The sequence below is a fragment of the Indicator indicator genome, chromosome 4 (genome assembly GCF_027791375.1).
Source record: "Indicator indicator isolate 239-I01 chromosome 4, UM_Iind_1.1, whole genome shotgun sequence".
Lineage (NCBI taxonomy): Eukaryota > Metazoa > Chordata > Aves > Piciformes > Indicatoridae > Indicator > Indicator indicator.
In genome coordinates, this window is record NC_072013.1 from 5,038,279 (window position 1) to 5,182,457 (window position 144,179).

Below are 144,179 nucleotides of genomic sequence, written 5' to 3' on the forward strand. Positions count from 1 at the left end.
AAACAGCTAGCAGTCTCTATGGGCTGGAAGCTAACTTCACAGCTCTCCATAATCATGTTTTGTAGACAGTTCATCCTCCCTGGTCTGGAAAGCAGGCCTGAGTCCAAATATAACACAGCTGAAAGAGCCTTTCTGGGGTTTTTGGTTTGTTTTGTTGTTTTTTTTTTTTTTTTTTTTTTTTGGGGGGGGTGGTGGGAGGAGAAGAGGGGGTTGGTTGGGTTTTTGTTTGTTTGTTTTTAATGTAAGTGACCTTTCCAGCCAGAGCCCAAAAGAATAAGAATCACCTCTTAGGATCTTTTTAGCCCAATTTGGGACACATACCTTTGCACAGCAGTCAGGACACAATGTGCTGTGGCTGAGCTAGGTGGGACGTGGCAGGTAAGCAACTGTGGTCAAGTGATTCAAACTTACAGCACATTTGTGAGAGCACTTATGCCACAGGCAGAAAGAGCAGCACATGGCAAGCTGGCTTGATAATGATGGTGTGCATTTCACTTTGGTCCCCCTCAGTCACAGATGGGTACACTGATTATGAGCGCAACCAAAAGCCTCTTGTTTTCTCCCCGGCTGCCCCTGGGTGTGAGCTGGGAAGAGGAGCGTGAAGATCTGTTCAGTGCACAAGGCCACTGTGTTATTGCTACTGCTGTGAACACAGAAGCAGTTCCAGCTCTGTGCCTTCTGCCCCTTAGGTCTCTGTTGGTTTACTAATGTGTCTGAAGCAAGACTGAATACCTTATCAAGTTAGGATGAAATGAGTGAGAGTAGCTACCACTGTATAGTGCACAGAAAACTCAAAGGAGATGGAACTGAACTATCTGGCCAATGTGACACCCATCCACAAGAAGGGACGGACAGAAGAACCTGGGAACTACAGGCTTGTCAGCCTGACCTCAGTGCCAGGGAAAATCATGGAGCAGATTGTCTTGGGGGCAATCACTGCACACCTGAAGGATGGCCAAGGAATCAGGCCCAGCCAACGTGGATTTAGGAAGGGCAGGTCCTGCCTCACCAACCTGATCTCCTTCTATGATCAGGTGACCAGCCTGGTGGACGTAGGAAAGGCTGTGGATGTAGTCTACCTGGACTTCAGCAAGGCCTTTGACACTGTCCCCCACAGCAAACTCCTGGCCAAGCTGTCAGCCCATGGCTTGGACAGCAGCACTGTGCTGGGTTAGGAACTGGCTGGAGGGCAGAGCCCAGAGAGTGGTGGTGAATGGTGCCACATCCAGCTGGCAGCCTGTCACTAGTGGTGTCCCCCAGGGATCAGTGCTGGGCCCCATCCTGTTCAATATCTTTATTGATGATCTGGATGAGGGGATTGAGTCCATCATCAGTAAATTTGCAGATGACACCAAGCTGGGAGCAGGTGTTGATCTGTTAGAAGGTAGAAGGGCTCTGCAGAGGGACCTTGACAGGCTGGACAGATGGGCAGAGTCCAACAGGATGGCATTCAACAAATCCAAGTGCTGGGTGCTGCACTTTGGCCACAACAACCCCATGCAGAGCTACAGGCTGGGGTCAGAGTGGCTGGAGAGCAGCCAGGTGGAAAGGGACCTGGGGGTACTGGTTGACAGCAGCTGAACATGAGCCAGCAGTGTGCCCAGGTGGCCAAGAGAGCCAATGGCATCCTGGCCTGCATCAGGAATAGTGTGGCCAGCAGGAGCAGGGAGGTCATTGTCCCCCTGTACACAGCACTGGTTAGGCCACACCTTGAGTACTGTGTCCAGTTCTGGGCCCCTCAGTTTAGGAAAGATGTTGAATTGCTGGAGCATGTCCAGAGAAGGGCAACGAGGCTGGGGAGAGGCCTTGAGCACAAGCCCTATGAGGAGAGGCTGAGGGAGCTGGGACTGTTTAGCCTGGAGAAGAGGAGGCTCAGGGGTGACCTCATTGCTGTCTACAACTACCTGAAGGGAGGTTGTAGCCAGGAGGGGGTTGGTCTCTTCTCCCAGGCAACCAGCACCAGAACAAGAGGACACAGTCTCAAGCTGTGCAGGGGAGGTTTAGGCTGGAGGTGAGGAGAAAGTTCTTCACAGAGAGAGTGGTTGGCCATTGGAATGGGCTGCCCAGGGAGGTGGTGGAGTCACCATCCCTGGAGGTGTTCAAGAGGGGATTGGAGGTGGCACTTGGTGCCATGGTTTAGAGAGTCATGAGGTTTAGGGTGACAGGTTGGACTCGATGATCTTTGAGGTCTCTTCCAGCCTTCTTGATTCTATGATTCTATTCTATCTCAAGGAGGGGGCTGGCTACAAGAGCTGAGAGGTCGGTATCACTTAGTGTCCTCAGATTCTGAGCTCGCCTGGCTGTTTTCTGCAGCACTGACTGCTGTGACACACTGCTCCAGTAGAAGACAAGCACCCACTGCCTCCATGATCACATGCTTCAGCCCTGGATTGGAAGGCTTCCTGCTGGTAAGAAGTTACCCCTCTGCCACATCACCTGTGCTAGCCAGGAAGGGTTTGAAGCTTGAGAGGAATAGAAGCAGTAGAGTCAGTGGTGTCAGAGGCTTTTTCTTACTTCTACTGCTGGCATGATGACCATGCTGACCACAAAACAGACAGTGCATTTAAGTTCCATCAGCTCAGGCTGGCTCAAAACTAAGAGATCTAGAAAGTAAAATCTCAGAGAATGCCAACAACCACTTTTGTCAGTCACCCACATCCACCTCTGGCTACTGGGAATGCAACAGTTATGGCTTAAGCAGCAAATCCAACCCGGGGCTTGGGGACAGCAGGAACCTGATTACATAAGAGTAAACAAATATTCCCTTACTTCTCCCACCACCTCAAGGTCAGGTATTTGCTTTCCTATCAGCAAAAGCACCTCTTACCAGAGCAGGTATAATCTAAGCTAGGTCTTTTGCTGCCATTGAGGATAATAGGATGAGGCAGGGACAGACAGTAGTTGGGACATTGGGAGTTTCATGCCACCCTCTAATTTATTTCCCTAGGCTGCCACAAAAAGCAATCTCTTAGGCTCAAGAGCTGCCTCCTCCAAAAAGCAGCGCCCTTGATTCCTGTCTAGCATTTGGCAATAAGCCTAAGTCTGTGGAGGCAAAGAACTATTACTTTAATGAAGTCTAGGAAAGCCCTGGTTTGGGGTGTATTTATATTTGGGCAGTAACCATGCAGAAAAAGCCTTGTATTCTCTGCCACAAGGAACAAGTGGGGAATGGCACTCAGCAGAGCTGAAGAGGCAGGGTTGATACACTATGGGGTGAAAAGTGTGGAAGAACTGTAGTTAGCACCACATAGGAGAGGATGCAGAGATTATCAAGTCAACCCAGCACAGGAGCATAGCATTGGGCTTTTTTTCTTGCCATCTGGGAAGGACTTGCATTCTCTCAGGGACATACATCCTGCCTCTTAAGGGGCCTGCAGGGATTGTACATGGGAGGGACTAGCCAGGCGTAATGACACACTGTACAAGGTCGCAGAATATCTTACACAGTTAGGAGCATCTTTCCCAGTAAGAAGTGGGGCCTGTATGTACAAGTGTTAGCTGCTGCTAGAGGAGCCTGGGAGGCAGCCATTTTTATGGTCCAAGAGCACTCTGCCAAAAGAGTGTCTGCTCTATGGCTAGGGCCAGAAAGGTGACCAAAAGAAGGACCCTGGCTGCTCCTCTTTCTATCTGACCCCTCACAACACCAGCAGATAGTTTCATATTGACTGTATTCTTCCTCTCTTCCTGATTCTGTCCCCACTCCCCCCTCCAGCACTGGCTGAGGAAGCTGGGGAGCAGGTGGCCTGGATAGCACTGAGAGCATCACTGCTTAGAAGGACTGAGCCCTGATGACCACCTCAACAAGTGCAAGAGCATATTCTGGTATTTCCCACAGAGAAAACAAACAAAAAACTGGAAAAAAACCACCAAAAAAAAAAAAAAGAGAAAGAGGTGACTGATTTTAAAAGAGTTTTCCCCTTCCTGTACATGAGATTCTGCAGTCACGCCGACAGATAGACATTAAATAATTCTTCCATAATAAATGATTGGAGATAAAAGCCGGCGGTGCCTGCTGCTGCTGTTTGGATCTCTCCGTTGTCTGCATCTTTGTTTCTAGTTTTTTCCCCGGCCACTGTTGGCTGGCGCTGGGGCTGTCAGACCTTTGCCTCTAGCATTTCTAGGAAGAGTTTATGCATGGGAACCTTGCCCTGCAGTTTGATGCTGTAGAAGTGCTGCACAGCTTTGGCCGCCGTCTGCCGCAGGAGGGGCAAGGTCAGAAGCAGCTTGCCTGCTCGCCGTGGCTCCTCGTTGCGCTGACTCAGCTCGTAGTCCTGCAGGGCTTCGTGGAGAAGGTCCTGGAGTTTCTGCACTGCATCCATGTCCTCTATGTGCATGGAGTCTGGGAGGAGACAGAAAACACAGCAAACAGGTAAGTCAGACATGAGTAAGGAAGTCCTTTCTGGGCCTGAAGCTAAAGGTGTAGTTGCTTGCCTTCCTTTTCTTTCTTTCTCTTTTTTTTTTCCTTTTTTTTTTATTTTCTCCAGGGGTGGTTGTTTTATTTTTTAAGAAAAAAAAATACCCACCTTGCTGGCAGGTATTGGTGCTGCTGCTGTGATGCTTGGCATCAGCCCAATGAGTTGGCCTTAGCAGCATAGGGACAGTTAGGTAGCCAGGGTTAAGTGACACTTTGTGTCCTGTGTCCTGCTTCTTTTGCCAGTCACCTCAAGGCTGTGCAGGGGTCAGGGGTGGGGGGCTTTTGTGACTTACACATTCACTTGCCCTCCATGCTCCTTATGAGGAGAGTCACCCTGCAAGGGGCAGCAGCTGCTGTACTGCCACTTGGGAGCAATCTCATTAAGAATAATTAATATTGCTATAGCGCTTCATCTGTCTAAACTGCCTAATTGTTGTGCAGCTGCTCAGGGTGTCAGCAAGACAGAAAAGACCTGGTAGGTCACAACCAGTGTGCCCAGGGGTGTGGCCAGCCCCACCTTTGTGCACATGCCCCTGTTTTTGGAGACTGCCAGCAGCTGCTCAGGGAGTTCCCTGCTTCAGTAAAAGAAACTTGCATCGCCTGCAAGGCCTCTTCTCTTAGGCTGCCAGTTAGATTCCTACAAGCTGCCAGAGGGGCTAGCAGGGTTTGCAAGGCTAACACAGTTCCTTGGTATGTCTCTGAAGAAAAGGTAGTAACCCAGACCAGGGTCAAACTGGAGGAATGTGTGTTGAACACAGCCTGCTAAACTTGTGGGTGAGCCATAGTGAGAGAGGCCAGCACCAAAGAGCAGAGAGGTTAAGTCAGAGAAGCTAACCAGACACAGCATCACAGGTTTCCCTCCTTTTTATCTTACTGATACTTGTTTCTTTCTTACAAAGACAGAGCTGGAGACACTGCTGCCTTGCCTTCATTGTTCAGAGACTTGTAATCAATACCGAACCCATTGATTACCCCACAGGGTAATCAATCCAGAAGCAACAGCAAAAGGACACTATGGCAAGCATGCACACACACACGTGTAGTTGCACCATCTGCTACTGCAGCCAGGCTTTACAGTGTGCCAGTGCTCTGGCTCAGACCAGACACAAACACCACAAATGCGAGGATGTGGGTTTCTCAGTGTGACAGCAGTGAAGGGGAGCAAAGCTGGTTGATGGACCAAAACCTCTCTAGAAATATCTGTCATCTCTGTGGAGAGCACAACACAAATTAATGACTCTGAATGCTGTAAGATACATGTACAGTGAAGGCTATTTCTGTTCATGAGTTATAAAGTACTACAACAGTTGGGAAAATATTATGTCTAGCATGAAAGTTGTTTAAGAAGCTGTTTAGAAGGAATGCACTAATTAGAGGCTACTAAAGGGTTATGTTTCCAAGAAGCCTACTGCAAAAGGATTGTTCTTGCTGCATTTGCTTTTTCTATCAAAGAGGCCAGGCAAAGAAGCTCAGAGAAAAGCCAGTAGGTCATCACAGTGACCTGAGACAGCCACAGAGGTTGATTCTGAAGATGTAGAGAGGGAGAAGCATGTTGCCAAGTCAGTCTGGCAACTTCTTCCAGCCAGGTAGCCTCTCTGGAAAATTTCCATCCGGGAGGAGTGAGTGGGATCTGTTTCCTGCCAAGTTGCAGGGTGTCAGTTTTGTCAACTGCAAGTATCAAGAGGTTTAATGTGGAGAGAAACGTCCTCCAGCCTTTCTGTTTAGTGTCCTTCTGGCTAGAGGGACAAGTGGGGAGAAGCAATCACAGTCCATCAGAATTTGCAGTTCGCAGTGGGTGCTAGAAGCACTTCATAATAAGTCATGATTCAGGTCAAAGTAGGTGCTCTGTTTTTGGGGTACCGATGCTGCTGTACAGTACACAGAATCCCAAAATTGTGTCCTTCTGCCACCTGACTTCTGTAAGGTGACAAGACTGAACAGCACTAAATGACTGTAGGTATGCAGGGAGAGAAATTGGGGCAATAAAGATCAAAGCCTGCCCCACTCCCCCATTCGTTGCTGAAATAAGCTCAAAATTGGCAGCTGACTGCAAAAAAATAAAATAACGTTGCAGGATTAATTTCCTTGCAATCCATCAGTGAGCTGGTATCAATAACATTGATAAACTGTTAATTACGAAATCAATAGCTATGAATTTTTACAGCTATCAGAGCACTGAGGTGGAGGGAGGCTGCCTGACCATGTCCCTCAGGGTCAGCTAGCCTGGAAGTCGGGCTTCATGGCAGAAGCCCTTCTCCAGCATTGCTGGCATGGGGTACAGGGTGAGTATAAGAATGGACAAGGCCCACTGCCTCCTCACCTAACTCTTTTCTTGCAGCTTCTGGCAGGAGCAGGAAAGGCAGGGACCTCACAGGACTCATTAGTACAGAATTTGCTACACATCCCCTTTCTATATCCCAACCATGTTCACTGCAGCTCAGCACTAAAATGTCTTGGGGAAAAATTAGGGGAAATAAGGTTTGGCCTGTCTGGGATGTCTTTAAATGAAGATGTGCTGTATGCTAACCTGGAAGGCTCTTCACTACACATAGTATCATAGAATTGTCAGGGTTGGAAGGGTCCTCAAGGATCATCTAGTTCCAGCCCCCCTGCCGTGGGCAGGGACACCTCCCACTAGATCAGGTTGCTCAGAGCCACATCCAGCCTGGCCTTAAAAACTTCCAGGGACGGGGCCTCAACCACCCCCCTGACAACCTGTTCCAGTGTCTCACCACCCTCATGGTGTAAAACATCTTCCTAATATCCAATCTGAATCTACCCACTTCTAGTTTTGCTCCATTCCCCCGAGTCCTATCACTACCTGACATCTTAAAAAGTCCCTCCCCAGCTTTCTTGGAGCCCCCTTCAGATACTGGAAGGCCACAATAAGGTCTCCTCAGAGCCTTCTCTTCTCCAGACTGAACAGCCCCAACTCTTTCAGTCTGTCCTCATAGGAGAGGTGCTCCAGCCCTCTGATCATCCTGGTGGCCCTTCTCTGGACACATTCCAGCACCTCTAGATCTACCTTGTAGGTGCTGTTGATCAGCTTCTCATGTTGATCAGTTTCTCATCCTGAGAAAAGAGGACCTAGGAAGGGACTGCTGGCTCTGAAGGGTAACAAGTTGAAGTCTGCAGCATCCCTACTCTGTCAAAAAAAATGGGTGACCATATTGTTGGGACATGCCTGCTGCTCTGGGCATTAAGAATTAATTTCTCATCTCTCTAAAATGCACTTACTAAAGACAGAATTCACTTGGATTTCTTTGCCAGTCCCAGCAGGTGTGTCCTTGGTGCATTACACTGAGGACTCGGAGATCAGCCACAGCTCTGGCAAGGTCAGCCTACTCTCAACTTCTCTAGTCAAGAGTGAGTGAAGTCTTGCTTTTGTTCTCATTTATTTTAATTCCTCAAAACAAAGGGTCAATATGAAAGAAAGTACCTAGAAACAGGATTGGATGAACAATTAGACTCAGCAGGGATAAGGGAAATTTAGGAATTTACCTGTACGGTAGGCTGCAAAAAGGTGTAGGCAGCAAGCAGGTGCAGGCAGCACAGGTGGTAATGTTTCTGCTCAGCTTTGAACCCTGTCCCTGACTCGAGGAAGCTGAGGCCTGATCCAGAGGCAGGCTGCATTCCTACCTTTTCGGGAATCAGCACGCAAAGCACACACATGCAGGCTCTGCAAGTCTGCTCCATGCAAAAAATACACTAAGAAAAATGACATAGTAAAAGAAGGAGAAGGTTGAATGTGAAAGTTACGTTAGAAAAATACACTTGCCCTATTCTAGCTTCCTTAGGCGTGTTGTGAGAGGCTCAAATAACATTATAAATGATGTCTCATACTTTACTCTCTTACATCTCAATACTAACAACAAAGCAGGACTTTTGTGGCTTATGCTCCTACATAGTTGTGCACTAGAAGAAACCACTGAAGTCAGAATGCCTTTTCCCATCCAGCTGAGAACATGTTTTAGCTAGGGCCTCCTGATCCTTACCTTGGTTTGTTTACTCCACAGCACTGCAACCAGAACTCCAAGGCACCTGAGGAGTGATGGCTGTTCCGCTCTATCTTTGCTCAGTGTTTCAGCACTCCTGACACAGACTGTTCCGTAAGAGCTGTTCCCTGGGCTTAGTACTAAAAGCATAGAGAGCAACATCAGTGGAGACTGCTTCTGTTGCAGTGAAGAACTTGACAGCACCAAGGCTCAAGTCCTGCAGTGTCTGGGTGCACAGCATGAGCCAGATAAATGTCATGGTGTGGCACCTGTCCTGCTGCTCTGCCACAACCACTACCTTAGCACTTCTGCCTCTCTCAGGAGCCCTTCTCCCTGTTTAGTTTTGTGACCTTCCTGGTAGACAGGAGGCAGGCACTTTAACAAGAGTTAATTGCATTGCCAAAAGCCACTGTCCCACAACTGAGAGAGGCCAGTCTTGGCCATCTGCCCACCCTGGTTCAGTGGCAAAGTAAAGGCTGCAATTAGAGCTAAAAAAGCAATATATGAGGAACTGAAAAAGGGAACTAGCAATTTATATGAATCAGAAGTTATGAAGTGTGGAAAATCGATAAGAGAAGTGAAGGACATTGGAGGAAAATCCATGGCTGAAAGGGCTAAGGACAATAAAGAAGTTTTACAAATATTTAAGAAATAGAAGAAAAATGAGCACTTGTAGGAAAGCTCTTTTCACCTGGAGATGATTAAAGTATTAATAGCAGTGCAGAGGAGATAAGTCCTCAGTATTTCTATCCTGTTTAGAAAAAAGCAGCATTATGTACCTGTCTTATATGAAGGTGTTGTTTATGCAAGATGTTGGACATCTGTTAGGGGCAAACTTTGCAGAAATCAGCAGAGCTGGATAACTTGGCTTTAAGAGTTCTGAAATTGCTGGCTGAGGCCCATCTAGGGCAGATTAATGATTAACAAGTCTTGGTATTTTTGTGAAATTCAAGATGACTGGAAAAGTTCAGGTGATAATTATATTTTCCTAGGTCTTATCTGATAATTTCCATACTAGCCCAATATGAACCGGGGCAAAATAAAGGGGGAGGAGGAAGGAAGGGGGAGGAAATACATTTGATTAAGATGTATAAGATGGTAAGCTTTTCACCCTGAGTGTAGTGGAACACAGGAGCAGGTAGCCCAGGGAGGTAGCTGAGGCTCCATCCCTGGAGATATTCAAGGTGAGGCTTGACAGGGCTCTGGGCAACCTGATCTAGTTGAGGATTCCCCTGCTTACTGCAGAAGGGGTTGGACTAGATGACCTTTGGAGGTCCTTTCCAACCCGGACTGTTCTATGATTCTATGATATTGAAAAGACATGTAGATGTAGCACTTAGGTGCCACCTGATTTAGTGGTGAACTTGGCAGTGTTGGGTTAACAGTCAGACTTGATGTTCTTCAACATCTTTTTCAACCTAAACAATTCAAGGATTCCATAATTCTACTGCCAGTCAAGACAATACTTTGGAACAGAGGTCTTGTCAAACAAACCTGATTTCATTCTCTGATGAGATTACAAGTTTGGTTGATAAAGTTAACTGCATAGATATAATAGACTTAGGCTTTTATAAGGCATTTGGCTTAGCACCACAGGACATTCTCATTAAAAAATTAGCACTATGCAATATCAATAAAGCACACTTTCAATTGATTAGTAACTGGCTAGATGACAGATCTCCAAGTAGCTACCAGTGGTGAACTATCCCTGAAGGAGAAGATTTTAGTGGAAATCCAGAGGGATCTGTAAAAACTAGATGCTACTCAACATTTTTATCAGTGAGCTGAAAGCAATTTCTTTCTTTTTATTGTCTTTTAATTTTCTGCTGATATAAGAAGTAGGATGGCAAAGAGGAACAGAATGGTGTAAAATGGTCAAGACACGGCACCTCACAGTGTTCTGGACCACTTGCTTATACCTGAGGTAATGTACCTACAGCCAAGGAATGCAATTGTGGAACTTTATCATGTCAAGCCTGTCAAGTGTAAAAAGACCTGAGGTCATAGCACACAGCTCAGCAAAGATCAGTATCTGGAGGCTGAACTCCAGCAAAGTGATGCTAAAGAGATGGTGCTTGCTTTTTTTTTTTTTTAATGTAAACTGAGAGAATGATTAGAGTCAGCTACCACGAAAGATAGAGCTTCCCCCTCTTTTAATCCCTTTCGGAAGGTGGCTTTAGCAAAACAGACACTGGACTCACTGCTGGGCTGCAAGGGTGAGTTCTGTGACCTGCATCATGCAGTTTGGCAAGAGCTGATGTGAGATGATGGGACTCAAGTGATGTAGAGGGAGCCCTTGTCACACGGCAGCTTTAGCAGTTTCCCCTTCAGAAGGGACTCCTGAGCCAATACGTGTCTGGCTTTTATGCAACACCAGTGCAGCACACAGCACCTCTTGTGTCTCCCATAGCCTGCTTAACTGAGGGCTGCAGTGCTCCTCAGACTGAGATGGAAGGCACTGGGCTGAGGGCTGTGGCCTTTCTAGTTTTCTTCACAAGAAGAAACAGAACAGGCAACATCAGGCTTGTGCCATCGTGTCTCACTCTCTACCATCCAGATCCACGCTGACTCCCAGTTAAAAGGGGATTCAGCGTCTGTGGTCATTGAACACCTCCAGGACAGAACTAGGTAGCCCCAGCCCCACAGCTTTCTATGGGACTTGAAACTGGGACCAGGGTTTCTGTGTTTGCTGTAACTGACCAATACTACTGAAGTGAATGCAAGAGTGGGCCTCATACTCTTTTCTGAACTAACGTCACTGGGAGTCAGCTTGCTAGTGAACAAGGGCTCCACAGCCTTTCTTGTACTGCCAGAAACCAGCAGCCAACCCATCTGTGCCTGGCTCTACTCCCTAATACATGGTCAGTGCGCAGTTGGGGCATTAACAGCAGCAAGCCTCATTTCTCCCCACTCTCCAGTTTAGGTCCTGCTCTGTGGAGAGAGAGGAGCTTCGAGGATGTTGCATAACACAGGCAGAGTACAGTCTCAGGCACTAGGTTCTGATTTCCTCCCAGGCCAGGTAACACTGTGGGTCTTGATTTCCTGATTGCAAGGCTGGTTGGGCCAGGGCTGTACCTGAGTTGGCAAGAGCCAGAGCTTTGAGTGTGACAAACTCCTCCTTTTCCACCTTGAGCTTCTTGTAGCGGCGCACCAGTTGTAGGATGGCCAGGTAGAGCTCCAGCAGCCCCGTCAGGCGAGAGTGCTCTTCGTCCATGATGTAGTCCTCAGCATAGACGAGCTTGTCCTCATAGGGCAAGGAGCGGTACACAATGCCCAGGATGAGGATTTCCATCCAGGCGCTCTGCAGGAGACTCATCTGGTCCCCAAGGGACAGATTGGAGAACCCTTACAAAACAAAAGCAGGGTCAAATGAGCGTGGAGCAAAACCTCTAAGAGCTTATTAATGTGACCCTGCCTGTGTGGCAATCACTACCTTATCCTTCTCTTTGCTCCCATGTCCACCCACAGCCTCAAACAGGAGTTCTGATGCTCTGGCTGCATTTATTGCAACCCGAGGTTAGTGATAACCTCTTTTCGATGACCTCTGCTTCTTCTATAGCATCACACCATGGTCTCCACACCATCAGCTTTCTGCCCCACACAGCCAACAAACCTACCCAGTGTCAAAAATACCCTTATGGTGCCATACAAGTCCCTAAATCACAGCCAAGCATGGTAGCAACCAAACCAGCACCCAGCAATTAACCAAGTTATTCTCCTCAAATTCAGAAAGTGCAATGACCACCTGGAGACAGACTCTGACATCTCCAGAGGCCACTTCATAAAGCAGGGAGGCAAACACAGAGGGACTGTTTCCCTTGAGTGTGGGGTGCATGGGAAAGAAAAACTGTCTCTGTTATGTCTTCTGTTCCAGGTATCCTTGAAGGCCAGACCACAAAAGATCCTAGGAGACAGGCACTGTGCAAGTCATTACAGCAAGGATGCCGAATACATTGTGTCAGTCCCTTATAGGCAGTCCCAGCCACCACTGACGGGCCGGGACTGTGCTTTTTGGCAGCTTTTTGCATCTAAAGGTTCCCAGGGCTGTGAGAGAATAGGGCACTCAGGCACCCCTCAGCTGGTGGTGGATGAGGTGGGTGGTGGTAATGCTCCACCAGCCTCCCTTACCAGTTTTCTTGAAACCCAGATGCTTGGGGTTCAGCCAGAGCATCCCCCAGAGCCTTGGGGTTCACCAAGAGGCCTGAGAGCCCATTAGCCTCTGTGCAGGAGCCTGCCAGCCCCCCTGGCTTTGTGTTATATCCCACAGCCCTCCCTGCTCTCAGTTCTTGGCCTCATGTCTCCCCACGTTGAGGCCTAGGTAGCCACCACCATGACAATAATTTGATTTCTCTTGTTATCAAGTTGGCAATTAACAAAAGAGCTGATGATTGCTATATTGACTGACTGTGGGCTCTCTTTTTCTATCTGCACTATCTCAGCTGGGGAAGGGAAGGCAGAAGGGTGGGTGAGTGGTATTTATTTATCACTACGCCATGTTTTGTGCTTGTGTTGCCAGGGGAAGCAAAGGGTGATAATGGCCTGGCAGCCCTTGGACATCCAATTTCCCTTATCAGGCCACTGAATAGAAAAGAGACCCCAGGCCACATTAATTAACAGATACCAATCAGCTGTCACGTGTTGTGTGTGCAAGGTCTGAGGGGAGCAGTGGGTGGGAGGGAAGAATCAATAAACCATTGGGGAGGAATGCCAGAGGGAACAGCTAAAGAGGAGTCCAGGGGACTGGGAAGAAGAGCTGCAAATTCAACTCCATGTTTGTGAGAGTTATTCTTGCACAGCACAGCCTATGCTCCACAAAGCCCTGCACTGGGTGAACCCCACCTCTTGCTCAGGCTGTGAGTACTTCAGGGGTGCCTTGCCTCTTGCCTCACTCTTCTGCCCCTTCCCTCCTGCAGTTAGCACTATGCTGCTCCTGACTACAGCCCTCCTGAGTCAAAATGCAGGTTCATAGGCTTGGGATCCTGCTTCCTCTGGTCTGCTTGCTGCAGAGTGAACTGATGAGATTTGCCCTGAGACAAGTGTAATGGTGCCATGCACAGCCACTCTCAGTCTCTAGCTCCTTTGGTCACTCCTCTCCCAGCTCTGACCATGAAGAACAGCCCAGTGTTTAGACTGCTGCCTTATGTTCAACTTTGGGGTCACATGGCCTTTCTGCATCTTCATTCCCCATGTTATGGCAGTGCCTCACTGTAGTCTGCCCACAAAATTCATAAACAGTCATGTAGCAGAGAGAGGATCCAGGACAGACACAGCTGACACTTTTCTGATAGAGAATAAAGTAGAAAAGTTAACTTAACCCTAGCCTGTACATCCAGCATCTCTGTTAATCACTCTTCCCCAGAGGCCATTATGGCAGGTAGGAACTGCACAACAGAGACCACGGAAGAGACCCTACGTGAAGGAGAACAGAAGAACCAGCTACCATTGTCCTACCCACCTGGGAAATACCCACCTGGGAAAAACCCTGGTCAGAAGTACTCCCAGGTAGCCAACTACTCAGCTCTGGCAAGCAGCCATGAAGGAAGGAGGGCTGCAGTGTCAAGTGTGAACTTGAAACTCATCTGACAGAATCAAGACCCTTTTCCTCCTGTGTCTACAGGTGTGGAATGCAAGGATTGGAGGACTGTGCCTGTATCACTGCAATGTGCACAGACAAGGGAAAATCATATAACCTGAGGTGTACCATGCTATAAAATTTGAGGTCAGAAAAGGTCAATGTTAACTGCATCTAGCCAAAATCACAGGCTTTCTATTAGAGGTTTATACCACTGGAGAAGCTCTAGTGAAATTCAACTGTCTCACCATCTTACAGTGCCCTGCAGCTGCATTCCTGAGTTGTTATGATGGCATAGCACCCAGAAAATGCCCTTAGTGATCTGTTTCTTGCTGCTTTTCTCAAGTCTGCTCCTGAAGGTGGTGAATGCTCCATTGTCATCCCTAGGTTCCCAAAACAGAAGCCTCTGTTTCTAGCAGCAGAGCTGCATGCATATTTTCTTCCTTCCCAGGTGCAGGTTGAGAAAAGCTGACATGACATTCAGGTTTGCTGGGGCTTTTTTTGGTGATTTGTATTTTTTTTATTATTATTTCAGTGGTTTGGCAGTGGAAGCTCCCAGAATTAAAAAAAAAAAAAGTCACATAATTTGTGGCAAGTGAAGTTCATAATCTGTTAATTTATTATCATTTCTGTCATCCTGGAGGGCCATTAGCAGAGGTAATAAAGGGAGATGTAATTATAGGATCTGAGGCCACTCCAGACACAGCTGCTGTCACTCCACTTGCCATATTTCATTCTGTGCTAATACTATCATCTTCCTACTGAGAACAGCACAACAGCTACCCTGGGAGAGCCTTCATTGTCACCTCTCCAGAGAAGTCTTGTCTCCCTACATCAAGGCATGCAGAAAAGGTACATGTTGTTCAGAGACAATTAGCAAAGAGGGGGAGGGTGAGTAGTGGGAAGGGGGCCTCATACAGAAGGGGACAACAACTTGACACTGGCTAAGATTGGCTTTTGAGCTAATGACTAATAAAGCTATCTAGCTAATAACATTTGCTAAACACCATTAAATCATACTTTCTTGTTATCATAACAGAGTGTCTTTAAGCTTAACTGATTTTATTTGCTAACACTGTGGGGCAGAAATTTGTGCTGACACCTGGGATCCTAAAGGGTTGGTATGACTTTTAACATCACGCTGTTCTTTACTAACTCTAGTGTGACTGCAAGGCAGGAATATGTGACTTTTGGTCCTTTCTCCATCCCTTTCTGCCCAGGAGTTCATGTACACAGGAATCAATGTCCTATTTTGCTCAAAATCCTTGGAAGGCAGAAATACAGGGCATGGATAATGTAGACACCTGGCAGCCTCCTGGCCCTGCCTTGCTCTGCCCCCTTGCTGCCTAACTCAGTATGCTTCCTACTGGTTTTAGAACTATAGGCTATTTTGTTTCATTTTTATGAACTGTTGTTTATTGTTTGTTTCTCAGTGCTGTTCCTGTATGTAACAATCCCTGAGCTCTCTGGGGTGCACACAGTCCTGTTACAATACTGCAGCTGGTCTGAACTGTGCCAGGCTGATGGCTGTTAACATGCTGCAGGGTCTTTGGTAAGAAAGGAAAATACTCAAAGGAAACTGACATGATGGCACTTATGCCCTGCCTTAAGGATAGAAACAGCCTTTCTCACAGTGCAGGAGTAACCTCTACTGTATTCCAGTTCTGGGATAATTTCACTCTGGCAGGTTGGAAGATTCTGTAGGAAAACAGAGCTGAGCATCCCAGAGCCACAAGCTGGGGAACTACAGCAGTGCACCCTGTACCAACAGAAACAGCCAAGGTTAAAAGAACACCCAGCAGCACCTCACTGGACAGGCACAGCAGCTAATTGCATTGCATAAAAGCCACTCCTGTTAACAGCTCAAGTACTGGGTTAATGGAGCAATCCAGGTTGAGTTCCCTAATCGCCACTGTAACCCCACTAGTGATGAATCAGCCTCAGAGGGATTCCAGTACTAGTGATGGGTGTAATCCCTGCAGATACTGCAGATCTTGTAAGGAAGGGTACCACTCAGATTAACCTCTACTCAGAAACACTGTCCTGAAAGAATTTCTCCAGACTTCAGTCTCACAACTTAACAGTCTGTATATACAGCCCCGGAAACCGCTAACCCTTGAGTCACAGGAGAAGTACTGTCTCTGAAAAAAAAGAAGCATCCACCAAAAAGCCAAAGAGGAGCTACAAAGAGCAACAAAATACATGGGAGAACTAAACTGTCTGATCACTTGTGCTAAGTTGCTTTACCAAGGAAGAATTTAAACCCTAGAAGCAAAGCAAGAGAACATAGACCTGAGCAGTGGAAGACACAATGTGTAGTATGGGTTAAATCCTGTGATTCTGTGGCTGAGCCTCAGACATTCTCCTGACACAAGGAAGGAGGACAGAAGGGAAGAGAGAGCTGTAGTGAGCTGTTCGTAGTGAGCGTCTGAAGCGCTTTGGAAAACAGCCATGTAAATCCCAGGGACATCCCCTAAATTCTCTGGCTAACCTGCTGCATACCCAAATCCAGCCCAGCAATTTTTGTCAGAAGTTGGGGCAAACTACAGAGAGGGGGCATTTCCCCTTCCCACTCCAAATTTTTGTCCCCAGAACGTCCTTGAGGACCATGTCTGCTCCTTCAGCTTGGGTTTATCGTACCTGCAGATGCAAGGCACTCATTGGATATAGTCAGTAAGCCTTCTGAGGCCAGCCACATTGCCAATAAGTTGTTTTCATTATTGGTCAGCGTAGAAGCCTGGAGATTCCCTGACAACAGTGAGTAGGTTCCCAATGAGACTTGTTCTGTGATGAATCCAGTACAACAAAAGCTTTCCTGACACGGAGTAAAATGCTCACTACAGACAAGAAGGGTACCTGCCTTGTCATCAACTGTAAAGTCCAGTCACTGCCATAACATTTACTTATCTATAAACACAACAGACCAAATATTTATGCACTGCAAAATTCCCAAGTCCACTGACCATCCCAAGGGTAGTTTCCCATGTGCTTTTGCTGTGCCGCTCAGTGCCAGGTACAACCAAGAACTTTGACATATCATCTAAAAGCCTTTTGCATAATCCCAGGACACACACACATGGAGTCATCAGTTTATGCACCTACGCCATTGGAATTTGTTACCCACCACAAGCAGTTTTTGTGACAGTAATTTCCACCCATCACTGCATGTAAAATTCCTGGTTGAAGACAAAACTGATAAGGACAGTGATAAATAATAGTCCCTTTGCTGGTCATGCTTACACCCTTGTAATTTCTCCTGTTTACCTGGGATGTGCTTTGCCCAGCCAATGATCACCACCAATTCCCTGTCTGCCAGGTCACAGAGGGTTGTCAGGGCTTTGATGTCACTCTCTGGCATGGTTGGATCAGGCATGGCATAGATCTTCTCTGGCTCAGCCACCAGCAAGTGGGAGACGATCTTAGTCACTGCACATTTCAAAGGAGAAGTTGTTGTAGTATCTCTCATGATGTAAGCTGTCATAACAGCCCTTTCTAGAAGGACCTTCCTGGGATAAGACATGACTACAGTCTATAGGACCTCAGGAATGGTTTCAGTCACAACAGGAGAAGACTACATTGCAGCTACACTAGCTGTAGTGATCTGCCTATGCCAAAGCAGCTCTCTACAGGGGTGACAAAAGCAGGAAGCTACTGTAAGGTTGTCAGCCATTGCCTTAGATAGGTCCAACAAGGGTAGGAGGAGGCATGAATAATCAGTTGGTGGGGTGTGGAAAACTTTAGAGAACTCTTGGGTAGTATGGAAATCAGCATGGTAGCTTGAATACAGGGAGAGGTCAGAATATCAGATCTGAATGGATTCACATGATCTCCTAGGAAAGGTCTGGTATTTCACCCTGGGTACAATGAACACAGCACCTGGGCTGTACCTTAGGTGTTACCTGATCTGCCTCTGCACTATGATCAGAAGGAAAAAATCCTCGTGCTGGGCACCACTATGGGAATCAGAATCGCAGAATCAACCAGGTTGGAAGAGACCTCCAAGATCATCAAGTGACAACTGCTCCCCTGTACGTTTTTGGAGACCAGTAAAAAGCAACATAGTGGTTGCTCAGAGGACCACAACTCCAGACCAGTACATACGTGGCTTTTTAGCTGGGGGAGGGATCTGCAAGCTCAGATAAGTGCTGCTCTCAGAATCCAGTCTCCTCTTGTATTTCTGACGACCTCCACGGACTCGATCCAGACGAACACCTGCAGGTAAAACAAGATAAATCCTCGTGATTCCTTAGTGCTACAGGGAACCTTGACATGCAGATGCTAAAATTTACTAAGTAAGACATTCCCCACACTCCAGGGAGCTTCCCTCTCCCAAACACTTGAGATCTCATCTGAACCCAGCATTACCAATAACACAGCTACACTGCCTCCAGCTCTAACCATGCTGCTGTGAGCTTTACTTTTATTCAAAACATTAATGAAGACAAAAATTAACCCATTCAAACTTTTGAATCACCATCAATCTGTTGGACAAATGAAAACCTTCAGACCTCAATGCCCTCTAGGTGTTCTTGCCTTTAAAAAGGAAGACTTTAAATGTCAATCAAACCTGCAGTTATAAAAATAGATTGTTCTTAAAAATGAGAAGTTAAATGTTCTGTAACCTCTCACTGTTTATATTTGAAAAAGTGACCTATAGCAAATAGATTAGGAACTATGAATTGATGTTTCAGCCTTGATCAAGTAAAGCAAATTTAATAGAAGTTAGAACCCCAACAAACAGAAACAACCTCTACTACAATAAAGCAACAATAAAGCTGTAGTAGGGAGATACTGAAGAATTTGTTGCAGCTCTTTCAAAATACAGTGACTCAGACTGCAAGCAACACATTGCAAACAGTTCCCCATGACTGGGAAGCACCACTGACTGTCCACACGCAAAAACCCATAGCGGCAGCACTAGCCCAGATGCTGCACTAGTACAAAGTATGATGTTAAGAATGAATTGTGAACAAAGCCATAGGTGGTTGTCCAATTCTCAGGTCTCTGGTAATAAGTTCTTGTGCAACTGGGGTAACTCAGTCTTGCCAGGAGAAACAGCTATTGGGGAAAAAAAAAAAAATCTTTCAAGGTAACTGTAGGAGAATTCAAAGAAAATAAAAATTTGAATTGACACTGCACAAGCACTTCCTTAGAAACACACATGAGTCTCTAGTCTGATGGTGGGAACCAATTACACGATACACTTACTGCTAATCACATTAAGCCTCTGATATTTTGCAATCAATCCACTACATAAACATGAACAACTAAAAGCAAACACTCCAAGTCACTTTTGAAGTGATGCTTTTTGAACAGTTTGTAGATCTGACAAATCTGCAGTCTGCTGGCAAATATTTTACCCTAGGAAGAGGCTCATGTCTGTCACTTACTCTTGACACATTCACTTACCGTATCACGGAAAAGAGAAAGCTTTTACTGTAATGCTCACACCAGCCCCACACAAAACTGTTACTTGTCACAACATCTAGATCCCGATACTCTGCACAGATTAAGCATCCAACCCAGCCTGACTGACAGATGGCACCACCAGCAACACAAAAGAATAACCAACACCAGCCAGGACAACAGCACTCAATTCTATGGTCTGACAGCAAAATCTCTCTGACTGTAGCAGCACCCCTAGGAGTGATAGGTGGCATTACCTGCATGGCTTCATGATGTGTGGGGACAGAGGCTCACAGGCATGACGTTATTTATGCTATATTGCTGCTTCCTTTTAAGAGTCCTGCTGCTCCCACTGAGCAGAACAATCAGGAATGAGCAGGCCTGGGGCTCTCCAGTGCTGCTGCTATGGGAGGATAGCAGACATTGGAGGACAGCAGACATTGAAGATGCAAAGAAAGATATGAAGCCAAATAGGTGAACTCAGATCACACTGAGTAATTTCCTTCCCTTACCCCATTTTGTATTTCTGATTCTGTGTGGGGAACTCATTGACATCCCTAAACCTAAGTACCCCCTTTACTCATCCATTACATAGTAGGTGTCTCTGAAAAAAGTTGCCCATTGCTTCTTTTACTTCCATTTTCAGCAGCAAGTAGCCTGGAAGCCCAAACATATACAGAGAATGATTTCGGGTAGGGAAGCCAGGGAATCCCAAACTTGAGATTATCTAGGGAGATCCCTGAGGAACAGCATTAAGAAAGTCCTGGAGGAAGCAGGGAACTTTCATTTCCACCCATGGTTTCTTTCCCTCTGTAAATGTGCCCTGCTTTCCTAAGAGAGAAGATTCATGCTCTGTCATGAATGACATCCACCTGTAAGCCTGGAGAGGAAGGAGAGACAAATTTCAGGAACTGCCAGTGAATGAAGTAACCAGGTAAGAAAATGGAAAGGGTCAGGAATACACTGTTCAAACATTATAGAACAATCTAGAACAGGCTGCAGGACTTCAGGCCTAAGTTACAGCTCTCTAGGACCTTTGCAGAAGGGTCATAGGGGAATCCATTCTTTCACACCAGTGGGCAGGGTGATGTTGGTGCAGGAAGACACCCAGGGGAGAGCAACACACAGCCCTCCAGGATGCTTTCACCGTGCAGTTTGATAAGCAGCAGTGAGGGAAGACTGGGAGGGGTAGGGAGGAAATGGGGGAAGGAGCTCATTTCCTTTTTCCCAAGGAGAAGCATGCCATCCTCCAGTCCTTGGCAGAGGGAAGGCTGCACAGGTTGCAGCAGTATTAGGGACCCTCAATCAGATTATAAGGACACAAAGGACTTAAGTGCATTAAAAAAAGATAAGAGAGATGCAGAGAGATTTGCCCTCCATCCCTCCTTCCCTCACCAAGCAGATAGAGGTCTGTTTGCCCAAGGACTTTGGTTTGTTAATTTTGAACAAGTTTGTCCTCTTGTTCCCCATCCTGTGCAACACTCCTTGAGGCAAATGTTTTCAATCAGCATTTGCAGTACCATTATTCTACCCTGTCCTCATCACTCCAGCCACAGAGCTGGTGGACAGGCTGACCCCTACGTAGTGCCAGATGCTGGGTGCAGCCCCCCTGCAGGTGCTACAGCACACAAAAGTGTTTCAATCTGATTCCCTGACTGTGACACTCAAGACATAGGCATCATGGCAAAATCCCTTCCCCACAGATCTGACAGGCAAATGGGTTATATTGAGATGGGAAGAAAGGGCATGGCCAAAAATCAGGACCTGGTCCTGAGCTTGTTAATGCCTGCTTTTCTACTCTGACTGCCTTAGTGGCTGATTTTAAGATAGGCAGGCTGGTTACAATGCAGCTCTGAGAGGGGCAGTAAAATAAAGTGAGGAGATGCAGTGAGTGAGCTCAGAGAAGCAGCATAAAGGAAAGCACTGAGCAGAGAAGAAATGGAGGGGGATGCAATGAAGAGATATGAATGGAAGTGAGAGAGCATGCATGGAAAGGAGGTGAGAGAGAGGGACAAGCAGTAAATACGCTACCCCCATGGGCAATTTTACACCAAACTTGCAGCCACCTAAGCTTTAGCTGCACGGTGCAGTGGCCACTTACAAGATGCAGCTGGTCCATACAGAAGACTTACACAGGATTTGCTGTCATGGCCTGACAACAAGACAGCAGCAAGAGAAAGCAGCTGCCTTGCCTTCCAGTTCCTGCACAAAACCATTTCCTGTGTGGATCAGAACTGGCTACTTCCCAGGTGATAAGGAACTCATCCTGCAAAACTGTCAGCATCACAGGAACTCCTGAATCCCTTCCTTCTTGACTGTATCAGCATGGAGGGGCTGCTAGGACAGCAGTGGAAGACTTACATACATACACAATGTGAGATGCAACAGTGCAGGGCAGTGTTTGTGAGTACCACCCCTTGATAACTTTCTTTTCTGGCAGGTGCTTCCTCACAAATGAAGGCTATCTGTGCTGGAAACATTGCCCCCACTCCTCCCACTCCCCTGTGCTGCAAGGAAGTGCTGCTGTTCACTGAATCTTGTTAGGACCCTGCATAAGAGTTGAGGCACCCCATCTGACCAGGTGTGGAGCTAACCCCAGTGTCTGCCATAGGGATTGAATCCCAGCTCAGCTTCAGCAGCTCTCGGCTTCCCTGCCTGTCTGAGCCCCCTCTGACCTAGAGTGGAGGAGGGCAGGACTTGTGCAGGACTTTTCAGCTCAGCATCCTGCCTGGGGTAGCAATGTCAGTTTTCTAAGCGTCCTGTGGGTGCCACTCGTGTTCCAAGTGCTCTTGCAGAGAGGTCTCTGCCAGCACCAAGCTTCTGCAGTGGCAGAGCTGATCTGCTGATCTGTTCAAGCTCCCTGCATTTCTCTGACATGCCCCTCGGAGAGATGTCTGCCTAACAACTTTGGGATCAGATGTCCTCTTGCTGACTTGATAACATCAGGCTTTGGGGTTTTTTTCTTAATGGAAGTAAAATAATTCCAGCTTTTTTTAAAAGCTGGACTCAGGCCGAGTCTGTCGGAAGTAAAAATAGCCGAGTGTGCAGAGGTGACAGCACACAGAGCCAGGTTTAGTTTCTCTTTTATTTTCTGCGGACTAAAAATAATCTTAAAAGCTCTGTGAAGCTAAGCCCTGGGCAGTGGGAGATGCAGCCTAGGCCCAGTATCAGCTGTTGTGTCAGATTACTAGCCTCACCTCACTTTCCATTGAGTCCTATCACATGCCCATGAATTGACAGGAACAGAAAGATCTATCTTGCCAAAAGACCTAACAGAGGAGCCAAGCTACAGGGTTTGCATGGTACTATGTGTCTAGACCAAGAAGGAAACAACTACAGAGAACATAGGGCAAGTGCTGGCCAGGGAGCAATGCCCACATGGCTGCTTTTGTTGAGCTTCCCCAACACACCAGCCAGGCCCTGTGCCCACTGCCCACCTAATCCTTGAGATGTAGTTTCTGCACCAATGCAACCTGCTTGCTCTCCCAGGGTCTGAGCTAGGGTGCTGCTCTGTAGCTAACAGAGATGCCCCAGTCCCCAGGAGGAGCAGTCTAAAGTACATGGGTTGGCATTGCCAAGATGGAAAGTGTAGCTAAGGTCAGAGAAGAAAGGAAGGGAGAACAGTTGTGCCTAAGTTGTCTTGTACAGAATCTCCCTCTCCCTTTTTGCTCTGAACTTCAAGAGAGACACCAGGATGTGGCAATGGGGTGACTGAGCCAGGAGGAAGCCTATCAAAGAAACAGAGAACAGTGACCATAGAAGTTAGGCTTGCCAAGATGGGAAAAGAAACAGACCATAGGGAAAGGCATCTCTGTCTAACAACAGTGGAGAGGCTGCAGCACGACCAGACTCTCTTTTGTTACTCTGAAATTCCAGTATGGGAAAGGGATAAGACCCCAGTATACCACTACACTCTTCCACTCCTGCAAGAAGAGGCCAGAGGCCAGTCCCTGTAAAATCTCCTTGTTGGTGCAATTGCCCAACCCATTTCAAATACAGGAAATCAAATTGATGTCAGCATGGCCAGAAAAAACCAGCACCAAACACGGTGCAGGTCAAGCCTGGGAATGGCACTAGCAATGGGAGGGTGGAGAACTTGCCTCAGGAGGTGGCCAGTAGAGTTGAAAATTCCATCTCCTTTGTTGCAGAGGTCTATAGAGAGATAAAATCAGTTCAATCAGGATATTGCAGCCTGCTCCATCTTTGATGTTTTCAGGGATATGTTGGTCAGGTAACAATGCTCCTTTGCTGTCTGTCTGGCTACAGAGTCCCTGGACTCAGAGGGATGGGTTAGCCCTGCTTTACCTGGTGATATCTGCTGCCAGAGGCTGTCATATGGCTTGGAGCAATGGCACAAAGCATCCTTGCTCCTCACATGGAGAAACACAAGCAGCATGTCCCAGGTGGTTGGTCCAAAGCATACAGGATCACAGCTTGCAAACCAACTCTTCTCCTCCAGTGCCAGCTGCATGGCTGCCAGGTCTGCAGAGGTGTCTCTACAACACTAGCTATTGTTGTCTCTCAAATGTACAGCTTCCTTCCTGTGCTGAGCCTCTCTCATCTCACTTCTCAATCACCTTGGAAAGTCAGGAATTAACAAGAACTCCAAGGGCAGATGGGAATAAAGAACACCCTCAGTACCTTGTTCAGCTCTCTATAATAATATCCACAGGCACACATGCACCCACAGGGTCCATGGTCCATGCAAATGTTCTGCTCTGCTTCTCATCCCAGCTGTCTGAACAGCCTGAAGCAGGACAGCACCTTTGTTGGCTATGTCACTCATGGCAGTAATGCCTGCCCAGCAGCAGGCTGGGAAGTTCTGTGTGAAAGGAAAAGCTGCAAGCACATGCTTGCCAGGAAAAGACCAAGGATGTCTTTCACAAGAGGACCTAGAAAGATGACAAAGCTCTGGCTTCACTGACTTTCCAAGAAGTAGTGCTCAGAGCTACATCCCCCAAAGTGGTGCTTGCTGCCTAGAGGAACCTGCAGCCCTGCATGTGGTTAAATTCACCTTACTTTGATAGCTCCCTTCTGTGCATCTGGGCTCCCTTGACAGGCAACCAGAGAGCCTGGCACCTCCACGTTAATCTCATCAGCCAGACATTTACCTGAGGAACAACAATAACAGATAGTTCTCTTCATTGAACATCAAAGGAACTCCTGCAGGGTCAAACCAATGCTTTCTCTAGCCCAGTTTTCTGTCTCAGTCTGCTTAGGTAGAGTGTGTGAGCCTTTTGGACCAGGCAGAGGAACGTAAGGATGGGTCAAGAACCAAATATTTAAATACATGACATAATGGAGAGGCCCCCATCTCTGCAGACAGGCCTGCTTGTGTTGGAGGTCCATAGAGGTGAGGGAGTTAGACCCATCAACACAGAGTGCTGCTGCTTTGGCCAGCCACTTAGAGCAACTCTACCTGGACTTTGCAGCTTTGAAATCTCTCCTGAGGTCCTCACCTCAGCAGTGGCTTTTCCAACACTAAGAACTATGTCCACTTGCTATTTCATTCTTCAGTCAGAACAGCTGTGCCAGGCAACTCTGAGTAAACCACCTCTCAGGATACTCTGAAGCCTAAGGGCTGGCACAGTCTTCAAAGGTGAGTCAGGTGAAGGAATTGGGAATCTCAGCAAAGATGAGTGACTAGTGAATGTAAGTCACCAGAGACTGAAAACACAGATGCACGTGCCTTAAGCTGTTGTAGAACAGAGGGACATGCATTCAGTCCCACCCAACTCTTGCTCATCTCAGAGGATTTTACCTCCTGCATTGTGAGAAACACCTAAACACTTGTAGCATAATGATTGGGGTCTAAACACCCCTGGATGGTTGCATCTTTTGTCAGCTTCACCTTTTTGAGTAAGTTGTAAGAGCATTAAACACCACTTTTGATGACAGAAAGCACAAAGCATTTATCATAAACCTCTGTACAGGTGATGTCTCTCTAACCCCACACAGATGGACATCTTGCCTTGCAAAGGGTCCACCACAACATGAGTGGGAGGCTTCAAGGCTGAAGTTCCCCTGGACCAGCCTTCCCAAATGGGCAAAGGCATAACAGGGCTACCTTGTTGGGTTGTCCAGTGGGACCAGTAGCTTGCTGTGGGGCTGAGGAGCTTTGCACCCAGACTCTTTGCACCTGCCTGGATGTGCTCCTGTGTGATCTGGTACAGGTGATCCTGCTCTGGCAGGGGGGTTGGACTGGGTGATCTTTCAAAGTCCCTTCCAGCCCCTAACATTCTGTGATTCTGTGAGATGTACATCAACAGAGCCTGGGCTTCATGTTTGGAAGTCCGTATTCATGAATGGAGATGTAGTCAGTTGTGGCAAGAATCTAGGCAGATTAATAACTCAAAATTAATGGGAGGAACCAAACCAAAGAGATTCATAATCCACTGTATATGGCAGAAAGTGTGGAGAGGTTCTTGGTCCTATGGCCAAAGAACAGATACCAAGTGCCATTAGCCCTCTGTGGACTTCGTGGGCAGCCCACCCCCTGGAAGCTTCTTTGGAGAATTATCACCACCCTGTCAAAGGCAGAACACAATCTGTAGCACACCAGCAGCCAGTACAGCTCCAGACACATCACAAATGCTCAGTTTATGCTTTGGAAAAGAGCTGGGTGTGGATGATACAGATATCGAGATGCCACGCACTGCACCTGGAGGTCCTCTTTCAAAGGACAGGGATTGCCTGTCTGTTTTTAAACACAGGGGTATTTTAGAGAAAAAAAAATAATAATTTGTCATTCTCTTTTACTCATTCGGATGCCTCCAACAGTGATATTTCTGGCACGGGCTGGAGGCAGAAGACTCTATAAATACAAAGCCACTAAATCCCATGCAGCAGCAACCTGATCAGGGCTGCCTTTTAATTTCCTGACATGAGCTGGCCACTAACCCAATTACCCAGAATCCCCGAGGAGCCTTCAGCCTTCCCAGGAAACACAAAGCAAGAACCTGAGCATATTGCAGGGACGTCAGCTGAGCTTTCACTGAAATCAAATATCTTTTTGAGAATCCGTGGTCTGGAAGCAGGGATGGGGGCAGGAGGGGAGATGCTGCTGGAAACACTTTGCTCCATTGAGAGCTTCTTCCACTTGAATAGAGAAATGAAACCCCTGCTTTTGGTTATGTTGCTGGCAAGGAGCTCTGCTGCTAATTCAGTTACCTGGATTTCAGAGAAGGATGAAGGCAAAGTTACTAAGTGGAAGCAGTTTGAGACGGCCAGCACACGGAGCCCATTGTTTAGATACTGGATGACTGCATCCAGTTTCCAACATCACAGAACCAGACCTGCCCAGGGTGACAGGTTTGTTTACCTGGGAAACATTTACAACATCAGCCTCCGGATGCAGCTGGCAAGGGAAACAACGAAATTGGGAGTAATCACTAGGAAAGTTCCACTGGGTAAGGGTTCCTAACTAGCCACAGTCTTGAACAGGAGAAGCATGTGTTTAAGAGACAGCCACTTCTGAAATCTGGACATTACAGGCCTGAAGTGGGATGTCTGAAGTGGGATCACCTCCAACACTCACAGAGATGCAGACACTTAGGCAGCACAAGGGTTTTCAGGCTGCTGCAGATTCCTGGGAAGCAGGGTATTCCAAAAGACACCAGGAATAGAAGGAAAGGGGGAACAGCTAAGAGCTGAATGAATTTAGTGACTCTTTGCTCACTTCTCATTCATATTTCAGTACCTGGCCTTGCAGTGTCAGTATCCACACATTCCAGGAATTACTATCTCAGAAACGAGATTAGACTGACAGGAGTTCAAGCCTGGGGGAATTGTAACCAAGAATTTGGGTGCCCTGTTGAATTTTAGCATGTTCTCTAGCATTTCTTATGGAAAAGCATTAGGAGCAAAGCCTAGGAAAAGAATGTTGTACCTGGGATTACTAAACTAGAGCTGACACACTTCTGGGAAGAAACAGAGTCATGTAGATAAAATAAATCACATGCCTTTTCTGGATCATTGCCCAACCTCTCTTGCTGTTAAACAGCTTCCCTTTTCTGCATCTAGATCAAGACCACCTTCCTTCTTTGAATTTGTAGACTTTACCCTGCTGGGTGACTTCTGAGAGCCAGAAGGCTGGGTGAGAGGACAACTTCTCTTTAAAGACATTTACAGTGGATCAAAACATCTCATACAGGGCAGGCTTCCTATCCTGGGAATTCTCACACCTGCTTTTATCACAAGAAATGCATGTAGATATGGGGAACTCCAGAAATATCTTCTGCTTTCTGAAATAAGGTATACCTGGTCTACCACAGGACACATCCCCAGGGCCCTGTCAGTCTTTGCCCTCTTTCTTAGAAGACAGCCAGTGATGTCTGTCAGAACCTGGGCAGAAGCCATTCACACATTTCAGAAAGTTACTCTTGGGCCTCAGTCATGAGCAAGACTATGAGGAGACAAGTCTGAGTGCTGGCACGGAGCTGAAGACAGATGGTTTTCAGCAGCATCATTCCTATTAAGGCGGCAAATAAGACTCAAAGGAGGGGAGGAGGTGGCTCCAGACACAATAGCATAGATTCTCCTGCAGCTCATGAAGAAGACAATGGTGAAGTTGTGTCCTGGCAGCCCATGAAGGAGGAGAGTAGAGCACATCCACCCCCGCAGCCTGTAGAGGACATGCAAGAGCAGGTGGACATCGCCATCCCTGGATGTGTTTAAAAGCCAGGTAGATGTGGTGCTTGGGATATGGCTTAGTGGTGGACTTGGTAGAGTGGGGTTGGACTCGATGATCTTTTCCAACCTAAATGATTCTAGAATTTTATGGCATGTCCTAAAGGAAGCCACACCTTTGTGGAGAGCCTGTGCCAAAAGATTCCTGGTAGAATTCCTGGTGGAACCCAGGCAAGGGTGAGTTTTCTGGCAGAACTGTGGCCTGTGGGGGGCTCACACTGGAACACTTTCTTCCTAAAGGAAGAAAGGACCCATGCTGGAGCAATTCTCGAAGAATTGCAATCTCTGGGAAGGACTCATGCTGGAGAAGCTCATGAAGGACTGTATCCTGTGGGGGGGACCCCACACTGAAGCAGGGGAACAGTGCAAGGAGGAAAGTGCAGCAGAGATGAAGTGTTAGGACCTGACCACAAACCCCCAGTCCCTATCCACCTGTGCTGCTTAGGGTGGGAGGAGGTAGACACCCTGAGTGAGCTGAGCCTAGGAAAAAGCAGAAGTGGGAGGAAAGTGTTTTAGTTTTGGTTTATTTCTCTTACTAAATGGCAATAAACAAAAGTAATTTTCCCCAAGTCAAGTTTTGCCTGTGACAGTAATTGTTGAGTGACCTCCCTGTCATTACCTCAACCCATGAGCCTTTCATCTTATCTTCTTCTGCTGTTCTGCTGAGCAGGGGGAGTTGGCAACTTGCTGGGCACCTGGTGGTCAGACAAGGTCAACCTACCACACTGACATGCAGAGATGAACTGACATCACTGTCCTCATCACAGTGCCATTCTGCTAGGTGACACATAGGATTGTGACTTCAGAGGGCAATGCTGTGAGGTTATGTTTAACCAGTCAATGTCCAAAATCAAACTTCTGAGCCCTCTTACACAAGCCATGTGTCATCTGAAACGACACCTGCAGCCAAACAAACTGCTGTAGAACAGAAAGGCCACGTGTGGCTAGAGCACACACAGCAAGGGTACGTGCTCCCCAGAAAGGACAAGGTTTTAAAAGACCTGTGTCCCCCCCTGAAATGTCTCTAGGCACCATTCAGAGAGCTGCAAAGGCCCAGGTCTACTTTGTAGAGGCCAGAGCTAAAGAGCTACACTTTGGGCATAAGACAGAGACAGGGCTGGGCACTAAGAGAATCAGTGGAGTGGCCAAAGACAGGGATGCCCAGCTCGGAACAATGCTTCTCCTCTGCAGGTGGCAGGGCACGCTTTCCTTCACTGGCCACCCCCACTAGCCAGGCCTGTAAGTAGGGATCATCTTCTCCATTTGGGGTCAGTAGTATCACAGATTGCTCAGGTTGCCCTGGTGTTGGCAGGGCAGAGGGGCATGCACTTCTACGGGATGAAAACTGCCAAGGTGCACCATCGCCCAGTGCCTGCAGGCCGGTGCTTCAGCAAGAGCAACAAAGCACAGGCCTTCTAGGGGTAGTGCTTCTCCACAGAGGCACTGGGACTGGAGTCTGATGGAATTCTGGACTCCAGGTTGAGCAGCTTCTTATCTGAGCCTGCTAGTGAGGGGCTAATTAACGCTCTCTAGGGGCACGCTCCAGATGGAAGGGAAAAGCGGGAGACAGGCAGCCAGACAGGCCAACACTTGAGACATCTGAGCCAGTTGGGCTCCGTGGGCAGAGCTTTCCGCCTGCTGCTTTCCCCAGTGAGTCTGGCCTGCCCTGCAGCGTCACGCCAGGAGAACCTGAGACAGCAAAGCTCTGGTGTCCGTGCGGTTCCCTTGCTGCAATGCATTGATCGGAGCTCTCTTAAAGAAAGTGGCCTGGATATCTGAGACACCTATTGATTGCTCCATTGGCTCTCTTCCTGCCCTGATCCCCCTTCACTCAGCACTGCACCTCTGTCTTGAGGCCAGTCTCCCCAGACCTTAAAGGGCTACATTCACAGCTGTTCAACTCCACGCCAGCCAGGTAGAGAGGAAAGAAGATGCCTGGTCACCCTCATAAGCACTACCCAAGAAGAGAGCCTAGGTCTCTCCGGCAGCACCGAGCTGAGCATTTCAAGTGTAAGGCAGAAGCCTGAAGTCATTGTTACCTGTTTTTGCCATTTTTGAATCCTGGCACCTTCTGCCTGAAGAACAGGCCCATACCCCATGCACAGTGGGCAGGAGGTGGCACGAGTGATGACAATAACCAAGAAACTCTTTCCTCAATGTAAGAAATCATGAAGCCCTTAATTAGTTACTAATGCCATATCATACTACTGTTCTTCAGAACAGTTTCTTCACTCAGAAATATCTCCACTAAGTTACCATCCCAAAGGACATCAAGGAGAAGCCTGTAAAGAACTGGTTTCTAAACTTTGCCTTTAACCACAAAACCATTTTCCTCCAAACTTCTGGTAATCAAGCAGGAGAAAGAACTTGGCTTAGCAACCTTTTGCTGTGGATAAATCTAAGGAAAAAGAGGCAAAGTAGGAAGGGGAATTATTGAGAAAAAAAATCATAGCTCAAGTATCAAGACACATCTTGTCCTAATAAATGCTAAATACTGCTAAATGAGGTCTCTGGGGAAACCAAGACACCAGGGACTTTTAAAAACAGTTAAACTACTAGAAAGGTACAGCCGGGAACACTCCTGCTCTTGCAGAGAAAAGGGATAGGCGAGCTAATAGGATGACAGATCAGAGACAGAAAAGACCAACAAACCTTTTCTAATCCAAAATCCCTTGTCAAGTCTGCATTTTTGAGCAAGCAAGCAATTATAGATTTGTTCTTTCCAGAAACTCCTGGCTCTGTGGAGACCAAAGACTGGAAAACTATTTTGTTCTGTTTGGGGATTTTGCTTTTAAAGATGTGTATTGATTGAATTCTATATATTAACATTTTGTGCTTCTACCAGGCTTCACATGAAGTTAACTAATTGGTCCTCCCAATTCTTTTGCAAAGCAGAGCAGTGTGACCCTTACTTCTCAGCTTGGGAAACTAAGCAAAAGAAAGAGAAAGAAAGATGCCTACCAAACATCACCTGACCACTCTGTGTTAGGATACAGGAGTCCTATTTGCAGATTGCCACTGCTTCTCTTTCTATTGTCACGTGTTCCTGCATGCCCTTACCGTCGATAAATCTTTGTACTGTATATTCCACAGCTCTAAATACTATGGGCAGGATCACAGATACACTAACATCAATAGCAAACCACTCTTCCCCAGTGGCTTTAATGATGTCAAATCAATCCTTGTATGAATAACTAAATGCACTTCAGGAAAAAAAAGACCAACCAACCAACCAACGAACACCCCCAAAACCCCAAAACCAGAGTGAAATTTCATTTTGCCATGAGCAGTGTCCCATGGGGTTCAGGAGTTCAGGCACAGAATGGTATGAGTGAACCTACCTTGTTTTCCAGGCTGACTCTGGTTTGGAAGGAGCTAACTTGTTTTCACACAACTTGGAAGCTAAGTCACGAAACTCTTCACAGGATCCTGCTCTGAACTGTGTCAAACTCCCACAAGAGGAAGCACAGGATGCTCTGGCCATGCAATCAGACACACCAGCGCCAGCTCCTGTGACCATGTTCCCCCAGCTGCCAGCTCCAAGAGGCTCAATTGTTTGGATGCAGGGCAGCACAGACACAGGCAGCCAGCAAGCCTGGACCCATACTGCTGCTCTGCAGGGTGACTGAAGCCACATCAGGCTTTTAAGGTTGTTTTATGGAATTCATATGAGCAGGCTAGAGCACGTTACTGATCTGTGCTCCCAGTGCCACTAGTGTGCATTGGTGTGTGGGTAATGGGATACATCCCCTCCCCAGACTACTGCATGCAGAGAAGCAAATTTCCAGTGGTCCCTCTTTAACTCCAGTGGTGCCTCCCCCCTAGCAGTGGATGAAGAGTCTACCACCTCTACACTTAGGTCAGGGAGGGTCAAAACTACAAAAGCCTGTGTCTCCTCCCCTTTGTAACTGGTGTGCTCTAGCAGGAAGATATTTAACTACACATCCATCAAAGAACAGAACAGGTTTTAACATTTAATCCACATTCTTAACAACACTGGTCACCATCAACTTACCTCAAGAAATGAGAGTGCTGCTACAATGGTAGTAAGCTGCATGCTGACATCTTGGCTTCAGCATACAGGACCTGTGCAGAGCACAGCCAGCTGCTGTTCCTTAGAGTTAAACTGAGGTTACCACGCTCTGCCAGGCATAGCAATACAGAGGGTTGCCTGCAACGCTTCTCCTTCCTTACCCCTCCTCACCTTCTGCATATCCCAGAGGGACCCAAAGAAAACAAAGCCTTAAAGTCAGTCCATAAGAATGTGTTTAGTTTCCACTGAATTCTCTGTGGTTCACCTTGAATGGACAAGGACTGGGGTGGAGGGAGGGGCTAGGGGGTGAAAAGTGGCACAAGAGAGAACGTGAACACTGCTCAGAGAGCACTGAACAGATCAATGGCCTGAGAAAAACGCAGGCTGATGACGCAGGGCAGGGGACTTCAGACAAACCTGTGTTACCCACCACCTTCAGAAAGCCTTCTGAGTTGGAATGCGGGCAGACCTTTGCTGCACACTGTGCCACAGCTCTGCATTAACTCCACCCTTCCTTTACAAAGCCAAGCCAACCTAGTCATGATCATGTAAAAGTCTCTTGTCCTCAACACTGCAAAATGACCTGGGGGGCAAGAAGAGCAACATCCTCCAGCCTTGGGTTCCTTTGGGAAAGGAAACACTCTCACACACCCAGTTTCCAGTTATTTGTCAAATTTTCAAGTGCTAGAAGTAATATCCTAGCATGAGGGTGCTGACCAGGACCACTCTGCTCACTGGAATGCCCTCTTGGTCACTGCCCATCCTGACTCCTTTACAAAGCATGTAAAAAGATACCTTTGGAGAGCCAGAAGGCAAGCATATAGTTAGCTTAGGAGATCTGCGAGGCCTGGAGTCCCAGGTACTGCTGGGACAGAGAACAATTCTCAGTCTGACTCTGTCTTACCTTCTTTTAGCATCCCCACTTTCAGGCATTTCATGAAGCGACAGGCCTGACAGGACTTGCGCCTCCGTTTCGTGATCTCACATTCGTTGGTGGCCGGGCAGCTGTATTCAATATTCCCTGCAACCAAACACAGAGATGGTCACCCAGGAGCAGGCTGTAGTGCCCAGCTGTTCCCACCATCATCAGCCTGTGTATGCTGTGAGCCTGCTCACTCACTCGTGCACACACATGCTGAGACCATGGGCGGCTGATGATGTCACGAAAGCTCAGTGCATTGCAGAAAAAAAGCAAAACTGCTCCAAGCATTGGGAGAAACCTGCCCATCCAGGGGGCTGACTGCAGAGCTGGGCTTACAGGCACAATGCATCCTCCAGGCATGGCAGCATCCCCTATGCCCTGGCCCATTCCCTTAATTCTAGGGCTTAGAGTGGGAGTAGTTCAGACATTAGCAGCATTCCCTTTGCTGCCAGTCTTACTCCATGTCTGTCACCTGTCCTTTCTTGCCTTGCTTGGGGAAGCAGGGAGCTCAGAAATGGCATTTTCTCCTCTGCTTCTTCTTGCCAGCTGGCATAGAAAAGCAAGAAAGCACTAGGCCTGGGATGAGAAAGATGGGTAAGATGTCCTGTAAAATGAGCAAAAGCTCTCTATGCAAACCTCTCTAGTTTTACTTCATTGGTCCTGTACACCTGCCCCTCATCTCCCTGCTCAGAGCATCCGCATTTCTTTCCTCATTCCATTTCATTTATGATCACTTCACAGCACTGCCTCCAAGACAAAACAGGGAAAGAAGCATCCCAAAGTTATTTCTGGACACATATTTTATCACAAAACAAGAATGTAATCGAAACATAGATGTGAAGGTCTGATATAAGGATGTAGGTGGAATTATACTGGACCACAGTGTAATGAAATGATTTTTTAGTCCTAGAAGACAATAAGCAGAAATAGCTGTCTCCATCCTGTCATTCACTTTGGAGGTGAGGGCTATTTAATGGTGGCTGTGGAGCAAGACTGGAAACCTATGCTTGACACTGATGCATTGACAATGACAATACATTTAAGGCAGTTTAGCTACTGGGGAAATTAGGCAGTTCCAAAAAGGATTTCTAAGCTTTGCAGTCAGTGTAGAAGGATGGAAAAGTTGGTTGGGTGGTTTAGAGCAGGAAGCTGAGATTCAAGATTTCAGTCAGAGCTGCAGGGAGGAGTGCAGGCAAGAGCTGAGAAAAAACACGGTATGGACTTTGCATACCAGCAGATTAGAAGTCGAGCTCACACTTCGGTAGTACTGGCATAAGAGTTGAGTTTTGTTCCTACTTCTGTAATGGATTTCTGCATTCTTGTGCAACACCTTTCCTTCCTCTAAATAAAGACCAACAATCTGATAAATTCAAGTCTCTAGAGGTGGTGGTCAGACCTTGAGACTAACTAAACAGGTAGAGAACCCACTGAAAATCCAAGTGAAAAGATAGAGCACAGATTCAAAAGGAAGAAAGTGCTATTTGATTTATCTCGCTATGCTTGGCCCACGCTGGGTGAAACCCCAAAAGCACACAAGCCCTGAAGGTGATCTGCCTGCTAGTTATAAACCTTCTACCTCTTGCTGCTAGTTTTGTCCCAAGACTTGCAACTTGCCCCAATGCTCCAGCCCAGCCACCCCATTCCTCACTACTGCATACCTGCCACCAAAACAGTTTGTTTGCAGGAGCAGAGTGTGCTGCAAAGCTGCTTCCATTCAGACTGCATTTTGTCATTGTGCAGAATCTGAATTTCAATAGCCAGCAATGTATCAACATTCTCAGAGAGCTGGAAATTGAGATTCAGGCTTCATCTCAAGGTAATAAACTCCAGCTCTTTAGATACAGAGCTACAACACTTTGCAGATCCATGAGTATGGAGGCCCTCTCCTCATGATCAAATACTTGCTGTGCCCTACACAGGAAGGAACAGAGCAGGAACAAATCTGTGATAGAACTCAAACAGTCTTGCTTTGGGAGGTTTTGCCTTAGTTTCAGTGCCCAACTTCCTCACTAAAGCCAGAGGTCTAGAGAGATGTGTGATTTCATATTTTGTGGTTCCAAGGCCAAAAGTTTGCCCTCTAACACACAGACACTACACCAAGGGCACTGAGCCCTTATAGCAGCAGAAAGCAGTGACAGCCCTCACCTGGCAGCTCCATACTGTGTCAAGCAGATCCCCTGCTTCCCTATGCCTCAGCCTATGGATCTCTTGACCAGCAAACTACTGGAAATGGTCTACAAAACATATATCACAACTAAATGTCAGAGAAGGTATATAGATTACCATAACATCTCCTTCTCTGGAGACATTCAAAACCTGCCTGGATGCATTCCTGTGCGGACTATGCTTGGTGATCCTGCTTTTGCAGGGAGTTGGACTTGATGGTCTCTGGAAGTCCTTTCCAGCCTCTAATGTTCTGTGATTCTGTGGAGTTGTATGTACAGCTTCAATAAGCAGGGATCAGGACTGTTAAAGGAGCAGAGCCAGAGGAGGATAGGCCCTGGGCAAGATCTTCCTGGATGGCAAAGCAGTCGCCACCATGTAGTGCAGCAGCCATATGGTTTGCTGGTAAGCACAGATTTAAAACACACCCAGCACTGGTGGGATGTTCTGTTCAGCATGCTTAATGCCCCTTATGCACACTGTGTCCAGTCTAAAAGAAAAAGCACCAGGAGCTGGGTCTTCCAGCCCTCCCTACAGGCACAAAAGCTAAATGTGAGGCCGGCTGTACTCTCTTCATGCAAGACAATGCTGTCAAAGTAAATGGAGTTTTATATCAAGCCCCAAAACATGCTCTGCACTGCATAGATTGAGAGCCATGGCTGGAGGCAATACCTGCCATTATTGCAGGAAACAGGGACATCATCAGGGAAGGCACAATCAGCATTACCCAAGCAGAACTCATCCAAGAAAAACTACCATCTCCAAAACTTTAATGAAGTTCTCTGACTTTTTTTTTTTTTTTTTTTTTTTTGGACTCAATTTCTTTTATGGGTGCTGGGGCTGGCTGCCAGCACAGTGAGCTGCTCATAGCTCCCTGTAATTTCTATAAGTGCCCTGTGATAAAGTGATGAGATTAACTCATCGAAATTCCAGCAGCCTCGCAGTGGCTGGCGGTCACACCACCCGCGGCTGCCGGCACCGGGGCTCAGAGAGAGCTTCCCCTTCACTGCAGCGGCTGGGGGTGCTGCAAGGCCTTGCAGAAGAGTGTCAGCACACAAGGGTGCACACGGACAAGTCTGCTTGCTAGTATAAAATTTGAGTCAAGTCTATGTGTGTTCTGAACTGCAGATTATATGACCCAGAAGAAAAGGGCAGACAATGGGATAACCTAAGAGACAAGGCCGTGCTTTGAACTGTTGCTTATTAGAAGAGATTTCCTTGAGCTAGACAACAATACTTGTGATCTGAAAAAAGTGCTAGGGGCCCACTGATGTCAAGGCATAAAATTTACCTAAAAAATGGCTTAAAAAAAAAATCAAACGGTGGGTGAGCAGACCAGAATTTGCTATAAGAGTTCATATGTCACCCTGGTGGGCAAATCACTTCCCCTCTGTCTCCTAGTTTGCTTGTCTGAAAAATGACATAAGCACAGAAGCACAGAATGTTAAGGGCTGGCAGGGACCTTGAAAGATCATCCAGTCCAAACCCCTCCTGCCAGAGCAGGATCACCCATACCAGATCACCCACACCAGATCACACAGGAACGCATCTAGGCAGGCACCAAACCTACCTTCTGGGGAGAGCATGAGCCTTGATTAATTAAGGTTTAACTGTACTTTAAAGCCTTTAGATGAGAGACGCTAAGAAATAGCCAAGGACTATTAAAGTGACAGATCATGTTTTTTATGTTGGAGAACTGCAAAATTTCCCTACTTGCTGTAAAATTAGACCTTTGACTGTCAAACAGTTTGGTACATAATTTCCATCACACACATATTAGGAGTACCTGAAACTGCACACAAGAGCTTGGTCACTCAAGAGACCCCATAGTCACCATACCTCTGTGGCAGAGGAGGGACTAGGAAGAGAAGAACACCTCCCTGAGCTTCATCCTACCCAGCTCCTACTTAAAGGGCTGCTCAAAGGAGTTGAGCTCAGAATTGCTACAGCCCTGAGAGCACAAGCTGCTCCCTGAGCATTGATCTTGCCTTTCTCTAAAGTCTTTCTACAAGGAAATTCAGGAATGAACAGGCAGCAGTAGCCAAGAAAGGCTTTAAAAGCTAAACACTTTCAGATTTTGTTTTCTGAGGAAAACCTCTCTCTCTCCTGTTTTCCTGTTTTGTTTTTCTTCGTTTTTCACCATTCTTTACCTCTCCTCTCTCTTCCTTGCATACTCGGCCTTGCTCTTCACTGTTGCATGCAGACCTCTATCTCCTGTGGATGAGTTCTGAGGGCCAGATGACTGCAGCTTTTCTTGAGTTTCAGAGAAAAATCTATATGCAGAAATATCTGCTATTAAGTTCCAAATTCCATTCATTCAAGTCTTCTCTTTCACCCATGTGATTTGACACAGCGTGCTGCAGCTGTGAAAACCCTATGGTGCCACTCTGACAGATCCCTGGGGCCAGAAAGCAGACAACAGGAATTCCCAGGGAAATCCATCTCATAGGTGTCTCAGCTCAGGCATTTGTTTCTTTTTATCAAAATTTTTGTAACAACTGTTACACTGCCCTCCTGGGGTTCATTGCTTTGTTGTTTTTTTTTTTTTTTAGTTGGGTTTTGGTTTGGGGGATTTTTTTTTTGTTGTTGTTGTTTTGTTTTGTGGTTGCCTTTGTTTGTTTTACAAGAACTGTTTGCAAAATTCTGTGGTCTTAGGAAGGTCCCATCAGGCAGTTGGTGTAATGCCACCATGGTACAGCTGTTCTGCATGACTGGGACAGTCTGAAGCATAAAGCAACCTGATTTTTTCAATAAGTCATTAGCACAGATGGCTCTTTCATTTCAGTACCCACAAGCTCTTGTCCTGAATACTTTTTATCTCAGATCATTTGGATGTCCCAGTGAAAAGGAACCTGAAAACTGTAAAAAGGCCCTCAGTGAGTGCAGTACCAGACCAGCACCAGTCTGACCTTCTGAACCAGGATGGTGAATGCTAATAATATGCATGGAGTGGATTCTCTGTTACCTTTCACTTAAACCAGCCCTTCTAACCAAGGTAAAATAGTCTGTGTCCTGGTGTGAGGAGAGGTACTTTGTAAAATCCAATGATCTGCACATGATAAGGGGTCATTTTTTTAAGCCACAGGTTTCAAATAATGTGCTTCTAATATTGAACCTGTAATCTGTATTTAGGCACTTGAGTAAGTGGCCTGAATTTCAGCAGGGCTATTGTGTACTTTCAAGAACACAACCCTGAGCTAGGAGTGCAAGTATATACAAGCATCAGTAGAGGCTCCTATTTTTGGGAAGTGAAAAAAAAACCAATCAAACAACAAACCAACCAAATCCACAAACTCACAAAAACCCCACAAATGATGCCTCCCCCCAAAAAAAGGAAAAAAAAACCCAAACTCCCCACCCTAGTAAACATGTTTATCACTTGCAGGAAAATGAAACTTTGGAAAAGCAGGTGAGTTAAGCCCTAGTCCTTGGATTAGCTGTAATTTTTCTTCATGTGGCTCATACAGTAAGAGTAACAGAAAGGTGAGGACCAAGGTTTCAGGACACTTGATACTATGAGAGGGAAAGGAGGTAGCTGTAGGTATAACACCAGCACTAATTGCCTCTTCAGGGTGGCACACTTGGCTCCTGCTGCTCAAGAGAGGATTTGGACATTTCACACAACCTCACTCACAGAGATGTGGTACTGAGTGGCATGGTTTAGCACCAGAGTTGGTTGGACTTTTCCAACCAAAACAATTCTATGATTCAACGAAAACAGCCTCCTGCTTGCACTAAGACACATGAGATGTCCTGAAGCTCCCTGCTGGCAGCACGTTTGTAGGGTTTCTGACACAGAAATACTTTACTGAAGTTCTACAGAAAAGATCCTTCTGCACAGAGTTCCCCATATGGACACACTGAGCTGAGTTGCTCTGGAGATGGTTTTCTCAATCCAAGTGTGAGAGCTGTGAACAGTGAGTGGCTTTCAGGCACTAGATCCAGGGCTTGGTGAAGCTTCAATAGCTTTTGGAAAGCTCAGAGTATCTCCTATGTTTTGACTGTGAACCCCCACCTGAAAAGTTGCAGGCACATTTCTGAGGACAGAGAGAAAGGACATGCCTGGCTCTTGTGGCTGCTACTGCAGGGACACAAAACTTCCCATCTGCATCTCACAGACCCTTTGCTCATCCTGTGGATGGTAATGCTCTTCTGCTCACAAAGATGGGCAAGCTTTCTCAACCACTCCTTCCATCCTTTGCAGGAGCCACTCTAACTACTGAAATGACAAGCAGGGAGTCCCAGAAGCCTATGGATTTTGTTACAAGCCTGTTATAAACCCTTACAAGTCTTCTGAGCTGCATTACCAGCATTTTAACCCCCTTATTGGTGTAAGAGCATCCTAGCACAGCGATTCTGTTGCTACACTAAGTTTGAAGCCTGCAAGACTCAAGCAGGGAATTCCCAGGGGCAGGCACTTTGCCTGATACACAACCTGTCTGTGTAGAAGTTGTTGGTAAATGTGTCTCTTCTCCCTGGCTTTCCAGCAACCAGTTCTTCCCAGTATTACTCCTTGGAAGTCCTGTTGTATCACCTTAGGGGTGATACACCTTATGAGGTGATTCACGAAGATCAGAGAGAGAACTCCTAATTCAGATTAATTTTGTTGAGCTTCAAGCTTTTATTTTACATTAATAGGTCATTTTAGAAATAGCCTTAATTGTCACCATTTGAAGACAAAACATAGATGAAGGGGAGTAATAGTCATGACTGTGTTGAATAATAAAGGTCTCATACAGTTACAGTTAATATGCAGAACAGAAAAAGCTACCTACCAGTTGTAACAACTGATGAACAAAAGATAATGACATATTTGACTGATATATAATGCTCTATCTACTGAGCAAACTATTAAAAGGAGGAATAGAGCTAGGTTAAGAATTTCTACCCTGTAAGAAATCAAGCATTTTCTCTGTCCTAAATTTGGATGAAAGGCTTAGTTAGGATTTCCATGAAATAGAAATAAAAAATAAAATAAAATAAAAATTAATTCAGAAACACCCCAAACACATTATCTTTCATGGAACAGACCCATCCCATTACACTCAGTCAGCATGAATTTGTTGGTTTCAAATCAGATCTCTCTTAGGTACCGGTAGCAGCACACTCCAACATGCCTGAAACTCAGATTCTCTCCTATCTTTGCTAGATTCCACCTTCCACAATACTCACAAAGTCAGCTGGTGTCAATGGCATGTGGTTTTGTGGAGGGCATTTGCATCATGGAGGTAAGTATAGACTGCCACTTTGGGACCCTAATGGAGTCCCAAAGCACAAACAAGTACAATGATAGAGAAATAGGATTAAATTTTTGCCAGACAGCCTGGCTGGTTAAAAATGCATCGAGCCAGTTCAGAATTTCTGACTCTGCCTCAAAGCATGGGAAGTCCAGCCCTGGGGTTCAAATTATCACGTCCAGAGAGAGAAAGGCCTGCAGTCCAGGGGTGTGTGCTGTCATCTCAAGTTTCCACCTTTCCATCTCAAACAGTACCAGTTTGAAATGACACACAGGTTTCCAGGCCTTGATCCTTCTCCTGGGCCACGTAACACAACATGAGAGAGGTCACAAGTGTAACCTCCCCATAGCCTGTGGGCCAGGTATGGATGTGTTGCACGATCCCGGTTTAGCTCAACAAAACCAAACACTCCAATTCATCTTCAAGTGAACCAATGGTTTAGATTTTACTGAATTCTTTTTGACTCCTATCACCAAAATGCTCCTTGACAAAATCTGACTTGGTAAAAATCTGCTTGTCTTTGGAAAAATACCGCTGATGGAAAACTCCCACATAGCAATGTTGGTGACCTCAGAGGTAACCAGCCATACCCATGCTGGCTTTCACCCTATCTTCTCCCCATCACCTGAAAAGCAACATCCCCCATGCTGTCCAGGACAGCCTAGGTTCCCCTGGCTAAACAGGAAAGGGAATTGCAGAGCTGTCAGGCTCAAAAAAGGTCTGCAGCTTGGATGTCCATTCTTCTCACTGCTGTAGTAGCAGTGGGAGAAGCAGAACACCTATCACATGCCTGCCTTAAGATATGCAGGAGTTACATGAGTTAATGCAGATGAGAAAAAAAGCAATAGGCAGACTGAAGTAATTTGTAACAGTGGAGGAGGGGTATAGTTGGAGGGGGAACATAGCATGAAGTTCTGCTTCAAAGTCAGGGGTGTCTAGATAGAACTGAGGTAGTCTAACCATGCAGGACACTTTTAGACCCATTTTATAGCAGCGTGCAGTAACAGGACAAGGCACAATGGCTTTAAGCTGAAGAAGAGCACATCTAGATTGGATGTTAGTAACAAGTTCTTTACTATGAGGGTGGTGGAACACTGGAACAGGTTGCCCAGGGAGGTGGTTGAGGCCCCTTCCCTGGAGATATTCAACATGAGGCTCGACAAGGCTCTGGGCACCCCTGAGTTGGGGGTGCCCCTGCTGACTGTGGGGAGGTTGGACTGGATAACCTTTGGAGGTCCCTTCCAGCCTGGACCATTCTATGATTCTATGCACATCTGTTATGTAATAAAGTTACTAAATGTAGGGCCAGCAAATTCAGTACTCTCACAACAGTAATCAGGTTTTCATCTTTCAATACTCAGCCACTGTAAAGTGAAGTGGGTGGTCTGGGACCACAAAAGCCTGGTGACTAATTTACTTATTGCATCTCCCAAGCACCTGGGAAATCCTGGGGGCATAGCTACACCTCTGTGCTGAAACCATTGAGTCAACACCCTTCCTAGATACCAGATTCATGGCAAATATTTTGATACTAGCAGGGAATGCAAGTATATAGCATACACATCTGCATGCTTTCTGACCATCCTACATCAATGCTAGTCAGCCTGGATGAAGATTTTCCCATTTCTTCAGTTAGATGCTTAATACATCTACTGAATATAATAGAGTTCCAGAATGAACACCTTTGGAAATTATTTTGCCACTTCCTGTCTCCTTTACATGATCCTTAAACCCTTTCCCCCTGAATACCCAGGGCTGAGCTTGGGTGTTATGTGCACTGCAGCAGAGCTCTGGGAACAGTACATTTTCTTGGCTGAACCAAACCTTCCAGCCCTGTTTCCTGCTCATCCCTTTGGGCTCAGCCTTCATCTCTGCAGCTCAAATTGCTCACCTTCTGGCACAGCACACTCAACTCTCCCACTAGTCTTAGGAATAAAAGCATTTTGGTACCCCAGTCACCAGCCCAAGCTGGTGAGAGAAATCTCTACTTACTCCTCTTCCCCCATCTGTTACATGTTAATAGGCCATCAGTTAGGGAACCATCAGGAGAGTATGGCTGTGCTGGGGAGAGGGCTAATACCAGCTCCAAGTACTGCTGCCCTGCATAATTTTCTTTTGATTTTCTCTGAAAGCAGAAGTTCCTAGGTCGTCTTCTCTCTCTCCAGGTTAGGCCTCTCCTCTGCTCTGCCATGGAGGTGCTCCAGTATTGCTCCCATGAGGGGTTAATTTTTCTCAGTCTCTCCTTATGTAAGGAACCCCTAGGGCCTTGCTTCAGTGTATTACCCTGTCCCTCCTTTAGCACCTGAATGTGCCAAAAAGAAACACTGGGAAGGAGTCCAAGTGGTGGAGGAGAGACAGAGGCAGTGCTGACAGTCAGAAGTGCAAGCAAAAGTTCACATTCAATCACAGGAGATTCAGCAATGACAAATCACAGAAACCCTGCCAGGGAAGAGGCCAGTGCACCAGTGATGGCCATGCTTTCCACACAGCATAGTAAAGGAGGAAGAGGCAGAAGGGCAATCCAGAGTGGTCATTTGCACAGCTGGATAATAGTGAGGAGAAGCATCTAGAATGTAAGAAATTAAGCTAGAAATACTGAATTTTGCAGAAACCTGGGCTGAACCGTATCCTGTAGTGCTCTGTCCCCCCCAGAGCTGAGCATCCCCAGTGACAGAGTGTAACCAGGCCTGTTCAGTGAACAAAAGTAAAACGAGTGCTCTCCCCACGTGTATTTCTTTCATTTCACAGGAGACAAGGAAGTGTTGGTGTGCTGTATTGACCCCAACCAACAGCCAAGTACACACACAGCTGCTTGCTCACTGAACATCTGCCTCTAGTCAATCCACCACGGTTGGGTAAACTTAATATACTTTTTACACTGGAAGGTGAAAGTCCCTGTCCTTTTTTTCCAGTTCAAAAGTGTAGGAACCAAAGGGAGTATCAGCAGGTCCAGGCATGTATGCTCACATGGGGCCTGCTTGTTTAAGCACCCATGAGTACTGGAGCTTGCCTGGATGCACTCCCACCTTTGGCTATGCTGTTGTACCTGCATGTGTGCACATCTGCAGCATACCTTCAGCAGTCTGGGGACAAAGCCACACACTTCATGGTGAATTGTACATGCAGGAGCAAAGCACTGCAATTCACCTACACGTGCACTGAGGTTTTCAAAATCACCTGAGAAATCTCTCATCATTAACAAGACTGACAAAAACTGGGTCTCTCTTTCAATGTCTGATTTTTTTTTTTTTGTTTTAAATCTTCAAAGAAGTTGTATCTTAATGAAAAGGATTGGTGGAACTGGAAAAGGAGGAACTCAGGATTGACTCTCATCCAAGCACCTTGCTGTCCAGCTTTTTGGTAAGGCCTGTCTAGGGTCCATGGCCACCAATTAAGTCTGGTAGGACAGAGCATGAACCTCTCCACTCTTGTAATGCTGGAGCTTTCACCTTAAGCTGCAAATATCTCTCAAGAGAGGCCATCTCTAGACAGGGGCATCCACTCTTCAAATAGACCTTAAAAACACCTTTAGAGCATGAAGCATTTTCTTTCCAGATGTTGCTCTGCTAACAGACACATTATCAGAGGCAGGAAGATCCACCACTGGATCTGGTAACCAGTCAGGCTAGGAACTTGACAGATGTTCCTAAAACCACAAAGCCTAACTTCACATCCAGGTTGATTTGGAAGGAACAGAGTTGAACAGAGGAGAGAGGAAGCACACAAAAGGATGGAAGGGTAGGGTCATTACTCACCCTCCCTTTCCTCCTTTTCTCTGACATGGAAACAGAATCAAAATCACAGAATCACCCAGGTTGGAAGAGACCTCCAAGATCATCAAGTCCAACCAATCGCCCAACCCTATCTAATCAACTACACCATGGCACTAAGTGCCTCCTCCAGTCTTTTCTTAAACTCGTGCAGGGACGTCGACCCCACCACCTCCCTGGGCAGCCCATTCCAACGGGAACGGGCTGGAGTCTCAGCAATGTCTGGAGCTACCTCCCATTTTTGCTATGGAGTGAATGTCTCGGTTTCCCTCCCTTCCCACCATACCTTGAATAGTCCTCTTGAAGAAGGCTTTGCAGGCCTCACAGGAAGCCACGCCGTAGTGGTAGCCAGAAGCAATGTCCCCGCAGACCAGGCAGAGCCGCTTGGGGATGGCGTTGAGCATGTACTCGCACTTGGTGGGGGAGTCCTCCATGATGGCGCTGGCGCAGTCGTCGTAACGCTTGCGGCAGGACCCGCTGCCGATGCCTGTGCCATTGAACATGGGTGGCGAGTCTAAGCCATTGGGGTGGCCGCCCATGGCGATGCCATAGCCACCACTGGCGTCAGAGGAGCCGCTGGGGCTGTGGTGGCTGATGGCGTCGATGCCGGAGGATGGGCTGGAGGGCTCGGTCTTGATGAAGGACCCACAGCTGGAGGAGAGGTGCCGCTCCTCCGTGGCCATCCTGCCGAGCAGCCTGTGGGGAAAGAGCAAAGGCACTCAGCAGCCTCCTGGCCAAACTCAGCTCCAGGCTGGTCAAAAGAGAGCCCTTCTTTTCCCACCTCAGTCCAACTCTATTTAGCTCAGGCAGTTCAACCCCACCCAGGTATCAGTGCGACTCACTAAGAACCTACACCACACAAACTCACACTAGAATAAAGACCGGATTATTTGTGAAGATCATTGTTTCAGGCTGTTCACAGGCTACACTGCTGGGACAGGGCATCAGTGATGATGAGGGTTCCGAGCACAATCTGCCCCTGGGACACCAGGAAGAAATAAGCCTGTCTCTGGCAAGCCAGGTGAAAAGGATATTTGGTTCAGGATGTGCTGCGCTGGCTCTAAGCAAAAAGTTCACTAGCAGACTCTGAAGAAAGGACCTGCTCAGACTGGATTTTTATTTGTAATTTGATTAATTTTCATTTCAGATTCCTTCCTTCACACTTCACTATCATCACTAAAAAGGGAGCTTAGAAACAGAAGGAAAATCATCTGATCAGAAGTTTCCTCCAGCTTAATCTTAAGTCTTACTCTTTCTTCATTTACTGGTATGGGGCTTTTGCACGGAGATGCTTCTCTCACATTCCCACTACTTAGAGAGAGGGTATATGGAAAGGACTGCATCTTTACTGAATTCTTAAGCTCTTATTTATTTTAGTCACAGATAGTCTTACTCCTTATATAAATATTCAGTCTTTTTTTTTTTTTTTTAGAACGCTGATAATTTTTATGACATCTTGCAGCAGTGATTTCCAGGGGTTACTTGTGTGGTGTAAGAACAAACAAACAAATCCCACTTTTATTTGCCTGTATTGTATTTGCAGCCTTTCAGGCTTCCTGAGTAGCTCCTGACTATCCTTCTCAGGAAATGTACTTTTGCCATGATCTCCTCATTCAGCTTTTCAGTATCTATATAATTGCTCTTCACAGACAAGTTTTAGCAGACGAAGGACAGGGAGATGATTCAAGACAGCCAGCATGGCTTTACTAGGGGCAGGTCCTGCCTGGCTAACCTAGTGGCTTTCTATGACAAAGTGACTATGTCAGCAGATAAGGGACAACCTATGGATGTGATGTATCTCGACTTCTGCAAGGCCTTGGACACAGTCTCCCACAACATCCTGCTGGCCAAGTTGGAGAGATATGGATTTGATGGGTGGCCTATTCAGTGGGTAAGGAATTGGCTGCATGGTTGGATGGAGAGCAGTGAGAAGCGGTGTCCCACAGAGGTCTGTACTGGACCTGCACTGTTTAATGTTTTTATCAATGACATAGTGAGATTGAATGCACCATCAGCAGCTTTGCAGATGATACGCCAGACGGATGGGATGTCATCCAGAGGGACCCAGACAAGCTGGAGAGGTGGGACCAGGTGAACCTCATGAAGTTCAACACGAGCAAGTGCAAGGTTCTGCACCTGAGCCAGAACAACCCTCACTATCAATAAAGACTGGAGGATAAGGTGCTAGAAAGCAGCCCTGTGGAGAAGGACTTGGGGATGCTGATGGACGAGAAGCTGGACATGAGCAGGCAGTGTGCACTTGCAGCCCAGAAGGCCAATCACATCCTGGACTGCATCAAAAGATGCATTGCCAGTGGATCCAGAGAGGTGATTCTGCCACTTTACTCTGGTGAGACCTCACCTGAAGTACTGTGTACAGGTCTGGAGCCTGTACATGGCTGGCCATGGACCTGATGAAGAGGGTCCAGAGGAGGGCCACAAAAGTAATCAGGGGGTTGGAGCACCTCTGCTATAAGGTCAAGCTGAGGGAGCTGGAGTTGTTCAACCTGGAAAAGAGGAGGTTCCAGGGAGACCTAGTGGCAGCCTTCCAGTACCTGAGTGGAGCCTACAGGAAGGATGGAGAGAGACTGTTTACAAGGGCCTGCAGTGACAGGACAAGGAGCAATGGCTTCAAACTAGATTGGATATCAGGAAGTTCTTTACTATGAGGGTGGTAGAATATTGGAACAGGTTGCCCAGGGAGGTGGTTGAGGCCACTTCCCTGGAGATATTCAAGATAAAACTCAATGAGGGGCAGCCCGGTCTGGCTGTGGGGAGGTCAGACTAGATGACCTTTGGAGGTCCCTTCTGGCCTGGACTATTCTATGATTATCTGCTTCACCATCCATCTCTGAACTTCCTCTAGAGTCTGGCTATTTCTGTTCAGTCCAGAACAGAGTTCAATGAACCAGCTCCTCAGCAGCATGAAACTGGCACTGCTCCATCCCTTCTCCAGCTGAAGGTCTGGACTGTAGTCAAGACAAAGGCACACCACCAATTATCTACTGACATTATCATATTTTCAATGCAATTTTCACCCTGTCTATTATATAACTCCTTACATTGTTTGCTTTTTTCCCCCTATCTTTAAATAAAAATCTAAAAAGTTACCATTTCTTCAACAGAGAATATCAGCAAGTTACTTAATGCAATCCTCAGATCTTTTCCTGAGTTGCTACAGTTAATTTAGAATCCACTAAGATGTATGAAGAATCAAATTAATGCCTTCTGGTGTGCCATGTTTTGCAATAGTCAACAGTGTATTTCATCTGGCACTGTGCTATCCATGCACCCAGCTTTATTAGGATCCTCTGGAGTTCTTCAGTCTTCCTTGATAATTTGATGTCACCTCCAGAGTCTCATTGTTCACTCACTTCCCAGATCATTAACACATGGATCAAACACCATAATACTGATCTTTGTGGGTGATTCATGTTAACCTTTATCGTGCTGAAAATTGACTTCTCCTTCCTTTCTGGGTTGGGTATGCCTACCCTTTCTTTTCTATCTCAGACACTTTTTAATTGATAACAGTATTAACCTGAGAGGTTAAATGTTTCCTTCAGCAAGATAATTTGTCAAAGGCTTTTAAGAAAACCTAAATACATGCATTTTCCTGATGACATGTCCATAGGATTCTGACTGACTAGGAATGCCTGACTTTTCTTTTTGGACGCTCTTCTTGGTTTAAAGTTACCATGTCATGGTCATGTGAGTAATTTCTATTTCAGTTCCAGCCTATTTACCTGGTATTCATGGTGATTCCTCCTGCCAAGAGGTCAAGCCCATCAAAGGAGTAGATAAAACATTCTGTGATATAGCAAGGCTGGAGTGCACATGTATATATATCACATCTGTGTGTTGAGATGAATGTATATGTTTGATAGGCAGCAACTTCACAATTCTGCACCCTTATGATCTCCTAATTTTCCCTCCTCTGTTTCATCCTCGATGTTTGACCTCATCTTCTATCTCTGGAATCGATCAGCCAAGTTTGTTCTTTGGCAATACTGTTGACCTTGAGAGTATGGGCAGGCATCTCACATTCCTCAGTTGCTTTGCCTGGTGTTACTTGAGAGGAATCCAGAATTTGGTCCCTTTCAGAGACAGTGTGATGAGTTGAAGAATGTCCATGCTTTGCCCAGAGGGTCACACTGCACTAGAGGCCATGAAGTCATTACAGGAATAATTACAGCAGGTGCATTTATCTTTAATCCCACAGGGCACCTAGACAGATTGCAGCTCTCCTGGTGCAAGGGCAGCTGACTGTGTGGAGGAAGATGAAGCTCTGCTAGCTGAGACAACATCTTAGCATCTCACAGCAAAGCTGAAAGCTGCTGTGCTAGTCAGTTTTTGGAAGCTTTCCCTGAGATGTGACTTTGTAGTAAAAATCCAAAGAACACTGGGCACAATAACATGAAATTAGGGTCAAAATGGAAGGCAAAACCACCATAAAACATTGGTCTGCACTGAAGAATTCCACAGAAAAAGGAGTTGGAGTTGTAATGCTAAGGGCAAACAGAAGACAACACTATGTAAAAGGCATGACAAGGAGGTGAGCTGTACTGTTATATTCAGTCAGCAGAGTTCAAATCTCAGCTTCTTCTCTTAGGAAGCCCAAAATTCACAGAGCACCTCAAGAGGTCCCACTGAGATATTTTCCTCCACTGAAGAAAAAATAAAAACAAACAAGAAAGAAGACAAATAGAGGTCTTAGCCTCCTGCTAGGACCCAGTTAATTCTCAACTCACAACCTCAATTAAGGAGCCTTCCTCCCCAAGACAGGCAAAGAGTAACTATCTGATGGTGGATCCAGGATAGCAACCAACCTCCTACATCCTTACAACTAAGGATGTTCCTGTTCCATTCCAGGAGACAGTAATGCATAGTGGGTTCTGGTTGGATGTGAATGCATGCTTTAGAGGCTAAAGTCCTTAACACCAAGACAGATCAAAGATCCTAGCTAAGGTGACTCCAGCCATTCCAGAGGTTGTGTTTTTCTTTTCTGGACTCTGGAATAATTCACATAGTTGGTTATTGCTGTACAGCACACATTGAATTACAGCTCACCAGCTCTGACTTTCCCCAAGTCTCACGGAGATCTTGTGGTGATTTTTAAACAGACTCAGAGTGTCCCCTGGCAATGAAATACGACATCTTGAACTTCAAGAAGAACAGCTAAATGTTTTTTGCAAAGAGTTCAAAGTGATGAACAGCCATTTTGCTCGGCTCTAGTTACCTTAATAGGAATGTAAAAGGAGAGAGACTTGATCCAACTCTCCTCTGTGCTGGCACAGGAAACTCCGTTACTATTTCTGTGCCCATGTAACAGGCTTAGAAGTTCTAAACATTTCGTTCTTTTCACCTTTCCTCATCATAGGTCATTCCCTCTAATCCCTTTAGTATCTTTGTGGCCCTTCTCTGGATTTGGTCCAACTTGCCTGGGTTTCTTTTGCAGCAAGGTGCTCCAAATCACACAGCACAATGGCACAGCACTACAGGGGAGGGTCACTCTGGAAAGCACACAGCTGGGCACACATATGGACCAACTGCCTGACATCAGGTTGCACATCAGCTCACATCATTTGATAGCTACTGTCTCACTGGGACCACTCTGAACATAACACAACATGAAATTTGGAGATTCTCCTTGTTCCAAAGTAGATCCAGTGTCATCTTTAAACTACATCCTGCTAATTGCCACTTGTTTCACCTGTTAGTAAAGCTCATTTTTTCAGCTTAGGTTGTCTTCCCCTCTCCACCCCCCAACCCCCCCCCCCCCCCCCCAAATTTTTTCTGGTATTTTCAGTTTTGTCAACTGTGAATCTGAGAACTATGCATTTTACGTTTTCCTCCAGGTCACTGATGAACACTTAAAACCAAAACACTGCCCCCTTTAGGACACCAACTTTGCAGAAGGATAAAGAGTGCCTCTAACCCTTCTGTTTACACTCTGTCGGCTAAGCCACGATTCATTTCACAGGATTTGTATTCAAAACCAATTTGATCTTATTTCTCTAATAAGATCTTGCACAGATTTGTGTCAAAAGCCCACACATGGTCCAGAGACAGTCTATCCACTGCGTTTCTTTTGCCCACTAATTATCAAATTGTACCAAGGCAGGTTATTGTCTCCTGTATTTGTTTTCTAAACCCACTGCTCTCTACCACTAAAAATGCTGTTAGCCTTTAGGAGCCTGTTACTGCACTCAGCTCAAGCAGTGATTCTGGATGTAAATATGCTGGTTTAGACCAAGTCAGGATGGAATTTTAGGGTTTTCTCCATTAGTGTTATCTCCTTTGGGCAGTGATGGGTTAATGTTAGCAGTTTATCCAATCCTTCTCTTTTTTTTTTTCTTTTTAAACTTAAGGGATCACAAGTTTAGGATTGATGCATATAAGGCTATTTTATTGCACATTTTGAGGATACCTTTGCAGAAATAGCTATCCATAACTATGTTCACGATTATGAAAATTAGAGGAATTCAGTACTCTAACACCTTCACCTGACTCAAGGTCCACCACTCATACCTGTTTAGCAAGACAGACAGAGCAATATCCAGCTCCGTAAGAGAAGGTAACTCTTCTGCACCAGAATTCTCCTCCACTGGCTGAAGGTTACAATGCAGCAACTCAATACAATCTGAGCATCTAAGTGCTGATGAAGATCCAAGTATGTGACCCTTCACTTTCTCCATACAACACTCCCTATTCCAAACTGAACCATGGGAATTTGAGAGGCAATACTGCTGAGCTTCTCTAGTGGCTGACCCTCACTACATAATTCTCCATTGGAAAGGCAAAGAGAGCTCAGTGCCATGCTCCAGTTTCTGGGAAGAAGATAAGGACTGAGCATCAGAAGTTCTGCCATGTAGCTCAGTCCCTTCACCAGTATTTTCTGATAAAATCACAAACTCATCAACCCAACACTTTGGAGATATCCAGCAGTGAAACTGAAGTTGTCATTAAAATGAACACTGAAATATAGTGGTAAGGCAAAGAGGCTTGTGAAGGGCCTGGAGCATGTGTCCTATGAGGAGCAGCTGAGGGAGCTGGAGTTTTCTGCTTGGAGAAGAGAAGGCTGAGCAGAGACCTCATCACTCACTACAACTACCTGAAAGGAGGCTGGAGTCAGAAGGGGTCAGCCTCTTCTCCTTGATGACAAGCCACAGGACTATAGGAAACAGTCACAAGCTACACCAGGGGAGGTTTAGGCTGGATACTAGGAAATCCTTTTTCACTGAAAGGGTTATCAAATACTGGAATAGTCTGCCCAGGGCGGTGGTGGAGTCACAATCCCTGGGGGTGTTTAAGCATCTTGTGGAGCTGGTGCTTAGGGACATGGTTTAGTGTTGACCTTGCAGTGCTGGGTTGAAGGTTGGACTATATGATTCTGAAGGTCTCTTCCAACCAAATTTATTCTGTGATTCTGTGAATAGTATCAGCTGAGGGAAGAGCAGAGACAGAGCACACTCAAATCTTCCTCAGGCAAAACGTTCTCTATTCTGGGCACACAGAGAAATGTAAAAGGTCAGAAATGGGTTTTTCTGGGTGGTTCTCATAGCTGCATGTAGATTCCAGACAGAATGAAATCTTGATTTTTTTTTTTTTTTAAGTCCTTTAAGATCTACCATAAAATGGAAAACCCCTGCAGGCAAGATGCCTGTACAGCTTGTAACTTCCATATGCCCCATGGCTGTGCTTGTGGAACTGTACTGTAGTCCTGAAGTCCATGGATAAGGAGTCCTCACAACAGATTCAAGTTTTCCTGACAAAACCTGAGAAAACTGCTAATATAAACCTGCTTTCTTCAGGTCCCAGTTTGTGGCAAAAGCAACTTTGAATTGCACAGACGTTTTAAACCAGCCATGAAAGACCAGTGATGTAAACAGAGATAAAACATCCAACCTCTTCTTTGGCACTGGTCTATTTTGCTAACAATAATTTGTTAGCCTAGATGACATAAACCTGCCCTGCATATGTAAATGAGATGTGCATATCCTGCCATTTGGGTAATACAGACTTTGTGTCCTTTGTAGGCCACACATGAGAGCTTTGCAGCTGACTGATGAACAATACAGATCACCTTCTCAGACACGGGCTGCAACTCCAGGAACAAGTCAAATTTTGTCAGGTGGGGGTTTTTTAGATACAGGATACAGAAATATGTAATGTTTTCCAAGTGGCAGGCTAGACATGACAGCTGCAGTAACAGCCAGTGTGTTTTTAGGCTACATGTGCAGAGTTAATGTCATGGAGCTGAGATGCCCACACTTTTGGGCAACTTGCTCATACTGTGGACAGCTCAGGTATGCTCCCATCCCTACCTTTCCAGTTGGAAGACACCCACTGTGGTGCTAGGGAGGCAAGGGTTCTGCACACCTATTGGTTTCTCCTGCTCTTCTTCTCAATATGGACTTCAAATAAGAGAGGCATCTACAGGCTCCTCATCTTTATTGATAGCTTCCCTCCACACAACAGTCCAAGAATAATGGGATCTCCCAATGTGACATTTTACTCCTGTACAGTGAAGGACTAGACTTTGCCACTCTAGCCGCTATCGAGGAAGCTTTTCTGGGCTTATTCTATCATACAGGAACATATTCTGTTGCCAAGGCAAATTTCATTTATCTTTGGGGATAGGCAAGAGCTCAGGTAGTACATGTGTGATGGCCATGGCCATAAACATGAATCCTCAAGTTACCAGTGCATAGGCTTTAGAGGGTTTGGGGTTTGTTTTGGGGTTTTGTTTTGTTTTTAAATCATATATTTTGCACTGATATTCCTGAAGAGCACCGGGTTGTCTGAGATCTACCCAAGTATGTTGTTGGATGGGACAAGCTCTGCCATGTAGACTGGAGGAATATACTCCTTGCACAACAGGGAAAATGAGAGGCCCAAGCTGGGTTCTTCTGCAAATTAAGCAGATGAAGACAGCAAGTGCTCACATTTTGGCTCTTACACAAATAGTATTTACTTGTCTAATTCCCAGGAGACATTTTATCCCTTTGACCGATTGCATAACCAGAGCCCAGTTACATATCAGGAGATCTTTAGTCTAAGTTAGCTAGTGCTGATGAAAGCTGCTGCAGCAAAGTGTCTGGAGGCTGCTTAGTAAATAAAAAAGGCTTCTCGTGAACAGAAGACATTGCGGATTTCCTGATAGCCTTCATCCCTCTCTTAATCCTTGTAATTTCTCTTCACCCTTAGGACGACACTTTTGTTAAGTAAACGTAAGAAGTATTACACAGATGAAGTGACAATTAATTTTGAGGTGTGACATATATTATCAGTTCACTCTCTTACTAACTCATTGCCTTTCAAAGGTACCTTGCCCTCTAGTGTACTAATGGCACTCCCTCTGTAGTGAATTGCTTCAGCACTTGAGCTAATGCTTCTTGCTTATAATTACTGTTGATATCACAGCAAAACAAGGACCAGCACTGACTTGCTACTACCCCCGCTTCCCCACCATCCTATCCCCACCATTTATCAGTGTTTTATATTTCCACTTCTTCCCTCACATCTAGAAGACTGCTCATACCAGGTCAACAATTCTGCCTACACACAGCAAAGCTGCAACTCAGTCCCTCTTGAAATGCTAAACTAGACCTTCATTTCTTCTTGAATGTCTTTCATTATACGCTGCCTGTCTAGGGCATTTACAATCTATACCTTCAGCGTCCTTCAGACACTTGTGAGTGAGATTCACACAACATGTTCAGTAAAGCACACTTGAAGCACTTGCACATCAGAATTTTGCTCCCACTCTTTCAGCTGTGCAAGGAAACGAAAATCTCCAGCACCATTCGTATCACTTGTAATTTTTTTTTTTTTTATCCCAGCCTGATACCTTGTCTTATCTCACACAGGCATTATTTTTAACTCAGGAACCTCTTAGCATTTCTGAGAGAAAATTTCCACCAGTGCAAATTCTCTAGCCTGCACTTCCTTGCATTTTAAGATATCCATTGAAGGTACCTCTTCCTTCAATCTTACCTACAATTCATGATGAACAATAGCAGGGATAGAAGTGAGACCCAGAGGTATTACTTAATTCCTCTAAGCATTTGAGGAAGGAGTTAGAATAGGGGATACTTAAAAATCAAGGACATCACCCTAGAAACAAATGTGAAAAGAGGCTTAGGAATTAACATTTCTCTATGAATCCAAGTTTCCTGAATGGAGATTCTAACCTTATTCCAACAAAATCTAAACTTTTTTGTTCTCCAACCTGGACGTATTTAGGAATTCTGAGTCTGACCTGTTAATTTTCTTTTTGGAGGGTTTCTGTTTCTAATAATACAAAACTCACAGTTGTAGTATAGGGCTCTGACTTCTTCTCCCAGCCTTGCCAAGACAATCCAGGCAAAATAGACAGCCTTTGCCTAGATTCCACCTGTAGCTCTTCAAGAAATTTATAATTAAGTGCCTTATCATTAGGAACATTACTCAAAAAGAGACAGATCCTGAAAAACTGACTGAAATTAGTACCACATAAATTACAGCATGGAAGATAACAATGGGCAATTATTGCTTTTCTGTTTGAAATCTTTTTTATCCCTGACTCTTCAGAAAGCATTTCTAAGATGGTATGGTAACAAAGCAAGATAACAGTGTGAGAGCAAACACTGGATCTGGTATGAGGGAGATGTCCCAGAACCACTAGGAAATCACAGAATCATAGAATGCACTGGGGTAGAATGGACCTCTAGAGGTCTACTCCAAAATGATGCAGTAGGCAGGACCATCCCCAACTAGATCAGGCTGCTCAGAGCCCCATTGAGCTTGACCTTGAATGTCTCCAGGGATGGGGCCTCTACCACTCCCTGGGCAACCTGTCCCAGGGTTCCACTACCCTCATAGTAAAGAACTTCTTCCTAATGTCCAATCTAAATCTACACTTCTCTAGTTTAAAACCACTGTCCTAACACTACATACCTTTGGAAAAAAAAATTTAAAAAACTGTGGAAGTGAGTTGAGCTGTCAATGAGGATGGAGGCACAAGGGAAGAACTGCATGGGGTCAAGGACAGACAAGAAACCTCTGCTACACAGAGGTCAAGGTACAGCACTTAAGCAAGCAGAGAAAGGGAGTACATGACAGAGGTAACTGTACACCAGGCTCCTCTCAAGATAATAAACACCACAGGTGTGAGGACAGTAAGTGATACATGCAAACACCCAGTTTCCTCCTGCACACCTTAGACTGATGTAACATACAGGATTATCTTTAGCTATCTATTAAAGATAACCTCAAGGTTCAGTTTTGCTGAGTCTTTAAAACCCCACCTGTGGTAGGTATTTAGCAGATCTCTTACCACACACTGCATGTATCAAGTAGCCATTTGCGGCTGACCCAAATTCCATCTTCAAACCCTAATGACTTGTCCTAAATCCACTTCATTCATCCATCTTCCAGACTGTTTGCCCCCATTTCTTTTGACTGGCAAAGTAGTTTCCAGTCCATCCAAGCCCTACCTGAAGCCCCATAGTATCCTGCTTTCTTAGTTGCCTGAAGCAAGAGATGAGGAGGAAACCATGGCCAACAAAGCACTTTAGATAGAAAGTTGTGTAACAGAACAAGCACACTGTTTTCTGCAACCCTCTGTGTAACCTGCACGTTCATTTCTCTAGAAATAAACCACCAAACGATCCAGTCTGGACAAATTCTAAAGCAAAATATTTTTAAATTACCTCAATTTCCCTCCCAATTTGGTATTACTTTTTGAAAACACAATTAAATGTGATTACAAAATCCCTACAAAATTATCCTTTTCTGTTATGGTGAATAGATTATCTACTCATCCCAAGAGGTTTTCACTTTTCCCTGTAATTATTTTGGGACATGAGAGGAAATAACACAAACTTGCAGTATCTTCAACCTCAGTTTCAGTGCCTGTTCCTTGTCTTTAGCAACCCTACTAATAGACAAGCAGAAGACAACAGGCAGAGCAAAAGAGACGGGCAGCCAGACACCCACAAAGACACTATACAGCTGCTTCTACACTTCCATAAAGAACCTTTCTGAGATAGGCTTAAATGTTACAGAGCTTTATTCTGTAGTGTGTCTGTATAGCAGGCCTAATACACTTATTGTGCAAACACACACAAACTTCCTCCTCACACACACCTTCCTGCATCTCTCCTTTCCTTATTATGTGGATGTGCCTAGATACCATGCTAGCAACTTCCCTACTGAAGCCAAACTATGACTTCATATTTCCAGATCATTACTGTGAGTGTTCAGACCTTTGCAGCAAGTATAATGTACTAAAGAAAAAAAACAAGCACAAACTCTCAAACCCCCACTGCCTAACTGAGCTACATCATCCATAGTCTGCACCTTGAGTCACAGCCTTGTGTCAATCACAGCATGAGAAGGAGAAGACCTCACATGATCTGTCTGATCCTCTATTTAAGAACTCTTTGTTTTCTGTCCAGAGGTCTGGAACCTTTTGCAGATGCCACTAGGAGGGAGGGCTGCCCTTTTCAAAGAAGGGACACAAAAAGAAGCAAGTCTCAGCCACCAATGGCCCAGTGTGACCCAACCAAACCCACTCACCCTGCCGGCATGTCCTCCCTGCTGCGCTTGTTCCCTTTGCCCTTGGAAGGCTATCACTTATTATCACGCTGACTTCTCCAGATGGGGCATTTTGGCTATTGATCTGATAAATAAACAGCCTGCTCGCTCGATCAAAATGTTATTTTGCATTTCAATTACTGTTCGCTAATGCAACCTTCATCCCGCCAAGAGTGCTGCTGGCAATGACACTCGACCTGGCACAGGCGTTTGCAAGCAAATTCGGCAGCGCCTGCTGCAAGCACCTAACGGGATTACCAGCATCCATTAGATGCATAGAAAGAGAAGGAGATGGACAGACAGTACTGGGTGTAAGGAGAACAGATGTGTGCAGAACTGAAGGTATAAGCAGCCCAGGCAAAGGGTAGGGACAGGCAGAAACACAAATCCATTTACAACGCAGCTTTGCTAAGTATTTTGGCAGTGGCAGGTCTTCGAAGCTAAAGACATTCCCTGACATTTCGTAGTGGATAGACTGTGCTCGCTCCGTGTGTGAGTCCTGCAAGAGTTTAGAGCAATGGGATATGGAAATCAATGTCTGGTGACAAGCCAGCAGTGAGCACTGCAAACCCACTGGGGCAAACAGGGTTATTTCTAAAGCAAAGGTCTGGAGCCTAGCTCCACCAAGGATTCAGTAGGGCCCTAGAGCTGGATGCAGGGTGCTGTGTGTAAACCTTCAGGGAAGAAGCTCTCTTAGTCCTTGTAGGATTCTTTAGTATAGTGAGAAATATGACTGCTTTTGGAGGACCTGGAGGTGATACAGCAAGAAAGGGGCATCCAGAGTTGTTGTTAAGAGACGAATCCTTGGCAGGTGTTGGGCTCTATAAATTCAGCACTCTGTTTACATTGAGGAATCCTTTGCCAAAGGCCCAGACTGCCTTCACTCAAAGCCTGTCTACAATGGGAAACACAGCACAAACTGCAAGCCAGTGAGGGGCCACCAGCACTGAGGTCAGGCATGACCATATGGTTATGAAACAGCTTCTAGTTCCAAGCTCTTCTGATTGTATGACATAATTCACCAGGTGGCTGGTTTTGCTCCAGAGTCCTGCTGCAGGATGCAGAATGCACCCTGACCCCTTTTCTTTTTCCTACCTAAATTCCTAAATTAAATGCAACATGTATCACAAAATGACATCCATTTGCCAATGCGTGCAAAGGGTGGTCCCTACTTTCACCACTCCCTGCACAGGGGGTCTGTGTTGGACTTAACTCACAGCTGACAAAGTAATATAAATAGCTGATAAAATGCATTTCTTTCAATTTTCAGAGATCCTTTGACAAGGATCTTTTGCCAGACATGGAAAAGTTTCTCCCATGTCATTATCAGACAGCATCCAGACTGAAATTGCCAGTCATCCATGAGTTAAAAATAAACAAACACGTGTAACACTGACATTACATAAACAAAATGCTAAGTATAACACACTGAATGCAATCAATGTGATGCATAAAGACAGAATCTATAACTCCACACTCACACACTTCATCTGCCCTGTGTGCCCAGCCTCACAGTTCCCTCTGCCCCTGGCAAACTAAACCTGCATCCCACACCCATCTGCCCCTGGCCAAGTCTACACTGTAGACCTTGATTTTCCAGATCTGTCTCAGTGCCCATCCTTTTGCTGAGCCCACTCTTGAGAGCAGAGTTTCTGGGAATCATTCTACACCTAGAAGACGTTTCTGCACAACCAGGAGGCACCAATGACCCAGACACAGCCTACGGACCCATATACATGTTATGACTCCTAGTATGGATGACAGTGAAGTGAAATACAGCATACCGAGCCCTTAAAATGCAGACAAAATATCTCAGAGTCCAATTTCAGCCTCAGAATTAATCTTCTCATAGACTTCAGCAAGTCATTGCCACTCTCCAGGACACTGCTTCCCCAACTGAAAAGCAGGGATATGGTCCTGAATTATCTGCCTCTCAGGAACATTGTAAGAGTTAATCAGCAACTGTGATTGAAAGAATGGAGCGTGGAGATGAGTGTGCTAAATGGAACGATGGGCAGATAAGCCCTGTGCTCACATGATGGCCCCCGCTCCAGATTATCAGTAGGATTTAAACCTTTCTTCAGCACTGCAGCTCACAGATTTGCCTGTGTAAGTAGTGTGAGTAGTTAGTGTTTTCCTGCATGCAAGCTAGCCAGAGGTCTGTATTGTACAGACCAATTCTGACCTCCTCCTGTATCTGACTGTGCTTTAAACCCAGTCCCCTCTGACCCAGTCTACACAATAACCTTATCTCTAATACTGCCTAATCCTATCTCCATCTCCCTAGGTGCTATTTCACACACTAACTGCCTCCTGACCACATCACCATGCAATCTATTTTTCCATTCTTCTTTGCAGTTATACGTCGCTAGAAGTTTTTAACCAAAAATTAATTTTGTTCAAAGATGCTGTTGTTTCACCACAGAACTAAGTCAGTCTTGACAATGTTTTGCACTGTAAGATTTCCAAAAACACTGAAGAAAATTGCATATTTAATTTTGCTTTGTTCCTAGCTCTTTGGCCTGTCATGTGCTCTTTGACTGACCAATCCCACATTGTCTAAAGAACATAATGAAACAGAATGTTGGAAGTTTCCTCAAAATAAACCTTATTGGAATTTCCACTCTGCTTAAAATTTCAGGTTGCAGCCGGATTTGGGATGAAATAACATTTTGAAATGACAAATATTCTGTGAAACCAGATTCTCATTTTCATGCAGCTCTACTCCTTGTATCTTCCACACAACCTTCTGCTTGCACTTCTCTGTTCACAGGCATTCAGAAATAGATATGTCCTAATGTACACAGAAATGTTTTGACACTTCACACCAGGTGACATAAACAGACAAATATGGGCAAACAAACATCAACATAATCTGAAAAGGTGGAACTCTACATAAAGATTCTGGAAATTCAAGAGTACCATGGAAACTGTGCCATCAACTCATAAAATGGTTTTCCTGTATTACTCAGGGATTAACCATCTCACAAACAAAAATCAACCCCTCTATTTTGAAAGCTGAGTGCTGCTTGAGAAACCCAGCACTGCTCTTCCACCTGGTGCCATTTAAGCTTTACCTCATTCCCTCTGCATCACAATGAAACCACTGCTGGCATGTGATCAGCAGCTCTGAAACCCTGGCTCCCTATCAACTTATAAAAATTGACCTGAACATTTTATCCACTTTGACAAGAGCTTGAATGAAACTTCTTTCTCATTCACTCATTGCAATGAGGGCTGCTTCTTAGCACTTCTGTGAGCCACAGAACAATGCTTCATTTTGCCTCCTGCTGAGGAGAAACGGTTGGAATTCAGTATAAGTGTCTTACTTGCCACCTAAACTTTACCCAGCATTTTGTAGCTATGCTGTAAATAAATCACAAGTAGTCTTGGTAGTACCTTGTCTCTTCATTTAAGCCTTGATCCAACTACTGTTGAAATTAAATCGTGATTTCTGTTGATCTGAATAGAAACTGGACCTCAGGATCTGAAGAGTCATCTGACTGTTGAGCACTGCAGCTATCTCATGCCCTTCACTGGATTTCTGGAGACTTGTCTTCTAGTGTTAAACTACTCCTTCTTGAAGCACACTTTTATTTCAAACGTCCTTGGAAAGGAAAAAAAGATGAATAAATCTTTCCCAACAAAGGGCTTTCTCAGAAATCCCTACTTACATTAACACTCTTCTCCTGACAGGCACACTGCACAGATCGATATCCCTACCCACTCACTTGCAAATCTTGGGGTACAGTGAATCCAGGTGACATTCACTGGCCTGAGCATCCTTTGGAAGCCACTCAGCTGCCATCTGTGACAGTACTGTCCATCCTGTGCACTTCACTCCAGAGATGAAATTCAGCAACAATAGGCTTCCTAAAAAGATCTCCCTAATAAGGATTAATTTATTTCCTTGGATTCATCTTAAGTAGATAAATAGTCCAAGCTCTAGGTGCCTCTGACAAGTGTCCTGCTTGCAAAGAAGAGGTAAATTCTGTTCACATTTTCTCACTTCTCACCTTCCCATCCTTGAAATAGCATTAGTTTCAAAATAGGATGAATTTAAACAACTCAAGATGCAAATGAAAACAGCTACAAGTATCAAAACCATCTCCTATGCTGCACCAACCACCAGTCCACAGGGTTAACAGCAACTACTCCATAGGAAAACCAGCGTCCATCCCAGCTACACCTGAAGTTTCTGTTCTGATTTCCTGAGGTACTGACTGCAGTGTTGCTTACCAGTTGGCATTCACAGCAAATCTGGTACAAAACAGGCTGTATCAGCAAGGAAGCCACAGAGACTGGATTGCAGTGCTAGGAGAGGTTGCTCCTGACTGTGCACAAAGGTGGTGCAAACATGAACGTCAATGATTGTTTTCCTATTTTTTGGTGCATAATTTAGCTGAGGTGTTTAAGTTCCTGACAAATCTGCAAACACTTCAAAGTTCTCTGTCATTGCAGAACTGCTGGATAGAGTTTCAGGCCATGACTTGTTGAGAGAGTGCCTTTTGATGTAAGGAAACTTGACTTTAGTACAGCAAAATACTCATACAGCTACAACATGAGATCCCTCCAAAGTGCATCATGGCTTGAAACCCCTGTTTGAGCAATACACAACCACTCAGACGTGGGACAAGTACTTTTCCTGCAAACCTACAGTCTTGGATCAGTTTGGAAGACTAAGACACTGAAGTTATTTTGTCAGTTTCAACTCTGAACAGTGGAAAGCTCTTTCACTTAGAAAAAGCAGTGGCTTGCAAAACAGAAATATTATTCAGGGCTTATAGATTTCCATAAATACAGATAAGTTAATTTAGTCACAGCTAGTTAAAAAACAGCAAGAAGGCACATTAAAAGAAGCCACTCTGCATAACAACACCCTCCTCCCCACCCTCCTCCCCACCCTCCGCTGCCTCCACCCCCCCAAACACACACACTTCATGTTGTTCCTAGAGAAGCAGGAGCTGAAGGAGTAGAAGAGAAGGATGAAGACTTATAGATTCTGCTGTATCCCATCAGAGCAGTGTTTATTCTAATCAATCAACTGAAAAAAATAGCAGCTGAGAGTAATTATTAATAATCAAGTAAAATTGGATTATTTCTCTGCACTGCAGCACTGTCTGGGTGGGGAGGTTGGTGTAGAAATAAAGTTCATCAGAGCAAGCTACTGAAATAAAATTGCTGACCTCAGCAGTTCATCAGAGAAGGTGAAAAAAGGAACCTCAACTAAGCATATGGCACACTACTGGCAGAGCATGAAGGCTAACAAAAATAATTGTTGGAAGGTAGCTAAGCTTAAGCATTTGAATGAAGTCATATATCCTGAATGAAGTCATATATCCAGTTGTATATCCAAATGATAGTAGTAAGACCCATTGCCAAAGCCTTCTCTGTCTGAGGTATCTGTTTTTGTGATTCTTCATTCCTGAAAGTATAGTCATCTCTCTCTTCCAAAATGCAGTGCTGGAGAGGAGGGGGTTCAAATTTTCTCTGAATGTGTTGTGTCCTCTGTGCAGCCATGGTCTTGGCTGATTTTATACTCAAGCAATGGAGCCCCTATTACTGGAAAGATATGGACATGTTGGAGCATGTCCAGAGAAGGGCCACAAGGATGATCAGAAGGCTGGAGCACCTCTCCTATGGAGACAGACTGAGAGAGTTTGGGCTATTCAGTTTGGAGAAGGCTCTGAGGAAACCTTATTGTGGCCTTCCAGTATCTGAAGGGGGCCTACAAGAAAGCTGGGGAGGGACTTTTTAGGCTGTCAGGTAGTGATAGGACTAGGGGGAATGGAGCAAAAATAGAAATGGGTAGATTCAGATTGGATGTTGGGAAAAAGTTCTTCCCCATGAGGGTGGTGAGACACTGGCAGAGGTTGCCCAGGGAGGTGGTAGAAGCCCCATCCCTGGAGGTTTTTAAGGCCAGGCTGGATGTGGCTCTGAGCAACCTGACCTAGTGTGAGGTGTCCATGCCCATGGCAGGGGGGGTTGGAACTGGATGATCTTTGAGGTCCCTTCCAATCCTGACAATTCTGTGATTCTGTGAATGAAAACACATCATAAAGGACTACTACACCAAGTGGTTTGCAATATACTCATTTGGAAATTAGATGTTACTCTGCCTAAACCAACCATAATGTGGCATCACACAGCAACAGTTACATTCTCAAATACTGGATTGCAACTACAGAACATGCACTTTTACAGCAAAAACAATGTGTCAGTCAACTTCATTCACAATCATGTAGGTGCAACTGTATCAGTCATTTGTGTCCACGAGTGCCTTGTCTATGCAATCACCTGTGTGATTTCTAAATACTTTGCAAACATGATTTAGGAGCCTCCACATTTGAAAATGTAAGCCAGGCCCATATGGTATTAATGGCATAAACCAGTAAAGCTCTCTTGCAATAAATGGAATTGCACCAATTTGCAAAATTTAGGCAGCAAATCTCAGAACATGGTACTCTGGCAAGAGAAAATACTACCCAGCAGCAAGGGGAATACAATACTGCTACTGAAAGAGGCAGAACTTGGAGGTTTCTGAGATCTGTGAGTGCAAGACCTCAGCCATAAAACTGAATTAACACAGCAAACATTTTCTGCTTAACAGCTTACTAATTACATTTTCAAATTAAATATTTACTTCTATCTTGAGTATTTCTATAGTACCCAACAGAACCTAAGATGAGATACTTAACCAATTACTTAAATTAAAATAATCCTTTATTTTAAAAGGGCCAGGGGGAATCTGGAGAGTTTCTTTCCCCCCTGTAACTGTTGGATCACACAGAATGCCACCCAACTTCCAATACATATACTACAGGAGTAAGGGATCTGAAGAGTAAAGGCTAATTATAAAGCAGGCAGTGGATGTACTTATCTGCTCTGCTAAGTCTAACGATCCCCAGGGCAGGCTTTTACATACCACCTGCAACAAAACATCCCTTTCACTGTCCTGTTGCAAACACCAGCTGTGCTGGTCTTTTTTACCCACCCCCCACCCCCCATTTCAGGAAGTAAGAAGGAAAGAAGGAGTGACATGTGGTTTAATACTTCAAGTTTGATCAGTCCTGAAAAGTTTTGATAGCATGAATCATCTACCAGGGCAAAAGCACACTATTATTTCTGCAGTGTTAGTGTCTACTCTATGTACCAGCCCATGGAACAGGATGAAGGAGTGGGAAGAGGAGAAGCAGTTCTGGATAAACAGCACCTCAGGCTCTCTGTGTTTGCATGGGAAGAAAGGGTTAAGCCTGCTTTAAGGTTCACTTTGTTCTCCATGGTTTGTGCAAAGCCAGCAATCAATCAATCTTCTCTCTTTCCTCTTTTTTTTTTTTTTTTTCCTTTCCTGGGAACCACTGCAGGAATATCATGCCCAGGATCTTGTTTAAATCCATGAGTCTTCTCTGTCAAGTCAATTCTTTCTATACTCCCCCAAGACTCCCTTCCAAGACTCTCCCTCCCCCTCTTGCCAAAAAGGGGCCTTCTGAGCTCGTTTTGCTAATGTATTCTCAAACCAAATTAGGGGCTCTGACTCTCGGTGAAGTTCGTGAGTTAGTTGCCACGATGCACTGAATTAAAGATACCATCTCGGACTCAAATCAGATTAGAGCCCACACACACACATGCAAAAGCCCACTTTGTAATCAATTTTATAAAGGGCCTTCAGCAGAGATACACTAATGGTATTGAGCTAAGATCTTTAAACTAAGTCTGCAAGAAGTCTGCGGAGATAAAACACACACTGTATTAAAGAAAAAGCTCTTCACCGTGCCCTTCCCACCAAGAGCCCTGAGCACATTGGAAGAGCACCTCAAAACACAAAATGGCTCTCCTGAACCTGAAACATTCCTTCCTCTCCCCTTTGTCTTCCTGCTTCAGACCTTTACGTCCTTTCTTTTGCTTGCTTCCTGTCTAGCTGCAGCAGAAGGTCCCTGCCACATAGGGTGGAGGAGATAGGTAGGGGAGCTACAGAGCCATGGTACGTGTCAGGAATTACACATAACAAGAACATGTGAACCTTTTTAGGCCTGTTGCATGAATCTATAAGAAGCAGGCAAGGTGGCGAATCAGCTGATCAGGTTCAAGGGGAGTATGTATTTCAACAAAGGTGCCCTGCAGTCACACACAAGATGCTAGGCACTGCCCTGGTGCTTGGCACATATAGTTAGGATGCCACCACAGCCACATCCTCACTGAGTTTATGGTAAAGGGCTTCCTTTAGAAAGCAGCAGCTGTACACACCCAGCATCTTCACATCCTTCTCTCTTTATCTCTCTCTGATTAGCAGTGAAAGTTCTCATCTACAAGAGCACATTTCCCTCTCTGAAACCAATGATCTGGTTTGAAATGTAGCATTCAGGAAAAGAAGTGCAAGAAGATATAAGAAAAAAATGTTAAGTAAGATTGTCTACAAAAGGTGACTATGAAGGAAAGGCAGGAAAGACTTTAGTAAAGAAGCTGCAATTGATGATGTATTAGCCTGGCTGTTGCTCAGTCACCAACAACCAGGGGATAGTGTGGTATCAGGTAGGGGAACAATCTGCTCTGTTTTATTATTCAGCAAAAGTAATCAAAATATTTCACACGTTAGAAAAATCTTAGAACCCAACATCAGTCTTTGTAACTCTTGACTTTCTAACATGCTCTGTCTAGCAAAAGGACAAGGAGACACCTGCTAAGGTTTGTCTTAACAAAAACCACTTCAATAATTAAAATTCCTCTTTAGCTATCAGGAAAGACACGGCTTAGATCCTCAACAGTTCTTAAATGATCTCTTCATTTCTGAAACTCTAGTTGGCAAATTGAACTGTGACCTTCTGCATATGAAGCAGAATCCTTTGCAAATCCTGACATGTCAAACAAAAATTTCTCTGACCAACAAGTAGCTAAAATCACACAAGCCTAACAGTGTACTAGAAGAGTCCATTTGAACTTTCACAGGGCCAGCCTTCAGCAGAGGGAGCCTTCCCCTTCCTTGGTGACAGTTCTCAGACCTTGGAAGGACACAAGTAGCCTCCTGCAGCAGAGAAAACCCCAACCACACCTTTTAATGGGCTGCAGCAACAATTTTGCAGGAACTTGAGCTCTGCTCACTGTTAGCACGAACAAAGAGGACCACAGGTGCCTCTTCAGTGCACAGCTGCAGTGCAGAGAGCCCACAACTCCTAGGCTGCTACGCTCAGAGTAAAACCTGCAGTTAGAGTAAAACCTGCAGTTTGTGCGAGCTCCAGCTCCACATTTACTGCATGCATGCATGCATCATGTAATCCAAAGGCTGTATGAAACCAGCAAGTGCAGCCCGTGACCACAACAACCACCTCCATCAGTCACTCCCTCATGGCCTTTCTCTAAACAAAGTAAGAGGACCTCAGCAAGAGACCTGTGGCAAGAAATGGGATCTCACAGAAGCCTTGATGAGCAAAATTTCTCAGAGCTCAAACGGGCTCCACTGTCTCCAAGACAGCTTGAGGCCTTGTGCCACTGTGGAGTCTTACAATGGTCATATGCTGAGGATGATGCCAGTTTTCAATGCAATTAACCTTTGCAGCCTAATGAAATGGCTCTATTGGCTGTGGTGGCAGCATAGAGCCCCTTGACTCCAGCTCCTGAGGATGGGTTATCAAGGTTGCAGAGCATTAATGCTCCACTTCTATTTGTAGGCTGCAGCTAATCAATGAAAGGAGTAGGCAATGCCAGCCCCAGCATCGTGCTCCAACATCATATTGATCTCTGGGAAAGGGCACTTGGGTCTGCGCCCATTGATCTGCTGTGTCACAGGCAGTGTTCTTCCAGGAATGTACCCCGGACAGCAGAAGCACACAGCCAGAAGGAAGGGGGAAGGGGAAAATCCCTCAGATAGCAAAGCCTAAGGGCAGCCCCAGAGGCAATACAAAGGCAGCAAACTGCCCTGCGTCTTAGGAAGAACAGGATGGAGGATCAGGCTTTTGTGCTGTTTTATTCTCCATAGCTGGAAAAAGACCATCACAACAGATCTCACAGGGAGGGGGGGACAAAACTGCTGTACCCTAAGGGCTGACACTTTGGAGCCACTTGTGACCTTTATAGTTGTTGAGCTATAAAGGGGAAGGTGCAGGGTGCAAATCTGATATTAAGGCCCCAAATATAAAAGATATAAGGCCCCAAATATGCACTGCAGGTGGAGGGAGGAAGAAACCATCAGGAAATATTGTCTACTACATCAAGCCATCCTGCCAATGCAGCCCATAGAGATTTCAGACTTCTGAAAGAAGAGTTCTGAAGAAGTATAAACCTGACTCACATTTGCCTATGACTTTAACAGTCTCTGTTGAGATTTGCCATGCAGTGCTTAGTTGAGCTCTCTTCCTCAATTTTGAACCTGCCACAGGGTTCTCACCAACCTCAAGCACTTATCTCTAAGCACATGGAGAAAAAGAAGATTATCAGGAATGGTCAGCATGGATTCAAAAAGGGCAAATCATGCTTGACCAATGTCATAGCCTTCTGTGACCAGCTAGGTAGATGAAGGGAAAGCAGTGGATGTTGTCTATCTCAGCTTTGGCAAATCTTTTGACACTGTCCCATAACATCCTTATAGAAAAGCTTAGGAAGAGTGGGTTAGACAAGTGGACTGTGAGGTGGACTGAGAACTGGCTGATTGACAGAACACAGAGTTGTGATCAATGGTGCAGGGTCTAGTTGGACACCTGTGGCTAGTGGTGTTCCCCAGGGGTCAGTACTGGATCCAGCCTTGTTCAGCGTCTTCATCAACAACCTGGATGAAGGAACAGAGTGTAGTCTCAGCAAGTTTGCTGAAGATGGTGTAGAGTCTGGCACATGGGGAGGAATGGCCCCATGCACAACTACAGATGAGAGGTTGACTTGCTGGAAAGCAACACTGTGGAGGAGGACCTTGCAAACCTGGTGGAAAAGTTTCACCATGAGGCAGCAATGTGCCCACATGGCCAAGAAGGCCAACAGCGTTCTGGGGTGCATTAAGAAGAGTGTAGCCATCAGGTCTAGGGAGGTTCTCCTCCTCCTCCCTCTGCCCTGGTGAGGCTGCACCTGGAATACTCTGTTCAGTTCTGGGCTCCCCAGGTCAAGATGAACAGGGAACTACTGGAGAGTCCAATCGAGGGCCACAAAGATGATGAGGAAACTGGAACAACTCTCTTATGAGGAGAGGCTGAGAGACCTGGGGCTCTTTAGCTTGGAGAAGAGAAGACTGAGAGGGGATCTTACAAAGCATGTAAATATCTGAAGGGTGGGGCTCATGAGGATGGGGCCAGACTCTTTTCAGTGGTACCCAGTGATAGGACAAGGAGTAACAGGTATAAACTACAACACAGGAGGTTTCACTTGAACTTAAGGAGAAACTTCTTGACTATGAGGGTGACAGAGCACTAGACCAGGCTACTGAAAGAGGTTATGGAATCTCTTTCTCTGGAAACTTTCAAAATCTGCCTGGGCATGTTCCTGTACAACCTGATCTAGGTGCACCTGATTTAGCAGGGTGATTGGACTAGATGATCTTCAGAGGTCCCTTCCAATTCTACCACTCTGTCATTCGGAGCTTCGAGATGTCTTTCTCACTCTGTGTGTATGCCTCATGGAGCAGCATACTCTTCCTCCAGAACCTCGATATTCAAAGGCAGAGTGGCAGGAGAAAGAATATGTATACAGAAAACACATTGTGAAAAAATGCAGTTTTTGTTAATGCCTTTAGAAATGCTGAGCTATGCACATCTTGCAGGACATCCAGCAATAGCTACTTCACTTGGAGGCCAGTCTGAAGCCCATTATCAGGCAAGACTATATAAAAGTCAACAATTTTCAGATGGAAATCACTGAGGTCTTATAACTTTTGGCTATAGGGAAGAGGCGTTGGAAAAATCTCAACCTCTGCATGTGAAAGGACAAAAAGTCTTCTTATATCTAGCACGTTCAGTGATGTCTCAACTCTCAGAGAGCAATTTTCCACCTATCATTACAGAAGACAATCACATTTTAGCTCTAGTGTGTGTTTCAGGATGGCTAGAACTGAATCTAGGGAAGATAAGGAAAAGGGTCTCCCACAGCCCTAGCCAAAAACACTTTATATTCTTAGTTTTGCACTTCAGGGTCTGTGATGTGTGGTCCCATTTTCCTGGGAAATTGAGGGAAAGCTGTTGAGTGGCACCCCTGCCACAATAAAGGTGGGTGCTGCTTGTAGCAGCAATTTCCAGACAGGTGAAGATAAAATGTCAGTGTTGAAACCTCAGCAACCAGATGGTGAAGGAGGGAACAAAGAAGTAAAATTCCTGTTGCAGATACTGCTAAGCTTGGGTCTAAACAGAGCCACACAAATGCAGAACACATCAGAAAAAAAATAGATAGTGAACACAGAGACTGTTTGAAGACTGCTAATACAGACATTTCCAGTGTCAGGTATCCACAGCCCTTCTCTGGTATTGGTGCAAAGGAAAGCATCCTGATTGGAATCTTCATTTCTTCAGAGCCTTTGGCCACTCAGGTCCTAAACATGAGAAGTAAAAGGTGATAGTCTGGAACTGCCTGGCAGATAAACCTAAAGAGTAGCTTTGCCCTACCTACACACCTGGGAAGCAATTAACCCATCAATATTGCCCTTCTTCAAGCTACAATACTCCCCAGAATAGCAGAGGCACACAGCATTCACATGGGTAGAATTCTAAAGCTTAAACTTGGTCAATTTGGGCCAAAGCAACACTGAGAGGAGAAATAAACTTTCAGTAGCTGAAAAAAGCATGTGATACAGTCCTGGGAAGCACCAGATTTCACTTATGAGCCAGAGCCACTCTAGAAGAAGATGGAAACAATGGAAGACGTAGAGGTAGAGGAGAAATTCAAAAGGTGGCAGAACGGAAAAAAAAAATTATAACTAAATTAAAGACCACCTGGATCAGAATACAGAGGGTATGTCTTAAAAGGAGACAGTCAACAGGTAAGCAGGAGAAGCAAGAAAAACATTTTGTCCTTTATGACTCTGGCACGGAATATGAATAGAGGCAGGACACAGACAGTGGGATCTAGATGCTACCAGGGGAAAAATGTCTCTGAAATTAGTGCTTACACATGCAACACAATACACAGAGATTCTCCTCTGAAAGGAGGATATTTTCCAGAACTACCAAATGTGCTTATCTCCAGTACCTGAGAGTGCAAATCAGGACTGCCACGTGCAGTGGTGTTTTATATATACACATAGAAGAATATACTTGGAAAAGAAGCAAAGAAGACTTTGCCATTCAGTCAAAAAGTTTGTGTCAGGGTAGCACTGATGCATTTGCACAGCACATAAGCTTTCATATTGACTACAGAAATTGGAAGTTAAAGGGCTCAACCCAGGGCATCCATCTTCAGGAACCTTCTTCCCACCAAAGCACAAATGGAGAACAAAACTAATTTATGGTGTGGTAACTGGGACAGTGCAGATTGTATTATTAAAGGTATTATTCTAATTACAAAAGACCCAAAATATGAGGCAGTGTACTATGTATTAAAGATATATCTTTGTCCATAAGAACTCACACTCCAGACACAGATTAAAATAAAGAAAATGTTTCAATGCAAAATTTACAGGAGAAGAGAGAATCAGGCTTGTAGTGTTTGCTCAGTTCACCTAGAGAGGTTAGAGAAGAACTGGGAACTGGGCGTCAATCCTGATCCCCGCTTTAGACCATCCAGCTTTCTTAAGAAACAGAAAGTGGGAGAGTGGCTTAATCACATGGATCACTTCGCATGCTTCCAAGAGCTACAGAAGTACTTCATTTATTGGTAGGGACATAAAACCACAGGAAAAAAAAAAAACAAAATCTCCTTTTCAATAAAAACCAACAACAACAAAAACCACCATTAACATCTGCAAAATCTTTCTGATTTGCCCCAAAACTTACACTATAAACACATTTGAAGAGTTTTCAGGACTTTTCTTCTCTCATAATATAAGTTTGCTTTGATTTTGTTTCATTTCTTTTAAGAGAAAGACTATTTTCTCTCATAAATGACAGCTATGCAAGGACAACTGTTTTGTTTCAGCACAGCTAGGAAAAAAATCAACAATTTTCTCAAGTTAAAATTTTACCACTGCCTTGAGGAAAAAAAGGGGGGAAAAAAAAGAAAAAAAAATCCTAAAGATAATAGCACTCACTGGGAACATGAATCAGACAGCAGAAGGAAATCCTGGAGAGGAGAAACATCCACTTGAATGACTGCAGGAGAAAGAAGGAAACAAGGAAGGGTTCCCTCTGCCAGGCCAGACAGCACGAACTCCACATTCTGTGAGCCCCACAGCTAGGGTTTGAGGAGTCTGTGCTGCCATCTTCAGGGATGCTCTCATCCTTCTATGACCCAAAATTGCAAATGAAGGAAAAGAGAAAGAAGATAATTTCCACCAAAAAAACTGTAAGAAAGATAAAAAAGAGACATCAGTTTCACTCTCTTCCCTCCAAGATTGCTGGTTGCCTTGTATTGACTAGCTCACAGAGAATCATGGAAACAAAACCTGGGAAAGCTACATAAATTCTGTCTAGTCCATATGCATGCCCAAGCTGCAGTAAAGTTAACTAATGATTGGTGTTTAGTTCTGATTTCTCTCTTCTAATCCAGAGCAGGTGATTATTCACTGAGTCTTGACAGCAGATGCTCAGTCGATGCTAACTAACCATCTTCTTCACAAAGCAATTTTAAAGAGACAGAGTAAGAGACCCTGACCCCCTTCCTACAGGGCCAAATTAAATTTAAACAGATAATTGTGTGCCCACAGGGTTCTTAAAGCCCTGTTTTGCAAGAAAAAATCATAAGTATTCAAAAAAACCCTTATGTGTATGTTACTCTTCCTCAGACAAAACAGCAAGATTTAAGATGCTGCAGGGATATGTGCTGTGTAGTAATGAATGTAAATTGAAGAGGACAAACCAGATTCTCCTTGTTTCTGACCTAGCAGACGTGCATATCTCAGTTTTAAAGTACCTTTTAATGCGTGCAACTCTCCCTTTTCCCTCCTACAATCCAGTTTACACTGCTGTGTGTTCTTCGCCTCTTCTCCAAGTTCTTACCTTGTTACAGATACCTTACATTTTTCAAATTGCTTTACGGCTCCTGGCCACAGGGCCCTCGTGGATAAAATATTGCACAACAAAACACAACCCATTAATACTGTGTTTTCAAGTTGAAAATCATGTCTCTTCACCAGCTGCTATGCTGAGACAGGACTTTCTTTGCTGCTCATAACACTGACTGAATGGGAACTCTGTTCTTCCCATCTCTATTGCCCTCTGGCCTCACAATCCCCACAGCCTCAGTGAATGTAGCTGCTTCATCTCCTCAATTTATCTAAATGACAAAATCAGAAATAACCATTTATTCACATTAAGTACCAAATATTTGTTCCTACATAGGTCAGCATAATCGCTGAAGGTTTCAGATGGTGAGTGGATACAAGAGCAAAAGTATCTTCTGATCAGATAGGGGGAGTTTGTTTTACCTGTGATGAAACCTGAATTTGTACCAAAGCTGAACTCGTCCCCTGCATCTCTGCAGGTGATCTCTTAGTGTTCTGGGTGACATCTGACCTCTGTCATCTCCTGTGAATCTTCAGTGGGCAGCTGGCTGTAGCAGCATCCAACTATGGTGGATGTGGCCCTGTCCCATTAGATAACAGGAGCTGGGCCACCCTTAAGACTTTAGAGAGGAAGAAAAGCCTATTACTAATTAGACAGCATGAGGAGAAGTTGTAATCCTGTTTACCCTTGGAGAAAATTCCATAGTTATTAGTCCAGGTTGGATAGGGCCTTGAGCAGCCTGGTCTAGTGGAAGGTGTTCCTGCCCATGGCAGAGAGGTTGCAACTAGATGATCTTCAAGGTCCCTTGCAACTGAAACCATTCTATGAATCTGTATATTACTATTGTGTTTTATTAATATTAACAGCCCATTCTTCTTTAAAGCTTTTGGCTTTGTGTTTTATTATCTTACAAAATGGAAGAGCTCCTTTTTTTGTCCACTGAGGTCACTGTAAAAATATATTAAAAAATTATAATTTACAGTGAATAAAAAACAATATGCAACATCTTCCACCCACATGCCATCTCTGTAGTTCTTCTGCAGCACACAGCCAGAGTTGAAACAAAAAAGGTTGCTTGTCCTGTTGGAATTATAATGGAAATACTGAAAATGGAAAATAAGGAACTGACCGAGCTGAAACTTAATCAGAACAATGGCATCCACCAAATAACCAACACTGCAATGCCACAATGGGTGCCAGGGGCACAGAGGCAACCCTGGTGCCAGGTTGAGGTGCCAGCTCTCAGATCAAAGAATTTTTCAGCAGTAACACCAGCTCTTGACCTGCCTTCTGTATTTGCTTGCTGGCCTCCTGCACAGCTTTGCTAACCTGCATGAAAAGTCAGGACAACAATTTAGCGTAAAAGTGAATGAAAGAAGAAGGAGAAAGTAAATTATTTGCCCCTAACTGTAGAGGCTCTTACTGAAAAAAAAAAAAAAAAAAGAAAAAAAAAAAAGGTTGATTGAACAGACCAGAAAGCTGTCACTTCACTGATGGAATATTTTAAAGCCATTCCATAAACTTTAATAGACAGTCTCTTCTTATGTTGTCCTGGCCCTTTCTGTGATCCATCACATGCACTCTGCTTGGTCCATCAGTTTTGCCTGTCTTTCAAACACACACCTGCCTTTCCCCATGCCATCCCTCATTTTAGTCAACCAAGTGGTTGCCGTTGTCTCACAGCCAGCACCTGTGTCACTTCCCTCTGCAAGACTCATATCTATTGAAAACACAGGCAGAAAGCAACTTGCAAATGATGGGTGAGATCACTGAATCACCGAAACATTCAGATTGAAAAAGACCCTCAGGATCACCAAGTCAAACCAATAACCCTACTCTACAAGGTTCACCTCTAAACCATATCCCCAAGCACCACAGCCAAACAACCTTTAAACACATCCGGGGATATGCAACAGAGGATCTTTGCTTTGTCTTTTCAAAATCTTTATGAAACATAGATGCACTCGCAGCGTATAAAATTGGACAGAGTGCTTTTCTTTGCCCAGTGGTGCCCTGCTGATGGTCTGAGGGAAAGAACAGAACCAGCAAATCCTTCACCTTCTCAACTTTCTGATCGCTGCCTTGGAGCCTTTTCTGCCGATCCATTTCCTTTCCCAATTCATGCCACACTTTTCGGGGAAGTACCATGTTTCACCACACCTCTAACACAGCAAGTAGCACACTGCAGCCTGGGCCTTAGGAAGATGCGTTCTCCATATGGACCTGGGGTGAACCTGCAAAATCTGTTGCTCTTTGCCTCCAAACCTCTGCAACTGTTCCTGAAAGGAGAAGTGGAGTCACTAGGAAGGTGTGTGTCACACTGGGTGTGTGGATGCCGCTGCAGGGGAAGGATGAAAGACAAGCTCCAGAGGAAATAGCAGTGGCTACTGCAGGTCACCACAGAGACGCATGAACAGAGCTGGTGGGAGACACCTTATCTCTGCTGTGCTTTGGTCTATGCAGTAATCTCAGCCTCTCATTTCATGAGTGCTAAATTCACACAAAAATGTTTTTTTTTAAACTCACCACAGGCGATTAAGCTATGATCTAGATTAATTAGCTGCCATATTTCATTTTTTAAATCAGAACTAGCCTGTGCTGACACCAGGGAAACTTATAATATTTTCACACACACCTAACTACCTCTGATTTTTCACACTGCCTAGAACCGAGCGGCTGCTCCCAGCCTCACTTACCCATGCCAATCAGCTGACTGCACACACTGCTGGAAGCAATTCTGCTGCACCCCTGGAGATGGGTGGTGGGCTGAGGCTGGGGGACCAGGGATCTCCTGATGAAAGTGCTGACCCTGATGTTACCCATGCACCCCAAGTAGCATCGCTTCAGTGTTGAAAACAAAAGATTGATGAATTGTATAACGTACTTCTACTGCTGCTAATTTTTCTGAGTGCTGCTGTTTGGTGTCTCCTGGAGGCTAACAGGCCCCTTTGGCCACAAAAGAATATTTAGTCCATCCTGGCAGCTGGGCTGCTGGAAGTAAAAGATGCACCCCTGTTCCCCAAGTGATAAGCAAATGTCAGAATGCACATCAGGACATGCCTGGCAGAGGTTCAGCATCACCACATGGAAACACGGTTCACCTTCTATCTCCTTTTCCTGTGAAGATCTTTCACTTTGAAACTTTAAATCCCTGCAGAAAGGAGAGGACAGGCATCAGCCTTGTTTAGGCAACATCATGGACTACCTTTTCCAAAACTAATTTCTGAGGTACTAAATGTTCCTATATCCAGCACTGCACTGCTCCCTGCCCATTAAAATTGTAGCTCCCCAAAGCAAATACTGTTCAACTCACCTCCACAAAATATCTTTCAGTCTTGATGAGACCTTAACCAAGTATTGGCTCAATAACCTTAATCTCAAATATACAGATCCTGCTGGAATCAGGAATTCTCCCAGAGATTTAATATGTTCATTCAGCAAGCTCACACTCCTGTTATGCTGTTTTATGTACTTCCTTTACAGCAGGAGTCCTAACACAAACCCCCTCATGCCAAGGAGATGCTCTGAGACTCAGTTCAGCACCTCTTGCAGCCAAAATGGAGCTTCATGCAGGATATCCTTGCTTGCTTTAGTACAGATGACACACACAAGAAGCACAAGGCACGTAGATGAGGTAGCAAATCGGTTTACATCAAGAAGCAGAAGACAGACACCATGTAATTCTCTATATATTCACTGCCGTAAAAAGTTTTCTGTAAAACATTAATGCAAAGTATTCCTCAAAACAAGGTATAACACAGAACCTTCCTTTCCTCTCTCTACAGACAATTGCTAAATCAAGCACTACAAAATGTAGAGCCACCAGAACAGGAACTACAGAGCAAAGTCACCATCCCATGAACCTCTCCAGCAGGTATTGCCACATGCTGCATTCTCTGTTTCCTCCCTTCTAATCAGCAGAAAGGTCTTCAGATAACGAGAAAAGCTGGGGAAAAGTGAAACTGTCTCCCACACCACACTGCTAACAGTCAACAAGTAGGCAACAGGGAAGCACCCTGTAATCCTGAAACACAGCACAAAGTCTTGAAACTATATTAATAGCCAGCAGCAGCCACCAGAACAGGCCAGAAACACTTTTTTTTTAATTGGTTAATGGTCTCCATTGCCCTCCTTTTCCAGCTCACTGACTGAGCTTTTTCTCCCAGGGATATTCTATAATATCTCTATCACAATGAAAAAGGTTTCTCAGGTTTTTCCTTCTTCCAGGTTTCTCAGGTTTTTCCTTCTTCCACACCAGGCTGGTGTTGCTCTAACTTGCCCCAGCCAATGCACAGGGCTCCACTCCCATCCCATCTCACAGCAATGTGTCATTTCTGTCTCTCCCCACTCCCTTGGAGCAGAAGTGCACCACAGGCTTCTTAACAGCTGCTAATGTGCATCTTACTTTTCTAGTTACAGTGATGCTAAACACAGTGTAATAAATCTCTTCACCCCAAGGGAACAGTTCTCTTCCTTCAGGCCCCATGACATTACATACAGCAGATCTTTACAATGTCAAAAGCTCCATTTCAAAGCTCCTCTGCCCTCTGAAATATCCTGCTGCCCTACTTCTCATCACTGCTCTCCAGGGCAATTTGCTCCCAGCACCACCTGGCCTTCAGGGTCCCCACAACGGGTGCAGGAGGCAGGATCTGCTTTCAGCCAGTGACAGGGCTGTCAGGTGAAAGGGACCCCTGTGTTTGTGTGGGCAGGCTTTACATATGTGCATACTTCGCACCTCACAAGGATGTTGCTGACAACTTTCACCTTGTAGCTGAGAGGCAAAACAAGACAGTCTGCAAATCTGAAGGAAAGGCCATTTCCAGTCCAGAGGCCGACAGAACACATTGAATTAAAAAGCTGGGAGAGAAAAAAGCAGTAGTTTTGTATGGTTTGGCCAGATTTTTTTCAGCAAATTCTCATTCAATTTTAGCAAAAGAAACCTCTGCATGTGCTAGCAAAATCTTTCTTCCTCCCCTGTGATCTCTCCCTCTACTAAAACTATTGTATTATTAAAATCCCAGCTTTCTACAGGAAGAAATGACTTTGTGTTTTCAGTGTATGTTCAATAAATTAAATAAAAGAGTGGTGAGAAATGGATGTTTCCTCCAGTATTTCAGACAGAAACCTCTGTCATGTGGCAAGACGCAGCCACAGTGACCAGACTGCTGTCCTCAGCTTTTCAGTCATGATCACTCCATCACAGTCTGATCCCAGGCTTCTTGACAGAGGTTCTGCCCTTCCCTATCCTTCCTCTAGATCACCATCTCCAGTCAAACACAGCTTCAACAGCATCTAGAACAGTAGAGCATTGCCTAGTATTGTTTGCAGCATTTCCTGGCAGCAATGGGGTACTCAGGGTACTGCAGAATCAGAAAGTGCTAAACTCAGATTTCCTACCCACACGGGAACATCACAGAGTTTTTGCTTAAGTCACAGCTTGTTACATTTGCCTTCCACTTTTTCTTGATTTTATCTACTGCTATAGATAAGATGCAACTGCTGCTCAGGCATTATACAGAGACCTTAAAAGGAACTTGAAATCAGAGCTAGGTCTCTTTTTTCCAGCTATTGTGTTCTAATCTTTTTTTTTTCCTTTGTACAGGCCACCTTCTTCCAAATGTTTCATTCTCATAAACCTGACAAAGGGCATTCTCACCTGGAGCTTTCTGGAATTCCCCACATGCTGTAATGCTACTTTGGAGTCCTGCTTTACTCACCTCTGCTGTGTTTTTATCCCAATAATATTCTTTGCGACTTCATCGAGTTCACACTTCACCTCCTCTCACACTTCATTTGGCATTTTGTCCTCTGTGCATTTTAGCAATGCATCAAACTGCTCCCCAATTACCACTATGTAGCCTTCTCCAGCATACTCCAAATTATTCCCAAAGGGCTGAAAGAATCATTTCATGCATTAGAGGCATGAAACCTGAACTCTGAAAGAAGCAGCCAATGATCTGAGGCACTAAGAACACCTGGCAGAATTTTACAGAAGGAAAAATCACTAATTTCTGCCCTTCCTAAACAAAACTTTAGCCCGTCCCTCCCCCTGCCCATACCTCCTACTCCCTACCTCCACCATGATTTCTTATATTGTTTCCAGGCATATCCTCCTCCACTGTGATAGTGAACTGAATGGCCCAATACCAATCTTGTGCCAGTTTTACATTGGTGTATGCCATCTGATTTTCAGTTACCTGTCATTTACTCAAGTGAAAATGACCGCAGACTCAGGTCCAAAGCACCTTAGAAGACAGTTTTAAAAAGCAAGTTCCCAAATGTGCTCAAAGCTCGTGGATGGCTTCATCTTGTGGCTTTTGCTTGTCTAGTTTTCCATATAAATTCTGAACACCATTCTTCAGCAACAGTGACAACATTTCATGGTTGTTAGTTGCTCTCAGAAGATAAAGTAACCTGATAGATATTACCTATTGGTGCAAGTGAATCAGAACCTGTTAGCACAGCAGTCACTCCTTGAAGGGAGCAAGTCCTGACTACATTACTGCAGGCAGAAGGTTTTCTATCATGGTAGAAGTAATTTTAATATGGCATCCTCCTCAAAGACTTTCTCTATGGCTATTATAGGCTTTTTCCCTGGTTCAGTAGTCCACATCACGAACAGTGTCAAATCCTTATCCTAACACTCATATTTGTGATGTACCAAAGGTACAGTCAGACTACTCAGATGTCATTCTCCCAAAAGAAAAAAGACACAATGAGGATTGAGAACAGGGGGCAAAATAATGGCAACCCCCAAATGAGTGGATTGTTCCCTGTTAAATTTGCATTGAATTGTTACTCACTACTATTCATTTACCATGTTAAGAACCCTGATAAACCAGCTACTAAGAGGATATCTGAAACAAATACCTCTGTGTATTTATCATATGTGTACAAGCAATTCCAGTATCTCCTAATGAGACATAATAGATGGTCTTGATAAACCAGTTGTGAACCTAAGACAATACATCTGTCAGTCTTAACTCACACTGCAAGAGTCCAGCAATTCAGACCCCAATGACACAGTTATACTCCCAGCTGTCAGTCACCTATGCAACTGACATCAAGATACACTGCCATAGAACTGGGAAGGGGATACTTCTCTTCCTCTTAGACTTAACCTAAATTTACCTAAAGTTTCTACGTGCCAATTTATTGGGAAGAGATTGAGAAACTAGATAGAGTTTTAAGGCACCACAAAACAATTGGGTAAACTCCAGTATGAGGGAAAAGGTAAATAAAGCAGCATAACATGAGGGCATGAACATCAGTATGGTCTGTCTGAACATACACAAACACTTCTTCACCATGAGGGTAACTAAGCACTCGCTTAGGTTGCCTAAGGAGGTTGTGGAGTCTCCCCTCCCAACCTAGAGATATTCAAAAGCCATCTTGACATGGTCCTGGGCAACCAGCTCTAGGTGGCTCTGCTTGAGCAGAGGGGTTGGACCAAATGACCTCCAGAGGTCCCTTCTAACCTCAACCATTCTGTGATTCTGTGAGAAAGTAAAAAATGGCTTAATTTAGGAAACAGTGTGCAGACACGCAAAAGATGCACTCGCAAAGATTGTATGGAACTCATATGAGAAACACTAAAGTTTCTTTTTTCTCATGAAGCTTCTTTACCATGAGATCTCCACAGAGAGTGGAATCACTCTTCAGGGGCTGTGGTGACATGTCCAAACATGTGAGCTGTGGAAGAGTGTATGTAGTCAGGGATGGCAGGAACATGTCAGGGATGGCAGCCTCCCTGGAGGATTCATGAGGTGTATAAACATGTGGTAATGACAGCACTACCAAGATGCCAGGGGGTTGGACTAGATGACCTTTAAAGATCCCTTCCAACCCAATGAATTCTATGAAACCCGCACATACTTTTTAGAGGACAAAGCAACGTGAACATTTCCAAAGAGCTGGCAGCTGAATAGAAAGGAGTGGTGGCTCTTGTCCAGGCAGGCCCTGCAGCCCCTCTCACAGCACCGAGGTGCCCGGCGCACTGTCGGCAGAGCCCTGCAGATGGCTGCAGAGCTCTTTCAGCTCCTACCTGTAATAGGCAGGTGGAGGCAAAGCCACCGGCCAGTCCCTCACTGAAGGAAGGAAAACTATTCTCCTTTTGAAAGAAGGACACTTCTCCCTGTGCTGCCTTTATTTCTACTCAAATCTAACAGCCAGTCGCCTGCAGGCTGAATATCACTGTCTTTAACCTCCCAAAGATCCTGCGTTTGCAAGTTTTCCCACAGCGACAGCTGAAAGAGAGATGCTGTGGCTCTTAAGTGTGACAGCAAAATCCTCTTACAGGAGGAGAATTTGTCGGTCAAGACGGTTTTCTCACCAAGGCTCTGTAGACCTAAAAATCTTTTGTGGAGCAGATATTTTAAAAGATCTATCCATTCCTACTTTTGCCCATGGCAGCCATGTCCTCTTCCTCCCCCAAACCTCCATCTAACTGCTGAATGGCTGTCTGGTGCAGAAGAGCAGCGTTCCTATCACTGTCCCCAAAACAAGACATCTCTGCCCACCTTGTTTAAGGCTCCTCTTAAACTCTAACTTTAGCCCTGAACCCTTTAAAAAAAAAAATTTTTTGTTGAAACCTCCACCACTCTGGATACCCTCATTCCCCAGAAACCATGACTCCTACACTGCCTTCTTCCCCTTCTCCGGTGTTACACAGCAGATCTATCTGGGGACAGGAGGTTTTGCATCACAAAATTTTGGGTGCAAATCTTTCCTCTGTCTCAGGGGGCTCACAACATTTTCTGTGTCCACTTTCTATCGGCTACACACTCCAAGCGCAGGATCGCCTGATGTCTGTGCAAGCCTCTCACGCGCTATGGACAGCTCCCCAGCACAGGCACACTCACGCTTGGTGGGATTTGGTGCTCAAGTCACATTATCTTTCTTGAGAATCCTAGCTGCAGTAAAGTAGCATGAACCATTTCTTTATGGTATGTATTTACCTAGTCGCTTTTCAGCCTACCTGTCTGAATCAAATAAATTACCTCCTAAGAGGGAGCTGAGAACTTATAATAGACACCAGCTGCCCAACCTCTTTTAATCCACCCAATATTAGGCTCGTTAGTCATCAGGATAACAATCCTATTTGCAAATCAGCTACCTTTATCAAATAACCAACGGGACCTAGTACAATACCTATTAGTCCAACAACATCACCACCAAGATATATAACTGCTTCTGTACAAAAACCTTTCTTCTAATCCTTCTTAAACTCAACAAGACTGATTGTTTTTTATTATTCATGAATTAATTTTTAACTCTTGGTCCAACAGGGGAATTGAATCTATAACGTTTTGCAGAGACTGAAGCAAAGTAATAGCATGTTGAAAAAGCAGACCAGCCAAAAGCAGGCATTTTTATTTCTTTCAGCCAACAATTAAAAGTGTGGGGGAGAGCATCTCTGTTTTTCCCTAAACACCTGAGGGGAAAATTCTAAGGAAAATCAGTGTATTAAAACATGAATAAATACCACCATCATATTGTGAGAGCTTTTGGGGTTTGTTTCATAACTACATTATTTAAAAACGGCTGTGGAATTAATTTTGTTCATGTTTCTAAAAACAATTTCATGTTAGAATAGGAAGTCAAGGGAAAATTTCAACAGAGATAATCCATATTATTACAGAAGTAATGACGTTGGGCAGTGATTAGGGCTCATAGTTCCTTTTGCAATGACAGTCCCCTATCTGTAATTGCTAGGAGAAAAGGAACTGCTCACTGTTTTCAAATAAAAAACACTTCTAAATAAAATTTAAAAATGAATCACCAAAAACACTGCAGATGTTGAAATAAAAAACCAAAGTATCTCATCGCTTAATCATCTTCTAAGTAAGAGAATCCATAAGAAGCAGCACACCATATTTTCTGCCTTCAAAAACCAAAATCACGTAAAAAAAACCAAAAATAAAAACAAAGCCAATGAAAAACCCTAAACAAACAACTAAAAAAAAAAAAAAAAAAAACAACACACAAACCACAAGCAGAAGTTTCCAAAACAACCGAAAATAAACCAGAAGAAATTCCAACCCAATGACTTTTGTGGTACATGAGCTTAGCATTACCTGGACAATGTTATAGCTGGATCTATGTTCTGTGCACAATTTTTCAGATTCCTGTCTGATACTTCACATAAAGAAAATCTCTGTTCCTCTTAAAAAAAAAAAATCACAAATTCCAATACACATTGATTTATAGAAAGAAGATCTAACTTCAGTTTTTTAGTAGCACCTAGCCCTATAGCCCCTCTAAGTAAGAGAAATGCAAATGTATTTATTTCTAAGCACAAATTTTTCTATAGAGCATGTTTGCACAGCATTTTATATTTATAGTACACCTTCTGTGTAAGGCTATGAACAGAGATACAGGCTTTAATGGATAAAGACTTGGAACAACCTTGTGTTGAAGGCAGGCATACCTATCCTTATGCCTTTATACAAGAATGCACACGCAGAAATACACAACCATTTGCAGAAAGATTTTCATATGCGTACAAAGACATGTAGTGAGGATAACTGTTCAATACCAAATAAACATGTGGTTATATTTAAAATTATGTTGTACATGTCTGTTCTGTTATAGTATGTGCATATGTATGTAGAATTCAATGTGTACACCCACACCGATGTATCTCCATCCTTATACGCAGAGATGTTTGCATGCAAGAAAATAATTTCTTTTTTACTTTGACTCATTTCAGTCCTCTACAGTGTGCTTGGTATCACTATCCAACTTCTACCAATTCTTTTGAGGGAGTTGTATCTGGCATCATCTATGCAAATACATATGGATACAGTGATACACTTAAAATAGGTCATATTTGTTACAGACAAAAAGAACTCATGAGAACTAAAGCAAACATCCCTCACTAAGCCCAAGTACTGACATGCATGTTCCCGTGTTGGGATTTCCTTGGCTTTGAATGTGAGTCTCAACCGTAGTGGACAACTGTGGCCCCTTTCCAGCCCTAGTCCCTGGTTAGGCTGCATTGTAGGCTTCACATCATGGCTTGGAAGTCACTGTTTAATATAGGTCACTGTACAGAAAGCTCTGATCCACCCAGATATCTTTGCACTACCAATGAATCTGACATCAAAAATTGCCAACTAAAGAGTATCAGGCAACAGGCATGAGTGGTTTTAGTTTCATAGGAGAAGGTTTTCAGTATCTCCCTGTACCATTACGCCCTCAATCTACAAAAATTAGAAAAAAACGCCCCATCAACAGAAACCCAAAAACTACAAGTACACTGAATGAAACTCTCAGAGATAAAAGTAGAAGCAACATCATGTATATCTGAAAAAGAGCTGAAGAAGGTCTGAATTTGTATGTCCTAAAGAACTGAATGACACTTCGTCTTCAGCACTTTCTGAACTATTAAAACTAGAGAGCAATCACACGCCATACATGGTCCAGAAACAAAGAAAAGGAAAACAACAGCAACTCCCTAAAATTGCTGTATAAAGATATCAAAGACAGTTAATTTAAAAAAAAAAAAAAACAAAAGGCAAAGTATGAAGAAAAGTTTATACATTGAAAATGCGTATCGGCTAATTCTGAGCTACGTGCATCCCCCCAAAAATTCTAATCCAAATCCCTAAAATCAGTTAACACCTTATGTTCTCCCCTACTATGTTGGCAAATCTGTGAAAAACTCATCCAGATAAGTAAAATTTCTTAAATCAGGAAAAAAATAATATGACTGAGGATGAGAAACTTGTCAGACTAAATGAATAAAACCAAAAATGACACAGAAAACTTTAGAAAAAAATTAAATAATAATTCATTAGTGCCCTTACTTCCAGCTTTTTTTTTAAGTATATACAATGATGTAAATCTTAGTGAGAAATTTCGTTTGCAATTGTTCATGGCAGCACATTTAAAAAAACAAAACAAAACATACTTGTGTCAACCGATAGAAAAATAATATTTTTCTCTTATTTTCAGCCAAGTGCTTACTCATCCTTAAAATCATCATCTCCATACACAAAATCGTAACAGGAGAATTGAACTTTTTTTTTTTTTTTAAGCTGTTCTTTCGACCTTTCTCTTGAGTAAAAGGACAGGGAGACAATACGCTCACCAGCATTGTTCACAGTGACGGCTCCATCACCGGAGACTGAGGGCCATTACTACTAAAGGGAACTTTATAGTGCCAGGAGTAAAAGGAGGGAAAATTAGAAAACAACACTTCTAAATATGCTGTGTTTACAAACAGCCTTTTAGAACAGCAGACATAGAGCAATAAGAAATCTTCATCTGAAAACAGCCGCAGTAAAATATAGACATCAATTCAAAACAAAAGGTGCTATGAGAAATTGTCTCCTATTACGCAGGACTGGAGGTCCCACTTCCATCACCCACATTACAGGCCATTCTAATTTAAGAAAAATATATGACCCTTAAAATATTTGGTAAATCCAACATAATTTCTGGGAACGTAAAATGAAAATCTGGACTGAAGGAAGGGGGTTCTCATCAAAAGCTCTTACCCTACCAAGAAGAAACTAGAATAGGCTTTCCTTTTCTTTCCAAGTCTTCAACAGGATGCAATATTTGTGAGATGTCCTTACAGTCACGACAAAAATTATATGAAAATGGCTGCCCGTCTCTACATTTAAGCTATTTCCTTTTACATAGACAAATATACAAGACTAAATAAAACTCTGTCCAAAACAAGAACAGTCCTATCACAAATTTTATAGCAATTTAAGACCTATCCTGGAAATAAAAAAGTAAGCAAGAGTCAATATTTGCATGAAAAGCCAAAGTAGCCCTCTGCTTCCTATGCACACATAAGTTTGTGATTTTATGAACAGATTCTCTGTTGTTCACTAAATCCTTTATGGATCAGGAATATTCTTTATATATAGACAACAAATTCTAACCCTAAAGGTGACCAGACTGAGATTTGTCAGGATCCCACTAAATAAACAGAATTTCTTAAATATTTATTCCTCCCCCATTCGGAAAGGGAGCACAGGAAAATTCCAGCTCAGCAGGGACACAGAGCCATCGCAGGTTGTGTGATAACAGCTTGCCACCTGCTTTTCGCAAGTTGTCTTTGCGAAGTGCAAGGGGCACTGAATAGTAACGTTGCCTGTGGTGAAAGGAATGCACTGAACAGCTCAGTATGCAAAAGCACTTATAGTACGCAGTGCTCTTCACAAAGGGCATTGCAGAATGCTTTCCAGACTCTGTCATAAGTGCTAGGAGAGGAAATATTAGTGTGCATGTCGCAGGAGGAACACAAGCGCTTGCCATCACAATAAAAGAAGGTATAAGGAAATAGAGATACAATGCTGCTCAAGCAAAAAAAAAAAAAAAAAACAAAAAAACCAAACCAAACCCAAAACCTAAACCAAACAACCAAAACATTAAAAAAACCCCACCAACCAAAACAAACAAAAACCCCCAACAAGCTGGGGGAGAGAAAAAAAGACAAAAAATTTAGCAGCAGACTAGAAGGAGTATTTCTTTGCAAGAACAGCAAGGGTTAACAGCGGCATACAAGCTCTGGTCCAGTCAAGATAGGGTCAAACGATGTGCACTGAAAGTTTCAAGTCCTGAATCCCCTAGAGCTTGTTTGCTAATTACATTTGCAATTACAAACATGACAAATATATTATTATACAGTGTGTTCCACCTTGAGCAGGCATGTTTCTCCTCATGGACAGTCATTGCCAGCAGCGGACTCTCAAGCACTGGAAGAATCAAAGTGCACTGTGCTCCAGCTGCAAGGATCATTTTGTGGGCATCTCTATTGCTCTGAAGAGACAGGGCAAAGCTTTAGAGAGAGAGGCAGCACAGCAAAGATGGAAACAAATGCAAAAAAACAAGTTACTGCAATTTCATTCCAAAGCAGCAAAACTCACCAGGTCAACAGCTCTCACTAATGAATAATACTGAATTATGTTCTGTTCTCAATGAAAGACACAAAGTACTTTATACATGCAAGCTACGCAGAGGTGGCTATTCACAACTCAAATGCAGCCGATACCAGGAAGATTTTCCTTTCCCTGGCAAGGTTGCCATAGCCAAACTATTGCTAGTATCTTCTTTGTAAAGTGTCTCTGCTAAACTACCAACCACCTGATTCATAGTTTGCTGTGGAAGCTCTGATATTTCCCCTTTTTCCTCCCAGTTCCTACAGCAGCATTGATTGGGAACCTCACAGCTGGGTACTGCTAAATTTACTTGCTCGCGCTGTACAAAGTAAAAATTCTGTTGTGCTTCCTGGCTGTAAAGTTACTGTCAGTAGCTCCATGGAATGAAGAACAGCCCTGACTGAGAAGAATTTCCCAGTCTCTGCAATCTATGGTGGGATTGTTGACACGCAACCTTAGCTATGACCCCCAACTCCTAAACCAAGGAGCACAAGTTCAAAGGATAAGTTGCGGAAAGGATTTTGGATTTTATAGCCAGCTTTGTCATCATGTTTTTCTACTTTTATTATTTCTTCCCTTAATTAAATCTGTCTTAGCCATTTTACACTCTTTAGAGAAATTCTACCATGCTTCCAACAGAACCTGTAACATTTATCTAATCTCAGGTTGAAACCTTTTACCTTCTCCCTTCCTGCATCCCCTAAAGCGAGTTTATAGCCTTTGAGCCCTGGAAAAACTGGAAGAGAGATCCACTGACACAAAGCACAAAAGTTCCTTTTGATCTGAATTTACTTGAAGAACACAGGTGTTTTCAAATAACATGATCTCCAGAGCAGTAGTAACAGTGCAGAAATGGGGCTAAGGAATAACAGCAGAAAGGGCACACAGAGTAGAGCAGCTTTCTCTTTGAGAGGAGGAAAGCGGGATGTGAAATCTCCGTCACAGCAACTTTCTCCAATGCAATCTCTCCAAAGTCTTTCCCCTCTCAGGCTAAATGCAATATTTATTGATTACATCAAATCAATACAATGAAAAAAAATTCTATTTTTTAAATACATTGATCTTTCCATATTTCTCAATAATTGATAATGATTAGATCATCTTTACTTTCACAAGTAGAATTGGAAGAGGAAGGAAAAGTTGATACAAATACTTTGAAGGTACCGATTTCCTCATCAGGCTTGTGTGCAGTAAGCTTGGTGTACTGAGACTGCATTCTATGATGGGAACTTCATCAGGAACCCAGTAACTAGGCCATTTCCCTTACAGAGGGTTTTCAATTTATTCTGTCAATAAAACAAACAACTCCCTCCCCATTCTCCCCAATTAACAACTCCTCCCTATCCCAGACTTTCAGAGATACTGAGCAGACAACTGTATTCAGCTTCTCTGTCTCAGATTTCCTCCCATTCAGGGAATATGGAGATTTCCAATAACCTCTGAAATCAAGCCACATTTTCTCAGTCCGTGCATTAGAATCGGTGACAACAACTTTGTTAATTCTCTGCTGTAGTGTCCAGAATTCACTCCTTCACTGACTTAAAATTCCAGTGTTATACCTTTCCAGCTCTCTGTCAAATATATCACTTATTCCTTTCAACTTTTTCCTTCTGTTCATGAAATAATTTTCATTTTTATCAGATCAGTGACTCATGTGTCTTTCTTGTACATCAGAGGAAACGGTGTAAAAGACAGCATCCGGTAGGCTGCCCCTCATTTGCCAATGATTTTTATTTTCCCTTCATGATGGTTCCTTGGTCAGTTTCTGTCTGTCATGTAGAATATTAATTAGAAAAAGAGATGACAATTCTGTAGTCCTATCAACATTTCTAGTGGCAACTAGAACTAGGCAGAAACAAATTCTCTTGGATGTGAAAGTTAATAGAGAGAAGAAAAAATGCCGTATTTCACTCTCCTTTGAAACAGCCTTTGATTTGCCTATGCGAGACACGCAACACCAATATTCAGTATGACCACACACATATGTGTATGTACCTACACAAAAATATGTATAGATGCACACGTGTTTGTGTGTGAACATAACCACATCTTTTACATGCCAGAGTGTACCTTTGCGGCATCTGCACACACATTCCCTTCCCGCTGTACTGCAGACAGACGTTGTCAGTACAGTGTAACTAATGTATTCTCACCATATGCCCTCACCTGAGAGACAAACTGCAGGTACAAATCATTCTTTGCTATTTTCTTAATTCAAACTCATACAAAAGCTTCTTCCTTGGAGCTGCATCACCTATCCCAGGACCCCAGCAATAGTTCTTCCAAAGGTCAGGACCAAAAGATAGTAGGCGGTTGTTAAAGAATTAATTCCTAGGCAAGAAATTAAATACTTAGACTGTCCTATTACACACAGAGGGTCACAATTAGGAAGAATCATTTTCTTACCCTCCCTGCAAGATCCTGTGGTGAGGGAAGCCACTCAACCTGCTGACCAGAACTTTCATAGGTTCCAGGTATAATTGCTCAGATCCACTTAAGCAGGCAAAAGAAAGGGAACTTTCACTAAGGAGGAAGACAAATCCAAAACCTGAAAAGTAGGACTGGGGACAGTGAATTCCTTTGCTTAATTTTTCTTCAGGCTCTTACAAAAATGAAGTTCTCCTTAAACACCAAGGTGAAGGTAGACACCTCTTCTCTCCTTTGCCTGGTTTGTATTCTCCCTCAATAACTGCCAGGTGAAATACATTTTCCAGGTAACTGTATGAATCATATATTGAGTGACTATATCTCTTCCTACATTCTACTCTTCTTCCTATTTTCTCCTACAGCTTAACAAGCAAATAAACAAACAAAAAAGGCAGTTTGCAATACTTCCAAATTTACTTCCAATTTAAGGTTGAATTTGTCAAAAATTCCTGTCCACATAGTTAAAACCAGTTGCTTTTCTTTAAATAAAGCAAAATAACTATTAATACCTTTTCAATGGCTATCAGAAGAGTCAATCTGTACGAGGATAATATGCTCACACAGCTAGGTAGTGATATGGGCACAGATTTAATACTAGTATTTTCTTGATATCTTAATATTGTGTTACAGTGGGAGAAAAAAGTGGTTAAAGGGGTATGTATTGGGCCAACTATTATCCTTAGTTGCAAGAATGCAATCAGAAATCTAACTTTAGGAAAACCAGAATGTAAATCAAAGCAGTACCTGACACACTGGACGTATACCTTTAAATATACTGTATTTTTAAGGCTTTTCACATCTTTTACTTCTAACTTTTTTCAGACTTAGCCATACTTCCTTGCATTGTTGTACTCTAATTAAAAAAATTAAAAATAAGGAGATCAAAAAATAGAGGCTGAAACTTTTAAAATTATATTTCTCTTTCATCACCAACCTCAACAATGTTAAAGAGGTTAGTTGGCACACAGTATCAAGCCAAGCTCTTCTTTAAACAAAGAGCTCTACAACAGTTTCTCATTGCAAAAAGCATCACTCTCTATCTACTGTAAAGCCGTAGAGACTCAGTGGTACTTCCCTCAGCGCCATCTTCATCTGCCTACCCAGCAGCCAAAGAGTTGTGAATAGGGTAAGGTGCACCTGACATTATTGACAGCTGTCTGAGAGCGGGTGGAGAAGTAAAAAAGGGTGAACAGTAATACAACACGCAGATAATTTCTTACTATCATTGTGTTGTTTGAGTTCCTTTTCTCAATTCCAAAAGTAGAAAACACAGGAAAAAAAGAAAAAACAACAAATAAACTAAGAGGCAGTATACTAAGTGATGAAGGTCTAAGTGATGAAGGTCTAGCTTTAGATTGTGGCATTTTGTTCCTTTTTCTTTTTTTTTTTTTTTTTAATGAAGCTAAGTGCACTTCCTATTTTTGCCTTAATATTAAAAAATTCCCAGCAGCATACAGAATATATTTCCCTTAAGAAACTGTTTGTTTATTTTTAATTCAAAATGAGGCAGCCACAAGTGAAGCACCGGTGGGGAAAAGAACATCACATGGGTTGGATTATTAATTTCTATTAACAATACTAAGTCTCATTTTAATGAAACTGCTGGAAGCAGGGGATTAAAGGAAGAAGAAATGAGTGTAAGGACAGATAGAATATCAGGGAGCAAGAGACAGAAAGACAAATAAAAGACAGCTATAATGAGGAAAGAGGGGTAAGTATTACTAGGGGGGTTTTGTTTGGTTTCAATTGTTTTACTAAGTACAATGTGTTCTTAAAACAAAAGCAATGAAATAGGCAAAAATTACTTCACTCCCACCTCTGATGACACCACTGAACCTGCGCGACACATGGATTAACATGCAAAGACACAAAAGGGGACTCCACTCAGGGTAAGATTTATTGGAGGGAAGAAATGCATTTAAAACTAATTGCTCCAGCCAGCTGGATGCAAACGCCGAGATTTTGCCTTGTTTCCTAACTTCCCCAAAAGGATCCAACCAAACTTAACATACTAAAGTGATTTTAAACACAGCATTACCAGGCACAGCCCACTTCGGAATACAAAGAGCAGTAGCAGGTGCTAAGGTATCAGCCACTGGTCCCAGCTCGGGATGTCTGCTTGCCACTCTTTCCCCAGACAGGCTATCCGAACAGTAAACTGTGAGAAACTAAATTTCCATAGGACATTTCAGGTGAAAAACCGGACTTCTAAAATAAAAGACAGTACTTTAATGGATCTACTTTGTGTAATTTCATATGTGCATCTCTTTATAAACGTCTAGTAATTCATCCAATAAAAATCCTAGCACAGACGGGAAGTAAAACTGCGCAGGAGGGACTGCCAGTGCTCACTGTTAGCCGCCTCTGCCTAGGAGATGAAACATTAGAGGGAGAAGTTACAGGGCAAGAGAGAAACGCACCAACACACCGACCCGCTGAGCGCCGTTCCGCCGGCGCTGCCGCACCTGCCTGATCGCCAGGCACCGGCGGTGCCCCGAGGGGCGAGCGGCAGGCATCAGCTCTGCGGCAGACAGGCAGCGGCACTGCGGGGTCGCTGCCCCGTCCCACCCGCAGCGGGACGCAGCATCGGTCCCAGCCCGCCCCCGGCCCGCCCGGCCCCGACCGGCGCACTCACTGGTTGTGGTAGCCGAGCGGGTCGGAGATGCACAGCTCGGAAATGTCCATCAGTCCCGTTTGAGCATTCCCGGTTGGAGGAGAAAAAAAAAAATAAATAAAAAGAAAGAAAGAAAAACAGGAAAGAAGGAAAGAAAGAAAGAAAAAACCACGAGAGAACAACTAAACTGCAGCGGGCAGGGAGGGCGGGAGCGGAGGGAAGAGGAGCCAGCCCGAGCCGGCGGCGGGGCAGGCAGCTCCGCGCCGCTCCGCTCCCACACTCGCGTGCGGACACACTGACGGCGGCAGGAGGCGGGCGACGCGCAGGACACGGCCACGGGGGATTTCGCCGCCCCGAGCCCCGCTGTAGCTTTAACGCCGGGAGACGGATGGAGACGGCAAGGCGGCTATTGGCTCCCGCGCAGGGGCTGGGCTTGGAGCGCGGCTAGGGGAGGCACGGCGGGGGGGCTGCCGGACCCGGCACGGGCACCGCAGCGCGCCCGGCGGCACCGCGCAGCCCCGGCGGGCGCCTCGCTCCCTCGGGACAAGCGGCGGAGCGTCCCGGGCCGGGGGCCACGGGAGTTGCGCCTGCGGGGTGCAGTGCGGGCCGCAAGCCGAGCTGACACTGGCACTGCAGCTGGGGCGACGGGGCCGCCGGCAGCGCGGGTGGCACGAAATCACAGCGCCAGTTCAATCCCACCACGGGAACGACCGCAGCGGCAGCGCACGCTCCCCTTCCCTCTTACCCGCTAATCTGCCTGCCTCGGGAACCGGCTGTGAAGGTCAGAGTTAAGGAAAACCCTGAGGAGAAAGGTGCCCTAGGGACTATCTGCAGCTGCTCAGCTGCTCGCGCCCCGCATGGGCACGCCGCGGGTTCCTGTCCCCCGGCCAGCCGCGCAGATGCACAGCACAACACACACCAGCGGGCCACTTTGCAGATGCATGTCACAAACGCCTAACTCTACACACACTCACTGTGTGCACCGGCACAGGTCGCGTCTCACCCGTACACAGACCAATCACTGCACTCAGACGGCAGCCTGCCCATGCACACGCGAACTCTTTAAAACACACTTGCAGAGGAGTGCCCCAGTCCCGTTTCAAAGCAGCGTAAATCAGGTGTCACGTCAGTGCAGCTCATGAAACCACACCAGAATAGATCCTGGCACATGAACGCAGAATCAGACATTTGGGTAACAGCACATTTTCCGAGGCGCAAAAGACATAGACCCTCAGAAACCTTTCCAAGCATCAAACACAACTAGCCTTGTGATAGACACATTTGTGAAGCTCTGCCTCTGTATGTACTGGCTGCTGTTAGAGTTGGTGTGCCTTCATGGTCCCCCCCCTCCCTCCCCACGCATTCACACTCAGAATTTTGCTGAAATGCACATCAATGCATTGATATCCCCCTGAAGATCCATCTCCATATAAGCAGGCAAGCCTCTCGTGCACTTGCCGAGCACACACAGTTTTGCACTGAAAGCCTGATTCACACAGAGGTGCCCCACAAGTTCTGTTTGTTCCTTACCATCTGCTCTCCACCTTCCAAACTGCACTCATGCAAACCTCACTTGTCTCTCTGCTGCACTTCTACTTCATGTTTAGGTGTCCACTGCTCAAACATATAAAGACATCGCTAACAGATAAATAAGAATTAGAGGCCTTTTGAAAAGAAAAATATACACAAACACACCTGGATAAATGATTCACTCTTATGCCAGGCAAATGAAAAGAACCAAAGTAGGAGCTAAGAGGATATCAATATAAAACCCAGAATCTAATTTGAGACAAGAGTGTACAACACCATAAGAAGCAAAGGTTAGACCAGAGCTTTTCAGAGGAGAGGGGTGACAGAGCATAGAAGAAAATACAGTGTGGTTCAGCTATAAGCATGGCAATAAACAGTGACTAAACTAGGCTAAAACTTTCTGTACGATCAGTAGTTGTAGAAACTTGAGAATATTCAAAGAAGGGGAATGGTCAAATTTACAGATAATATGTCACAGACAAACTGTCCTTGCTTTATGGAAGTCTATCAATGTAACTTCCTCACCACCCCCCCTACCAGAGATCTTACAAACGCCCCAGTGTGTCCCCAGACCCTGCAGGGACAAGCTGTGTGATTCTGATCAGCTGTTCTTAAGGCATAAGGACAGCTTAAGTATGTCAAAACAGAGGTCTTTTGTGGTGAAAGAGATACATGAAGATGTCACAGAGACCAGATTAGTTTAGAAAACGGGGGGAGAGAGAGAAGACCCATCCATGGTATTGAGTACAGCAGAGTCTGATTGCCTGAATGTTGCAGGTGACACGATTCAGATTCTATATCTTTCCAGGAAGCAGAATTAATACAAATGGGACACATACATATGCACCTTTGCATACCTAAGTGACATACTAGCCTGGGAAAAACTCTACATACTTTAAATGTTGAAGAGATGGAAGATAAGAGCTTTAGTAGGGCAATAGCATTAGTAGGGCCCAAGATTATAAGCAATGAATCTCACCAACCACATTGGAGAACACCTGGCTCAAGCAGAGGCAAGAAGGACAAAACCAGTGCCAGTATGTTTCAAACAGAAATCTGAGATCAGAGAGGGACTCATTGGTGACCTATTTGCCCCACGAAAAAGATTCCTGATGCACAGTAGCAAGAAAGGTTAGAGAAGGCACACAGGGTCAGGGCCTGGGAAGGATACAGTTCAAGAGCAATCAGGACATTTGTAGTGAGCTGATTTTGACAGAAAACAGTTTTCTCCAGAAAGATGCTCCCTGGCTGGATCCTAATTGGGCAGAGATTTGCTCTGGTGTGGGCTCTCACTGAATGGAGACAAGGGTGGGAATAGGCTGGCAGGCAGGTCTTGCTCTCCCAGTAGCTGGTGCTTTAATTTTGTGCTTTAACTTTTACCCTAGCTAAGGTGAGGCAAGCAGAGAGCCATGTGATTGCCTGGCACAAGGTCCACAGGGCTGAATTAACTGACATAAGCAGTACAATGGTGGGTTTGTACTCTGGAAATGGGCTGCTGCTGACAGAGGACTGCCTGGGTAAGGTGGGTGTTTAGAGAGTGGTGCAGAAATGTGACATTAATCTCTCTGACCCCGTGCAAATGGACAAATAGACCTTCCCCTGCCTTCAGAGTAGCTGTGCAGAGGCTTGGCTCTTCCTTTCTGACAAGTATAGAAATAAGTACTCTCTGCTGGCTGGTCCTGACCTGCAAACCTCAGCAGACTGATCCTGCAGGCTGATTTTGGAATTTCAGAAGGCTTCATCTTTTGCAAGCCCCTCTGCACACAATACTTGCCGAACTCTTCTCGTAGCTTTAGCCAATTTCTTTCTAGCCCAAAGAGTAAAGAAGGAAACACTGATCTCAGCATGGCCATCCTTCCAATATGTGTGTTTATCAAAAAAGTACTAAGATGAGGTTAGAAAAGACTGTAGGATTAAGCTGGCAGATGCGGAAGCCAAAACCCTCCATTTGAGTAAATACAAGGCAGAACTGCACATTCAACTGCAGCACTAGCTTGCCCTGTGAGCACAGCCTTTGTTTGCCATCTTCACTGAATCCTGCCCTGGAACTGCTGCTTTCTCCTGTGGGAGGGGCAGAAACAGTCCTGGCCACACAGCCTTTGACATTTGAGCAGAACATACCCACAAATTCTCTAGCCATTGGGATGACTTTCATAAAGCAGCCTCTGGCTTTTGAGATCACCAGTTCTCCTCACACCTGGTCCAAATGCAGAGCAACAACTTACAGAGCACAGTCAGAGTGCTATAGGCTGACAGAACTACAGGCAGTATCAGTTCTTTAAGACATACAATTTCTTTCCTCAGAAAGAAAGCAAGAACTGCAAAGACATGTCTATCTGCTTTTGCTAGCTCTTCCAAGAGATGATGGATAGAGACTTTCTTTGGAGATTCCCCTCCTATCCTTTAATGATTAATCTGGTTTTTGACAGATGAATTTTTTTTTACTTTCTTTTAACTTTTATCATAGAACAGTGATCAACTTTCTAGTAAGCTGACTGATTGACTGACAGAAATTTCATTTGATTTAATATAGCAGTAACCTGCAAATCATGCCAGACAAACTTGATTTCACTTGTTGATAAGGCTTTTTTTCTTTTTTTTTTCTTTTTTTTTTTTTTTGGTGAACAAGTAAAATACAGTAGAGGGAGAGCTCTAGTTACTTTTGGGGGATTGGAACTCTTTTTTTTTTTTTTTTTTCCTTTTATGAAGACCCTATTATTGTATTTTCAAAAGGAAGTCAGTGAAGTGGTATCTGCATGGTGCAAAAAATATACATAATAATTAGGAGTCCTAAACTGGAGAAAACAGACTTGTGGACATGTCTGCTAGGAAAGTAAGAGTTCAACAACAACCTTTCCCTGCCTCCATCTCATTTAAGGAAATGAGTTACAGAGGGGTTACTGTGATGGATTTAGAATACTCTTTCATTTTGAGGCCAATAGCACTGCTTGTATTATACACAAGTCACCATGTTGCATGCCCTGATTCCTCTGCTTTTGCAAGGCTAGTTCTAAGCACAGGTCTCTGAAAACTAGTAAGCTTTCACAACTTCCACATATATCCTCTTGCACAACAAACAGCTAGCTCAAATACACACTCTATCCATGAGGACAAAACAACCTTCTTTATTGTGGGCTCTCTTCTATTTCCCCTTACTATACCCAAACAAAACACCTTGCTCTTCCCACCAATGGCAATATCTCGTTTTCTGCCAAACCCAAAGGATTTTTTTTCCCCTTCAAAATCTAATTTACCTTATGAACTGTATGCTTCTGTCTACAAGGTATCACTACCATAACTACTGAAGCTCAATGTCTATTTAAGCAGGGAACAGTTTTCACGCTGCAATTTTAATTTTAAAGCAGCTGCCCATCTGAACATACTTAGACACACTTTGAGCATTGCTTCGTCTTTAAAATGTCTGTGCTACAATTTCCAACCTATAGACTGTCAAATCACATGGTAAAGGGGTTATGTGGCTTGCCCCGGACCAATCTGAGTACATCTGTAGCAGAGCAAGTCTGAACACAAGTTAACCCTTACTGTTCTTGAATGAGAGTTCTCTGTCCCAAAAGCGTGACCTTCCATTAAATTCTATGCTTGGATACAACAGTGCTAGGAGCCCTGAGATAAGACATGGTCCCTACACTGCCAACAGAGTCAAGACTGTCTTTCAATAACCCCTATTTTTTTACGGCCAGTGCTGTTTTGGGTTCTTCTACAGCTGCTCTTGTCTTTGCAGCATGAATAGCAGGACTTCTGTCTCCAGAGCAGGACATGTTCCTGATGATATCTTAGATGAAAATGCACACACAGACATATGTGTGCACAAAGACAAAACAGGTGAAGGCATACTAACATTTATAGAATTCAAAACAAAGCATCAGAGGTGAGCACAAAACATTTTATCAAGTGGGAAAGAATAAAGATGATAAAAGAGAAATACTGATTTCCAGATTTTTGAAGAGATTGTATTAAGAAATAGAGAGAGACAGAAAAGGAAATTATATAATTTGGAATATGCCTTCTGCTCTCTCTTGCATCATCAGTTAGATAAGGTATTTGATAGGAACTTCTCCTTGCCCAGGAATACTGCTGCGTATCTGCTTTCATGCTTTGTCAATCTACTTCTTAATCTTTGCCTAAGTCTTGTGTAACTAAGCAGACAAAAATCTTCCCTGAAAGAGAAAAGTAGTTACAGGGGTAGATGAATCTCATGGGCTTAGAAGACTTCAATCGAGAGCTGTGATCCAGCTACCAAACTTTGACCTGTTGCTGACCTATTTCCTGTGATGTACTACACTAACCCTCAGTTGTGCCACTGTGGTCAGGAAGAACATGACCAAGACACAGACTGGAAAGGGATTTTATTCATGTTGACAGCTACGCATCCTTTCCTAGCACACTCACTGCAGAAAGGAATTCTTCTCAATCCATGACCCCAGGTATCCACAGAGCAGTAGCTGGGATATTTGCTTAGCTACCAGGAGGAAGGAGGGAACACAAGACATCACCAAGTCTTGGAAAATCCTCTGCTTAGCTGTTAACAATCCTCTAGAAGAGAGGCATCACAAGCATGGCTTTCCCAGTATAGTGGTTCTTCCTGTCAGACAGGACAAAGTCAAACAGCATCTTTTTAGCTTTCCTACCACGGTACACTAGCTTCAAGTCTTGTATTGCACAAGGCCAAGAAGAGAGCTAAGGAGAACAGGTGACGTTTATTCATTCCTCTGATTTGGGGAAATTATTTGCTGCTTCCCTCTCCAAACTCAATGCATTCCAAGTCCATGCATTATAATCGCCTGAGGACTCTAATATTCACAATACCAGCTTACCTACTCACCAAACCAATCAAAAGAAATATCTGTCTTGTCAGGAGAAGTAACAGTTATTTACTGTTGTGCTTCAAGCAGAGAATTAAAACATTTTTGGCACATGCACTGATAATGCCAAGTGTCTCAATTCAGGAAAGGAGTGGGACCTAAAGAACCAAAATGCTCCAGAGTTACTACTGTTTGAGAGCATGCCCACTGAGGGCTAGGTAGTGAAGATGGAAGTAAATTTTTCAAGTCTGTGATTGAAACAAGAACCTAAACAGAAACAAGGTAACTTGTTTCCCAGCAACAGCAATGGGTGGCTGCAGTGGCCCTGACTTTGCAGTTTGAATACTATGACATGGCACAAACTGATGGGTAAGTGTGCAATTTGTTCTTTGCTGTGCTCTCTGAGTAGGTAACAGACCACTTAATGGTAAATGATGTAGGTGGTTTTAAAGAAGCAAAACAGTGAAAGGACTTTCCATCCAGGCTATAAGGGATGAAGAAAGTAAGAATGAAAGACCTTCCTTTCCCTGCCAGAATCTCCACCTGGCCTCATGTGGGCACAGTCAGTAGAAGACTATTGACTTCACCAGGTCAGCCAAGCCAAAAACAGACAAGATCACTGACAGTGGATCTATGCAAAAGTACTTAACAGTGAGATGAACCTGCAGGTCCCAAGTAACCTTAGGAAACCTGACGCACAACAGTCTGGAGAAAAGCAGACATCACCAGATGATCAGGACTGCTCCCTTGGTCACCTTCTCCAGCCTGAGAACATTCCATTAAGGAGCTATGAGTTTTGGCTAGAGCAAGACATGACAGAGGTTGGCTTCCTTCTGGCACACTGTATCAGCAGCACAATAACCGCAAGTCTTCTCCGCTCTGGATCTCCAAACGGCTTGGTTAAGTACACAACCATTTTGAAGATTGGCTCCATACTAACTTTAGTGTTTGAACAACAACACAGATTTTATTCACAATAACCTTCTTGAGTTCATTTATTACCTGAACTACATTTAATTCACTTTCTGGACAAGGGCAAATTGGTGTGATAAATTGTTTGGTTAGACACTTTTGCCCATCCCAAGCATCTCGACATACTTTTAACTTCCAAGTTCCATCAGCTGTATCTCATTTAGACAGCTGCAGCAGAACATGTTAGAAAATCACTGTTCTGTCTAAAAATTATTAGCATTCAAACATTATGCTTACAGACCACAAATGATCACATTTTTGCAGTATTTTTCAAACAAGAAACGGAAAAAGAACAAGAAAAACAATTCTTGTCTATACCATAAAGCATCATTTAGAAGAGACAGGGTGACTCAGGACCATATAAACATGTCTGCTTTAGCTACTCAGTATATGTACATACAGTGTCAAGAGGGTAGCCAATCACAAGGAGGCAGATGCTGGCTACCAGAAAAAGAAGTTTTTCTATGCAAAGGAAAGGAGAAGTGTCACTGGTTCAGTCCTACTACTGTTGTGCAGTATCTAAGAGATCCGGGCACAGAGGCAGTTGCAGGCAGTGATAAAGCCTTCTCTTGATGGACCTGAACCTGCATCACTGGATTTCAGCCAAAATGCCTTAATACTTCAAAGTCACATGTTGCCAGCATCACCGTTCCTGTAGCAGTGTTAGAAAAGATTACTTTTCAGAATTATTGTTAAGGCAAACTCAAATCCCAGTCCTGTGAGATCTGACAGTGACTTTGGTGCTGCAGCCTTCTAGCAACAGGTACCCTCAGTCTCCACAGTGTTTACAGAGGGAAAATCCAGTTTTGGTCTTTTGCTCATCTCTTGAACACCTCTGTTTTAGGGATGATCGAAGACTACCAATGCCTCCCCTCTCTGCTCCTCTGTTGAATGTGCCAATCTTCCATTAAGTGTTTACAGTCAATTGAAGTCAGTAGTACTCAATTCATCTTTTAGACCTTGCCAGAAGTTGTTGCTGCCCAGTTTGACAGCACTTCTCCTTGCTAAACCCACTGCTTTTTCAAAGTACCAAGAAGTTAGACAGAAGGAAGATGCTAGGAGAAAAAGACTGTCACTCTTTCGGGTACAGAGGTCTGCCAAACAGCCAATGGCATGGCACCCAGGAGAGCCCTGCCTTGCTTCCTAGGGAGAAGACACCAGGCAAGAGTACCATGAGAGATCACTTTGTTTCCAGGGGTTGGTTTCATGAAGAGAGTAATTAGACTGATTGGTAAAGCAGTATAGTTAAAACAAACAAAAAAAAGTAGGTTATTAGCCTTGATTAGCCAGCAATCATTAGGGTAGAATCAACACGTTTGGAATTACAACTGTAGGTATGGCAGCTGCATTCCATTCAGTTTGGTTACTGCCTCTTCCCGAACACTGTGGGAGACCATCACTGGACTGCAGTACAACACAAGGTATGCATCATATAGGATACCTGAACAGCATTGTAAGGTTGTTCAGAAGATGTTTTGCAAGCCCTACTGTCCAGTAGGTAATTCAGCCTACCTCCAGAAGTACAGGATACTTTGCATAGACAAACCTTGATGACAGCCATCAGGTGAGCAATAAATGTCTCTCCAGGGGCTGCACTACAATAAAAAAACATTTTGACTATACACTTGATATGCAAGGACTTTTTTTTTTTTTAAACTTTTTGCTTGTTTGTTTAAACTACAACAGTTCATATATATAAAGTACAAGAGAAATAATATAAGTCCTATTTGGCAAGCTCTCAAATACCCACTAACAAGATCCTGTAGATCAGCTTGAATAGACAAGTGAGAGTTTACAGTCCTAACTTACGTTTCCAAACTTTAAACTACACACTATGGGACAAAGGATAAACACTCAGCTATGTCACTGATTAGCTCTCCCAAGAGTAAAACACATCTAAAAAAGTGCAGTGTCTTAGAGAAGTGTTAAGAGTTACTGATTGTGGGACGTCCATGGGCACCACGTACATCCAGTGCTCTTGAGCAGGGGTCAGTCCTAGCTGAATTACTTTGGGAAATACCCTTTAGATGTTTGCCAGAATAAGGCATGGGGGAGCCTGGTAAAACGAGTAAACCGTAGCTTCACCTTCACTGCTATAGTCTTTTGCCTCGGCCAGAACTCTCAATACAATATAAACACTCCCCAAAACCCTCTCTCTCAGAGAAGAAATTGTTCCTCCAAAAATAGGAAGAGAAGCAGGGTCATCAGATGAGGGTGAAATTGGTTTAAAAGCCATTAAGAAGAAAGCAACCCAGGCATTCAGGAGCAATCACAGCTGCTTGGGCTGATCAGGAGAGACAGAGGGAATTATTTATTTATGGACTTTCTGCTCTCCCTGAGCAGGTATCTCCACTGGGGAAGCTTTAAGAGGAGTGGGAAGCAGGAGGCAGGTGCTGCTTGGCATCCTCCAGAGGATTGCCTGGCCTGGGCCTCAGGAGAGTTAAGCAGTTCACGCCCAAAGCAGGAACCATCAACTTGTCTTTCTCAGAGCAGGAAAGGCCAGAAACAGCATCATACAGGTCTCTACTGGGATGAAATACACAGAGTGCCCCAAGCACCCAAATTGCCATGCAAGCTTTGCACAGCTTACAGCAAGATCCCTTCAGAGCAACAGTGCTTGAGTACACACCGTTTCTCTCTTCTCATGGTTCAGCTGCTTCCCTTAAACACAGATCAAATGTCTCTAGGGACTCAGCAAGCATTTAACAGACCTGCCTGATGGAAGGACCTCCAATGAGAAAACCAAGACCTGAAACTCCCAGTGGACATCCTCAATTCAATCCACAGCTGATAAAGCAGCCCTGAAGTTACATGCAACCAGCTCCTAACTGCACAGAAAGCACATCAGTCTAGCCTGTATCCAAAGCCCATCTAAAAATTTTAAACTTAAGGAGGAGGGAAGGACTTCCAGATTAAACAAAAAGAAATATGTGAATTGAAAAAGTCAGCGTAAAAATACCGAATCCTTGATACCATACCAAGAGTTCCTTTTCAAGATACAGTACTGTCTTTCCTGATGCCATTTTTTTATATTTACCCCAAATTAGAGGATGAAGAGGAGTTATTCCCTAAAATCATAGAGTTCCCTTCAGTATTTTGAAGGGAATTTACCAATAATTAAGAAAGAGTTGTAGAGACAGAAGGATCTGCCCAGGCAGACAGATCTGGCAACTGTCCAGCTTTGGTTGGCAGGCCACAAAGGGGAATCAGAGCTCACAAACTATCAAACACCACCAGAATTTTTCACTGGAGGATGCTGCAGAAGTGTTACAATAGGGTCACTGACGAGAACTGAAGAGATTATGCGAGCAGTACAGCCTGCACTACGTCAATTCCTGTCTCACTGCAATTTATTACCCATGAGATGTCAGAGATGGAGATGAAAAGGGCAGGAGCAGACAGTGAACTACTGCTTTAGACACATCTCATTCAACATTACTACATTATTCCTGCTCTGCCTCTGCTAGTGTATCTTCTGTTATTGCCCAGCAATGATATACTTCTTCAATTCTGGTCTCAAATCAGTACATTGTTTTGTGCCATTAAAGCTCCTGCAAAGCCAGCTGTCGTAGCAAAATAACTCATTAATGCATAAGGTGCTTTGGGAAATCTTTGAAAAGGAGAGGACTGAAGAACAAGAGAGTATCATCTTCATTGAGATCAACGATCCCAGGTAGCCTCAACATCAAAAGGCACAAAGTCTAACAGCAAGAGCGTTTCAGAGTCCTAACTCAGACTGCCTCCTCCCCAGTCTACTCTTCCCCATACATAACAGTGATTTCTACTTGTAAATATAGAAAACCAGATTTAATCTCTCGGTCTATGTTCCTCCAAACAAAGAGCAGTAGAAAAAATTATCAATTTTCCATTTAGTGAAACAGGTCTTATTTGATCTCTCAAAAGAAATTTCCTTTGCTGCCTATTTAGAGACAGGTTGCATTTTTGCAGTTTGTGTAACCTTTGTTCCCACTCTGGGAAGAAGTTGCTACCAGTACTTAAGTTGCTAAGTACTGATAGCAACTTAACCCTGCAGGGATCTGCTCCAAAGCAAGCTGCATGGCCCAGGGAGGTAGAGCATAGGCAACCCAGGTCTCTGGGGAGCTGTTATGCTTTGACCATTAACTTGTGGCTAGAAAAATCTTTACAGGGCCAAACCAAATTCAATGCTGGTTCATAAGTGTTGGGGTTATTAATTTGTGTGCTTTAACATACATTGTTTGGAAAATTCAATTCATCCCTTAATTCGCTAAATACAGCTTTAGGTTCTGAAACCCTCCAGACTGTGTGGCATCCTTTGCCACTTCATGCTCATTTGCCTTTTTTATTCTTCTTCCAAGTTGCCAGAAGACAAAAACATTTTGATTCTGTTCCTGGCCAGTCAACCTTTCTTTTAGAGCCAGCACACACCATTTCCCCCCACCACAATGGCCAGGTTGCAAAACCAAAACTAGAACGTTTGCTTACTTCTGAAACACTTCCCACTAAGATTTTTTCGGTCACAATAATTTCTGTAGCAATCTCTGTGCTTTCACAGATCCTTAGTTTTGTAGAAATACAAAGTTTCAACTTTACTCATTTACATGCATTTGACAGCCAGGAGGAGGCCTCTGCTTCCTGCTAAGGTTCATTCAAGACCTGTGCACAGATACCAAATGTCTCCTCACAGCTGGGCAGAGCCAGCCCCCAGTGGCATTTAGTATTAGTGATGCCATGACCACCTCCTCTCCTCACAGGCTTTCTTTGTGTGAGAATGTCACTGCAGTGTAATTCAAGGTACAATTTTAAACAGATTAACTTAAGATGGTGAAAAAGGCACTCATTACTGCTGAAATTAAACCTGTTAAGACATCTAATGAGCAGAAATGAGGCATTCTCAAACTGGCAGGAGAACATCCACAGTTTGGATTTTCACTAGCTTAAACGGATTGTTATAAAATCAATGCAGTTTGAATTGTATAGCTTCCTTGTGTAGGAAAGCTTCTCTCCGGACTGAGGAAATAGCAATGCGTGTAAAATAAATGACTCTGCAAGGGTGCAACACCCATTAACAAGCAGGGAGAAGGAACTGAGGAGGTAAGGTTAGGAAATACTGCACTCAAAGTGACTGCCTACAAATACCCAAGAAAGGGCATCCAGAAGTGGTAGCCAACAAATGGAAGTCTCAGGGACCTCTCAATATACTCAGGTTCCCCCCTTGGCTGGAAAACACAAAGGGGAAAAACATCAAACGCATGAGGGCACTTTCAGAGATGCAGAATGTTACCTGACTTGTACAGCATGCGCATTATACAGGAGTGCAGATCTCTCAGCCAGCAGAGGATGCAGATTAGTTATCGTAAAATGAACACTGCATAGAGCAAGGATGCAGCACTCCCACCCTCCATCCCAGAACACAGAGCCTTGCTATCAATAAACCTTCTCAGAAGACACAACAGTCTTTGTGGGAGGCTGAGGCCAGAATCCACTCCTGTCAAACAGCTTTCCAGACCAGGACGTAACTGTGGCTGGCAAAACACGTTAGCTAATGAAGATTGAGTCAGGCAGGCAGAGACGATTCCCTCAGCCTGTTAATCCACTTAGGGAAGAAGAAGGGAAACCTGAGCTGAATTCCTGTGCTCCCTGCAAGGGCTGTACTGCACTGGTTTAGCACCTTAGTAGAGCAAATCCTGCTAGAGCTGGATCGGGAAAATCTCTGGGTGCAAGACTAATGCTTACAGGAGCAAGAGGAAAGGCAGGAAAAGGAGTCCCTAGAGAGAGAGAGACAGGGAGAGATTTTGTGTCCCCTGGGAATTAATGAAGCAAACCAAGCTTTGCTTGTGTTCTCACTAGGAGAAAATAAGAGTGAGCTTGAATGTCAGCTATTACTGAACAGCAGGGCAGAGAGAGCACACGCACCTTGCACCTTTTCACAGGGCAAAAAAAGCTTCCCAAGGGGTCGACTCAGATTCCTGGGTTAGAAAGTCAGTGTTGTGCCCCAAATAGACATACGAGCAGGGAGAGAAAGTCAGTGTTGCCTCCCACTCAGCCGAAGTGGCAGCTTGTGGGCATGATGGGTGCCAATCCAAGGAAATGTCAGATTCTCCTTAACCACCAGAGGGTGCTCCCCATCTCAAAGACAGAGTCAATGTCACAGATACACCCAGGCAGCTAGAGGAGGCTTTATTTCCAGCGACCGTGGGATTCAGGCAAGGGAAAAATTTGAAAATTAATAATAAATAATAATTAATGAGTCTGATCCTGTGCCTCACCTCTGTTTCCCCATCCCTCCTGGCCCAGCAAAATAAGGCCCTCTGTCCTATTTGTCCTCTGCGTCCTACTCAGGCAGGTGATTTTCCTCACATTGGAAGTTAAATTACTTTTATTCTTTCCTCCTAGATCGTGGATGCAAAGCATCAAATAAACATTTGCTGCTTGGTAGGTCTGCAGAGAGTGAGACTCTGGCTTACATGCCTCTGAGCATGGCTAGGATCACATCCTTCAGTCACACAATGGTTGTTGCAATGCCAAGGCCTGACCCTGCCCTCCCACAGTGTGTGGGGGCCACTAGCCCATGTGAACAGGTTCTTTTTCTGTACTCTGTCCAAAGCTGGTTTTCCAGAGGGCAGAGTGCCTGTTATGCCAATATGCCTCAGGAGAGTATTTTCAGGACGAGAGTTTTGGGGCACTAACACTACCTAACTCTATCAATAAGACACCTGTGGGGTAAGGCCATTCACTTTGCTAATGCAGTGACCCATAGCCTCTTATTGAAGGGAAGCAGAGGGCTGTGGCTGAGATTGCACATTCAGGAGCTGTGTACCTCACAACATGCTATCTTGTGCCTCAGCCTCCCGTTTTTGTAGCTTAGAAGGAATACCCCAGAGTTGCACCATATGTGGAGAACAGAGCAGTTAGGATTAATTCATAATGGTTATATTGCACCCTGAGATTCAGCAAAGAATAAAGCATGCCAGGTAGGATCAGGTGCTATGCAAAACAGAGCAGCTCTGCTGATATGTCTGGCATAACATCTGTTTGTCCCAGCCCCAGCTTACTTTGATGGCCCAGGTCTGCATGTCCCATGGGAGAAACCAGCTTTCATCGATGGCTCCCACCCAGCACACGTTCTGCATCTTGCTGTCTGACCACTACAAGAACAGATTGTTGGGGTTTTTTTAAATTGCCCTTTTCTATCTCCTTTGGCCAGTAGTGCTGCCTGAGGGGATTTTTGCCCGAGTTCCTGCTCTTGATTACCCTGGCATCACTTTGTGTTCTGTCCTCTCTAAACCATACTTTTTTTTTTTTTCCTGATTAAACGGTTAAAAGTGAGCAGTTAAACCACTGTGCAAGGGACATTCAGTCAGCCTCTTGAATAGCTAAAATGTGTTTGACAGGTTTGGCTTACTTAATTTCCAGAAGGAAGCATTATCTGTAGCACACAGGAACCAATGTTTTTCAAGTCATCAAATGGCTAAAAATGATAGTAGTCATCCTTGAAAGAGTCATCACATTCTACAACCTAAACAGGCCCACGAATTCTTCTAGTACTTGGATTGTGAAGGGGGAAGAGAAGGGTAAAGTATGTGAGAAAAAAAGGTTTAATTGTATGTTTCTTAGACATTGCAATAGACAATTCTGCTTCCTACAAACAAAAAGTCGGGGGTGCATGTCACAGCTCCACTTCTCAAACTCTTTATAACTCCTTTGAAATTAGCAAACACCAGACATGCCATGGAAAGGTTAACTGGCATTAAGTTTGGACATTGATTATCCCAGCACTACTAGCACTCAATTTCTCAACTTTATAGATTTTAACACTACTCCATCACCAGTACAGTCATTATGTATTTGTTCCTAAACACACATCCAAAGTGTGATTACTCAAAATTAGGTATTTTGAGCATTACATTTCTGCATGCTTTTGCTAGGAGCTTGTGCTCTGTCACTCTTCCTGCGCCAGTTGCAGCAAAGACTTTTAAAGTAATTTCATAACCTTTCTGACATTCTCCTGTCTTCTGTATTTCTGCAGGGGAAAATTACTGGGGGTTTTATTGTTTTAATTAGTGCTAGAGTGTTGTAAGATCTCAAAATATCCCAAATTCCTTCACCGTTAAGAACAGCAGCATCTGGGTGTCAGTTCTGCTTGTGACATCAAATTACAGGGTCAGGCTTACCTTTTTTACTCACACAGATCTGTACCTCAGTGAAGACTACAACTTGTGGAATACATAATCTATAAGATGAGCAGGTTTTGGCTACCTGCAATTAGCTGATCTGCAACTACATGAAATGGCAACACTTAATTCAAATGGAGAGGCCAGGACAACACCATCTCACAGCACATAAATTCTGCAAAGCATGACAGGACCCATAAAACAAAGACAAAACCCCTTTATGTTAAATAGGGGAGACTACAAATGAAGTCAAGAATTCGGAAGTGCCACAATTCTGTTTACTTGTGAGAAATACTCTCAGCCCTCATGTACATATGCATTATTTTATAGCCCTTAATTACATGATCATCTTTTTTCTACAGTACCCCATCTCAGACTGCACTCAGAAGGGATTATTCCCATGTAATGAGCAGCTATTTGAGATGCTGGTTTCTGCTCATTGTTCACTGTGTGGCCCCAGGCCTTATTTACCACACATTATTCAAACCTGGCTCCAGAGATTTATTCATTTCCTTATGTGTTTTTCTATGGGCTTATCATTACACTGTCTAAGAACTTCACTAGCCCAAGATAATTTATTTTCACACACCTCTATGGGAGGAGGGGGTATTTTTATTCCCATCTTATGGGTGAATGACTGAAGACCATATTAAAAGGTATTTGCTAATTATGGGTACTCAGTCTGAGACATCTGACTGATTTGTGCTTGTACAGCACTTTAGATTCAGTGGATTCCCATTCACTTCATTTGCAGTTGTAAGCACTCAGTGTTTCTGTAAAGCTGGTCCTTTGGGCTCAAAAAGATCCTCTATAAAATAAGGAACACACAATTAAACAACCACTGGCACAAAAGCTGTTTGAAATAACCTGAAAACTATCATACAGAAATGCCACAGAAAAAACAACTGGCAGGTCAGAATTGCACTGCCTCGGCTATAAAAGCTACCCTTTTTCTCCTGCTGTCCCTTGTCTCACTCAGTACACACCTGACAAATGAGGCAGGGGTCCTACAGATGGTCTCTTCCACTGTGCAACTCTGATTTATCTCAGAGCAAGTCCATTGCATACAGTGAATGAGGCAGGGGTCCTTGGAAGAAACAGCAGAGAGTGACGTAGCTAAAACGATTTGACTAAGACACACAGCTGGGTAGACAGAAGAGTACACAGAAGCCAACTGGACTTTCCCCAGCTTCCACTTCTTACATTAGCACCCTTCAAAGCACCCTTTTCACACAGTTTGTTGTTTCTTTCACAGCAAACAAATTCCCTCATGAAGCATCACAATGACAATTTTGTGGATTATCAGAAGAGAAAAATCCATCACTTGGAGCACTACTACTAAGGTAATGAAGTAAATGGGCTGCAAGGGTAGCTCATCCTCCTTTGTGAAGACTAATGTGTGGAGCATGAAACACTGGGTGAATTTCAGGTACTGATGACAAATAAGAAATAATGATTCAGAGGTTCAATCAAAGTCATGCCTCTTGCCATCTCTTCTCCAGATCATCCCACTTTCTTCTCTTCACTGCCTTTGCCTTCTCAGCCTAGGCCTTTCTTTTGCTCACCCCTCCAAACACAAGTCCCCCACACTCCAGAGCCCCAGCTTCTTTGTTCAACAGCTGCTTAATTATTTGCTTCCTCTCCTCCCTTTTTTGCTTAGCTTCCCTTGCCATCTTTGCACTACTCTTTGGTGGCCCCACTTACTCACACCACCTCTGCCCAAACACAGCCACAGCTGTCCCTGCAGTCTGGCTCCAAAAGACAAGCTGATACAGAGAAATCTTCTTGATTAGTTCTTAAGTGAAAGGAAGGCATAATTCATGAACATGGCATACTCCCTACATTTTTTAAAAATAATAAATAAAAAATTTAAGAAAAAAAAAGATAGTTTTGATAAACACTTCCATACCTGTCAGAGGCATAGAAAGTGTTTACAGCAATGATTAAAACTTGGCAGTAGTAAAAGAACTGAAACTAAATTCTACAGGAAGCACTAGTAAAAAAAGATGGTGCCACTAGTCTGTTCATTGTACTACTGAAAATGAAGGTAAAAATTAAGGAAGTTGGTTAGGCAAGAACGATTGTTGCTGCCACATCATTCCAAAACTTATCATGGTTGAGAACATTCACTTTTGGATGGCAGGCTGCTGAAGGAAAGCAGAGTACTTGTACTCCTTCATACACTATCCTGGTAGCTTGTAGACACTAGTTCTTGTTTGATATGTACACCTACACCGACCAACGTGCGCATCAGCTGGACACATCATTGTAACACCTAAACATTTCACAGAGTCACAGAAAATAGGGCTAGGATCAGGTCAAGTGGTTGGTGCATCCCTCCATCCAAACAGAGGATCAGCCATAGCAGCATTATTTTTGACAGGTACTTTTTTTCTCATCAACACAGGAAGGACATGGACCTGCTAGAGCAGGCCCAGAAGAGGGCCACAAAGATGATCAGAGGGCTGGAGCACCACTCCTATGAAGACAGGCTGAAGGAGTTAGGGGTGTTCAGTCTAGAGAAGAGAAGGCTCTGAGGAGACCTTGTAGTGGCATTTCAGTATCTGAAGGGGACCTACAAGAAAGTCAGGGAGGGACTGTTTACAAGGGCATGTATGGTTTTAAACTAGAGAGGGTAGATTTAGGTTGGACATTAGGAGGGAATTCTTTGCAAAAAGGATAGTAAATACTGGAACAGCTTGTCCAGAGAGGTGGTGAAGGTCCCATGCCTAGAGACATTTAAAGTCAAACTTGATGGGGTCCTGAGCAACCTGATGTAGTTAAAGATGTCCCTGCATGTTGCAGGGGTTGTTGGACAAGATGACCTTCAAGGGCTCCTTCTAACGCAATGCATTCTACAATTCTTTTCCAGCTTGTTCTGAAAATCTTCCAGCCCTTCTCAGACAGTCTGTTCTAATGCTCCTGCAGCACTGCTAGTACAAGTTTTTAACATCAAATCTCCCACATGGCAATCAAAGCCCATTTATTTCCAGCTCTATCAACAACGGATATAGTAAATGGCTTAATCACTTCCTCTTGGACAAAGCCTTTCGCTATTTGAAGACACATTACACAGACTTGCCCAATATCTAGATTTCCACAACAGAATTATTAATTTACCTAACAGAAAAAATATAAAAAAACAAATAGCACCTCAGTCCCTCTATCTTCATTCCTTAGGCTCCATGCATACCACTTGGAAGGCCACAGATTTTTTGCAAACACCTGGGACACAGAACATGGTTGCAATGAGCAGGCTGGCTCACAGTAGACAAGTCAAACTTCACTTCTGGGAGACTCCAACAGATTCAGGAGTAACACTTTACTCCAGTTAGGAAAAAAAAAAAGTATCAGGCCTTCTCTGAGGCAAATATCCCAGCTGCATTCAGTTTCTCATGCTTTTTCAAAATCTTGAGCTGAAATTCTGGGAAACTTGAGAAAATATCTTTGGATATCAAGTCTATTATCTATTGCATTCATTACTCTACTAGCTAGAGCAGCAAAATTTCTTAGCTGTCCTTGAGGAAGCTGAGAACGGTGCCTATAGTCCTGACTTCCAGTGCTGTGCCTTGAGCACAAAATAATCTTTTCTCGCTGACGAGCAATAAAGATCTGACAGATTTCATATGAAACAGCTCCCAGGAAACTGGAAGTCCACTAGGGTGCGAGAGTGTAGAGAATAGCCAGACTTGTAACTAGAAATGTCATAAAGTTTAAAATGTGGGACTTGATATTATTCAGGTAACACAGATTTGCTTCCAGAGTTACAAACTGTGAGCTCCTTGGGAAGCCAGGAGCCATTCTGTGCAGACAGGAAACCAAAGGCCCTTCTCTGCAATCGGAGTGATGGGGACAGGCAAACTGACAGGTCAAAGTGCATGTAACTGCTCTGTATGGAGTGTTTGCACAACTGCACAAGAGCATATCCCTTGGTGATGTTACTCACAGGCCTTGGCCAACAGTAAATAAGACAGTGGAGCTTGATTCATGAGGGATGACAGGAAATCTATAACATGGGGGCTCTATAATCTGCTTGCTACTGCGTAGCAAAATGAAAGAACAACAGTCCAATTACTGAATCCTTGCTGATCCCAAGCACATCCTCTAGATCTTGTTTTGCTCAGAGCAGTGGGAGTCTATTGTCACCAAGGGAAAGCAAGCTCTGGCACAGGCTATCTTCCATGCTGTGATGGCAACAGCATTTTAGAAGCACCAGATACAGTGGATAAAAACACAGACAAGACTGGGAAATGAACTTCAGAGCAAATTTCTAGAGAGCAACAGGCTGCTGAACTCAGTTCACCAGAAGACCTCTCAAGTGGAGATCAAATGCTGCACTCCTCTGCAGACCATCTGCCAAAAGGGCTGACTGAGCCAGGGAACAGTGAACCACCAGAGCAGTACAGCCCAGCCACTTGGTTTGGTGGGGTCTTGGAACACCACTCCTCTGCAATAACACAAACCAATCATGATGCAGCTCTGTGAAACTAAAAACAGGGCTATGATCCAGTAGGACACCACAGCTAGGTTACAAATGGCAGCCAAAAGCGACCATAAGAGGAAGGAGCCAAAAGCGGGAGGAAGATACAAATTCTGGGGCCAGAGGGAAGAGGGATGGCTGGAGATATGATCCAAACCAAGTGGAAAGCTAGCCCAAGAGAGAGCAGCAAGTCTGTCACAACAGCAGCCATAGAGCAGACTGCTTTCATACTGCCAATGCTGAGGGCAAGTGGAAAGACAGAAGAAGGCTTCTTTAGTATACAACTGCAGCAGGAGGGGGAAGGGCTGCCAATTCTAGACAGAAGGAGAAGGAAGTAATTTTGCTTCCTACTGTGCAGTGTCAGAAAACCCACAGGGCTGCCCAAGGCTGGGAAGGACAGCTGAGCTGGGGAGGCTGGCAGCTTAGAGGAGACAGCACTCTCGTTTTTCTCTAACCAAACTTAGACGTTTTCATTCCTTGTGTCTCTGGCTCTTACCTCTTAACACCCTTCAGATCTACCTTCTGCCCCTAGGAAAGGGGCAAGGAGAACCTTTCTTACTCTGGCAACAGGTAAACAGCAAGGCAGGATTGGGAGCGAGAAACAATTTCAACTCAATTCCTAGCAAAGGCTTTCTTTGCTGAGTGCACACTCTGGGGACTGCCATCCTTTCCCTGCTTCCCACTACAACCATCTCTGCTGCCACCTCCCCTCCCTTGTTATCTGTCAGTAAACAGTAATTAAAGAAGTGGCCTGCTTGATAAAGCTCCCGCCTGCCCTCACACAGTGCTGCCCTCTCGGACGTGTCTAATTAAAATCCTGATGAGAAGATGAAGAAATCCCAGCAGCTGGGAGTCTGCCGACTCTCCCTGCTCTCGGCCTCTTCATTACTGACGCCGAGGCAGAGAGATATAAAGGACCCCAGGAAACGCTCCGACAGACCAATCGATACAGCCTTTTGTGGGACGTGATGGTCCGCTCAGCGCTGCCTTTTGAACTGTGTGGATAATGAGGATGCTGGAGCGTGGCTCCCTGCATGGAGCTGATGGGGATAGACTCCCCCAGCAGTTCTGCTACACTGCTGCTCCCAGGAACGGCACCCAGGACCCCTGCAGCTTGGCAGGCACTCACACCATATAGTGAATTCACAGTTACAATGGCTGGGACATTTGCTCGGTCTCCACCAACCCAAGCTCCAGAAAAATCAGTTCTTGTAGTGCCAGAATACTGTCAAACCTCTAGCCACGCCATCATTTCTGTGCAAACACAGACTGTGCATGTGTGTAGCTACACTGCAAAATGCTGAAAACTGGCACAGACCTTCCCTAAATGAAACCAACACCACACACCATGTGTAGATTGCTGTGTTTACATGGAGACCTCTTCATGGAAACGATGCTTTCACTGCTCCCCCCCCAGGGATTTTGTGCTGTGGTGACATTCTTGGTATGGAAAAAATGAAATAGTAAAAGGTTTATATGAAGTGCACAGCAATATCATCCCCGTGAATCACCATATATAGACACACTTCATGCAAATGCATCCACTAAATAGTTTTAGTTTTCTGGGGTTTGGGGCTTTTTTTGGTGTTTGTTTTGGGATTGTTTTTTTTTTGTTTGTTTGTTTTTGTTTTTCTAATATGAGATCAGCTTTACATGGAAATGAGCCCATTTTCACTGGCAAACTCATGTTTATCCAAAAGTCCAGAGATTTCATTGCTGTTAGTTTCAAAATGAAAGAAATAGTGAAGAGACAGAAGTAGACCTATACTTTTTAAAATCTCAAAGAGCATCTCAGGCATCTGCCGCCTCCCTGACCCTTTTGAGCAAGCGCAGGGGAGGTACAGTCACTCTGGGAATTAGGATTATGTGTGAGAGTAGAGGTGTATACATGGTTGCAATTACAAGAGCTTTATGTACGTGCATGAGGAAATTGCATGAGTGAGTTTTTATCTGAGTTCACACCTCCTGCTTCACAAACTTCTAATACTCATACAGTCAGCATCATCCCAGGAAGAGCTGGTGCTCTTTTTAGAGCCCTGGCTATGTCCTTGGGAGCTAGATTATTCAATAAACTCAGTTGTTTTCTTTCCCACTCTTCCAATTTTAATTACTTTTCCAGACAACATGCACTTAAAAAAAAAAAAAAAAAAAAAGAAAAAAGAGAGAGGAAGAGAAACGTTGAGGAAAAAAATGTTTCTTAAATACCTCATAAATTACATTTACTAATTATTTTCCAATTTGCTGTCATCGTGCTCCACTGTCCCCTCCCCCACAGCCCAGGCCCAAAGTGAAACCAAGTAACAAATTTCTGGACTGAGCTACACTTGCCAAAAAACCTCAAACTGTCTCAAAACAAACAGTCTGTAGCAAGATACCATCAGTAACAATACAAAGTGATCAACCAAATGCAGAAGCAATAGACTCAATGGTAAAAGCTCAGGAGTGCTACTGAGAAGGGACTTTAGAGAGTCCTGCAGAATATGAATGAAGAACGGCACCAAAGGGCAGTGACAGAAGCACTATTGCTGGGAAGTTCACAGGCTTTCTTGACCCTGTGAGCTCCCGTGTCAAGAGGTGCTGCTGTGGAGAACAAGGCAGCAGTGCTGGATGCACAGAGCTCTCCAAGCAATCCCTGCCTGTCCTGGTACCTGTGCTTGATAGAATGACACATTGCCACGGCAGCTAATAAATAGAAGTAATTTGATTAGCCTTCCCTAACTAGCGATAAGATCCTGACAAACCCTTTTTAATGCGTTTCTGGAGCAGGATGAAATTGTTTCATTTGGCGAGCAGGGCCCCACGGGAGTTGCCTCCAAGCTCCTTTAGTGAGAGGTAAAAATATGCCAATCATTAATGAGGGGAGAATTACGGAGACTTTAATGCAATCAGAAAAGAGGAGCCCTGAGGCAGCAGGGGAATAAAACCTGCCCTTAAATCAGAGGCAGGCAGCCAGAGCATGGAAATAAAGGCATACACAAGCATGTACATGCACACACGCATACCTCCCACACACAGAGACTGTGCACAGCTGCTGCAAAATGCACTGGGAGTTTTGACTGGGCAGCAAACACCTATTTCAGCAAACGGTGTGCATCTTCCCCAAAAAGCATTTGTAAAATCACAACAAGCTATATCCTGTGTGGCAGCCCTCTCCCCCTGCCAGGAGGGGACCATTGCCTGTTCAATCTCCACCCCTTAGCACACATGTTCAAACCAAATCCTGTGTTGGAGGAGGCATATTAGCTGCTTGGGCATCAAGCAGCAGCAGCGAGGCATCTTTGCCAAGTGGAAAGGTGCCTCGCTCAGGACTGGACTTGCTGTGTGAACACAACATGTACAAACCCCTCACTGTCCTCCAACCATGGCACTCATGCCAGGGGCAGGCATCTGCTGTGGATGTTGAAAGGCACCTCCTCCCATCCTCTCCCCACTCTCTTCTCAGCCACTTCAGTGAATTCCCTTCCTGAGGTGAAACAGCTCTTGCATGAATTGTGTAACTTTTATTCCTATGCAAAACAGAAGTCTTTAAGCTGCTGGCATTCCCCCTGGCATTGTGGCAGGGAGGAACTGTGACAGATACAAGTGGCCTGGCTGACTTCAGTTTTTCAGGTGTCTGTGTTCTTTCAGAAGCTTCTTCTCTGACAGAAAGTGTCCCATCTTTCTGCAGCCAGCACAACAGAGATGCCTGCATCAGTATGGGCCATCCCAGAGAAGGCTAGTTCCTGGTTTAAATGGATAAAAACGAGAATGGGAGTTTTCTCATGTCTCTTTCAGATTCTCCACCTTGTTTATATGAAAATAATGAGCTACAGTACCAAGACACCAAACACCAGCGACCTCTTCTCTGCCAGATACGCAAAACATGGCTACAAAGGCCAGGCATGCAGTGCTTCAGCCCTTTTTCCTAGACTGGGTTACCACTAACATGTAGTGGAGCAACAGAACGGGTGCTGAGAACAGTCGGAGGAAACTCAGTACTTACTTTTGGCCTTAATACACACTTAAGGGGATGTGAGATAAGCATTTCTTCCTCCCAGCACTCCTGCACTATAGGGAGAAAGTATCTGTGGCACTCCTGCCTTCTGCTAGATGGAGTGACTTCTGCTTAGCTGTGAAAGCTAGGCTGCTGCTTCTGCCACAGACATATCAGACATCTTTGCCACAAAACGGCTGTGCTTCCACACCATGTTCTCACATACACTGGACAACTGTGAGACTAAAACACCGGTGTGCATGACTATTAGCCATTTAAAGCCACAGACAAAGCAGTTACACAGTCACCAAGACAGAAAAAAAAGATGAAGGGCAAGTAAAGAGGAATCTGCCCTGAGATACTGAATTTGAAACATAACAGGTAAGATAGGGTACATAGCTGGCACATTCTCAAATGTGTATCAAACATGGAACTCCATGTTCCAGTGCTAAACACTGAAGACTGCTTACTCCGGACAAGGGAGGGCATATCCCTCAACAGCAACTCCTACTGGCTGTTTGAACCATGTGATGACAGGCTCCCAAACGTACAGCAAAGCTCTCTGTTGCTGAAAGTTCAGAAAGAAAAGCACCTCGGAGGGTAAAGAAAACTCCCAGGGTTCTCACAAATTATCTCAAACTTTATGTCTCTAAGACTGAAAGGATCAAAGCAGTCTTGCTGTTGGGCACATCACTCAGCCAGACTGCATGCCCTTGAAAGTCATAGAACTAACTTTCAGAAACAAACAAGTGAGAAGACCCTGATACAGGAACCATCAAGACTGTAAAAAATAACTAGCAGGAAATTCAGCATTGCCACAACAAAATGCTGTCTAGCATCTATAAATCCCATTTCTGCCTTTTCCAGATATGTGTCAGTTTTGGTCCAAAGCTACAGCTGAATTCAGTGATATCTTCTGGTCAAGACCTTTAGGCTATTCAAGACAGTTACTAGACTCCCACCCTGGGTCCATTTCCAGCAGCTATACAAATTTTACTGTGGTCACAGTCCAACCTAATTTGTGGTGGTACACATGCACAGCAGCTTTGCGCCAGCTGCCTCCTCCAAGCAGCAGGCAGAGGCCTAAGATGTTGTCACTCTGACTCCACACACAGGACTGCCTTGCTGCAAACAACTTCTCATTCTGGTTTGTTATGATTAAAAATGCACATCACCCAGCGAGGCCTTGGAGTGGAACCCATCTGGAAATTGAATCATTAATATTCCTTCTCATGCCCATTGCCACGATTTCTTACCTCTCCACAAGCAATTGCTAACAGTGCAACAATTTAGGGTCTCAGACTAGAAATGAACAGAAGTCAAAACTGTGTCCATTGTTACTCCAATTCATCCACCCTTGCCCATACCCTGGCATCCCATCAACCTTATGCCAGTGTGCTATATAACAGGTGCCTTTCAGATCTTTGAGCTGCCTGTCCCCACATTATCTACCAAAAGGTCTTCAAGATCCATAGCCTCTTAAACAAACCAGAAAAGGGATGCAAGATTATCCTCATTCCTGAGCAGCTGGAAACACAAGGAAAGAAAATTTGTTTGATGAGTCTAGCCACTGTGTGGCTCTAACTCTCAGTCAACATATTTTCCACACCGTTAAAAGTATTCTGAAAGAGCTGGAGGCATGAACACAAATCAAGGGTAGGATATACTACATCTTGGAGAATCCCACAAATGGGGATATTTTTGTTTTTATCAAACAGGATTACCTACATGAGCTCACCTTAACCCAGTGTGCTGTTACTTCTGCAACTCATTAACTAGGCAGGCTGTGAGAGTTGTGCAATTACCCCATCACTTCTACAATGATTCTTCAACAAAGATCCAGAAGAATAGAAATGGCACAGGACACACAGTAAGTGATTGAAATCCTCCCAACAGTCATTGTTCTCACTCATTGGCCTGTTTGAACATTCCTCCCCATATGGTGTTTGTGTTAGATATCAAGAATCATAACACAACCAGGGCTATATCACTGATCATGGAAAGAATAAAACCCAGAAGACATATTTGCTCAATGTACTGGAGAAGACTCTAGCACCACCACTATGGATTGCTCATGCACATTGGCACCAGGCAGACGAAGTTTGTTCTTGTCTGTCAGCTCTCTGAGCTGACATTCCTTTGGCTGCAGCCGCACATTGAAGCTGAATGTCTAGTCAAGACGTGGAGAAGACTGAAGTGGAGAAACTTGCTAGAGAGCAGCTAGCACAAGGAAGGTGGGAAAACAACACTGGTCACAAGAAGCAATAAATTTTGCTCCAAACACCTATCAATTCTCCATTGCTTCATTCAACTACCCTAAAAACAAATGCTTCCAGCAAGCATTTTGCATAGCAGGTAGCTAAAATCCTTGGGAATCAAAGGATTTGTTACTTATTATTGAAACATCCATCAGGCTGAGGACTTGCTGCAAGCACCTCTCCATAACACAAATAGCTCTACAATGAAGTGTTCACTAACACAGTGCTGTGATTTAATGTTAAACTTCACCACCACACATGAATTTTTATGTTTGGGACTTGGACTTTGATGTCATTGTTTCTTTAGTTTTGTTTTATATCAGAAATAGTAATTTTCAGTGAAAAACCGTTGGCAGTAAAAGGCACAGTTATATTACCATCCATCTCAGTGTAGGAATATGAACAGTAAGTCTCAAAGTGATAGGCTCAATGAACACTGCACAGCAGTAACAACTCAAAGGAATTTGGAAAAGGAACTGTCCTAGCAGTCAGCTAGACCCTGCCACACCAATCTGAAATAAGCACAAAGAAATAATAAAAGAAGACTCAGGGGATCTAAAAATATACAGTTGGTCTTAGCTATTTAAAGTATGCACCTATTTCAAACCCCAAAAACTAATAAGCTTACTGTGCCACACCAGGGACATTTCCCTTCCAGTAAGAGGAAATAACCACCATCACTGCATATTCCCTTTAGCAGCTCCAGCAGTTGCTGGCATCTCAGCCTAGTGGTCTGCTCACAAGGACAGAACCTTGATTGCTTCTCAAAGTGAACAGAGCTCCAGCAAAGCTGAAGCTGCACCCACATGAAGACAGGTAAGTGATTAATAGTATTTTAAATAGGTAAGAACAAAGCTCTGCCACAGCTCTGAATTACAATGTGCAATCTCTACACATGGACTGGTGACTCCTCCTGCATCAGGGAAAGCCACAAACTGGCGGGCGTGGAAAGCTCAGTCATTCAACCTTATCTCAATGCTTGAGTGTCAACGTTTCCAACCTGGACTGAGAGGCAACCCCTGAGCCTTCTTTACCCACCAAGCCCCAGCCTCCCCAGCAGCCCTGTGATCAAGTTACATGCCTTTCTAGATAGCCCTCTTTGTGAACATTACAAGGGCAGAGCAGAGGGGTGCTCTTAGCAATCTTGCTGAAGGAGTGCTGGCTGCCATGTCACAAATTAACATCATCCTCAAATCATTTTGGGGGCAGACAGAAAAATCTTGAACAGTTTCTTCTTTGCTGCCAATTGTTCCTATCTTTTGCCTCAGTTCTGGCTGGATTCCCCCTTCCCCCTGTCCTCAGCTAGCACCATCAGGCTCAGTCCTCCTCACCCTAGCCCCCCCTCCCCAAGGACAAGCAAAGTTATTACAATAATGAATTAGCCAGGCTGCTTACTGCTGCCAGTGGCGAAGGCAATTATCCCACTCCACGTCCCCAGCCACCGCTCAACTCCCTCATAAAGAGAGGCTTTTGGGGCCGCTTTGTGCTTTGATTGGAAATGAAGAGATTGCTAATTAGGGAACCCCTGCTGGGATCGGGCTGGCAGGAACAATGGTGAAACGGACGGAGCACACGTCCATTTAGAGAGGGGGGGAGAAGAGAGAAATGTGAGCTCTTTTGTAAGGTAGTGCATCCTCCACTCACACCATAAACAACAGGGCAGACAATTTTATGGAGCTTTTCACCTTTTAAAACATGATAATTTGTTTATAGGAAGCGATAATTTGGTGTGTGTTTGCATAGGTCAATGCCTGTAGTTTCTGTGTACAGTATGGATTGATGCATGCCTGCATGCAGGCACACAGTCATTTCCAGAGGCATTTTCTTCAAGAGTGTGTCTGCCCAGCTGACAGTGTATTTCTTGTCATTCACTGGGCAGCATGCATCAGTCCTGCATTAACAGAGAAAGATGCTGAGAAAAGCCTGTTGATGCGTACTAACATGGATTCACAAATCACCAAAGTTGAAAACGTCTCACCATGTTAGTCAGGTCACCTGAGGCTTGCCCAGCAATTCCTTCCACTGCTTTGCCCATGTGCTTTAAAAGACAAGTGGACTTCCAGGAGGAGAAAATTTCACCATTAACACAACATTTTCTTAAACTTGTCCTGAAATTTCTTCTTAATTCAATTACTTTAACTGCCTATGAGGTGGGGGATGGGGGTCAGAGGAGCCAAATTCACCTCTCAGCTGATGAATTGTGTGCCAAAAGATTAGAAAATATCTCCCTCACAGTGTATAAGCACATCTGGACAACTTCATAAAACTGTACCAACAGCCCTTATACACACAGCACACTTATTTTGGCCTCTAGACACTTTTAACTCTGGTCAATGAGAAAAATACTTCCCTCAGTAGATGAGCAGGCAAATCATACCACTCATAAAATACAGCCTGTCAAAAAAAAGCACCTTTTTTGTGCAAAGCTAATAGAAAGCTGTTGGAACCTATACTACAAACTACCAGAATGCACTCAGTTGGGAAGGGACTTCTAAAGGTCATCTAGCCCAACAACCCCTGCAGTAAGCAGGGATATCCCCAACTAGATCAGGTTGCTCAGATCAGGTCAGGTCAGGTCAGGCCCCATCAAGCCTGACCTCTCTACCACCTCCCTGGGCAACCTGTTCCAGTGTTCCATCACCCTCATAATAAAGAAGTTCCTCTTAATGTCCAACATATCTTAGTTAAGTAATTCTATCAGGGAAGCATGCAACTACAATTTTAAAACTGAAAGTACAGTTTTTAACCAGATATTTGACTTGCCACACAGAAAATTTGCACACTGTTGATTAACACAATGCACTACACAATAGGTGAATTATGCAAACTAAAGCAAATTTCAAACGTTAAGCTTGAATTTACATTTCAGAATTCCCTTGCAGGTACCAAAGTATTTGAATATAGAAGTGTGCTGTTCCCTGAAAAGGTTTCCAGTAAAGCACAAGTCTTAAGAGTAAGTGAAGACTAAAGGGTGGAAACACAGCTGAACTGAAAATGGCTTTCAAATTCACAGACATTTTCTCCCTGCTGTTTGCTCACCTCCAGTGTTTATATCCTTCAAACAGTTGCAGGTAGTTTTCATGTTCCCTTCTTAGTCATCACTTAGCCAAGCTCCACACATTTAGTTCTTTTTGATCTTCCCTCATAAAAACAATCCCTCCAGCTCTGTTATCATTTTTGTTGTTCTTCTCTGACTACCTTCCAAGTTTCCTCTGCATTTTTAGCTGCTGGTGCCCAGAGCTGAACTTCTCACCAGAACTGTACCAAGCAAGAACATTACTGCACTGCTTCATGGTAATGAAACATACCTGCCCACTTACAAGGCAATCAAGTCTCATACAAAGGCCCAACATAGGCAGCCCGTCCACTTTGCCCCCTTGGTCTGTCATGCTCCATGCCAGCTCAGATTGGACCTGCCTGTCACTCATTCCCCCACACTCTCTCAAGTCAGTTCTCCACTGTGTTCCACTTACCTGATGGGTTCCCCTCCTGTAAGTAGAGTCTGAAACTAAAACCCTCTGCCTGAACCATGCTTAGGGTTGTTTTAGGTTGCTGACAGCCCTGTAGTTATCTATTCCACATACAAAACCTGACCACTTAGAAGCAAGGAAACATCTACGTAATAATGCCAAGGACGAAACTGTAATGTGGTGTACAGTGGCAGAGCTCGTTTAGTTTCACCACAGCTTACACCAGCTGAGAATTTATTTTCACAAACCTTAGATTGTCCACACAAACAATCACATCATTCAGAGGAAGTACAAAGAAGGTATATTTCACTCCAGCAGCTGCATTTCTGATGCATGAAACCTGGTTACCTTGATTTCATAATCTAAGTATTTTTAGGTATACAGCTGTAATAAATGTAACACAAGCAATTCAATGTACCTACCAACTGGTTCTTGAATTCTTTGGCAAAGCATTTACAATTTCTCTTCTGATAATCAAATTCTAATTTAATAGAAGACAAATAAAATGCATAGTGAAATTATGGATGTACAGGCCACCTACATTTCAGACTCCTGAATGGGCTTCATTACTACATCCATTCACAGGGTCAGATTTTGACTAGCCTTAATATTTTATCAAAGAGGGATACAAGGAGGGGACTTTCTCATGGCATTATGGAAGGCAGGTCAGGGAGAGATACTGAAAGAAATAATCAAATTCCCTCTCAGACTGATTCTCTCACAGAATCATTTTGGTTGGAAAACACCTTTAATATCATCAAGTCTAACTATTGTCTAACTCTGCTGAATCTAGTGCTAAACTCTTTCCCTTAGCACTACATCTACAGAGGCCTTTTGACCCTAACAACAGGCTACTAGTTCTGGCCTCATGTGAACCTCACTTTCTATCAGAGCACAACTTCCAGCGAAAAGCAGGGAAAGTATGAACATAGCACCCAAGCCAGGACTTCTTCCCCAGATTCTTACTATGTTCTGCCACATGCAGCATGGGCAGAGCCCAAAGGCTTTTAGAATGTATTTGGTTTCTTTCTCTGGGACATTCTAGTAGAAGAATTTTATTTTAAAATTGCCAATGAAATAATCACATCTCTTCCTCCCCTCTGCAGAGGTGTTGATTTCCTTTAAATTTGATACAAATAACATACATCTGTTACATTCAGAGAGCTTAAAAATATGGTGTTCTTGCCTATTTGTTGCTTTTAAAGAGTTTACCTTTTACAAATCAGATTGTAGAAAAATGAAATGTCTCTGCATAGAATGCAGAACCTTTTTAATCCCCCTTTGCTGCTGAAAGGGGAGATCCCACCACCATTCTCACCTGAGCCACATTTGTTCTGCCTCCTTCCTTGTGTTAGCACATGGGTTTGTACAGTTCAGATCGGGCAGCTGATTTGGGTTAAAAATGTCGAGATTAGTTCAATTCAAACTGAGCACAAGCAGGATTACTAGAAGTCCAAGTGTACACAAACACCTGTATCTGACACATGAGCCTCACATTACAGATGCTGTGAAAGCTGTGAAACCATCAGCAATCAAAGAATCATAGAACGGTTTGTGTTGGAATCTAGTCCAACCCCCATGCAGTAAGCAGGGGCATCCTCCATTAGATCAGGTTGCCCAGAGCCCTGTCGAGCCTGACCTTCAGTATTTCCAAGGATGGGACCTCAACTACCTCCCTGGGCAACCTGGGTCAGTGTTCCAAATGTCAAATGGTTTCTTAAGAGCATTTATATCTGGGTATTTTTCTTTGAAAACTTCCCTTACGTGTAGGTAAATGACAACATGGTTGAGACAGGATGAGATAGAAAGACATAAATCTCTGAACTGAAAACGAAAATGCTGTCAAACTAATACCTGCTTGAAACAAAGTCTTCCAGTGAGAGATCTGATATAATAAATTTAATTCCAAGAATAGGCTAAGGAGTGACCTGATCTAATTGTAAGCAGGGTAAAATTTAATACTGGAAAGTTCTTTAATCTATCTTTAAAAGGATGCAAGATGAGACTATTCCTGATATCCAAACTCAGACAAATTTCACTTAGTGAAAAAGACATTTTCAAACAGCAGGAAGTGGCCATTGGGTCAACTCACCATGAGGCATGCTGGATAATGCATCACAACGTCTTTATATCAAAGTTGTTTGTCTCTCTAGAAGATGTTGATGTTGAGAAGCTGCCCAGGTAAGTGCAGGAGTTACTAAGTGGATAGCAGTAGCTTGTGCTATGAAGTTAGGCCTAGAGCATCAGAGTGGTACGGATCTGCTTTAAAATCTGTTTAGATGCCTTGTGGTTCTTTAAGAGCTGTAGAAAGCAAGAGAAATTTCTGCAAAGACAGCATCTACTTTGGTCTACTGAAGTCATTCACTACAAAGTGCTTGTGTTGTTCTCTACTATCCAGTACTTCTTTGTTCCCAATAAGCTTCAATTAGGAGGAGTCATATGTGGTTTTCACAAGGCAATTTCTTATACATTATCATAAGCCTGCTATGAAAAACTACCCAGAGGGCATATGCTGCATCTACCAGAATGTATAAATATATAAAGAATGTATAAAGACTAATGACAAGGGCTGTACAGTGCACAACCTGTACAGTGTATGACCTGGATGAGGGGATTGAGAGAACCCTCAGCAAGTTCACTGATGATACAAAACTAGGGGGGCTAGCTGATGCCCCGTCAGGCTGTGCAGCCATCCAGTGATGGCTGGAGAGCTGGGTGCAGGCAAACCTCATGAAGTTCAATAAGGGCAAGTGCAGGGTCCTGCATCTGGGGAGGAATAACAACAGGCACCAGTACAGGTTAGGGACTGCCCTGCTGGAAAGCAGCTCCATGGAGAAAGACCTTGGAGTCCTAGTGGACAGCAAGTTCTCCATGGAACAACAATGTGCTCTTGTGGCCTAGAGAGCCAGTGGTATCCTGAGGTGCATCCAGAAAAGTGGGTCCAGCAGGTCTGGGGAGGTTCTTCTCCCCCTCTACTCTGCCCTGGTAAGACCATACCTGGAGTATTGTGTCCTCTTTTGGGCTCCACAGTTCAAGAGAGACAGGGACCTGCTGGAGAGAATCCAACAGAGCCATGAGGATGATTAGGGGACTTGAGAAGAGAGACTGAAAGGTCTGGGACTGTTCTTTTTTGCACTAATAAGAAGCAATGGGTTCAAGCTTGAACATAGAAGATCTCACCTCAACACAAGGAGAAACTTCTTTACAGTGATGGAGCACTGAAACAGGCTGCCCAGAGAGGTTGTGGAGTCTCCTTCTCTGGACACATTCAAAACCCATCTAGATGCATTCGTGTGCAGACTACCCTAAGTGACCCTGTTTTGGCAGGGGATTGGACACAACGACCTCCGGAGGTCCCTTCCAGCTTCTAATGTGCATGATTCATAACAAAGAGGAAAAGTAGTCTGTTAAATATGTCCATTTCTTGAACTCAGTAATCTTGAGGAAAATGAGGTGGTTTTTTTTTCCCCTTAAAGATCCCCTTTATTGCTTTGCAATTTCGTTCAAGCTTCATAGAATAAGTTGCCAATAGGAACAAATATAAAATGAGCCCAGAAGGCAAATTGCATCCTAGGCTGCATCAAAAGATGTGTTGCCAGCAGATTGAAAGAGGTGATTCTGCCACTTTACTCTTCTAAAGTAAGACCTCACCTGGAGTACTGTGTCCAGCTCTGATGCCCTCAATACAAGAAGGACATGGACCTGATGGAGTGGGTCCAGAAGAGGGCCACAAAAATGATCAGGGGGCTGGAAAACCTCTCCTACAAGGACATGCTGAGGGAGCTGGGGTTGTTCAGCCTGGAGAAAAGAAGGCTCTGGGGAGATGTAATAGCAGCCTATCAGTACCTGAGAGGTATCTGCAAGAAGGCTGGAGAGGGACTGTTTATAAAGGCATGTAGTAACAGGAAGAGGGGCAGTGGTTTTAAATTAGAGAAGAGTAGATCTAGCTTGAATGTTAGGAGAAAGTTCTTTACCATGAAGGTAGTGGAACACTGGAACAGGTTGCTCAGGGAGGTAGTTGAGGCCCCATCCTCGGAGATATTTAAGATCAGACTCAACAGGGCTCTGGGAAACCTGATCTAATGGAGGATGTCCTTGCTCACTGCAGGGGGTTTGGACTAGAGGACCTTTGGAGTTCACTTCCAACCCAAACCATTCTACGATGCTACCTATTAGTCAATCAGTCAATCCCAATATGTTTGCCTTACTATGCAGGTTTGCCTTCACTACTACATTATATGTTTTCAATATGGGTGCACTGGAAGCCTGAAGCCAAGCTGTGAACTCTGCTGTAACACCTGCTCATAAATGGGAGAGGAAAATCCTTGTTCTTCTGGCTTCTCAAACACTCTAGCTTAACAAACACTGTTCTAGTTTGAACAGATAAATCTGTCATTTAATTTCAAGAGAACATAGCCATGTTCCATCAGAAGAGACTATGCCATAGTATTCAGGAAAATATTTTTTTCTTCCTCTTCATTATATGTCTATTTACTACTTTATTGTCTACTGAAGGCTTGAATGTGCACACCGATGTTCTCCAACTGCCCCTCTGATTTGCAGCATAGCAGGCTGTTGTTAAAAACTGATCCCTTGTCCTTTCTGCAACCTCTCTCAAACATTAGCCTTGGATTCTAAAACAGTGTTTGGAAGACACACTTTCCTACTACAACTTACTGCCCCTTGCTTCTCAGTAAGGAAAATCCATATTGCCTTTTCTCTAAAGGGATCACCCCAAACTCTTCGTTCTTCCAGATTCTACCTTTCCATAATGGTGACCCAGAACTGACTATATTCACCTCACCATTTATCTGGGAAGACAAGGGACTTGCAAAAAAGAAAAGAAACTGCAAATCTACCCAATATTTTCTAGAGTTTTCCTCACTCTGAAATTAAACTCTTAAAATATTCTAGCTGAGTTCAGTGAGGTATCAAATTTTAAAATCACTTTCTGAAACAACTGATTGTAGGGGCAGAAATCCTTGATAACATTGTTAATTTTCAGAAAGCCCCAGTCATGCTTACTCATTTAAAAAGCCACACTAGCCACACTACCTGGATAAAGAGGAGGCAGCAGCCCTCAGAGCAGTCTGTATTCTCAGTTTTAGGTACCTGACTGAAGAAGCAGTCACTGAATCCTGGAAGATGCAAACTTCCATTGCAGAGCCCCATGCACCCATGAGGGCTGCATCAAGACTTGCATGGATCACAGCTTGTGGTATAACTGCCCAGCTTGCCACGTGACAGGAATGCAGGTTCATTTAGTGTGATTTGGGAGAAGGCTTGAGATGCTTACAACCAAGAGATATTTATGTTATCTCTGGGAATGGAGATCCACCAAGCTGGCCTGCCAAGCAGCTGGAGGTAGAAGTCTTGTGAAGCCTTGTTCTGGGTAAAACTAAAGAGGCAAAGCTAAAACAACAAAAACAAGCAGCTTCAAAACAGATTTGGAAGGCTATAGTGCCTAAGTGTGGTAATGAGCCAAATGACGTACATGCTGAACATATATTACTATGTTACATAACTCTCCACTCAAATCATGCTAAACATCACCCAGGAGGCAGCGACAGCTGGGGTTAGGATACAAAAAATGCAAGGGGAATACCTCTTATCAGGGGGAATGACTGAAGCAGAGACAGGGATGGTCAAGAGGTTGTGCTCCTCTTCCTCCACCAAAGACAGAGACACCTTCTTGGCAAGAGTTGCCATTCAGTGTAAGGCTTTACTTTTTGCTAGCATTACTATTATATGTTAGCACTAGTGTGAAGACTTGCACCTCTGACTGTGTCAGATGTTACTTGGGAATTACTAACCTGAGTTCAATTCCTTCCAGTTAGTGCATTTATCACCAGGAATCCCAAATCTGTTGTACCTGTTGTTTTAATAAATCAAGCCTATCTTTATTTTAGCTTTCTGAACTTGTTTCAGTGAAAGTCCTTGCTCTGGACCTGAAAGAGTCCTGAGGCTCTGAGACAGGCAGAAATTGGGATCTTACCTGTAACACAACACAGGTGCAGGACTTACCAGACAGTAACCTCTCAAAAAAAAGCACTTCTCCAGGCTTGAGAGAGAACGTCCTCCTACCTACAAAGAACTGCTACCTGTGATTGTCCTTGCACTGTGACTAGAAGATGAGTTTAAGACACTAAACTCAGAGTGTGAAAACTTGTCAATAGAACTACAATAATTACACAACAGTGTAAGAGACTGAAGCAAGGCTGCAGCAGGTGGAAAAAAAACAGAGCCTACCAGAGGCAAGGAGGATTTAGACACAAGACTCATGTCCAAAAAGTGTTGAAGAGTGTAAACAGTGAGGAAGGAACTGGGCAACAAGAAAGAAAGCTAGAGAGAAAGAAAATATTTTTTAAAAAAAAGAATAATTAATACAAAATAAATAATTTAAACTAAATAACCAGGAAAATTTGTCTCATAGCAGAAGAAACTGAGCTGTAGAACTAAATAGGAATCGAAGAAAACTATACAAGCAAAGGAAATCAAGCAGAAGAAAAAAAAGTGAATAACTCAAGAAGCATTTTCTACATCTGACTGCTGTGATTCCACAACCTGGAACAGCTGTTAAACTTAGGAGAGGTGGAGCTGCTATCACGAAATAACCATAGAAAACGAAGGACCAACACTTGCCCCCAAATGAGTGATACAGTTTTCCGTGATCAGAAAATATTACAGGCTTCCCCTTTAAGGAACATTTAAGCATGGGAGTATTTTTCCTTCTCTAATGATAGGAGATGGAAGTGAAGGAGGTCAGAGTCCTGTAGACCTCCCTGCACTCCCTGTGGTCTAGTTTAGGAGGCTTAAAAGGATTCAGATTAACAGGGGTGGCTTTGTCGATTACACACAGAGAGGAAAATGACCCCATGTGGTAAGTGTTTCCAGGACAGCTGCTCCATTTGTGAAACACTGCTGCATACCAGAAATAAACTCCTACAGTCAAATTAGCAGCTCAAGTCCTCTCAGCAGAAACGTGCTTTTACCAAAGTTGCAGCAGTTCCCAGATGAATGGGAAAACAGTAGTGTAAATCCCTGCTCGGCTCCGCTTTTTAGTCTAAAAGAGATGTTTGTACAATATCAAATCAGTCTTCACAGTCACATAATTGCCCCACGATCTTGATGGGCTCAAAACAAAACGGAAAACTGGGAATATGTCTAGCTAGAACTACAATGGTTTCCCAGTGCTCTAGGCCTGTTGTATGTTTTTCAGGTCTGAGTGCTTATCAGGACTTTAATTGTAAGAGATTTCGGTGTTGATTCCCATGTGGGTCTGCACCTACCAATGCGAAGTACTGAAGAAATATGCAAAAGATTACAATCTACATTTGAAGCAAGATAGGAGGCACTGTTGGCCCTTGCCTGGTCTCTTCTAGCTCCCAAAAAGTAATGCAAAACTGTCATCTTCACTACAGAGGTGAATTCTGGGATATGAAAGTAAATGTGCTCAGAAGCCCCAAGGCACTCATGTTTTACTGAAGACATGCATTAAGCAGCAAAACTACATGAAACGGCTTCCAAGTTTACGCAGGTTTACAACTACAAGTTTAGAGGTGGCTGCACTGAGGAAGGCTCATGAAATCCTGGGGAGAGGGAAGCCAAAACAGCAAGATACAGTTTTCAACAAATAACAGGGCACTTCTACTGTGGGCTCACAGAGTAGGTGTCATACAAGAAGCAAGCTACTCCATATAACCCCTGAGTGCACCAAAGTTTGTGGTCTTTCCTCCTTTTCCCATCATATTCTCATCTTAAAAGCAAAACATCTTACTCTTATTCAAATGCCCTCTTCTCTCTGGTAAAACCTGGCAAGGTGGTCCCAGGTGCATCTCTGCAGAAGGAAGATACTGCAGGCACATCACTCCCCTTCGCTCACAGATAGGAAAGATGAAGCCAGAATCCATAGTCAAAGTTTCAAGTAACAAGTATCAGCATGGCAAACCACCCACTGGGTGTTGTAACATAGTGCCCACCTAGTTCAAGAAACCTTCACTATCTGGTGATACAGCAATGCAGTGATTTTCTCACTACACACACCACCAACCCAAAACCCATCAAATGGCTAAACCTTTTGCAGAGCCATGCATTGCAGAGTACAGGATGTTGTACATTGAAGCAAATTGACAACTGCAGCATAATGTGGTTTTAAACATGAATACCTGAAAACATCTTCTAACTCATTGCCTCTTACCTTTTAGGCCTACTTCTGCCCTTCACATTCAACCACAAGGGCCGCCCACTCAGTAGGAAGAAACGTAGTACCAATCAAAAAGGATAAATTCAGGAAGCACTCTTTCTGCTTACATCAGCCACACTTCCTGGACGCATTCTTATCTTCACTGCTACTTTCACAGTGGCAGAGCTTATCTACCCTAGTGACTTTCACAGCTTTCACTGCCTGTAACATTAGAAAAACATTCAGGGTAAGCAAGTTCAGGTACCCCAAAACACAGGTACTGCATGTCTGTAACAGAGTATTGTGTCAAGAAGTAATTCAGCTCTCTGCCAAGAGTGGCACTGCTTCCAGTTGCAAGAAAAACTGGGAGCGGCTCTGCCAGATCAAGTTAAGAAGTCACCTAGTCCTGTATTTTATCTCTGATATCAACCACTAACATGTGCTCAGGAAAAGACTACAAAAAAGGAGAATGTTTTCCCTGCTCTTCACCTTGCTGCACCTTTGCAGACCTCACAATCAGCATTCTGGCAGCATGTTGCTTAGGCTGTTCCCTCTAGACCATAACACGTACTTGCCATTGATGAGTCCACATGTTCCACAAATTCCTTTGTATCTTTTTGAATCCACCAATAACTTTGCAACTGAATGATGCAAAGGTCAATAAATCCCACAGCATAATTTTGTGTTAGGTGAAAAAATACTTCCTTTGGTTTATTTAAAGCACTTGATTTAAGGAGAAAATGATGACTATAGTGTTAAAAAGGGGGGGAAACCCACATGCAGTATAAAGAGAACATGCAGCAGAGCTGTATTCTTAGCTAGGAAATTGGAGGTGCTAATTTTGCAAAGCAAAGAACTAGGCAGGTTTTACACAGGAAAATAAAAGTCTATGCTTTGTTTCCTATTATCTTTTACGTAAGTGCATAGTAAGTATGAGTAAGTAAAGACACCTGCACTCCAAGCAAGCCACACTTTCAGCAATACATTACCACAAATTCCTACCTTGGATACCCTCATCTTTCTTCCAGCCACAGAATACATGACTGACTCTACCCCCAGTAGTCTCTTGTCTTAAATCAGATTGGAAGTTCTTTTAGACAGAAGCTGTCTCATGGCTAAATACAGCAGCCCCAGCAGTAGGGAATGTGTCATGATACAAACAACAAGGGCAAAATGCTAAATGCCAAAGCTGCCAGTACAACTCATAGCCATAGTCTGAGAGCTAGTTAAAAAGAAGTAGAACAGTCACAGCACGAGATTTATTAAGTAGTAGATAATAATTTTCATTTCATAATACACAATGTTGCATACTATATTAAACCCAGTATTATGAGCCTCAAATGTTCAACTACTGATCAAGTCCCAAAATAAACATAATTATATTCTATATGATACACTGATGGTTATTCTTATCACCCCCTTCTATTAAGAAAAGGACAAAACCTCTGGAATTGCTTTTTAGTTGTTTCCTGAAACTTTGTGGTCTAGACACTTTCAAAGCAAAATTGCAGCTTTTCCTCATCATTTGCTTTTGCATGGTGGAGAGGTAAAGTCAAACGTCAAGTGCAGCAATAAAGTTCTTGGCAACATCAGAGGGTGAAGTACAGAAACGACATACAGGGTAACTAAATGGCTCTGTAAGTTATTCCTGTATCTTTATATACAAGATGGTTTGACTTAATAAAGAAGCATTTCAAAACAGCTTTTTGGCCCTCCTGATTTTGTGCAAGATTTTGCAATAGCCCTTCCAAACAGTCCCAAGCTTTCCTGATCTTCTGACTGGGCTATGGGAAGCTGCAGAGACCTGCCTGAGGTTCCTCAAACCCCAGCATATCCAGAAAGAGAAATGGTGCAAAGCACATATGAGCACAAATTAGAGGGGAAAAAACAAACAAACAAACAAACCAACAAACAAGAGATAGTGAGCATGATGAGCAAATTACTCTTATTTCTACAGGTGTGAGTCCAGAACTTGCAGTTATCAGCAATGGTCCAGCTAACAGTGTGAGCCAAGCCCAGTTAGTTCATCAGCTAATTTGAACTGGTGCCTCAGGGGGAACAGTGTGAGGGCTTCCCCTGCCCACTGTGCTACAAGGACATCTGAGAGTGCAGAAACAGGCAGGAACCCTCCCAACCCTTGCAGGCTCATGGTTGCAGAAACAGCCCAACAGATCCATCCTTAGGGCTGGCATTCTGTATGCTGTGCTCTTTAGACATATGTTTCATCCATCTATTGGAGTGGTGTAGCTGAGCAGACAAAAAGGATTGCTCCTCCAGTTGCTCGCATAGCAGGTGGGTATTTTTACCTCTGCCACCCTGAGGAGAGAAAGAAACGCTTGACTTCTCAGGGCATGTTTGGATCTTCAGTGCAAAGCAGGTGGGATGTTTCACCATGCACCCCCCTCAGCCCACACAGGTAGCTAGAAGTTAACATTGGGGTCACAGGATCAAAAGCACTCACCTACCCTGTTTCAACTTACAAGCAAGACCAACTGAGAGGCAACTGCCAATTGGCCAGAAAGGGCAGGGAAGGGAAAGGAGATGGGAGAGATGGTTACCCTGTGATGTGATAGCCTGAGACTTCACAGAATGCTACAGACCAAGGCGTTGCCAGGAAGGACTCAGTACAGTAACTCACAAACTCCCATTTGCAGCCAGTCTCCATGAAGCACCAGCAAACAGCACCACTTGCTCAGCCACCTCCCTGCACATGCACCTCTCCCTGGAAGCAGACAGCCATCTGAGTGATAAAATTAACACATGTCTAGCACAGGGGTTTTCTGGAATGGGTTAGCAACAGAACTCTTCCCTTGCACTATCCTAGGTAAACAGAGGATGTTGCTAGTACAAAGTGCCTCAAAGTGGCAGGTACAGCACTACCACTTCAGTGCTGTTTCCTAAAGGATCAATAGGCCAAGACAATCAATTCTTCTGGCTAGTTGTTCCCCAGGAGAAGCTGTGGCTCTCATCCTCCATCATTTAACCCTTCACAAACCTAAGAGCAGCCCCATTAATTCCGTCCTCCTTAAACACACATTCCACAAGCCCATGTGCCAGAACAGACTACAGAGCTGGAAGTAATGTAGCCAGGTGAACATGGTATTGTAGAGAGGTACAGACAGTTACTTCAAAACAGCAGTAAGATGTCTGTATACTGCCCTTTGAGCACATGGAGGCATCCTTGCATCTCATTTCTTTGTACAGGATAGAGGGTCCCAAAGAAACCATAGCTCTCTATCCCTCACTGCTTCTCTGTGCAGGGAGTATAAGGGGTTCCCACCTGACACTCACATAGGGGTGCTGGATAGGCAGTAGGTGGCATGGACAGTCCTTACAGGGAGTCAGAAGAGTAAAGCTTATTCAGATACACATAAAACTGCAGTTTAACCCTATATAACAAAAAGAGTAGGAGGGAGGGGGAGAAAGCTCATGAAGAATGGAAGAATTGTGATAACTTACAATAAGAAAAAGGGAATAAGGGATATGCAAAGCAAAACATGGCATTTTGCACAAAATATTTTGCTGTGATGATGCAACTCTCCATAGAATAGGGAGAACAGGCAAGAAGGAACCCATTTATGATGGGCAAAACACAGCAGATCAATGAAGGGACTCATCTTAGACTGACCAGGGAGCCTGTACAGAGCTAGAATTAGAGAATAACAGTGAAACAGACAGCTTGGTACAAAGATTGGCCATGAATACATTCAAGCTGTACACAAAAGTTTCCACCTAAAAAGCTGTGGGACTTGCAATAGGCTTCCAGAATGATTTTTGTGTGAAGCAGTGAGAGATGCTGAGGCAAGGATTCCCTTCCTAGCCTGTTTCACTCACTAAATCCCTGCTGTCCTCCCACACACATAGACAGTATTAGCCAATAGTTATAACTTTAGTGCTGCCATATTCCCAGTGCTATATTGTCTGAGTCCAAAAAGTATGACTGAAAAAATTCATATCCACATGATCTCTCCACCAGTCTACATGAGTACCCATTGCCAACAGAAAGGTTGAAATTCCCATGGCCGTTGGGACATGATGCAACAGGGAGGAATTTCTTATTTAAAGGGAAGCAGTAGGAAGAGCTGACAGTGAGAATAACTGTGATTTTAAAAAGCCCAGAAAACCTATAAGGAAAGAAAGGCCTAAGGATGGAGAACAAAGCAAACAAAAAGAAAGCTGTCTGGCAAGTTTGCAGACATACATACCCCTTCTTTTCACCCTAAAAGTCATCCTCTAGGTCCTATGAGCTTTAGAGGAATGTTGATGTTTTAGTATACAGCTACTGGTCATTTGCTCAGACCTACTACAAAGAGGTAATCACAGGAGGCTGGGGAAACAAGAACTTCTGGAGTATATTTCCTGCTGATCCAGCAAACACAATTATGAAGAGAGAGAGAATCCATTCTGAGAGCAGTGTGAAACTCTTGTAAGCAGGATCATTCGTATCTCACATGGCTGAGCAAAAGGGCAGTGACTTCTTAATGAATAAAAATAGCCACTTATACTTCTCTCTCATACATGCTGGGCATATGCTTTGCAGTGTCCAAGTAAAAAGATTCAGCTGCAAGCTTTACCCCATTAGAAAAGGTAACATCCCCTAAAGACACAGCCCTTTTTCTAGAGACTTTCCAGACTACTGAGACTTTAAAACTGTCATTACATTCAAGTCATGATGTCAACTAAACTGCCTGCTTTAAAAATTTGAAGGGCTTAAGTATTTCCTTCCCTGCAATTCCCACACTATCAGAAAATAATATTTTACATATTTGTGGCATGCATGGAGGACAAGAACACAGTATATTTCTGTGTAGCTTGTGGAAAAGTAAAAAATCAGTTTTTAGTTCCCTAGTTCTTAAACTGTATATGTACCAGGTAAAGCTGCACTGAAGTGCAGTACCTGCACTGTAGACAGCAGCAGGTCATTCATAGGACAAAAAGGAGAGAAGGAAAGGAAAAAAAGAGAAGAAGGAAGAGTATTTTGCCTCAAAGGTGAGCAGGGGAAATCTAAGTATAAACTGCTAGGCCATGGCCACAGCACAATATCACAGGAGACAAAAAGGCTGAGGCTAACAGAAAGAAAATGGAATGAAGACAGAAGAGCAGGGAAAAAAAATGTTATACAGTGTTCAGCTCAGCCACAGAAAGCTCCTGTCTCAAAGTGTTCTGCTGTGGGTGCCAGTTATTAGAGGGAAAGAACACAATCATTATGTATTTCAAATGCATTTAATAAAATACACTCTAGCTGGTGGTGCTCTCCTCAGCAGGTCCAGGCACAGACCACAAAGAGAAAGGGGCCTCAGGCATTCACATCAGGTCACAGTTTTAAATAATTTTTAAACTAGGGCAAGGTGCCAATTCTTACCTCAAGCTGCTGCACCCAGATAGACATTGTCAGCAAAACCACAAGTGCAGCGTACACAGGTTGACCACTGATACACGTGGCTCCGAAATGAAAGAGTGACTTATTTTTTTAGCCAAAGTGTGCCACTTTGGAGTAATAAACCTGGAGCTTCATTTCCACAAGCATCACCAAGAACAAATTGAGACCTAGTGCACAGGCCAATGTCACTGAATGTTAAAGTGGAAGTAAGTTAGCTTCCTACCTTTTGTCTTACAAAAATCAGAAAAGCTTTCTAGTGGCTGATACCAAACATATGAAACCTTCCCCAAAAAAACAACCAACCAAACACCAAAAAAATAAAAAACCCAATCAAAACCAAAAAAGCAAAGTGGGGTAAATTTTTTCAAGTTCTGCACTTGTGTCAGTAATTTGCAGGTTTTGCCATGCGCAAACCAATTATGTGGAGTTTAGGTAAGATTGTTCTCTGTAGATCTTGGAGTACTTTTGGTGGCAGCTGTATATCATTTTACAGGCAGAGAAACTGAGGAATACAGAGATATGACTTGACCATGAGTCAGAAGACAGCAAGTTTCTATCCCTACTCTTTTTCAGGACCTCTTTACAAAAGAGAGGCAGGATCATGGCACAGTCTTGATTTTGCACAGCTCACTTGCTGCAGACAGATTTTCCAAGCCTGAGCTTGGGGCAAAAAAGTGCACTGCTGGCTAGTTCACAACACACCAAGCCTTAGCAGTACAGAGGTCCTGCAGGCAGCAGGCCTGCTCTTTTTCAACAACAGCAGGGTCTACCCAAGCATGTATGATGAACTCATCACAAAAGCCATCAGGCATTAATCTGGTCAATCATTGCTGTGACAGCAAATCCAGTTCTCCAACACAATTATTTGACATAAGACTCCAGCTAAACGGAAGGATGGAAAAAAGGTCTCAAAAGATACCAGTCTACAGAACAGAAGTAGAACATATTGACCCACACACACTACATCTTTTTCTTAAGAAAATGTAATCCTAGAGTTAAGTAGAACCAAATCCAAAAAGCATTACAAAATTAAATTGGGTCTTTGAAGCACTAAAAGGCAGCCCACCATCCAGTCCTCCTCATTTAGAAGAGTTATTTATTTGGAGTTTTTATTAAGCTGCTGCATGCACTGCATGTATCCTGCTTCACTAAAGAGCAGCCTTTTTGAAGCATCACTTGACTTTGTTTTAAATATCTTGCTACAGTTTCCATTTTAGCTCTGTGAGATTATTATTTTCTCTCACCAAACTGAAGTTATACAGCGGTTGAAAATGCTGATGGCTTAACTGGTTTCTTCTTTTTCTTTTCTTTTTTTTTTTTTTTTCTATTTTTTTCCCCTCTCCACAGCAGCCCTGAGGGGTTTTAACTCTTTCTGCAGCACTGAAATCCTGCTTTTGGAGTTCAATGTTTAACTCGCGCTGGGAGACTCATAAATATTCGGAGTCACTCTCTCCCTCTCTGTTTGATTAGGAAATGAGCCTTTAACTCAATGTAATCCCCAAGCCATTAACAAAAAAGCCCTCAACAGCTCCACTATTAGAATTTCACTCCTAACCCACAGAGGATTGAATTAGATTAACATAACTACCCACAATCTGAGTTTATTTTCTGTGCCAGATAGAAATGTGTCTTCAGGAAAGGAAAAGAAGAAAGCAGGAGAGCAAGCATAGCATAATGAAATGTAAAAATAGAGAGATGAGAAATAGATGGACAGATGTACAGGTGAAGTGATAAAAGAGGTAAGAGAGACAAAGCTACACAATCTTTAATAACTGGCTGCTGGCTTTGGGGGGTTTATTCAGAAGGCCCCTAAACCCAAAGAATTTTTTCAAGAATACCTTTTTCCTGCTGATGTTTATTCCATATTCTCAGGGATTTACAGCCAGACACCTGAGCATGCCGCACTCCAGACACCTGTGCAGCAGATTTGGCACAGGTTTTAGTTATAATTCCCCAAAGATATCATGCTCAGCAATGAAAGAAGGGGCATGAAGAAGAGAATCTGCATGTCATTCATCATTTGCAGTCAAAGAAACAAATAAATTAGGATGAAACAACAACAACAAATGTTTGTTGTTTGGGGGATTAAGGAACAAAAAAAATCATGCAAGCTACAAACTACACTATGTAGACTAAGTCACTTTGGTGGCTGATAGGTGTTTAGTCCACAAAACCTGGAACATTAGTGAAGCAGAAACTAAATAACAAAGGCTTCCTTCCACATAATGCATCAAAGTCTCCCTCCTAATCAAAGATAACTCCCTCCTGATAAAACTGTTCCATAAACCATTGACTGGTATGCTACAGGACAGCAGAGCTTGGTTGTTTTCTCCCAATGCATTAATGAAAAGATATGGCAGGTTTGACAGAGGAAAAAACCCACATGTAGCTGAAAGAGAAGGATAAGGTCCAGCAATTATGTGGACACAACTATTGAATAGGCCAAACAAATTCTTAAGACTAGTTCTTTTCTAACTTTATTCTTGGAGGATGTCCTTGGGAATGCTTGGATTTCTGCAAAAATGTATAGTAAATAAGTTTTTGCAGTAACTTCTGAGCATGGTCATGCTGATATTTCTGTTTGTGTAGGGAAGATAAAAAAAAACAGTTTTTGTTTTTCAAGCAATAAAATGTCTCTTGGTTTTAGATTTTTTAAGGGGCCCTCAAACCAGCTATATTGTAGATTCCTTGTTAGTTACAGACAGCAATTTTATGTCTTCAATGCCTTTCAGAAATATCTGTTTTCTCTTTATTAAACAATAATATTGCATTGTCACAGAGAGGCAATAAATGTAATATCATGCCAAAACAAACAGAAAAGGGACTTAGATAATTTAAATAAATTTGTTTTAAAGTAAAACAAGAAGCCTTAATAATCAAAATTATGCTTCCTATGATGAAAATAGACAGGCTGACAGTTTTGTTTTATTTGGGGGAGGGGAGCTTCATAGCAAGCAATGTATTGTAATGATTATTTTGGGCCTTATTTGTGTATGTAAATTCACCATGTTTATCCATCTCATCCTAAAAGCCTTCCTTATATCTAGAATTCTACCTGAAAGATGGACTATTTATAGCAACGGTTAAAAACTTAGAAAGAAGACATTTGCAGTCAGTATTGTTTTGTTCCCAGAACTTAAGGGCAAAACTTTGAGTATTATAAAATGCACTTCAAAGAAATGCAAAATAAAGAGCAAGCTTTTGCGTCACCTTTCTACAGTCAGTCCAAGCAATTAATCTATCACATATTCTTTAGGATTTGATATTTTAAGAGGGACAGCTATGGTTTTATTATTTCATTTTTTTTTATTAGACACTTCTTCCTCCAAATTATTTTCAATTCAGCTTAATTTTACTTATGTTACTTTAAAAAAAAAAAAAAAAGGTTGTCTATCTTTAATATATAATGAGAGATTTGTAGTAGAAAATGTTACATACCAAAGGTAAACATTGTCATGTTGGCTTTTTGGGCAGTAGACATTATAAATACAAGAAATGAAGAAAACTTTTCTATACTTAAATATAAAAATCTAAATTTTGCAAAAAGACATAAACCAGACCTCTGAGACAAAAATATGAAACAAGAAAAACCCTTTTGTGTTTTTACCCAAATATTATGCTAAAAGCTATTAATAATAACAATTTTAAAAAGCAGTTTCTAATTATTGTCTTCCCTCTCTACACATTTCTGTTTACAAAAATATATAATTGTTCACAAAAATACTCCACATTTTTTCATCTTGGCTGCTTTAAAGCAAAGTGCTTGTTGGTAATGAGAAAGTAAGTTCCTTCTTTGACTGCCACTGCACTGACTTTGCAAAGACTAGCACCCCTCTTTTGTCATTGAAGAGAATTCAGCTGCTTTGCAACTTTTAAAATGAAAGAAACATCAACTGCTCCATAATAAATGCATTCACTAAAAGCAAAATTCAATTTAATCTCTCTGCTAAGAGAAGGTTTGATATGAAGCTGGGGTTGGGGGGGAAAGTGGGGAAGGAAGGGGGCAATGGTGGTGGTGGTATTTTTTTTTTTAATAAAGGAAAGGGTGCTGCTTGGTTCTTTTAAGACAGGACTGCTGAAGTTTCCAGGTTTGCCTTTACCAGCATGGGATAAATAGCACCTGTCCTTGGTAAGCCCTTAAGCAGTTACGTTATACATTGACCTTTTTGGAATGCCAGCAAACCTGACCGTTTCTATTCCCAAAACAAAACTGTTCCACTCAAACTTTCATCTGCTTATTTCCAAAAGAAAAAGCCACTCTCAAAGAGTGAAACCACCCGATTTCTACAAAGTTCTGAACCAACTCCTCTCCTTGTGGGTCACACTGACCTTCCTTTGACAGTGTGAAAACAGAAGAAAAATAAAATCCTTACCTTTAACCATACTGAGATGCTGCTACAATTTTTAGCCCAGATAAAAGGACCAGTGCAGAGTAACATTTGGATCAAACCCCCCCTCCAAAACAAAAACCAACACCATAAATGCAATAAAAGGTTGAAGTTCGGTACTTACATGCTGCAGGCTGAGAGATGAAGCTTGAGGCTGGAGTAGAATTTCCCTTGCCCTCAGGTGTTTCTAATTGCTGATTAAATATCTTTTGGTTCCGCCTGCACCAGCCGACAGTCCCCTCTGCGTCTCTGTCTCTCTTTGTGACTAGGACACAGTACTCCGAGTCCCAACCTATAAATAGATCCCAGCTCTGTGATTGATATAACAGGCAGCTGACAAAAAAAAAAAAAAAAAAAAAAAAAAAGGGAAAAAAAAAAAAAAAGAAAGCAAGAAATAACCAGGTCGTAAGCAAAGCAGCAAAAGCTGGGCTTTTAACTCTGCACTGTGCCCAGGGAGGAGTCCCCCACAGTCACCCGTGGGCATCAGAAAGAGAAAGTGCAAGGCAATTACTTTCCCAGCAGCATTACAGCAACTTGAGGCATGTAAAGCGAACGAACAAAATTCAATGCACAAAGAAGGAGAGGGAAAGTACAACTGGCAGACTGCACCCAACTCTTTTGCAATCTAACAAAAATAAATGCCATTTTAAAGACAAGTTAGGGATTCTGACAGAATGAGAGAGGAGTTCAGAGTTGAGCTCTGGGGGTTGGTCCAGGCATGCTTGTAATTCTGCTGCAGAATAAACTAGGGCTAGTGGGTATGAATTGAACAGCTTGGCAGTCCACTTAGGGTCTCTGCCCACAACCACTATATGATGAGGCTGCCCCAAAACCAAAAATTAAGTCATTGATGATACCTCTCCTATTGACTCAGCAGAAGTTACTTAGTTCTCAAGGACCTGAACCATCATTCCTGCTCATGCCCTTGACTGTCAAGAGAAAAGTGATGAGTTATAGATACCAGCCCAGCTCTTTTGCAAACACTGAGCTGAGAGCCCAACATCTGGTCAATGACTTGAGAGAATGCATCAGGAATGCTTCTGCCCTAGACCCCATGAATAATCATAGGAGTAATAGTCCTGGGTTTTTCCCTATCTAACCTCTACAGGTTCTACTGTTAGAGTCACAGTCAGGCCAGATCAAAAGCTTTTCTAAGAGGTAGAAGGTTGTCCAAGCCTTCACCAACTCCTAGATATCCATGATCTCCGGTAGAACCTTGATGGCTATGCAGTTTTATAGCCAATGGACTAAAAGACAAGGCAGCTCCTGGTGAATATTAGAGGAAAGGTGGGGAAGGAAAGAACAACAGGGGAAGAGAGGCAAAACAGCTTTTGCTACACTGCTACCTTTGGCAGTACCTCCTACAATCATCCCTAGTACCATGCTCAGTTCTGCAGCAAAAGCACTAGTGCAGACAGAGTACCAGACCCACTAGCCTTCTTTTCAACATATTGCTAGGCTTGCTTGAGCTGAGATGGTAAAGAAATGCTGAACTCAAAAAGAGTAAGATGAAGTCCTCAGGCACCAAGCCCATGCTGAACTTCATGGTTCTTTGGCTCAGTGGCTAACAGTACCTGAACTATTTAAGCTAGTTTAGGCATGTCTACACTGCATTGCAGCTGCTGCTCTTGCTGGAGTAAAGAAAGTTAATTCAGCGGCAGCAGCTATCCTAAAGCAAGGCAAGAACTCATCACCTCATATCCAAGGTCTCAGTTCAACTACAATTATTACTTGTAAGTGAAGATAAAACCATTTCCTCTTTTTGGGCTAAATGCTGTTGCATGGGTAATTCACCTCCTGTCAATATGCTTTGTGTTTAGTAGTGGGATTTAGTCAAGATTTTTTTTCAAAGAAATGCCCTCTTGCAGGACAGAAACCTCATGTAGTACTGCACAAAGACTCATGATGTTAAGACATTTTCCTCAGTTGAACTACTGCCCTGTGTGAACACTGGCTTACCACCTTACCACTGCTCCATATCCACCAACTTTAAAAAAAAAATAACAACCAGAGATGACAATACTTAACACTGCACTTTAAAGCACTTTGATACAGATGATGACCAACAAATCATCAAGAGTATCTGACCTGCTGAGCTCCAGTGTGGAGAACCACCCTCAGTTCCCTGCTCCTTCACTCTCACCATGTTGAATCAGATCTAAGATTTAAAATTCCCTCAACCCATTGCCATTGGAAAGAATTTAGAAGCAAGTAGACAAGAATAATCAGGCTGAGGCACAGCAGATCAAGATCCCAAAACATGAGCACTTCATTTCAGCAGTCACTTCTGAAAAATTCAGCTTTAACAAAGATATAGAATCATAGATCCTAAAAGTGCTACCAGTCAGACTATTCTTTGCTGTTCTATATTGCTGACACCTGAAGTTCTTCAAATACTGCTCTGTGAAGCCTTGTATTGTATTGAACAGCATCATCCCTGCCCCATTACATTGCCATGGGCCAGACTGAAGCCCAGGGAAACCCCATGATGTAATCTAAATCATGAGGAAACTTTATGCACACCTCAGTCAGGTACCTGGGAAGTTCTATACAGTTCCCAGGTGTAGGTCCAGTGCTCCACATTGGTATCCCATATCTGCAGCAGAGCAAGATATGGGCATGCTAGTTCCTCCATCTTTCCACTTTCTGCCTGAAGGTTGAAGGGATAAGGACTTGCCATCATGCCACTGTTACCTAGTAAGGATGAACCCTGGAGGCAGCATTCCTCCATCCTTCCTCTCTGACTTTAGATAGCAAGTTTTATGGTCTTAATTTCTACCTGCTGGGCTACTCAGCAATCCACAGAAGATATGCTTTGGGTAAAACTTAAAACACAAGCCCCCCAGTCCCACTACCAGCATCCCTGTGCACAAACACCACTTAATTCCGGGGTGAGGCAGGGAAAGAATCCAACAGTAGAAGCCATGAGACTGAATGCCCATTTCTAAAGAATGCAAAAAAAGAGCCAGAAGATTTCAAAAGCACCCTCAGATATATTTAAAAAACATCCAAACAGAAAAGATCAACACCAGTGACTTGCAGACTGTATAAAGGCTCAACTCTTTCCAAGGCACTCAAGCACAAGACATCAGACAGTGCAAGTGCAACTTTACAGCCTTTTCTACTTGTTTGGGAAGGTACTTTTAAAAATGCTTCTTACTAGAGCACTTTCATCATAAGCCTCACATTCAGTCTCACATTTTCAGGTCTGAAGTGGAGGTAAAATTTCAATGCTGAATTTCATTCAAATACAGAGTTTGAGCTGTGCACCTCTAAATCTGGGCAGAATTCACTCAGCTGCACACAGGCTATTAAAGAAGAATGCAAAATATGCTTTCCTTCTAATGATAAACAAAAACTCACAGTTACCCTTTTTAGATAAGGACATAGCAGAAAGAGCTGAAGTTTGAAAATACTGCTCCAATCAGTGGAATCTTCCAGTTGCCCACCACCACACATTAAACTACACAGATGATCTTTGTCCCTTCTCCCATGATCCTCAAGATGCTTCTGTGCACATCTGATTTATGTGCCATGAGTTTAGAGCTCAGAACCACTGCTACTTTTACATCAGGAAATTCAGGTATGAATATAAGTTTTAAAAGATAAAATCAAAGTCAGCTCTGCAGTTTCCAAGGCTAGTCACAAACTAAGAATAATTGTAACACGCAACAAAAAGTTTCTTTGACAGTGTCATGCTACTTTGGGAAAAAAAAAAAAAAAAAAAAGCCTCACAAACTCAAGATTCCACAACAGCTGCATTAGTGCCCTGATGGATTTAGCAAGGTGAGAACTGCAGATTTCAAACAGGGACTACTTAAACAACAAAAAAGATACTTTAAAATGATAACTCTTTTCACATAGAGGAAATTAACATAAAAAAAAAAAACAACTTACCTCTTCCAAGACTGTGAAAATAACAAGATAAGGAATAAAAGATAAACAAAAGGAAAAGTTTGAGCAGCAAGACTCTTCTGATGTTTGGCAACATAGTATGATTCTTAGATCTGATTTAAGGGCATTTTGATACAAGGCATGTACTCTGAAGAACAACAAATGCTCAGGAGGGAAATGCTGATAGTATTGCTAGGAGTTTAGCTGGTTTATTTCCTTATTTGATTTTAAAGCTGCTAACTTCATAGTATTACCATGTTCTTTTCCTGTGCAATCAGTATCCATAGCAGGGTATTTTTGGCACATATTCAACCCCAAGTCCATACATCTGCATCCAGTTTTCATGTACCCTTCAGGATTATGTATGCAATGCTGACATGTCAAGTTTCTGTCATCACCAGGGAAAGTCACACTGCTTGGTTAATATATTTGTAAATGTTGTTCCTTCTTTAGCTCCTATATATTTCACTATTTTTCAGGAATATGAAAATGACTAAGATTTTAACAGAAGTCCCTGTGAGATTTAGACATTCCAGCCAAAGATGTTACCACCCTACAGCTATCTGCTAGCTAGAGATTAGAACTGTGCTTCTACCAAGAAAAGATGGACCAAATGATCTTTGAGTTCCCTTCCAACCTGGTATTCTATGAACCTGTGATTCTATGAAAAGTTCTTTGGCAGAAGGGAACCTGCAAAAGCTTCCTAAACAACTTCAAGCAAAGTACGTAAGGTTAGTCCTAAGGAACTTTCCTGGATTAGGCAGTACCCAAATCTATTCTTCCATTTTCAGAGCTGTGAGCAGAGAGAAGTCTTCACCTGTCATAGCTATTTACAGTTAGGCTGTGGAGAGGCACCATCTGTGGCTGCTCACCAGAGGTTACACCATTGGCTTTAACAAGAACTAGAACAAGCACAGAAGAATGCTACTCTCTCTTGTATTCCTGAGTCCATCAGTAATAACAATACACTAATGAAAAATAGCTTGGCCTAAGCAAGAAAACACATACCAGAGTGCAGTCAGAAACTATCCAGAGCACATTCAGAAAGTATCCAGAGCAAGCATTCAGCTCTACATGTACACACAAAAATAAAAGCTGTAAGGATTTAGCTAGAGTCTGCAAGCACCAGGACAATCACATGCTATACTATGTTTAAACATGCAGTCTTTGCTGGTCTATCACATACAGTATGTTAACACAATCCCTCCACCCCTTACCTGATTTAGAGCCCTCCTAAACTTCCTCTTCTACTGCAGAGCCTTTGCCTAAAGGGGCTCCTGTGTTTACACCCAACAAAATGTAAGGAACCCGAGTAAGACTTCTTCGGTGCACTCCTGCCTAAATTGTGTAACCACGATACTCTCTTGCTGAAAACTACCACCATGTTCTTCCAATTGCACACTGCAATGTGTTTCACCAACACTGGGCTGTGAATTCCATTATTTGTGCTTTCAGTGAGTTGTGAATACTTTGCAGAAACTCATTGCTGTTGTACCACTTGTTTAGGACCTTGTTTAGCACCAGCAAGTCCACACCTGTGCTGGCAGGGCATTAGCTGTGCACACAGACAAATCTCAAAGCAGCCCTGCAGCCTACTAAGGTTGGCTTCAGGCAAGAGATACTGTTTCATGTTCTCGGTGACCTTGGCCATGGTGCACAGGGAAAGGGAGCACGGTAACTGTCACAATAAAGCTTGTAGCAATTTTGATAGCAGGAAGACAGAGCAAAATTTTTAGCAGTTCTGGTGCCAGATCAAATAGGGACCATGGTTGCCAGAAACAGGATTCCCCTCGGGTTTTTGTTTTTGTTTTGAATTCAGATTCCTTCAGACAACTTCTACAAAACCCAAACAACTACATTATAACCACAGACAGGTCTAACCATGATGTC

At 43.8% G+C, this 144,179-nt stretch overlaps 1 protein-coding gene across 4 annotated transcripts; it reads right to left on the bottom strand.

The window, feature by feature from the left end:
• Positions 1–4,094: 4,094 nt before the first annotated feature.
• On the bottom strand, positions 4,095–119,025 carry ESRRB (estrogen related receptor beta). Of its 4 annotated transcripts, XM_054400191.1 has the most exons (8): positions 118,954–119,025; positions 107,251–107,351; positions 44,487–44,896; positions 33,013–33,129; positions 18,083–18,193; positions 17,246–17,407; positions 11,485–11,754; positions 4,095–4,339 (listed from the first exon to the last, which is right to left on the bottom strand). In XM_054400191.1, exons 1-8 carry the CDS (start codon positions 119,008–119,010, stop codon positions 4,095–4,097), a joined length of 1,473 nt encoding a protein of 490 aa, XP_054256166.1. In that variant the 5' UTR covers positions 119,011–119,025. The 4 variants fall into 4 exon arrangements, with proteins under 4 accessions (XP_054256166.1, XP_054256162.1, XP_054256165.1 ...); XM_054400187.1 differs by lacking the exons at positions 107,251–107,351; positions 118,954–119,025 and adding an exon at positions 90,808–90,857; XM_054400190.1 differs by lacking the exons at positions 107,251–107,351; positions 118,954–119,025 and having other exon boundaries at positions 17,246–17,440; positions 44,487–44,604.
• Positions 119,026–144,179: the final 25,154 nt, after the last annotated feature.

Coding starts and splice junctions, on each gene's coding strand:
- ESRRB (XM_054400191.1), bottom strand. CDS start 119,010: ATGGGCAAAGCAGTGGAAGGAATTGCTGGGCAAGCCTCAGGTGACCTG. Junction 44,897..107,250: donor ACCCCTGCCTCATTTGTCAG/GTGTGTACTGAG, acceptor CTTTCCCCACAG/GCTGCTCGGCAGGATGGCCA. Junction 18,194..33,012: donor AGTGGGGATGCTAAAAGAAG/GTAAGACAGAGT, acceptor TTTTACCTGCAG/GTGTTCGTCTGGATCGAGTC.